General features: G+C 42.6%; 5 protein-coding genes and 1 long non-coding RNA gene across 11 annotated transcripts in view; 3 read left to right on the top strand and 3 right to left on the bottom strand.

Moving 5' to 3' along the window:
* Positions 1 to 44,970: 44,970 nt before the first annotated feature.
* On the bottom strand, positions 44,971 to 47,545 carry rfxank (regulatory factor X-associated ankyrin-containing protein). Its single transcript, NM_001140973.2, has 9 exons — positions 47,438 to 47,545; positions 47,108 to 47,236; positions 46,792 to 46,914; positions 46,445 to 46,510; positions 46,210 to 46,310; positions 45,973 to 46,098; positions 45,804 to 45,870; positions 45,604 to 45,684; positions 44,971 to 45,471 (listed from the first exon to the last, which is right to left on the bottom strand). The coding sequence occupies exons 2-9, from the start codon at positions 47,229 to 47,231 to the stop codon at positions 45,419 to 45,421; spliced, it is 741 nt and encodes a 246-aa protein (NP_001134445.1). The 5' UTR covers positions 47,232 to 47,236; positions 47,438 to 47,545; the 3' UTR covers positions 44,971 to 45,418.
* An 85-nt stretch (positions 47,546 to 47,630) lies between these two features.
* Positions 47,631 to 54,697, top strand: borcs8 (BLOC-1 related complex subunit 8). Of its 5 annotated transcripts, none has more exons than XM_014148749.2 (6): positions 47,638 to 47,945; positions 48,095 to 48,207; positions 48,399 to 48,463; positions 51,499 to 51,606; positions 51,950 to 52,041; positions 53,467 to 54,697. In XM_014148749.2, exons 1-5 carry the CDS (start codon positions 47,831 to 47,833, stop codon positions 52,017 to 52,019), a joined length of 471 nt encoding a protein of 156 aa, XP_014004224.1. In that variant the 5' UTR covers positions 47,638 to 47,830; the 3' UTR covers positions 52,020 to 52,041; positions 53,467 to 54,697. The 5 variants fall into 5 exon arrangements, with proteins under 5 accessions (XP_014004227.1, XP_014004224.1, XP_014004226.1 ...); XM_014148751.2 differs by having other exon boundaries at positions 53,464 to 54,697; XM_014148752.2 differs by lacking the exon at positions 51,950 to 52,041 and having other exon boundaries at positions 47,631 to 47,945.
* Positions 52,185 to 55,701, bottom strand: LOC106573585 (transmembrane protein 221). The gene is made up of 3 exons (XM_014148745.2): positions 55,149 to 55,701; positions 54,502 to 54,587; positions 52,185 to 53,248 (listed from the first exon to the last, which is right to left on the bottom strand). Exons 1-3 carry the CDS (start codon positions 55,442 to 55,444, stop codon positions 52,716 to 52,718), a joined length of 915 nt encoding a protein of 304 aa, XP_014004220.2. The 5' UTR covers positions 55,445 to 55,701; the 3' UTR covers positions 52,185 to 52,715.
* A 9,327-nt stretch (positions 55,702 to 65,028) lies between these two features.
* mef2b (myocyte enhancer factor 2b) lies at positions 65,029 to 91,134 on the top strand. Its single transcript, XM_014148753.2, has 9 exons — positions 65,029 to 65,554; positions 82,523 to 82,606; positions 82,721 to 82,924; positions 83,238 to 83,372; positions 83,634 to 83,823; positions 84,650 to 84,795; positions 89,576 to 89,687; positions 89,770 to 89,878; positions 90,235 to 91,134. Exons 2-9 carry the CDS (start codon positions 82,553 to 82,555, stop codon positions 90,560 to 90,562), a joined length of 1,278 nt encoding a protein of 425 aa, XP_014004228.1. The 5' UTR covers positions 65,029 to 65,554; positions 82,523 to 82,552; the 3' UTR covers positions 90,563 to 91,134.
* A 4,583-nt stretch (positions 91,135 to 95,717) lies between these two features.
* Positions 95,718 to 112,269, bottom strand: LOC106573588 (transmembrane protein 161A). 2 transcript variants are annotated; one of them, XM_014148754.2, is made up of 12 exons: positions 111,753 to 112,266; positions 111,026 to 111,129; positions 110,717 to 110,803; positions 110,507 to 110,598; positions 110,230 to 110,386; positions 109,410 to 109,561; positions 106,478 to 106,541; positions 106,164 to 106,307; positions 105,955 to 106,068; positions 102,332 to 102,506; positions 101,746 to 101,842; positions 95,718 to 97,233 (listed from the first exon to the last, which is right to left on the bottom strand). In XM_014148754.2, exons 1-12 carry the CDS (start codon positions 111,753 to 111,755, stop codon positions 96,935 to 96,937), a joined length of 1,488 nt encoding a protein of 495 aa, XP_014004229.1. In that variant the 5' UTR covers positions 111,756 to 112,266; the 3' UTR covers positions 95,718 to 96,934. The 2 variants fall into 2 exon arrangements, with proteins under 2 accessions (XP_014004229.1, XP_045553184.1); XM_045697228.1 differs by lacking the exon at positions 105,955 to 106,068 and having other exon boundaries at positions 111,753 to 112,269.
* A 29,324-nt stretch (positions 112,270 to 141,593) lies between these two features.
* The window catches only part of LOC106573590 (uncharacterized), a 41,588-nt gene continuing 39,002 nt past the window's right edge, over positions 141,594 to 144,179 (top strand). Inside the window, exon 1 of the long non-coding RNA XR_001321373.2 lies at positions 141,594 to 143,073. This is a non-coding gene — a long non-coding RNA (uncharacterized lncRNA). The remainder of the gene's footprint in view (positions 143,074 to 144,179) is intronic.

Here is a 144,179-nt window from a genome sequence, read left to right as displayed (position 1 = left end):
ATTTTGTCACCAAAAATGTTGCTTTACATAGTGTATGTGCCCACTCTGGTATTGGCACATGTGCTCTAGCCAACAGCTTGCAGATACAGTGGGAGTATAACCTGCACTGTGGGAAAAATCTGTATGGTGTCTTTTTCTGACCACCATACAACCAGTTGGTCATAATTGTGACCTCTATCTGACCAGCTAGTCATATAATTCTGACCACTATATTATGTGCTATGTTATGTAGCCTACTGGTCGTAGTTAGGACCTCATCATAACCTGGTAATGACCACCTGGCTACAGTTTATTACCTCCTGTTTAAAGTATTACAGAGGATAAAGTTGGGTATTGAAAACCTTGTTCATTATATTTGTTTCCATAGTAACCAATAAAGTTGAAAGCTGAAACATATTCGTGCATTTAAAATATACTGAACAAAAATAGAAACGCAACATGCAACAATTTCCACAATATTACTGAGTTACAGTTCATATAAGAAATCAGTCAATTGAAATATATTCATTAGGCCCGAATGGATTTCACATGGGTGGGCCTGGGAGCGCATATGTCCACTCACTTGGGAGCCAGGCCCACCCACTGGGGAGCCAGGCCCAGCCAATCAGAATGAGTTTTTCCCCACAAAAGGACTTTATTACAGACAGAAATACTCCCCAGCTGTCTGGGTGGCTGGTCTCAGACGATCCCACAGGTGAAGAAGCCGGATGTGGAGGTCCTGGGCAGACGTGGTTACACGTGGTCTGCGGTCGTGATGCCGATTGGACGTACTGGTAAATTCTCTAAAACGACGTTGGTAGAGAAATTAACTCTGCAAGACATCTGTGGCGTTGTGTTGTGTGACAAAATTGCACATTTTAGAGTGGCCATTTATTTTACCCAGAACAAGGTGGACCTTTGTAATGATCATGCTTAATTAGCTTCTTGATATGTCACACCTGTCAGGTGGATGGATTATCTTGAAAAAGGAGAAATGCTCACTAACGGGGATGTAAACAAATTTGTACACAAAATATGAGAAAAATAAGCTTTTTGTGCGTATGGAACATTTCTGGGATCTTTTATTTCAGCTCATGAAATATGGGACCAACAATTTACATGTTGCGTTTACATTTTTGTTCAGTATAGATCAAGCAATAGCAAAAACAATTCTACATCACAATTGTTTGCACATCTGCGTACAGTAATTGTTTCATAATTCACCCACAGACATTACATGAATAGAAAGACTGGGACAGAGTATATAAAGGCAGGTTGTTGATTAATAAGAGTGGTGCGATGGGTCAGATCTGCAGTGAAGAGAATCAGTACATTACAACTTTACCAATTTGAGATTTTAAAAGAAAACTAGAAAAGGACACACCTGAAGAAACTTTGTGGACTCAGCTGGCTAAAAGTATTTCCAAAGTATTTCAATGGTACTAGTTGAAGAAGTTTGTGTCAGTTATAGCTTAGAGATGTCTTCAAAAAAGAGAAACTCCTCCTCCACCCTGGCGGTCAGGGGCAAATGTTGAACTTTCAAGAGGGCTTGCAAAAAATAAGAAAATAATATAATGATTTGCATAATACAGGACACGACAGAACAGTAACGCACAGTAAAATCTACAAAAAATGTCTCATTGTCTATGTCAAATGTCTCAACTGCTCACATTTACTTACCAATTACAATGGAGAACACACGCATGTTCGCTCCTCTGTCCCTTCATACTGAAGTGGGACATTAATTCATTGATCATCGATCTGAAACATTTTAAGAAAGATGATATCAAAATTAGACAGTAGTAGTTGGATAATTAAAATTTTTAACTAATCTCTAAATGGTCAACTTTCACTTAATCCTAATACATGTTGTAATATTCAAACAACTTTTTATAAACATATTGCCCCATAATCCTGAGGACATTGTCCCGGACAGAGAATCCTCCAAGAAAAGTAAATGCAAAAATATAAGTATGTGTAAAGAGGCATTAAAGAGACAATCAAATATCGTCTTTTTCAAAAGTGATGTCTGTCATATCATTCCTGCAGCAATCATTGTTAGAAATGACTGTAATTGGCTAATCTCTTCCTCTTCTCTGCAAATGTGCACACGTGAGTTTGAGTGAACGACAGGGAGAATGAGTGTCACGTCCTGACCCTAGTAAGATGTCATTTTCTATAGTAGAGTGGGTCAGGGCGTGACAGGGGGTGTTTTGTGTTTTTCTATGTTTTGTATTTCTATGTTTATGTTCTAGGTTTCTATTTCTATGTTGTTGTTTTTTGGGTTGATCTGGTCGTCGCAGCTGGTCCTCGTTGTCTCTGATTGGAGATCATATTTAAGTAGGGGTTTTTCTTCCTGGGTTTTTGTGGGTTATTATATTTTGAGTAGTGTTTGTTTCTCTCTGCGTCACGGTTTGTTGTTTTTTGTCAATTCAGTTATTTATGTTTTGCAAAGTTTCACGGATTTAATAAAATGTAGAACTACAACCACGCTGCACTTTGGTCCGCTCCTTTCGACAGCCGTGACAATGAGTTAGAGAAAAATGGGAGAAGCTTTACATGACTCACCAAGTGAGGTGTCTGTTGAATCAGGACACATGGGTTTTGCACCTGGGAAAAAAGGCAAGTTAAAATAAAATTTGATTTGCTTTACAAACATATGTTAGAAGCATTGCTATTTCAATTAGATCTACTTACACCACACTCTCAGAAAAAAGGCTTAATAAAGGGTTATTCTGCTGTCCCCATAGGAGAACCCTTTTTGGTTCCAGGTAGAACCCTTTTTGGTTCCAGGTAGAACCCTTTTGGGTTCCATGAAGAACCCTCTGTGGAAAGGGTTCTACATGGAAGCCAAAAGAGTTCTACCTGAACAAAAAAGGGTGTACAAGGATCCCTGATGAATCAAGAAAAACGTCACATATTTGGGAGTACACATTTAAAAAATGAGGCTAACTTAAAATGTCTTGCTCGCGCATGCACGCACGAACACACGCACAATCAATGTTTCCTATATGTGTATTCATCAACCATCTCTCTCTCACACACAAACACATAGCTAGCATGACACAACGTTGACATGATAAGTATTTTCTAGAAGTTATGGCGATCATCATCTTCCCCCCCCCCTTTCACACACAGAACACACACTCACACACAGCTAGCATGACAACGTTGGCATGACAATATTTTCTAAAGTTATTGTGATCCTTGTTTCTCCCTCTCTAACACACAGAGAAAGAACACACACACACACACACACACACACACACACACACACAAATACTCACATTTAGTGTTATTAACTAAACAGATATCAAAATCTCAAAACGCTAGCTACACTTAACGTTAGCTAGCAAAACTTTCCTTGAAGTTCTTCTCCCCAACAAACCGCCACTTTACTTACAAAATTAAAACAGGAACGCAGGAGAACAGGGACTACCACTTAGCAGTCAAATCTTTGTGTTTTTTTGTGTACATTTCGAGGAACAGCCATTGTTTCCCAGCTGTGTTGTTGTGTATCCTACCAGCGCTCTGTCCCAACAGGCCCTATGGAATGTTGTGTATCCTACCAGCGCTCTGTCCCAACAGGCCCTATGGAATGTTGTGTATCCTACCGGCGCTCTGTCCCAACAGGCCCTATGGAATGTTGTGTATCCTACTGGGCGCTCTGTCCCAACAGGCCCTATGGAATGTTGTGTATCCTACTGGGCGCTCTGTCCCAACAGGCCCTATGGAATGTTGTGTATCCTACTGGGCGCTCTGTCCCAACAGGCCCTATGGAATGTTGTGTATCCTACTGGGCGCTCTGTCCCAACAGGCCCTATGGAATGTTGTGTATCCTACTGGGCGCTCTGTCCCAACAGGCCCTATGGAATGTTGTGTATCCTACTGGGCGCTCTGTCCCAACAGGCCCTATGGAATGTTGTGTATCCTACCAGCGCTCTGTCCCAACAGGCCCTATGGAATGTTGTGTAGCCTACTGGGCGCTCTGTCCCAACAGGCCCTATGGAATGTATAGCCTACTGGGCGCTCTGTCCCAACAGGCCCTATGGAATGTTGTGTAGCCTACTGGGCGCTCTGTCCCAACAGGCCCTATGGAATGTTGTGTATCCTACTGGGCGCTCTGTCCCAACAGGCCCTATGGAATGTTGTGTATCCTACTGGGCGCTCTGTCCCAACAGGCCCTATGGAATGTTGTGTATCCTACTGGGCGCTCTGTCCCAACAGGCCCTATGGAATGTTGTGTATCCTACTGGGCGCTCTGTCCCAACAAGCCCTATGGAATGTATAGCCTACTGGGCGCTCTGTCCCAACAGGCCCTATGGAATGTTGTGTATCCTACTAGGCAATCTGTCCCAACAGGCCCTATGGAATGTATAGCCTACTGGGCGCTCTGTCCCAACAGGCCCTATGGAATGTATAGCCTACTAGGCGCTCTGTCCCAACAGGCCCTATGGAATGTATAGCCTACTGGGCGCTCTGTCCCAACAGGCCCTATGGAATGTATAGCCTACTGGGCGCTCTGTCCCAACAGGCCCTATGGAATGTATAGCCTACTAGGCAATCTGTCCCAACAGGCCCTATGGAATGTATAGCCTACTAGGCGCTCTGTCCCAACAGGCCCTATGGAATGTTGATGCTTGAACAATGCCCTGGAGCAAACAGGATGCCTGCCCGCAGAGATCTATTGCTACACAGATTCCAATCCAAGTTATAGCTGAAACTGATATGCCTACCTCTATTTGGGAAAATGTAATTGTCATGTTCTCAGGCTCAATTTCAGGTCCAATCATTTTTTTAAATTATTGACGGAAATAAATGGGATATAAATAGGGTTCTGTAAATCCGGGGGTTTGTAGTAGGGTTTGAAATAAAATACATAAACCTACGTGTTTTTTGTTAAATTCTGAAAACATCTAATGGTCCTACTCCTGAAAACGTGAATCGGGCCAGATAAGCTGAAGTGAACTCTGCCTGAGTACCATTAGCCAGAGTCCAGAGTAATATGATTCTACCGGACTCTGGAAAAGCTCAGCCAACATGAAGCCCCCCAAATGGAATAGGCCCGAGCCCAGTGTGTTGACTGGGTATATTATGCCATTATGCCACTAACCTGCTTTGGTGCGCTCTGCCAGCTGTTGTTTGCCAAGTGTGCTAAGCTGAATCATTCATCGCCTGCTGAAAAAGAATATTGCTCCAATTTCAATAATTGTAATGGGTCTAGTGTCTTATATGCAATGTATGCATGGCCCACAAACACTATGCATATGTTTATATAGATTGGTGTCTATTAATTGAGTAGAATGTAGATATCTGATTGAACAACTGACCAGTTTTCAACCAAAAGCCAGATATCAACCCAAAATAAGATGTATTTTCTGGACGTTAAAAAGACGTCATGAAAAATACATCTTAATCTGGTTATTATCATGACACAAGGCGAGACCCAGATGCAGACACAGGAGGCAGATGGTTGGAGTTTAAGATGTTTAATAAATTCAAAGGGTGTAGGCAAGAGAATGGTCGTGAACAGGCAAAAGGTCAAAACCAGTTCAGAGTTCAGGAGGTACCGAAGGGCAGGCAGGCTCGAGGTCAGGGCAGGCAGAATGGTCAGGCAGGCGGGCATGGAGTCCAGAAAACAAGCAAGGGTCAGAACCAGGAGGACTAACAAAAGGAGAAAAGGCAAAGCAGGAAACCGGGGAAACCGCTGGTAGGCTTGGACATACAAGACGAACTGGCACAGAGAGACAGGAAACACAGGGAAAAATACACTGGGGAAATCAAGCGACACCTGGAGGGGGTGGAGACAATAACGAGGACAGGTGAAACAGATCAGGGTGTGACAGTTATAAGATGTCCCGACCAGATTTCAACCTGTAAAAGACATCTTTATGTCGTATGCCCACTGAGTACATGATGACATTATTATGGACAAAAGAGCTTAATTTGTCAAACTGCAGCCAAGCATTGATCCTCATGTCACCAGAATTAGACCCTCAATATTTATTGAAAATGAGCATCAAGCTCATGTAACCGATGTGAAATGGCTAGTTAGTTAGCGGTGGTGCGCACTAATAGCATTTCAATCAGTGTCGTCACTCGCTCTGAGACTTGAAGTAGGGTTTCCCCTTGCGTTGCAAGGGCCGCGGCTTTTGTGGCGCGATGGGTAACGATGCTTCGTGGGGTGTCAGTTGTTGATGTGTGCAAGGGTCCCTGGTTCGAGCGCAGGTTGGGGCGAAGAGAGGGACGGAATCTACACTGTTACACTCATCACCTTGCACTTTCACCACCCTGTGAAGTTCATCAAAACTTAATTTGTAGCCTAATAAAAGGCACTTTACTCACAATTAGATACATTTTAAAACTGGCAGTGATGTTCAACCAATTTTCTCAGTAACGGTTACAGAAAACAAAAAATATTTCTATGACTGTGATATCTTGTTGTTTTCCTACCTTAGTTGAATACACTGACTGTAAGTCACTCTGGATAACAGCGTCTGCTGAATGACCAAAATGTAAATGTAAAAACAAACACTTGCAAAACATGCTGAGTATTATTCTAATGAGCTCCGCCCCCAAACAAGTACACATTTGGTCGGTCTGGACCAGACCATATCTGAACGAATCATAGACATCTAGGCTATGTTTCACAAGTTTGAACAGCACAGTACAGTACGGCACAGTTCAGTACAGTAGAGCAAAGTAGGAAAGGGTACAGGACCGTCTAGTGTTATTCAGTAGAGTACAATTTAATTCAGTAGAGTAGACTGCAGTAGAATACAGTACAGTTTAGTTCAGTACAGTTTACAGTAGAGTTTTATTCAGTGGAGTACAGTACAGTTTAGTTCAGTGGAGTAGAGTACAGTAGAGTAAAGTAGCATTATGCCTGGGAAGAAAGCACTTCAATTTGCACAACTTGCCATTGGCTCAACTTACCCCATGGCCATTGTCTTTACTTACCCCAAGGCAAACATTTTTACTATACAGTAGCTCACACAGCTACAAGGATGCACTTTCATGCTAGGTTTAGGACCTCATATTGAAGCTTATAGAGACCCCAACTGATGTATAGAACAATCTTTAAATTATCTACTTTGGTTTAGATACAAGCATCATACCTAACTTGCTTACCACTTTTTCCATGTTGTTTCTTCCTTCACAGACTTCATGAAATGATGAGCTCTTCCTAAAGATTTGGTTAAAGTATACATTATGTGTATGTTTTTTTTAGAAACAAGGGTGGCTCAACTTACACCCCTCTCAACTTACCCCACTTTTCCATACTGTACTATACTCTACTTTTCTTTACTGTTATGTGATGTACTGTACTCTGCTGTGCTCTACTGTTCTGTAATGTGCTGTCCAAACTTGTGAAACATAGATGTCTAAGATTGAAATCAAGGCTGGTCCGGTTCGGGCCAAATCTTAACCAGACATAGACGTTGAAATCAAGGCCGATCCGGACCGCACCAAAAAAAGACACCCGGTCTGGACAGGACCATAAAAAGACCTCCAAAAGACGTTGGGTCCGTGTTTACTGGGATATTTGTGGCTAGAGTAGTGAGTTCCTTTAGTAAAGTAAATTATTTTTTACAAATAGCATTGACCATGTGGGAAGAATATGACTTCTCCTTCCAGACTCATATTAAGCATCTCCAATCCAAAATTAAATCTAGAATTGGCTTCCTATTTTGCAACAAAGCCTTCTTCACTCATGCTGCCAAACATATCCTCGGAAAACTGACTATCCTGCCGATCCTTGACTTTGGGGATGTCATTTACAAATTAGCCTCCAACACTCTACTCAGCAAATTGGATGCAGTCTATCATAGTGCCATCCGTTTTGTCACCAAAGCCCCATATACTACCCACCATTGTGACCTGTATGCTCTCGTTGGCTGGTCCTCGCTACATATTTGTCGCCAAACCTACTGGCTCCAGGTCGTCTATAAGTCTTTGCTAGATGAAGCTCTGCCTTATTTCAGCTCATTGGTCACCATAGCATCACCCACCCGTAACACGCGCTCCAGCAGGTATATTTCACTGGTCATCCCCAAAGCCAAAACCTCCTTTGGCCGCCTTTCCTTCCAGTTCTCTGCTGCCAATGTCTGGAATGAATTGCAAAAATCACTGAAGTTGGAGACTTATATCTCCCTCACTAACTTCAAGCATCAGCTGTCAGAGTAGCTTACCGATCGCTGCAGCTGTACACAGCCCATCTGTAAATAACCCATCCAACCAACTACCTACCTCTTCCACATATTTGTTTTTGTTTTTTTTCTGCTCTTTTGCACACCAGTATTTCTACTTGCACATCCTCATCTGCACATCTATCATTCCAGTGTTAATTGCTAAATTGTAATTATTTCACCACTATGGCCTATTTATTGCCTTACCTCCTTCATTTGCACACACTGTATACAGATTTTCTATTGTGTTATTGACTGTACGTTTGTTTATTCCATGTGTAACTTTGTGTTGTTGTTTTTGTCGCACTGCTTTGCTTTATCTTGGCCAGGTCGCAGTTGTAAATCAGAACTTGTTCTCAACTGGCCTACCTGGTTAAATAAAGGGGAAATTAAAAAAAGAGAAGAGAATGTGGGAAAAAGAGGTGGATTTTGAAGATTGGTTACAGTTGGTTGAAGAGTGGCTTGAAGAGCATGAGGATTCTGATGAAGCGGATTATTATGGAGATGACTATGATGATGAAGATTATTATTATTCTGAAGAAGATTATGAAGATGAGGAAGTGGATGAGGAAGAGAATAATGAGGAAGAAGAGATGGTATTGAGAGGAGGATGAGTTGGGGTCATGGTAACTGGTGGTGTCTTCGAGGCAGAGGGAGAGAGGCCTCCTGATCCTCCCATGTTGGTGGTACTGGAGTGTGCAAAACTCACTACTGCACCCTTACGTGCAATAGACTCACTTTCATCGTTCCTTTTCTGATGTAATATACTGTAGGGACCGCTAGAAGTTACTTTCAGATGAATGTTGTGTGGCAGACCAGGTGGTTGGGTCAAAACATTTACACAGAGCAGACACAGACAGAGTAGGATTCTCTCAGTTTCAAAGGTGTTTATTAAAATAATAGTTCAAAAGAAAAGGTCTCCCCCATGAGACCCTCTCCGGGATACTGTCTTCTAGGCTCCGGGTCTTGCTGTATCCTGTGGGGATCAAAAACTGAACTCCCTCCTGTTACCTCTGGTACCGTCCCCAACTTTACGGGAGTCCTTTCCTCCCCCAGTCTCAGCCCCAATTAGTCCTGGCTGGAGAGCGTGTCGAGACCTGGCACGTCCAGCAGATAGAGCCATCGCCTCGTGATGTATACTCCGTCTGTCACCAGGCCTCGATGAGTCTCCCCCTGGTGGCTGACCTGCTGTATGCCACCCCCCCCCAACCTCCCCATTAGCTCTGTCGGGGAGGGGACTGTCATCAGTGTGACGTATGTCTCCCTTCTCGATAGGGCATCCGCGTTTCCATGCTTCGCCCCTTACCTGTGCACAACAGAAAAAGAGAAACGTTGAAGGGACAAAAACCACCTGGTGACCCAATCGTTTGTGTCTCTTCCCCTGGCCATCCAGACCAGGGGAGCATGGTCCGTGACCAGGGTGAAGTGGGTACCTAACAGGTAATACTTGAGAGTGTCTAGCGCCCACTTCACCGCTAAACACTCCTTCTCAACAATATAGTCGTTTTTCTCTCTGGGTAACAGCTTTTGGCTGATGTACATGATGGGGTGTTCCTCCCCATTGTGTATCTGGGACAGAATGGCACCTGTCACATGCATCCGTCTGGACCAACATCGGCATCTGGAAATCTGGCATTACGAGAATCGGATGGGAGCACAGCGCTTCCTTCAGGCGGCCGAATGCCGCTTATGTCTCGATCGTCCATTTCACTGTTTTCGGGAGGCGGGCCCTGGTTAGATCGGGGAGGGGGGAAGCTATAGCCTCGAAGTTGGGGATAAACCGGCTATAGTATCCTGCCAGTCACAGGAAGGACTTGACCTGTGTCTTGGTGCGTGGAACGGGCCAGTCACGTACCACGTGAATCTTCCTCTCCTGGGGCTTGACGTTCCCCCGTCTGATCAAATACCCCAGGTACTCCACCTCCTCGAACACTAGTTTGCATTTCTTGGGGTTCGCGGTCAACCCAGCTTCTCATGAGCGCGTCCAGCACTGCCTGGAGGCACGTCAGGTGCTCTACCCAACCTTGGCTGTGGATGATGATACCATCCAAATATGCCGCTGCATACTGCTGGTGTGGTCGAAGTACTTTGTTCATCAGTCGCTGGAATGTGGGCGGCGCTCCGTGGAGACCGAACGGGAGCACCCGGTACGGATACAATTTGTCTGGTGTCGAAAACAACATCTTCTCCTGGGAGGAGGCTGCCAACGATACCTGCCAATATCCTTTGGTCAGGTCAAGGGTGCTGATGTACCAGGCCTTTCACAATTGGTCGATAAGCTCGTCCACCCTCGGCTTATGTCGTTCACACCCCCGAAATCATTACAGAAGCGTAGGCTACCATCCGGTTTGGGCAGCAACACGATGGAGCTGCACCAGGCACTGTGAGTCTCTTCAACGACCCCAATCCTCAGCATAGCCTCCACTTCCTGTTTCACAGCCTTCCTTCGGGCCTCCGGAATCCGATATGGCTTCTTTCGTACCGTTTCCCAGGTCCGGGTATGGATGTGGTGTTCAATGAGGGTCGTGCGGCCCGGCTTCTCGGAGAACACCGCCGTGTTCTGATTCCCGAGCTCCCTGAGCTCTTGCTTCTGGGCTGGGTCGAGGTCCTCAATGCTCAGAACCACCACTGGTCCCGTTGGCATCCTGGGTCCCGACCATAACACGGCCAAGGCTGTTCTCTCGTGCCATTTGTTCAACAGGTTCACGTGGTAAATCTGTTGGGGATTCTGTCTCCCGGGCTGCCGTATGCGGTAATTGACAGCTTCTCAATCACCTCGTACAGTGAGGGAAAAAAGTATTTGATTGATTGATTGCTTCTGTGGACAGGTGTCTTTTATACAGGTAACAAGCTGAGATTAAGAGCACATCCTTTAAGAGTGTGCTCCTAATCTCAGCTCGTTACCTGTATAAAAGACACCTGGGAGCCAGAAATCTTTCTGATTGAGAGGGGGTCAAATACTTATTTCCCTCATTAAAATGCAAATAATTTTATAACATTTTCGACATGCATTTTTCTGGATTTTTTTGTTGTAATTCTGTCTCTCACTGTTCAAATAAATCTACCATTAAAATTATAGACTGATCATTGCTTTGTCAGTGGGTAAATGTACAAAATCAGCAGAGGATCAAATACTTTTTTCCCTCACTGAAAGGCCCGTGCCATGTTACCAGGAACTTACTTTCGGCCGTGGGGATCAAGACCAACACCCTGTCTCCCACCTGGAATTCTCGGGGCTGGGCTCCCTGACTGTAGACCTGGGATTGGGCACGTTGGGCCTTCTCCATATGTTCCCTCACGACTGGCCATATGGCTGCCTCATCATCTCCACGTGCTCTACCACGCTGCGTAAGGGGGTTGGTTGGGCTTCCCACACCTCCTTGGCGAGGTCCACTAGGCCGCGTGGCCTCCTCCCGTAGAGGAATTCAAAAGGGGAAAACCCCGTGGAGGACTGGGGTACTTCTCAGATTGAGAACATTAGGTGGGGTAGTAGCTGGTCCCAGTTCTTCCCGTCCTGCTCAGTGACCTTCCGCAGCATTTGTTTGAGCATTTTATTGAACCGCTCAACGAGCCCATCCATCTGCGGGTGAAAGACGGAGGTCTGAATCTGCTTGATCTGCAGGAGAGCACACAAATCCTTCATTAGGCGGGACATAAACTCGGAACCTTGGTCTGTCAGGATCTCGTTCGGGATGCCTACCTGGCTAAAGAGGTGGAATACCACCGCCAGTAGGGGAATGGCCTCGGGATACCGGGTGGCATAGTCTACGATTACCAGGATGTACCGGTGTTTTTACCAGGGGTCCCACTATGTCCATGGCGATGCGTTTAAAGGGTACCCCGGTGATTGGTAGGGGGACCAGTGGGTTTCGGAAGTGTGCCTTTGGGGCAGTCATTTGACACTCTGGGCAGCTGCGACAGTAGTCTTCCACGGCCCTCCTCAACACGGGCCAGTGGAACCAGGCGGCGATCTGTTCCCGGGGCTTCTCCATTCCCCCAGGTGCGCCCCCAACAGGTGGGTGTGGGCCAGCTGAAGAACAGTTCCCACGTACCGTCGGGGCAGCAACAATACCTCTCGAAGTTCCCCCTGTTGGCACGACAACTGATACAAAAGGTTATTCTTGATTTGGAAATGGGGGTATCGCCAGTCACTCACCCCCGGAAGTAGCTGTCCATCCACCGCTATCACTTGGGCTGTGGCGGCTTTCAAGTTAGGGTCCTCCCACTGGGCCATCCCAAATTGTCCCCTCAGTTGGCCCCCAGGGGGTTTCTCGACTGGCCCCTCGAAATCGAGGAGGGGGAGGCTGGGCTCTTCCTCCCGTGGTTCCCCAAGGGGGTTTGGTTCCGGCAGCCCCTCCAACTCCGGACCCGTAGATACAGGTTGGTCAACCGTTTGCTTCCAGGCCGCACAGGCGATGGGTCGTCCTCGCTCTCGTCTTCGGACGGCTCGTACCTTACCTTCTTCCTCAGCACGTGCCCCCACGGGGCAGCAAACTGTGGACAATCCCATCCCACTAGGAGAGGTACCAGAAACTCTGGTACTGCACCCACCATCATCTGGCAGTTCCCTTGTGGCGTCATGATGTTGGCCCATATGGTTGGATGCTGCTTTGTGTCCCCGTGAACACAGGAAATGGACATCTCCCTACCACGTTCAGTCTCCTGGTTACGAGGGTAACCATACTTCCAGAGTCTAATAGAGCTTCCGTGTCGTGGTGTGCCCAACAGGAGGTGACGTAGTTCACTGCGTGACCCACCTCGCTTCCAGGGATTGCTGATGGCATCGACTCCTCTCGAGCCGGGCAATTCCAGGCAATGTGCCCCCGGGCGCCACACTCAAAACACTTCCTTTGGTCTCCATCTACCTGGGTGGCAGGTCAGCCCTTCCACAGCCGTCTCTCCATGGGTTTGCGGTCCTTTGGCCACTGCTGGGTTCAGGGTACCCAGCAGTGGGGCTGTCCTTCCGACTCCTTGAATGGGTCGCCGACTCGACCCGGCTCCCACTCAGCAGGGCCTGAGTGTTCTGGTGCATCTCAACTGCTTCCAGGAGGCCCCTCAAGGTCTGGGGCATGCATAGACTCGCTGCCCTCTTCATGTCGTGGGGTAATGCCCGTAGAAAGCGATCCAGGACCACTTTGTCTAGGATGGAGAGGGTGGGTACGTTGGTTAGGAGCCATCCCCTGGTGATGCGTAGTAGGTCGCTCATCTGGGCTAGGGGGGATGCATCGCTATGAACCTCCTGTTGTGGAATAGCTGAGCCCGTTAGGCCAGGCTGTACCCATAGCAACTGAGTATCTCTTCACTTCTGTCACTTCTGGCTTGACCATCCCTCCCGTAGTGCTGTCCATTCAAACGTACAGAGGTAGGTTTCGATGTCGTCATCTTCTGTTAGCTTGATTAAAAACTGGTTTGGATGTGATTCAGTAAACGCTCCTCCTTGTAGCTTCCTGACTTCCTCAATGAGGTGGACGTTTTGTAGCCAATGTTCCTCCAGCGTTCGTTCTTGAACTGTCTGGTGGGCTTGTTGGGCCCAGATGAACTGAGCTCCTCAGAACCGGATCAACTCGTCCATGCTGATGCTGCGTAAACGTCCACCCTGATCTGACCACGTTGTCAGGATGCCCACATTCTCCACCACTTGTGGCAGACCAGGGGGTTGGGTCAAAATGTTTACACAGATCAGACACGGACAGAGTAGGATTAGCTCAGTTTCAAAGGTGCCCCAATTAGTCCTGGCCTGAGAGCCCATCGAGACCTGGCACGTCCAACAGATGGAGCCATCGCCTCGTGATGTATACTCCGTCTGTCACCAGGCCTCGACGAGTCTCCCCCCTGGTGGCTGACCTGCTGTACACCACAGTTGATTAGGGAAAGTAAATCATTACAACAAAACAGGAACCTTGTTGATCACGTTCTCTAGAAAATGAAGTATTTTTATCATGTTTGGTTTTGTTGTCTTTTATTTATTGGTTTTACTGTATGCTGCATCTTCACCTCTGTTTATGTGTCTATTTTAAATGTTGATTTTGTATTTGTTGATTTCCCTGTAGATGCTTTTGGTTCCGAGTTGTGGTAAATTAGGGCTGTGACAATATCAGTGACGATACCAGTATCGAAAGATTCTTCTCCTGTCCACTTACATCCCCACTTCCATTTCATTTCAGTACAATGATTCACAGCTTGAGACTGACTTCACAAGGGTTGGTGACCACCACTCACTAAGTTGGTTTTACTCCAAATCTCCAAAATCCTTTCAACAAACCTGTTTCATAGAAATCGGATTGTGAACCTCAGTCACAGAAGCAATGAAATAAGAGGTAGAAATCCATTTTCTCCTGATAATCTCATTCACTACCATCTGATGTTGCCAAAGTGAAATCCTCATCAATGCGATTTCTTGGTTTTGTACGAAATCAATCTTAGATTTCACTTCTCACATTGTGTGTCAAGATGTAGGCCTATTTTTGTACATGCGACAAACGGACCACATTAATCCATCTGATTATGTTCCCATTATAGCTCATCTCTACACTGCCTTTGATTCTAAGAAACAGAATGACAGTATATATTCACAAGACTTGCAAACATTCGAACACTTATCCTGGAAGGAAACGCAATGTCTGTTAAGTAGAAATCCAATCTTAATGCAGTATGTAAATCCAGACTGATTTGTCCATATGACTGTAACGCAGAATCTAATAATTGGGAAAATGATGTAAGCTATAGAGATCAAAGGATTCTTTAGATCAGAAACACAAGCAGAACCCAGGGTTTATGCATGGTCAGCAGAGAGGTTTCACAAGATTACACACATATGCGCACACACAGACACACACACACACACACACACACACGCAAACACACACGCAAGCACACGCAAACACACGCACACACACACACACACACACACACACACACACACACACACACACACACACACACACACACACACACACACACACACACACACACACACACACACACGCGCACAAACACACACACACACACATACCAGGGGGAAGGGGAGGTGTGCACACTCATCCATGCTTTAACAGCTCAGATTAAGGGGAGGACTTTCCAATCATTTCACTCCTTCTTCCACATCGCAGTTTTCCACTCTGTGACCATTCCAGACCACTGGTCTGTATACTGTACAGGAATCCTCATCCAAGCCCAACATGAGCAGGTCAAACTAAATTGCCTGGGCTGAGCACACCACCTATACAGACAACCTATTACAAACCACTTCAAGACAACATCATCATCTGCCCCAAGTCATTAATGTCAGTCAGGGTTGGGGGCAATTTCATTTCAATTTAGTCAATGCACAGTTCAATAATTGAAAAGTGTTATGTGACTGACTGACAATATCTGTACAATAGCTTCAATGTTTTACACAAGTCACTGTACTGTACAGCAATATCCAGTAAGTGCCTTCACCACATGGTCATAAGATGCATTGTTTCGTAATGTGACTGGCTGCCGGTACCACAGCCCAGTGGCTCCAATGTGCCATGCAACTAACTGTACTGCACAGCACTACCCAGTTGATGCCTTCATTCCTTCACCACAAGTTACAGTAACAAGCTCTGCGGTCAGGGACTTGTATGTGGTGATAAGCGCTGATTGGGCTGCATGGGAGAAGAGGACCTGAGATAGATAGATCACTTGGAACCACTTCTCCTGATGGATTGCTCATGTGCTTTTTGATGCGGTAGTTAACTGGGACAGGGAACCCTCCACCTTGTAACCCATTCAGGAATAATCGCTCACATTTTCAGCTCATCAGAAGAATAGGAGGATGATTGAAGAAAACAGGGGATGATGGGGTTAGAGTATTATTTTAGGTATGAGTTGAATGATTCTCATTTTGTTCTTTTAATGCTGCAGGTTTGTGATATATGTGAGGTAATTTCCCTTCTACTATACCAAGAGTGTGGACATGAGGAATTCAGATAACCCTGAGCATTGAGAGCAGTAATGTCTATAAGCAACAGGATGTGCAAGACACTCATTGAGGACAATGGAAGTTGAATAGAACATGCTTATTTCTAAAAGCCTTCACCAGGGTGCTTGAGCAATGGTATTTTGTGCATAAGGTGACAGTTATATCATTACACACACTTATATGGATGGATGCACGCATGACTATGTCCCCACAGTAGACCACAATATCACAGTCTCTCCGGTAGTTACAGATAACCATTCCATCAAATGTAGTCCGTGGGGATATGATATGCTATTCCTTCTTGATTTGTGACAGAAATGTGTATAAAGTGACAGTCACAACATACTTATGGATGCGTACAGTACAACCTATTTCACCAGAGTACCAATACACCACAAACTCTCTCATAGTCATCATATTCAACCACTCAACCCAACCTTCTTTCTTGTTTGGTTGTGAAAATGGCTCAAGTACAGAAGCTTAGCCTACTCTAAGACCTCTAAGAAACAGATCTGAGGGTCTCTGCTGCTGTGCTAACTCAATTTCAGAGGACAATGGGCAGTGTCTTGATTTCTAAAACCCAAATTTACATTCAGAGCCGTGGCACCTGTCTGGAGGGTTCATCTTTCCATTGGCGAGGGGCTGCAGGGGGGAGAGGAGAATAGGTCCACATTATGTGAGGCTAAAACACCGGGATTAGATTGAAAGTGAAACTGTTTGAATTGCATTCAAATGGAAATAGGGAGGGAGCAGCACTTATGGCCTGGGCTTAGAATCCATTGAGACGGATCTCAATTGGATTTGACCAGATTGAGCAGCTGAATAAAGGTGGGGGGACCTGAGAAGGAATCGACCCAGACAATGAAGTAGTGGGTGATGGCGGCAGCTCCAGGAACCCCCCTTCACCCAGGACTCCTGTCCTCAGCCCCCAAATCCCCCTCCTCCCACCGTGGTTGTATTATCACCTGCTGGCCTGGCTCTCCTCTCCACACAGTCTCCCAATTACAGCGCTGCCTGCCTATGCTGAAGAACAAGCCAAATACCCCCCTGCCGTCCTAACTCCCCCCTCCTCACCGCAACCCCACAACCTCCACCTCCTCCTCTCTGCCTGCACACAGTGTAGAGAGAGAAATAGTGGGAGAGGGAGAGAGGCAGGTGTCTGGTACTCCTGTCTGTTACACCATCTGCAAGAGTCAGCGCTAATGAGAATGAATTTGCTATTTGGTGATAATTGCGGCAAATATTATTTGGCGGAGTTAAACTAAGCTGCCCCGTTCAGGTGTATAGATGCAGGCAGAGTTGGATTCAGCTGTCTAGACGCAGGCAGAGTTGGATTCAGCTGTCTAGACGCAGGCAGAGTTGGATTCAGCTGTCTAGACACAGGTAGAGTTGGATTCAGGTGTCTAGACACAGGTAGAGTTGGATTCAGGTGTCTAGACATAGGCAGAGTTGGATTCAGGTGTCTAGACACAGGCAGAGTTGGATTCAGGTGTCTAGACACAGGTAGAGTTGGATTCAGGTGTCTAGACACAGGTAGAGTTGGATTCAGGTGTCTAGACATAGGCAGAGTTGGATTCAGGTGTCTAGACACAGGCAGAGTTGGATTCAGGTGTCTAGACATAGGCAGAGTTGGATTCAGGTGTCTAGACGCAGGCAGAGTTGGATTCAGGTGTCTAGACACAGGCAGAGTTGGATTCAGGTGTCTAGAAACAGGTAGAGTTGGATTCAAGTGTCTAGACGCAGGCAGAGTTGGATTCAGGTGTCTAGAAACAGGTAGAGTTGGATTCAGATGTCTCGACACAGGCAGAGGTGGCTTATAACATTTTTATTTAGCTAGGCAAGTCAGTTAAGAACAAATTCTTATTTACAATGACGGCCTACCAAAAGGCCTCCTGCGGTGGCGGGGGCTGGGATTAAAAATAAAAAATAAATTAAACAAAAATATAGGACAAAACACACATCACGACAAGAGAGACAACACAACACTACATAAAGAGAGACGTAAAAGAACCACATAGCATGGCAGCAACACCTGACGACACAGCATGGTAGCAACACAACATGACAACAACATGGTAGCAGCACAAAACATGGTACAAATATATATATGGCGATGGTTCCAAAAGCAGACAAAGCAGATAATAATGTTCATATTTACATATCACCTTTCAATACCCTTGTGTACTACTGTCACGTCCTGACCAGTAAAGGGGGTTATTTGTTATTATAGTTTGGTCAGGGCGTGTTTGGTTTATGTGTTTCGGGGGTCTTGGTTTATGTTCTATGTTAGTATATTTCTATGTTTGTTCTAGTGTGTCTATTTCTATGTTTAAGTTTCTTGGGTTGACCTTCAATTGGAGGCAGCTGTTCCTCGTTGCCTCTAATTGAAGGTCCTATTTAGTAGGGGTGTTTTTCCATGGGTTTTGTGGGTAGTTGTCTCCGTGTATTGTCAGTGAACCTTACAGGACAGTTTTTCGTCGTTTGTTTAGTATAAGTGTTTTTGTTTTTGTTTTCTTCAATAAAAGAAGATGAGCATACATATACCCGCTGCGTTTTGGTCCACTCACTACGACGTTTATGACAACTACAGAATATGATGAACTGCTTTTGACCCTGGACTAAAGAATATAAAGTGAAAGATACAGATATTGCATAAATAGCCTTTGTAATATCAATGGGTTTATGGTTGTATCACTGAAATTCTGCTCTACAGCCAGTATTTAATCACAATCATACATCCTTCAATTTTAACAAAGATAAACAGAGTACAATACTAGAGTGATACAGTGTTGCCTTGCATGATAACATAATAACACAGAGTACATAACCTCCATGTATCCATGACTCTACTTCTAGCCCTATTATAGTACACCTACCCCCTCCTATTTGGGTAGGTTTGCAAAATCTTCCATGCATTTTTCCAATCCTGACCCACGGCATTTCCCCTGGATTGTACAAATTTGCCTATATAAATCCATAGGTGTTAGAGAATTTCATGCCTCGGGTGTTTATCTTGCACCTAGCTGTGCCTGGTGTGTGTGGGCATGATTACGACTCGCCTTCTTTCCAAGCAGGGTTACACTTCTCAAGGACATGTTGATCAAATGCTATCATGACATCAGGACATCAACGGCGCTGGGAGTTGCACAGAGGACAGGAGGAGGAGAGAGGAGAAAAGTAGAGAGAGAAGAGAATGAAGAAATTAGAGAATAAGGTAGAAGGTATCTGAAGGTCACAGTCAATGAGAGCTATACTGTCTCTAAGGGTCTAATGTCTTGTATCTCAGGAAGGGGCTCAGCTCCTCCCTCAATTATCAATGTTAGATGCTCTAACTACCCCGGCACAGTAAAGAAACAAGCCTAGGGTAGGGTTTTGTTGTCTTACCTTACAAGAGGTCATTGGAACTGAGAGAGAGACTTTGGGTGTCTGGTGGTATCCATGGCTGATCGTATAAAGACAGTGTGCCTGTGACTAAAGAGAGATATAAAGAGATCATGGGGAATAAGGAGAGGATAAACCATGCTACAGAGGTTGTCCCTGTCTGTAATAATAACACAGAGGAAAGGGTTAGTTCTTAGGCACTCTAGAATGACACAGAGGCTACGACAGAGGTCGCTTTTCAATTGACTTCAACGAACTGATTGCCAATGCTAAAACCTGCAGGAACAAGCAGTGATCAGCATGTTAAATTAGGCTTATACCCTAATAACTCCTCCGGTTAGTTCCGAATGGATTGATATCGCCAATAAACCCAGGTGCAATTCACCAAGCATGAGATCAATATTACATCCCCATGACCACCTATATGCCCTAACCATGATGTGCCATGCAGCAGATGTAGGTGTACAAGGTGTATTTCAGCTATATCCCCAAGTGAGAGCTCCTGTAGAGCTGCTGTCATTACGACTGATTCTATTCCTCCCACAGACATCAGCTGAGGCTAAGGCATGTCCTGTGGGCATCCAACCACATCATGAACAAGTGGGGATTCTAGGCTGCTGGAGCATGAAGTTAGATTTAGAACAGCCATACATTGTGCACATGCATTGCTTTTATTCAGGAATAGCACAAGGAATAAAAGTTACTTTTTCACACAAGATGAACCTTTGTCATACTACAGAGTTTAAAAAAAATGATATTATTAAGCCGAGGTTCCTTAGGCTTTCCAGTGTAAAGCACAGCTTGGTACAAGGTCAGTGTTCAATACTTCCACTTAATACTTATATATTCTAGTGTTTATGTGAGGGAGGCACTAGGCAGTGACTTGGGATTGACCTTACTAAGTTCATGAATGTGTATATACAAAACACAAAGAATCTCAGTTCAGTCTCTACTCCTATAATCTATTGCAGGGATCATCAACTAGATTCAGCCGCGGGACAATTTTATCTTGAGCGGATGATCAGGAAGCTGGAACTGCAAACTGACTGCAAGAAGCCCAAATAGATATATTTGACAAAGAAATTATCATTTCAAACCTTGCTTGCATTTGTATACGATCACATATCAAATAAAATCAAATAAACTATTCTGTAACAAGTGTTATTTGTATGGAACAGATTTCTTTCGCTCGACTCTGACAGAGCGTCAATAACGTCTGACAGATGTTATTTCTATATAAAATATTCTGTAACAAGTGTTGTTTTTGTGCTCAATGGTGGATCTATTCATAATTATTTAAGAGATGTAGAAAATCAAATACAAGAAAATGAAATATATTACGAGTGGGAATACTTTGGAACAGATTTCCAAAATTAAAATCACTTGAAGCTGATTTGCTGGTGTTTATACAGTCTTTTATGTCCACATTTTTTTAATTTGTATTATTTTTTTTTAAAGAAAACTTGGGGGGCCAAATAAAATCACTGGTGGGCCGCCAGTTGGGGATCCCCGATTTATTGCATGGTTCAGAGAGAACATAAGGTAACTCAAAATTGCACTTGCTCTCCAGCAACCATAATGGCCCAGAATGAGCATTTTGCTTTTCATCTTAGGTGAACTGAGGTACAAGCACCACTGTCAATTTCAAAATAATATTTTGTCTGACTCATAAACTATATATCATACACTATGTATCATACACTATGAGATATGGATTAATAAGTGTGTACAGCAGCACCACAGTATTCAGTTGTTCAAGGTCCTCTAAACATTAAGAAACATCTCATCCATGAGTACACTTTCAGTTTCATGTATCATTCTTGATTTAGCCATGTTTTGGCATTGTACTCTCTTGTATTGTAGTCCTAGAAAATCATCTTTGTAAACAACAAAAGGCAATTACGGAACACCAGGAGGTTCTTCTACTGTCTATCAGTCTTCTTTCTAATTTAGAACAGTGTAGGCATGCATGTCCCCCTTTACCCTTGGCCAATAATGGAAGCCTGCTACTCCTCTGAAAAGCAGGAGTGCACATCCACACAATAAGGGAGACAACGCATGAAAATACATTGCTTGAAGTTGTAAGCGAATACATTACAAGTGATTGCGCTTTGTAATGAAGGCAGCAGAGCATATTGTGCAAATGCTTTGCTTCTTAATGGTTTAATTAAGAACCTCACTCAAATTGGAGCAGAAAATTCTAGCGTTGAGATGAGCGAGCGGCAGTGACGGTTCTAGACCATTTCAACTGGAGGGGCCAAGCTGGGGCCAGTTGTACAGTTAGAGGGGCCAGTTACATTAGACGTTATTGTTGTCATATCGTTTTCTTCAATGGATTGCAGGCATTAGCAGGCAAAAGATCATGTTCATAATCATCACCGTTGCCACTGTCTAATAACTGATGTAAAAAAAGAACGATAGCAAAAATTAGTTATGTAAAAATGATTTCATACTGCACATTTAGGGGGGCCACAAGGGGTCCAAAATTGTTGTCACAGGGGCATTGCCCCCCCCCCCAGAACCCCAGAACCGCTAGTGGCGAGCGGCTCTTCCAGATACAGCAGCACAGACTCCACCACAAGCAGATGTGACGTACATTTTTGCCCATTTTGTGCTTTATTAAAAAGAGGGGAGCCTCAGAGCACGGCAAATGTTGTCTAAACCAAATTATTTACAAATGCATAACATCGTCGTGTCACTCTCATTTCCTTCCCCGATTCAATAAAGGCCTGCGTCTGGGCCTCTGAGCCTCTCAGAAACTGTGTTTTAGTTTATTTCATTAACTAAAAACTATCACAACTGCCAAACTAAAATAAATACATGAATGCATTATCCTTTTTTTTTCTTCACAGTGTTTCCAATCCTCATTAGTCCAGCCTCCACTAATACGCCAACTCCCTCATAAGTATTCAGGTGTCCCCTCCTGGCTGACTTTTAACTAGCAGAACTGCAAACAGAGTTAGTTCATTCAACCTGTCAGCTAGTGAGTTCGTTTGTCATTTACCCAGGCGCTGCAGACCTAAATCTGCTTCCTGCTGCCAGGCAGGGTCCTCTGTCCCTCAGCAAGCAACTAGGATTAATGATCCTCCTCATCAGGACAATCTGCACAAGTGCCCACAGATAGATCAAACCTCAAACCACCCTGTAAGGCTTATTTATCTCCCCAGTGACGGGTAAACAGACCCACACTCCTTACTCCTCTCTCTCTCTCTCAACCATTCTCTCTATTCTCCATCTCTCTCAACCTCTCTCTTTATCCCCCAACAACTGTTTGTTTGGTCCAATACACAGGTTGCAGGGAATAGCATTTAATATCATAGATTTAGATCTCTCATTCTCTATCTCGTTCTCACTCCCTCTTTCACACAGCCCCAGGACATCTTGGCTTGAGCCAGACTGGCATATTATCAATCACCCAACCCCAATGTGGCCGAATCATAACTCTGGCCACTCACCGGGTTGTTGAATCACTGTGGTGAGGTACAAGTGAAGGTGTGAGGAGGAAAGTCCCTGCAGTTTTTCTAGTCCAACCCCTATAACCTCCATCCCCAATGATGGCAATTGTCATACATGATCGACTCCATCAGGTTTTGTAATTCAGACTTATTGATTATCTGCAGAGCGGGGAGCACCATGCCAAAATCTCAGCAGGAGGTTAATCTGGGGTGATAGTGAGCTCCTACAAAAACACAACATCCTCTATCACCTCGTCTCCTTCTAGGTGTTATTAACCAAGAGACCTAGACTATGTAAAGGATATAGCAAGCCCTCAAATCTACTTTATTTAGCTTTAAAAGCTACAAAGCTGGCCTCCAAAGGGTGTATTTAATTATTCGAAATGGCTTTAAAGACATCTCCATTGAATAGAACATGTGAAATGTTACCTATCTAAACCTTAGGTCTGCCATAGCAGTTTGTCCCACATCTAAACCTTAGGTCTGCCATAGCAGTTTGTCCCACATCTAAACCTTAGGTCTGCCATAGCAGTTTCTCCCACATCTAAACCTTAGGTCTGCCATAGCAGTTTGTCCCACATCTAAACCTTAGGTCTGCCATAGCAGTTTCTCCCACATCTAAAGCTTTCATAATATGATGGAACTGTGTTATCTATTAAAATGGATGCTTGAAGATTGCAATTTTGTTGATCAATGTACCTTGTTTGTGGTTGGTTGCTTCAGCTCCAACACCCTTTAATCAATTTTAATTTAGATGACTTTCATCCATTACCTCAATATCTCTTGGTACCAATGTATTGATGAAATGATCTGAAGTACGCACCATTTTAAACCATTTTACCTCTTCAATTACATATAGCCTATAAACCATGGTCACATAAAATTGGGATTTATATCTGGCTACAGTAGGCCTATGTGGACCTTCTACACACATTGATTCTGAGTTTAAACCTTGGCCTGAAAGGGAGCAATAGATGCAGTGGCAAACTGAAATACTAGGATTGTAACAACCTAGAATTTGGAATCTTTTTTTTCTTCAGCTTTCTCTAATAAGGAGGATGTCCTTTAGCGCTGACCTCGTCCATCTTCTGCACTGCATGGAAGAGCAAAACCCCACATGAACCTAGTCTTTGGCAAAACGGCAACATAATGTCATGAAATGGAATAAGAAAAAAGCCAAAGAACACGATTGCCATCTAGTGGAGAAAGGGGTTATCGTGTTGAAGTCCTTTGCCAGTACTGTCGTACATCATCTCTTTTGTAATACGGCAAACTTGCCTTCATTTAGGAAGTCAGACATGGTTTCCTCAGTGATTTGCAGCGAAACACAGAGCAGTTAAGAAAACGTGTTATAGTTAGACATTTTAACAGATGTAGGTGCGAGTTAGATGTTTTTACTTTTAGATATCACCACATTTGATAAAAAGTTCCAAATAAACGTGTGTTGTATTTTTTTTTTTTTAAAGGCGTCTGGCATGCAACGCTGAAATCCCCATTGAACGTTCAACAACAGACCAACGATGTTGAACGTTCAATGGGGATTGCTAATTTTATGGCCATTGAGTGGCTTTGAAGCCACTGATCGGCCATATTGGCACTCCCCAGTAGGAACATTCGCAAAGGAATGAAGGCAATTCTACAGTACTTAGATTAAATGTTTCAAAGACAAAATTACATGCCTTGCATTCCAAACACAAAGTAGACATCCCTCGGGCTTAAACCCTCAGCCCTTGAATGACGTTATACATCGTCACATCTGAGTGTACCTTAATAAATGTCTCTTGTCCAAGCCAGGGAAAGTGATCAGAGAGGCAACAAATCTTGAAATTGATCTTAAAAACAACCAATGAATGTATGTGTGTACCAACCCACAAATGTAAATCACCAACCCACAAATGTAAATCACTATCCACAAACAAACACCTTTTGAATTGTATTTGTAAATAGATATATTGCATTAGAATTTTTTTATAACTGCAGATATGCAGGTCATTTCCAAGGGCCTTAAGGAAAATGACTGCCATTGAGATTTGCATATAGGAGAGTGAAAGATTATTGGAATCTGTGTGGGTAGCTGGACAGGTAGAATGACTGACAATAGCCAAGGTGAACAGGTCATGTGACAGAGGAATGGATGAGATTGAGGCAGGAATTCCTTTAACCACAAAGTGGTATATTTACTGGGTAGTTTGTCTGCTGCATAACAAAGGAAACAGAATAACATGTATCCAATCAAATTCAAATCAGAAAGTCAAATCATAATCATTCTCATTAACAGAATGAGATAATTCAGCAATAAGGTTCCATAGGAATTCAATATGAAGCAGAATGGAGTAATTTAGGATCATATCCATTCATTATAATAATGAGAAGGATAATGCTTATAAATCAATCTGTTATCAGTTATTCAATCTATAATCTCCAGTTGATATCAAAATTTATCAGTTCAACAAACAATTACATTTCATATTCATCCTTCGAGCTTAGTCTACATGTCATTTCATTACATTTTAACCATATATCAATGGCATAATTGGCCTGTGACGATCTGTAGTGCCGTGATCATTACCATTTACATAACACAATAGGTTTGAAGCGTGTGCTCCAAGCTGCTCTCCGCGGTAATAACTATAAACAATAACTGATGGCGCGCTCTCCCGATCGCAACAGATAGTTCAGATGAAAGGTAACAGCTTCAGTGGATTTACGTTGATTCACAGACGCACCGAATGTCTGGATTAGAAGGAGTTGAGGAAGAGAAAGCAGCGAGGTCGGGCGATGGCGATTTCCTCCTTTTTAATGAGTTGAGATCTGTCAGACATTTTCACCTCGCCTAATTAAAGCGCCCCTGGCTCAGCTGAGCATGTGGCCATGAATTAAAGGACGATTCCACCAACTCCATGGGCCTTTCTATAGAGAGATATGCGCGAACATGACAGATATTTGAAAGCGCTTAGGTCACCTGACTTTGGTGATTTACATAGCAACAGAATCAACTTCCGGTAGACAGGTGCAGCGCCAGTATGCTTAACTGAAAGGATACTGTTCGTTTACAGTATAGTAAAATGAACTTATGTAGTGTCTATACTCATTAAGTATGTAGTATACAGTATTTTTAGTATGGGTATTCGAACACAGCTACCGTTCATTTACAGTATACTCAAATGAACTAATTGTATACAGTACGTTAGTATGGGTATAAGAACATAGCTCTTCACTCGCTCCCTCAAGCTAAATCGCAGGCCGAAGGGGTAACGTTTGTGAATTGTACATCCACTAAAGATGGCAATCAAACTGCATCCGGTTTTGACGAGGGAAAGTGGCTAGCACGAGGGCTGAGGGGGTAAAATGAATGTGTTTGGACTGCAGCCCCTGTTACTAGTTTAATAATTTCCCTGCATCCGCTAGCTAGAACATCTGCTAAACTATGTACACAACCAAAAAACTTTGATTTGAAAATTGTACTTTCAGGACAATGTTTTCTAGATTTTTATATATTTTTTAAATGATGCTTAGCTCACATAATATAATTTAAAAGTATGCCTTAAGGTGTCTGTACTGGACTAAATGTGGCAACAACTAATGTAGACATTAATAAATGCATTTCTATAGCTTCCAAAATATTTTTTACACTGGTGAGGGAGTGCCAAGATGGAGGCATGGTGGCTTCAACACAGTGGCCCCTATCAGTCAGCAAGTGTATATATAAATAATTGGAATAGATACATAGTCCTTCTGCAGCAGGATGAGGTAATGACTGTAAAATTGCCACAATGTATCTTACAGAGTAAGCTCTGTTCTGAACAGAGATGTTAAGCAATTCGGGAAGAAGTACATGACTCAAATGAAGAAGCGTGCTGGAACTCTGACCAGGTAACTACAATTACATGACAGGTGTGCATGCCCTCAAGAGGGACAGTATTGGCGCATGTGTGGCAACAACAATGATGACAACGTGGGTCCCAATTATTAGACTGGGTGCCAGTCTGTTTCTGCTCTCTTGCCAACTCTTTATGTAATTTTTAATGCCAATGTTTTGCTCGACAATAACAATGGAGTAGGCAAAAGAACAATCATCTCTCCTTTCTTCTGAAGTATGCACCACTGCTCTTCATGGATTTGAAAGGAAATTACTGGTATATGGAAACTCCCTTTAGCCCATGCCAAGACCAATCCAATTATTTTACATTTGTGGGAAGTAGTGAAAAAGTTCTAAAAATAAAGTGACCAGCCTTTCGTGAACTTGCACTTGACTTTTTTCCCTCTCACAATATCTGACTTTGTTGATAGCTACTTTTTTGAGGAAAAATGTACTTACTATGACTGTGATATGTGATTTGTGTTTGTTCCACCTAGCTATCTTAAGATGAATGCAATAACTACACTGAGTGTATAAAACATTAAGAACACCTTCCTAATATTGAGTTGCACCCCCACTTTTTCCCTCAGAACAGCCTCAATTTGTCAAGGCATGGACAAGGTGTCGAAAGCATTGCACGGATGCCGGTCCATGTTGACTCCAATGCTTCCTTCCCACAGTTGTGTCAGGTTGGCTGGATGTCCTTTGGGTGGTGGACCATACTTGATACACACAGGAAACTATTGAGCGTGAAAAACGGAGTTCTTGACACAAATCGGTGCGCCTGGCACCTACTACCATTCCCCGCTCAAATGCACTTACATCTTTTGTCTCTGAATGGCACACACAAACAATCCATGTCTCAGTTGTGTCAAGACTTAAAAATCATTATTTAACCTGTCTCCTCCCCTTCATCTACACTGATTTGAAGTGGATTTAACAGGTGACATCAAATCAAATGTTATTTGTCACATGCGCCGAATACAACAGGTGTAGACTTACAAGCCCTTAACCAAATATGCAGTTTTAAGAAAATACCCCGAAAAAAGTAGGAGATAAGAAAAACAAATGATTAAAGAGCAGCAGTAAATAACAATACCGGGGCTATATACAGGGGGTACCGGTACAGAGTCAATGTGCGGGGGCACCGGTGTCGAGGTAATTGAGGTAATATGCACATGTAGGTAGAGTTATTAAAGTGACTATGCATAGATAATAACAGAGTAGCAGCAGTGAAGAAGGGGGGGGCAATGCAAATAGTCTGGGATCATAGGGATCATAGCTTTCACCTGGTCAGTGTATGTCATTGAAAGAGCAGGTCCTTAATGTTTTGTACACTCAGTGTAAGTTGCTTTGAATCTGAGCTAAATGACTAAAATATAAATTATTGGGAGGCACCCTGTGGGTATATGATATTACTACTATTATAAGGCTACCCCATATACAGTGCATTTGGAAAGTATTCAGACCCCTAGACCTTTTCCATATTTTGTTAGGTTACTGCCTTATTCTAAAATGTATTACATATTTTTTTTCCTTCATCAAGCTACACACAATACCCCATAATGAGAAAGCAAATAAACTGAAATATGACATTTACATAAGTATTCAGACCCTTTACTCAGGACTTTGTTGAAGCACCTTTGGCAGCGATTGCAGCCTCAAGTCTTCTTGGGTATGACGCTACAAGCTTGGCACAACTCTATTTGAGAGAGAGAGAGACACAGCTGCATGTGAGCTCTCTCATTTTTCAACATGTTCTTTACAAAAGGATAGATTTGGAGTTAGATCAACTTGGATTTTTCGGCAGGTGCATATGCAGGATGCTACCCTCTACAATTTTGGCCAAAATGAACAAAAGGGATTACTGCTACCAAGGTGTCCTTTTTCCAAGCTATACGGAGGGTGCTCTAGCAAACAAACAGCAGAGACCTGAGGACACCATTCAACCTGGAACCGAGCGAGTAGTGTTTGGTCTGATGATATTTTGAAAGCCAAGAAGAAAAATAAATTATGAAAAAATAAAGTACATTACAATGTGATAGACGAATGTATGTTTTCACCCTGAAACTGTATCACTGTGTGTGAAATCCATTAGACACATAAGACTATAAGTTGATAAAGTGTGCAGCGTAGGCAGGATAGAATTAGAACATTGTGTTCCTTACAGGACATTCTGTCCCTACCTGTGGAGTGGAGAAACTGTTAGGCTTGCAGAAAATTATGAAACATGTTGCAGAATATGATAAACAATGTATGTGTACAGTGGAACAATACAGCCCGCCTAAAGCGGGGTGGGGTTCTCAACTGATGTGTGTGTATAAAAGATGGGCTCTGAATAAAGAACTGATCATTTTTATGCTGGGACTCTATCTGTTTATTAAAACTTAGAGCCTTACAAACTCTAGGATACAGATGGAGTTATAAAATAGTTCAGTTAGAACATTGAGATAGAAATTCTCGTGACACAATGATATATTTTACTTTATGGGGACTGAATGCTGAGATAAGGCTGCCAGGCTTGCTAGGACAGACCAGATACAACTTCAATTAGCACTGAGGTGTGACGACGTGAGATGTGTAGAGGCCTTTGGGCCCAACAAGTGGCAGGAGTCTTTGAAGCCCCCTCCTGCTGTTCAAAGACCAGCGGTGACACTTACTCCCGTTGCCTGCTGCACCGCTGCTTGGATTCCACCTGGCAATCTTTTCACTGTCTGCCCTGGCCTGTCTCCCCCTGACTGGTACAGGTACCCCCACCACACTCACCCCTCTCTGTTCACCGTCTGCCCTGGCCTGTCTCCCCCTGTCTGGTACAGGTACATCCACCACACTCACCCCTCTCTGTTCACCGTCTGCCCTGGCCTGTCTCCCCCTGTCTGGTACAGGTACATCCACCACACTCACCCCTCTCTGTTCACCGTCTGCCCTGGCCTGTCTCCCCCTGTCTGGTACAGGTACATCCACCACACTCACCCCTCTCTGTTCATCGTCTGCCCTGGCCTGTCTCCCCCTGTCTGGTACAGGTACATCCACCACACTCACCCCTCTCCTCTCTGTTCACCGTCTGCCCTGGCCTGTCTCCCCCTGTCTGGTACAGGTACATCCACCACACTCACCCCTCTCTGTTCACCGTCTGCCCTGGCCTGTCTCCCCCTGTCTGGTACAGGTACATCCACCACACTCACCCCTCTCTGTTCATCGTCTGCCCTGGCCTGTCTCCCCCTGTCTGGTACAGGTACATCCACCACACTCACCCCTCTCTGTTCAGCGTCTGCCCTGGCCTGTCTCCCCTGTCTGGTACAGGTACATCCACCACACTCACCCCTCTCTGTTCACCGTCTGCCCTGGCCTGTCTCCCCCTGTCTGGTACAGGTACATCCACCACACTCACCCCTCTCTGTTCATCGTCTGCCCTGGCCTGTCTCCCCCTGTCTGGTACAGGTACATCCACCACATTCACCCCTCTCTGTTCACCGTCTGCCCTGGCCTGTCTCCCCCTGTCTGGTACAGGTACATCCACCACACTCACCCCTCTCTGTTCACCGTCTGCCCTGGCCTGTCTCCCCCTGTCTGGTACAGGTACACCCACCCCCCCCTCTCTCCGGAGCTCCAGCACACACGCACTGTTGGTGCGGGTGACTCTGAACATACCCCAAGTCATAAAATTGGGGCGGTGACTCTGAACATACCCCAAGTCATAAAATTGGGGCGGTGACTCTGAACATACCCCAAGTCATAAAATTGGGGCGGTGACTCTGAACATACCCCAAGTCATAAAATTGGGACGGTGACTCTGAACATATTTTTTTGTGCATTTTGCTATTTGCCTCATGACTCCTGCATGCTTTGTTGACTATGAACTTTCTTTACCCAACCGTAGGACAGACTATGTTTGTTCCCACACTCGGAACTCTGACTCTCTATTGGTTACACAGACTTTTGGCCTCCCATCCTAATTCTAAACACCTCTCGCTGGCTTTGTATTCATGTTACTTGATGAAATTGCTGTACAATATGATCTTGTTGCCATCTAATGCACATTCAGATGTCAAAAATCATCACTGCAGAGCTCTCCCTGTCCTTTGCCGTGCCTTGATTGTATTACTGTTATCTGGAAATGTGCATCTACTGTTGCTAGCCCAAATTCTGACATGTGCTCTGATAACAAATAAAGGTGAAATAAAAAATATAAAAATAAAAATCTTCTTCACTGATTTCTGCTCTCGTAAAAGCCTGGGTTTTCTGCACGTTAACACCTAGAAGCTTATTACTTAAAATGGATCAATTGATAGTGTGGGTTCACAGGTCCAATCCAGATGTGTTGGTCATTACTGAGACATGGTTAACCCTTTCAGGCGTGAGTTCCAAATATCTCTAACGGTCGCCCCAGCGTGAGTTTTTTTATGCACGTGATGTTAGAACGTTCTCTCCATTCCAGAATGTGATTGTTACGCAACAGTACATTTCATCCGCGCTGCCCTCAAACCAAGGCACGCAGCCTGTTTTTAATTATAGGCTGTTTTCAACTTGTCAATTTCAAATTATTTTCTAACAAGTTTTTTATTTTCTAAGAACAGTTTGAATTGAGGTGTGTTCCGCCTCATTCATTCACACAAAAGTAGTCATTTTTACTTTTGCGGACCAATACATTTTATTGACATTTCTGACCTGGACAAAATTCCCCAAATATTTCCCAATTGTTTGTGCAGTTCAAGTCTGCAGACATTTGCTCATCTCCCATCCTGCACACACATGTTCACATTTTCCGTCTGTTGCCTGCATTGCAGTCATAGTTGTTTTCGTTACCAATAATACCTTTGGAAATGTGTGCGTTTCTATCAAAGTGCCTTATTACGTTATAATGGTTTCTGCATGTCGTGTTATGTTGTTTCTACTGTAGCATAATATTGTTGTGTATATTCCTTAGAACTGCGGACACCCGAGGTAATGTTACTCATTTCATAACCTTCATGGTGTTATATTCAATGCTTAGGTAGCTAGCTACATTCTTCTATTAGCTCTGTAAAACAATGCTAATTGCGTCAGAGAAGTATTGGCTTGTTGTATTTTGAAGCTACCCTGGCCTTATGACTCCCAAGTGGCGCAGCTGTCTAATGTTAATGTCGCGACAGTTCGTTTCTGGTAATAGAACAAAATAGTCATCACATAGTAACTTCTGATTTAGCTGTACTTTAATTAATGCAAACACGTGCGTGGTATATGTGTGGTTCGTATATATACGGTCTCGCTGTTTTACCTCGCAGGGCAAAACAGAGAAGAGAGCGACACATCCTATTGTTCTCTCTTTTATACTCTAACAGAGATAGTTCCCGCTCAATGCTGGCCTGTCCGAGGGAGGAGGAGCGTGGTTTAAACTTGCTCCTCCTGTCGTCGGCGTGTAGGCTGATCCCAGCGTCGTGACGCACTTCCTTTTTCCGGTTGTAGTTCTTCTTGTCTTCAGTTGATTTACTCGCAGTTCATATACTTAATATTGTAGCATAGCTTCCCCAGTATATTATAAAGGCTATGCATACAAATAGCCAGTTCAACCCTAACACTAAGGCACAGCATCTCAGTGCTAGAGGTTCAAATCCAGGCTGCGTTTCTATCAAAGTAAGTGCCTTATTACGTTAATAGTTTCTGTATGTCCAATTACAAAAAATCCCTTTTTCAGTAATAATCTCACCTGTTAGTTGGCAGTGAACTATGTGGCCATTGAGGGCTGTGTTGATCAGATGGAAAAATATCTTCTTATCCTCTCTGGGCTAGGCGGGAGGAATTCGTCCCACCTACGTAACAGCCAGTTGAATCCTGTGGCGCGATTTTCAAAACCTTTGAAATGCTATTACTTCCATTTCTCAAACATATGACTATTTTACAGCTATTTAAAGACAAGACTCTCGTTAATCTAACCACACTGTCCGATTTCAAAAAGGCTTTACAACGAAAGCAAAACATTAGATTATGTCAGCAGAGTACCAAGCCAGAAATAATCAGACACCCATTTTTCAAGCTAGCATATAATGTCACAAAAACCCAGAAGACAGCTAAATGCAGCACTAACCTTTGATGATCTTCATCAGATGACAACCCTAGGACATTATGTTATACAATACATGCATGTTTTGTTCAATCAAGTTCATATTTATATCAAAAACCAGCTTTTTACATTAGCATGTGACGTTCAGAACTAGCATACCCCCGCAAACTTCCGGGGAATTCGCTAACAATTTACTAAATTACTCACGATAAACGTTCACAAAAAGCATAACAATTATTTTAAGAATTATAGATACAGAACTCCTCTATGCACTCGATATGTCCGATTTTAAAATAGCTTTTTGGTGAAAGCACATTTTGCAATATTCTAAGTACATAGCCCAGGCATCACGGGCTAGCTATTTAGACACCCGGCAAGTTTAGCACTCACCAATATCAGATTTACTATTATAAAAGTTTGATTACCTTTTGTTGTCTTCGTCAGAATGCACTCCCAGGACTGCTACTTCAATAACAAATGTTGGTTTGGTCCAAAATAATCCATCGTTATATCCGAATAGCGGCGTTTTGTTTGTGCGTCCCAGACACTATCTGAAATAGTAAATCAGGGTCGTGCGCATGGCGCAATTCGTGACAAAAAAATTCTAAATATTCCATTACCGTACTTCGAAGCATGTCAACCGCTGTTTAAAATCCATTTTTATGCCATTTGTCTCGTAAAAAAGCGATAATATTCCGACCGGGAATGTCCATTTAGCTAAACAGAGGAAAGTAAACAAAGCTTTCGGTCGACGCGGGCACGAGCCTGAGTCTCACAGTACTGTAACCAGCCACTACCCAAACGCGCTACTTTTTTTCAGCCAGAGCCTGCAAAGCCACGATTCAGCTTTTTACCGCCTTCTGAGACCCTATGGCAGCCGTAGGAAGTGTCACGGGACAGCTAAGATCCTCACTCTTCAATAAACAGAGACAAGAAGAACGACACCTTGTCAGACAGGCCACTTCCTGCATGAAACCTTCTCAGTTTTTTGCCTGCCAAATGAGTTCTGTTATACTCACAGACACCATTCAAACAGTTTTAGAAACTTTAGGGTGTTTTCTATCCATATGTAATAAGTATATGCATATTCTAGTTACTGGGTAGGAGTGGTAACCAGATTAAATCTGGTACGTTTTTTATCCGGCGGTGTAAATACTTCCCCCTAGCCCTAACAGGTTAAACCACTTGCTCGTTTTCCGAGTGCATTCCACAAAGCTGTATATCATGTCCGCCTTATCCACAAGCCCCCATTTTGAGGTTGTAGTCAAGCAAGCAGTCTAGTTTGATTTTTATCTCTCCCGTCAGGTGGTCCACCTTCCCTGTGGCCGACATGGTTGCTGTATGGACAGTGGAGAGGACATGAATGTCTCGTTTGTCATGCCACTTTACTGCCAGCTGTTGACATTTCTTATTTTAAATAACCTCTCTGGGACATGCTAGCGTCCCACCCGCGGTACACACTATCAACAGCCAGTGAAATAGAAGGGCGGCAAATTCAAAACAACAAAAATCTCATAATTCAAATTTCTCAAACATACAAGTATTATACAACATTTTAAGGATAAGATTCTCCTTAATCTAACCACAGTGTCCGATTTCAAAAAGGCTTTACAGCGAAAGCAAACATTATGTTATGTTAGGACATCACCTTCACAAGACAAACCACACAGCCATTTTCCAAGCAAGGAGAGGCATCACAAAAACCAGAAATACAGCTAAAATTAATCACTAACCTTTGATGATCTTCATCAGATGACACTCCCAGGACTCAATGTTACAAAATACATGTATGTTTTGTTCGATATAGTTCATATTTAAATCCATAAACACTATTTTACATTGGTGCGTGATGTTCAGAAAATGTATTCCCACCAAAACTACCAGTGAATGAGCACATCAATTTACAAAAATACTCATCATAAACGTTGATAAACTTTACAACAGTTATTGAAAGAATTATAGATATACTACTCCTTAATGCAACTGCTGTGTCAGATTTTAAAATAGCTTTTCGGCGAAAGCACATTTTTCAATATTCTGAGTACAGTGCTCAGCCATCAAAGCAAGCTATACAGTTACCCGCCAAGTTCTGGAGTCAACTAAACTCAGAATTAGTATTATAAATCTTCCCTTACCTTTGCTGATCTTCGTCGGAATGCACTCCCAGGACTCCCACTTCCACAAGAAATGTTATTTTTGTTCGAAATACTCCATATTTATGTCCAAATACCTCCATTTTGTTCGCGCGTTCAGATCACTAATCCAAAGGCATAACGCGAGAGAGCAGAACCAGAGACGAAAAGTCAAATAGTTCCATTACCGCTCGTAGAAACATGTCAAACGATGTTTACAATCAATCCTTAGGGTCTTTTTCCTATCCAAATCTACTAATAATATGCATATCCTACCTTCTGGGCCCGAGAAGCAGGCAGATTAATTTGGGCACGCCTTTCATCCGGACGTCAAAATACTGCCGCCTATCATTTATGGTGTTGATGAAATGCAGTCAATGCAGCAGAACTAGGAAGCAGTCTTGGGAAAAGAGGGTGGCAAAGAAGGGCGTTGCAAACATAGGATCTGTGCTCCAGTATTCTCTCTTCTTTACTACCCCATGAGAAGGACTGTCACCAGGAAGGTATACATTTCACTAATTGTGGTTGTCCCCCCCACTCCTGGCTCTCTCTTCTCCTGTAGCTCCAAGGCATAGCGATTTGTCTCTGCTATGTCTCCCACCAGCTCCTCTGTCAGAAACAACTTGAAGCGCTCTGCCTCAGATGAAAATGGCAAGGGGCGTTGCACTCCAGACTGGGACTCATCAAAGCAAACAGCAGGGCCAGGAGGGGTGAAATGGCTGGCAGCCTTCCAGCTACCACAGAACTCCTGTACTCCATCCACTGTCGGTCTGCCTCCATCACCACCAGCATCTTCAAAGGGACCTGGGACTTCATGGACAAGGGGTCCTCAGATTCAGGGTTCTCAATGGCTGGGGGGCAGCTCCTCACTGTCACTGTCAGAATCTGATTCCTGACTTTCAGACTCATTGTCAGAATTTTTAAAATCTCTAGAATTTCCACATTTGTGAGATGTCTCCTTCTGAAAGACATTGCTAATGCTACAGCTTAGCTCACTAGCTACATACATAAACAACAACACTGAATGGCTCAGAGTGGGAGTGAGAGGTTACGTGATTGATTGCCTGCTCGTGCCATTTGCGGCAATAAACCACTATCAGAAAATGTTTTGTGTGGTAATTATTGATATATTTACTGTTTTATTCACGTTTTTCAAGTACCGGTGATAAATCATGCATTCCGATTCTTGTATAGATTGTGATGGGCACATATTATGTGTGTAAAATACTTTTTTGAAAGTTGTACTGATTATGATGAGCTAAGCTAATTCCAGCTATGTGTGGAGCCATGTTTGTTGACATACAATGCATCCTGGGTTTCACGTAATCGTCTGTCGGACCAAAGATGCTATAACAGAATGAGGTGAGTAGGGGTTCACTCATTTTTTGAGAACTTCAGGAAGTGAATGGTGGGATGTGAATGATGGTAAACGACACAACCCTTTCACATGCATACTATAAACAGACCAAACTCATCTTGTCTTCTCTTATTATCTTTGGTTTCTGTGAGGAAAAAAAGCATGGTGGCGCACTGAAACTAATTGTCAGATTACTTTCGATTTCTAGAAAGTGTTTTACTCATTTATTTCGATCAATGGTAAGCTCACCCGTGATGTGATTAATTATAAATAGTAATTGCTATTAGCCAATTCATATTGTAATTTATGTCAGCTGAGAGTTATAAAATATGACCGCTTGTGTTGCGTCAATCTTTCCTCAGTTAGCGCTTGGACAAATGTAGCCTACATTTTTCCGATTTGAATGATTGTGTTATGCAAAGGATACTTCTGTGAATATCTGAACATTGCATCCAAAAATAAACTGCTCACATTCTGGACATAACTTTGTGAGAAATGTGTTTGTGTAAATAGTTTCTGAAAAAAGTGTGGCCAGCTCAAATGCTGATTGTTGCATCATTCGAAACTGTCCGTTCTAAATAAGTGTTCTTATCACACGGGTGTGATCGTACGCTTCAGCGACCACTGTAGAACGATCACACCCGTGTGATGGTACGTGTGAAAGGGTTAAGGAAGAGTGTTTTGAATACTGATGTTAACCTTTCTAGTTATAACCTTTTTCAGCAAGACCGATCTTCCAAAGGTGGGGGGAGTGGCAATCTTTACCAAGGATCACCTTCAGTTGTCTCCATCAAGTCTGTCCCCAAACAATTTAATTTGCAGGTTTTAAGCATTAAACTTTCAAATGGCTCTTTGTTGACTGTTGCTTGGTGCTATCGTCCTCCATCAGCACCGGTGTGTACCCTACCTGCCCTAAGCGCTCTCCTGGCCCCAAACACTAAAGTCTGAATTTGTCCTGCTAGGTGACCTAAACTGGGACATGCTTAAACCTTTTAGGGACAGACGTTCCGCTAGCGGAACGCCTCACCAATATCCAATGGTAGAGCGTGGCGCGAAATACAAATACCTCAAAAATGCTATAACTTCAATTTCTCAAACATATGACTATTTTACACCATTTTAAAGACAAGACTCTCATTAACCTAGGGGCTAGGGGGCTGTATTGACACGGCTGGATAAAAAACGTACCCGATTTAATCTGGTTACTACTCCTGCCCAGTAACTAGAATATGCATATAATTATTGGCTTTGGATAGAAAACACTCAAAAGTTTCTAAAACTGTTTGAATGGTGTCTGTGAGTATAACAGAACTCAAATGGCAGGTCAAAACCTGAGAGATTCCTTTACAGGAAGTGGCCTGTCTGACCATTTATTGTCTTTCTTTGACATCTCATTCAATTACAAAGGATCTCTGCGGTAACGTGACACTTCCCACGGCTCCAATAGGCTCTCAGAGCCCGGGAAAAACCTGAATGTCGTAATTTCAGCCCCAGGCTGAAACACATTATCGCCTTTCTCAAGTGGCCGATCAAGGGACTGTGGGCTTAGGCGCGTGCACTGGTCACCCCCGTCTTTGTGATTTTTCCTCTGTTTGCCGAAAAGGAGTTTCCCGGTCGGAATATTATCGCTTTTTTTACGAGATAAATTGCATAAAAATTGATTTTAAACAGCGGTTGACATGCTTCGAGGTACGGTATTGGAATATTTAGAATTTTTTTGTCACGAATTGCGCCATGCGCACGACCCTGATTTACCATTTCGGATAGTGTCTGGGACGCACGAACAAAACGCCGCTATTCGGATATAACGATGGATTATTTTGGACCAAACCAACATTTGTTATTGAAGTAGCAGTCCTGGGAGTGCATTCTGACGAAGACAACAAAAGGTAATCAAACTTTTATAATAGTAAATCTGATATTGGTGAGTGCTAAACTTGCCGGGTGTCTAAATAGCTAGCCCGTGATGGCTGGGCTATGTACTTAGAATATTGCAAAATGTGCTTTCACCAAAAAGCTATTTTAAAATCGGACATATCGAGTGCATAGAGGAGTTCTGTATCTATAATTCTTAAAATAATTGTTATGCTTTTTGTGAACGTTTATCGTGAGTAATTTAGTAAATTGTTAGTAAATTCCCCGGAAGTTTGCGGGGGGTATGCTAGTTCTGAACGTCACATGCTAATGTAAAAAGCTGTTTTTTTATATAAATATGAACTTGATTGAACAAAACATGCATGTATTGTATAACATAATGTCCTAGGGTTGTCATCTGATGAAGATCATCAAAGGCTAGTGCTGCATTTAGCTGTCTTCTGGGTTTTGGTGACATTATATGCTAGCTTGAAAAATGGGTGTCTGATTATTTCTGGCTGGGTACTCTGCTGACATAATCTAATGTTTTGCTTTCGTTGTAAAGCCTTTTTGAAATCGGACAGTGTGGTTAGATTAACGAGAGTCTTGTCTTTAAATAGCTGTAAAATAGTCATATGTTTGAGAAATTGAAGTAATAGGTATTTAGGTATTTGAAAATCGCGCCACAGGATTCAACTGGCTGTTACGTAGGTGGGACGAATTCGTCCCGCCTGCCCTAGAGAGGTTAATCTAACCAGATTGTCCCATTTCACAAAGGCTTTACAGCGAAAGCAAAACATTAGATTATGTCAGGAGAGTACCCTGCCAAAAATAATCACACAGCCATTTTCAAAGCAAGCATATATGTCACAAAAACCAAAACCACAGCTAAATGCAGCACTAACCTTTGATGATCTTCATCAGATGACACTCCTAGGACATTATGTTATACAATACATGCATGTTTTGTTCAATCAAGTTCATATTTATATCAAAAAACAGCTTTTTACATTAGCATGTGATGTTCAGAACTAGCATACCCACCGCAAACTTCCGGTGAATTTACTAAATTACTCATGATAAACGTTCACAAAAAACATAACAATTATTTTAAGAATTATAGATACAGAACTCCTTTATGCAATCGCGGTGTCCGATTTTAAAATAGCTTTTCGGCCAAAGCACATTTTGCAATATTCTGAGTAGATAGCTCGGCCATCACAGGCTAGCTAATTTGACACCCACCAAGTTTTGTGCTCACTAAACTCAGAATTACTATAAGAAAAATTGGATTACCTTTGCTGTTCTTTGTCAGAATGCACTCCCAGGACTTCTACTTCAACAGCAAATGTTGTTTTGGTTCCAAATAATCCATAGTTATATTCAAATAGCTCCGTTTTGTTCGTGCGTTGATGTCACTATCCGAAGGGTGACGCGCCGGCGTGTTTCGTGACAAAAAAATGCAAAATATTCCATTACCGTACTTCGAAGCATGTCAAACGCTGTTTAAAATCAATTTTTATTTTCTCGTAAAATAGCGATAATATTCCAACCGGGAGACATTGTATCCGTTCAAACACTGAAAGAAAAACATGGAGTCATCACATGCACGCGCGCACCAGTGCCATTGTCCTCAGAAGGAAAACTCTCCAAAACCCCTGCTGTTTTTCACCCAGACTGCAGAGCTATCATTCCACGTTCTGGCGCCTTCCTAGAGCCAATGAAAGCCTTAGAAAATGTCACTATACAGCAGAGATCCTGTATTTTCGATAAAGAGGCTATAGAAGGACAAGAAATGGTCAGAGAGGGCACTTCCCATATAGAATCTTCTCCGGTTTTGGCCTGCCATATGAGTTCTGTTATACTCACAGACACCATTCAAACAGTTTTAGAAACTTTAGGGTGTTTTCTATCCAAATCTACTAATTATATGCATATTCTCGTTTCTGGGCAGGAGTAATAACCAGATTAAATCAGGTACATTTTTTATCCGGCCGTGAAAATACTGCCCCCTATCCCAAACAGATTAAAAACAAACAAAACATTGCCAGGCCCTTTCATTAAAATGCATCCGTAATGCGTCCGTAATGGGTCAGCGGTCAAACGACCTCCACTCATCACTGTCAAACGCTCCCTGAAACATTTCAGTGAGCAAGCCTTTCTAATCAAGTCACTTGGCTCTGTCATATCCTCACATGGTCTCTCCTATCATTGCTATGCAGACGACACAAAATTAATCTTCTCCTTTCCCCCTTCTGATAACCAGGCGGCGTATCGCATCTCTGCATGTCTGTCAGACATATCAGTGTGGATGACGGATCACCAGCTCAAGATGAACCTCGGCAAGACGGAGCTGCTCTTCCTCCCGGGGAAGGACTGCCCCTTCCATGATCTCGCCATCACGGTTGACAACTCCCTTGTGTCCTCCTCCCAGAGTGCTAAGAACCTTGGCGTGATCCTGGACAACACCCTGTCGTTCTCCACTAACATCAAGGCGGTGACCCGATCCTGTAGGTTCATGCTCTACAACATTCGCAGAGTACGACCCTGCCTCACACAGGAAGCGGCGCAGGTCCTAATCCAGGCACTTGTCATCTCCGTCTGGATTACTGCAACTCGCTGTTGGCTGGGCTCCCTGCCTGTGCCATTAAACCCCTACAACTCATCCAGAACGCCGCAGCCCGTCTGGTGTTCAACCTTCCCAAGTTCTCTCACGTCACCCCGCTCCTCCGCTCTCTCCACTGGCTTCCAGTTGAAGCTCGCATCCGCTACAAGACCATGGTGATTGCCTACGGAGCTGTGAAGGGAACGGCACCTCCATACCTTCAGGCTCTGATCAGGCCCTACACCCAAACAAGGGCACTGCGTTCATCCACCACTGGCCTGCTGGCCCCCTACCTCTGAGGAAGCAGTCAAAACTGTTTGCTGCTCTGGCACCCCAATGGTGGAACAAGCTCCCTCACGACGCCAGGACAGCGGAGTCAATCACCACCTTCCGGAGACACCTGAAACCCCACCTCTTTAAGGAATACCTAGGATAGGATAAAGTAATCCTTCTAACCCCCCCCCCTAAAAGATTTAGATGCACTATTGTAAAGTGGTTGTTCCACTGGATATCATAAGGTGAATGCACCATTTTGTAAGTCGCTCTGGATAAGAGCGTCTGCTAAATGACTTAAATGTAATGTAATGTAATCGACCTGGCCCGGGTATCCTGGAAGGAAATTGACCTCATCCCGTCAGTAGAGGATGCCTGGTTATTTTTTAAAATGCTTTCTCACCATCTTAAATAAGCATGCCCCATTCCAGAAATTTAGAACCAGGAACAGATATAGCCCTTGGTTCTCTCCAGACCTGACTGCCCTTAACCAACACAAAAACATCCTGTGGCATTCTGCATTAGCATCGAACAGCCCCCGTGATATGCAACTTTTCAGGGAAGTTAGAAACCAATATACACAGGCAGTTAGAAAAGCCAAGGCTAGCTTTTTCAAGCAGAAATTTGCTTCCTGCAACACAAACTCAAAAAAGTTCTGGGACACTGTAAAGTCCATGGAGAATAAGAACACCTCCTCCCAGCTGCCCACTGCACTGAGGATAGGAAACTCTGTCACCTCCGATAAATCCACTATAATTGAGAATTTCAATAAGCATTTTTCTAATGCTGGCCATGCTTTCCACCTGGCTACCCCTACCGCGGTCAACAGCACTGCACCCCCCCACAGCTACTCGCCCAAGCCTTCCCCATTTCTCCTTCTCCCAAATCCAGTCAGCTGATGTTCTGAAAGAGCTGGAAAATCTGGACCCCTACAAATCAGCCGGGCTAGACAATCTGGACCCTTTCTTTCTAAAATTATCTGCCGAAATTGTTGCAACCCCTATTACTAGCCTGTTCAACTTCTCTTTTGTGTCGTCTGAGATTCCAAAAGATTGGAAAGCAGCTGCTGTCATCCCCCTCTTCAAAGGAGGGGACACTCTTGACCCAAACTGCTACAGACCTATATCTATCCTACCCTGCCTTTCTAAGGTCTTCGAAAGCCAAGTCAACAAACAGATTACCGACCATTTCGAATCCCACCGCACCTTCTCCAATATGCAATCTGGTTTCAGAGCTGGTCATGGGTGCACCTCAGCCACGCTCAAGGTCCTAAACAATATTGTAACCGCCATCGATAAGAAACAGTACTGTGCTGCCGTATTCATTGACCTGGCCAAGGCTTTCGACTCTGTCAATCATCACATCCTCATCGGTAAGACTCAATAGCCTTGATTTCTTAAATGATTGCCTCGCCTGGTTCATCAACTACTTCTCTGATAGAGTTCAATGTGTCAAATCGGATGGCCTGTTGTCCGGGCCTCTGGTAGTCTCTATGGGGGTGCCACAGGGTTCAATTCTTGGGCCAACTCTTTTCTCTGTATACATCAATGATGTCGCTTTTGCTGCTGGTGAGTCTCTAATCCACCTCTACGCAGACGACACCATTCTGTATACTTCTGGCCCTTCTTTGGACACTGTGTTAACAACCCTCCAGACGAGCTTCAATGCCATACAACTCTCCTTCCGTGGCCTCCAACTGCTCTTAAATACAACTAAAACTAAATGCATGCTCTTCAACCGATCGCTGCCTGCACCTGCCCGCCCGTCCAGCATCACTACTCTGGACGGTTCTGACTTAAAATATGTGGACAACTACAAATACCTAGGTGTCTGGTTAGACTGTAAGCTCTCCTTCCAGAGTCACATCAAACATCTCCAATCCAAAGTTAAATCTAGAATTGGCTTCCTATTTCGCAACAAAGCATCCTTCACACATGCTGCCAAACATACCCTCGTAAAACTGACCATCCTACCAATCGTCGACTTCGGCAATGTAATTTACAAAATTGCCTCCAATACCCTACTCAATAAACTGGATGCAGTCTATCACAGTGCCATCCGTTCTGCGACCTGTATGCTCTCGTTGGCTGGCCCTCGCTTCATACTCATCGCCAAACCCACTGGCTCCAGGTCATCTACAAGACCCTGCTAGGTAAAGTCCCCCCTTATCTCCGCTCACTGGTCACCATAGCAGCACCCACATGTAGCACGCGCTCCAGCAGGTATATCTCTCTGGTCACCCCCAAAGCCAATTCCTGCTTTGGCCGTCTCTCCTTCCAGTTCTCTGCTGCGAATGACTGGAACGAACTACAAAAATCTCTGAAACTGGAAACACTTATCTCCCTCACTAGCTTTAAGCACCAGCTGTCACAGCAGCTCACAGATCACCTGTACATAGCCCATCTATAATTTAGCCCATACAACTACCTCTTCCCCTACTGTATTTATTTATTTTGCTCCTTTGCACCCCATTATTTCTATTTCTACTTTGCACTTTCTTCCACTACAAATCTACCATTCCAGTGTTTTACTTGCTATATTGTATTTACTTTGCCACCATGGCCTTTTTTTGCATTTACCTCCCTTATCTCACCTCATTTGCTCACATTGTATATAGACTTATTTTTTCTACTGTATTATTGACTGTATGTTTTGTTTTACTCCAAGTGTAACTCTGTGTTGTTGTATGTGTCGAACTGCTTTGCTTTATCTTGGCCAGGTCGCAATTGTAAATGAGAACTTGTTCTCAACTTGCCTACCTGGTTAAATAAAGGTGAAATTAAAAAATTCAACCTGGTAGTTCACGGCCTCTATCTCATTCACTCTCTCCAAGATTATAGCCCCAGGAAACATTCCAAAGAGAGACAATGAAACACTCATTTTTCCAGAGAAAAAACACAAACACAAACACATACAAAATCACCAGATTTTTTGTAAATTGGTGCCTAGGCTGGGAAACGAACCCGAGCCTCCCACGTGGCAGGCAAGAATTCTACCACTGAACCACAAAACACAAACACATACAAAATCACCAGATTTTTAGCCAATTGGTGCCTAGGCTGGGAAACAAACCCGAGCCTCCCGCATGGCAGGCAATAATTCTACCACTGAACCATTAAAGCTATTGAAATAACGAAGACTCCTCGCAAATAACCCTATTTATAATTGTCTGTAGTCATAAAATCAGGCACGGACTACCGAGACAATTCCCAGAAAATAGCCCTAATTTAAAGGTCCAAGCGTTACTCCGGCAATGATTAAATGTCTCTAAAATCATACCAGTTCAAATTAGTTGTAGTAAGTCTTGTTCGAGACAGAATGGCCTTGTATTTCAAACGTAAGGCAGCTTGATGTAGAACTACACCGCCTGGACAGGACACTAGTCTTAGTTGTAATAGTTGCTTAAATAAGTTGTAATAGTACAGAAAAGTTATGCCTGGACCTGAATACTGTAATACAGAAATGTTGATTTTAATGCATAGTAGCTACAGAGCAGCTTTCAATTAATATTGTTCTGTGCCGTTCACTTTTATTACTCCTCTGCTTATCTGGTTCTTAACTCCACACCCACAGATTTCCCATTCAGGAGGTCCCCACGGTGCACAGGCTATAAATAGTGTTTGAGAACAGTGCCGACTTCTTTGGCCGAATAATTGTTTACTCCTTGGGCATCCTGGGGGAAAGAGCTTTGTGACGTTTCTGTTTCTGCGTGAGAGAGGGAGAGACTTATAGGGAAAGAGAGGATATAGTGCCATTGAAGAACATGACTGCTGGAAGACTGTACCGCCCCAAATTAATTGTTTTGAATGGGAACCATATCTGACCGCTTTTGGTGAGGACATTTTAAGTTGGTTACCTGCTTGCGCAAAAACAAACAATAAGGGAAAAAGGAGGATTTGTCTCAGACAAAGAATCTGGATTTTATTGCAGCTTTCCAGGCTTTAAGGTCACGCAACCACCTGCATATTCAAATGCTTGTGCCTTGCATTTGATTTCCCATTCCAAATGAACATCGTAAAATGTGTATGCATTATGTTTTTGAACATTTGTTTAATATCCATTGGTGCTATACCTCCAATTTTTTAAATATATATTTAAAGATAGTTTGTCCCCCCCAAAAAAGAAATATAAGCATTTCCATAATATAAAAAACATGTTGAATAAATGTACAAGATAGGAACCACAGTGTCCCTTAACGTTGGAGCTTCCGTACCAAGAGTCTTCGCTACCAACCGCCTTTTGTGGCTTCAGTGTTTTGGTCAACCACCTTACCACTGATGCCAGCAGGTGATCCTCTGTTCAGCACAATGTCCTCTCTAACCACATCCTGGTGCCCTTAGCTGGTGTCATGCTTTTTTCTTCAGGAGTTTCAGAATATGGTCCTCTAACACCTTTTGGACTGAAACAAAACATGATTTACAAAACTTTTTTTACTTGATTACATGATTTACTTTTGCCAGGGAAGTTTTTTTGAATAAAAAAACAACAACTTTTTTGTTGTTGAAGATGACAGATTAGAGAGGGTGCTTACCTTGTTTGTGTCCGAGGGCAACAGCTAAGGCCATTGGACTATACCCAGAATCGGCCTCAATGTTCATGTCTGCACCTTTATCTGAATTACAATCATAAGACCATCATATGTATTTGTGCCACTTTGAGATGACTACAGTACTTTGGTTTTGGAGATCATTAATTAAAATGAACTGTGTGTAGGGGTATGAGGCAACGTACCTAAGAGGGCCTCAGCACACCTTACATGGTTCCCTCTAACAGCGTAAAGGAGAGGAGTACCACCATTCTTAAACATAAAACATCCAATGAATAAAATCACCCAAAAACATATTGAAGACTGATGTGTGATATTTCTGAAGAAATCAAGAATCCTAATTTACACCCTTACCCAGTCATAAGCATTGATATCTACTCCATGTTCAAGAAGACGTTTCACTATGACTGCATAGCCTCCTGAGCTCGCCAGGGTCAAGGCACTCTCCCGTTCCCATGCTATCGTACTAGGATCTGCCCCCTAAGACACACCACACAAGGTCATAGCAGCCACACAGGTTACAATGAACCACAACCCTGTTTATGACTAAACATTGAATTCAATGAACAAGGGTCTAGAAATATCACTAACGTTTTCCAGGAGGAAATCCACCATGGCTTTCTCTCCAAACGCTGCTGCCCACATGAGAGGAGTTAAGCCCCGTTCATCCTGGCGGTTTAATAATGAGCTGTCTGCAAGGTAATCAAACATTTTAATATTACACAGGACACCGCCTACAAGTCATCATGCTGGTTCCACAAGGCTACCCAAGTCAGGCAAGTTCTACTCTTTGCACCATTGGTAAGTGGATATGGACATTTCTCACCTTTGCTCAGGTGTGTGGCCACCTGTAAGACCTCCCCCTGGGCAGCTAACTGGTGGATGGACAGAACTGATGAGACATCAAAGGGTCAGTGTTTTGTACATTTAATTGTCCATATACCAAATGATATGCATAATATACCTTAATCTCCCTCAGTTATATACAAATACACAGGCATATACATATACAGTGTACATAAAACCACAGAGATCTTTTAGGGTCATTCCTGTAACATTCCTGTGCATTATCTAATAGATTATGAATGAGAGTGCATACACAGCAGTGTTTAAGGTATTTTGCAGTGAACAAAGAGTTGATTGTGTTTTCTGAGTTCAGACAGCCATACTTACTGTCTAAAGTAGCTGGTCTGACTGTGACCTCATTCCCACGCTGCCTATTCGTGAGGGTGGTGGAGTATTTCAACAGGCTCTCCTCCTCATCCACACCCATGTTCTCTGTAGTCGCCATCACACCTAGTAGCAAGGAGCAATACAGATATTTTATCACATTTGCATACCCCAATGCCTATAATCATTTGAGACTTTATGCAAACTGAAAATGGTGTTGACACATTCATTGCAGACAAATGGACAAGTGTGATTACTGTATGAGAAAGCCTATAGACCATGCAAAACTAGCAAAGAGTTGTAGGACTGACAGTCATACCATTTAACCTCTCTCCTCTGGCCTCCCCTGGTAGACATGTAGTGGATTCCAATGCTAGGTCATCTGAGAATATGTGTAAACTGGCTGCAAGATCTGGTATCTCACCACCATCTGTGCCATCCATGGTCTCTTGAATCAAAGTAGATATATATATTACTATATAGATTAGCTTTAGCCAACAGAAGTCAAGAGAACAAATATGGAACAAATGTCTATGATTATCTCACTATCTCTTACTTTTCAAAACTGAAATTATGAAAAACCATTCCACATCAGCTCTTGCAAAATAGGAAAGTCTCAATGGCACATTATAAATAGATTCATTTTTACCTTTATGTCGCAAGCAATGGTTTATATGTCCAGTTCACAATATCGGATAAAATAGCAACATCAATGTTTTATTCTTCACTCCAACTTCCTGATATCAAAACTGAAAGTGAGTTTATTTACAATATCCCATGATGCAATTGATAATGGTAAGCCGCCCGAACTGTCCATCCATTCATTACATTGCTTATAAATAACTTTATCCAATTAACTGTTTTTGAATGTGTGCATGTGTAATGTATGGAATTGTTTGACTGATTTTATCTACGATAATTGTTCAATCCACCAGTAAACGCGAAATATGTCGAGCGAATAAATATCTAGGAACTATTTTTCTATTTCGTGTTGCATTCCGAACATGATTTGTGATGCGCATGACAGTAACACGGAAATTGCATGTTAATTTTTGCTAACGCTTTAACACGAATTAAACCCGTGCAAATATTTGATTCTATATCGTTTAATGTGTATAAGATGGAGGACCAGGAGATGCAAGTGAAAGTTAAAAGAGGTAATTAGCGAATACTTTATAGTACAATTGTTTGCTAAAGTCAACTGTCATCACCAGCTAGGTAACCTTAGCCAGTAGCTGCATTAGCTAAACAGCTAACGTAGCTACGTGTCATAACAATATATATTATTATATGTTTATCTCTGCAGTGACTGACAAATTCACGGAGAACATGTACGTGTTGGCTAACGAGCCATCAGTGGCTCTTTATCGACTGCAAGAACACGTTAGAAGGTCCCTCCCAGAGCTAGTACAACACAAAGTAAGTAACGTTAGTGAATCCAAAGCAGTTTAGCTACATATTAACTTGCTAAGGAGAATAAATGTAGTTTTGTTACTTTACAGTAGCTATAATGGACTGTCCAAAAAACACGTCTAAAAAATAAATGTATACCGGTAGCTACTTTTGCGGTAACGTAATTCATAATATTATTCTCTGATAATCTCTTCCAGACAGATATGCAGAGCTGGGAGGAGCAAAGCCAAGGAGCAATCTACAGTGTGGAATATGCATGCAGGTAATCTAGCCCAAGATGTACTCTTAAGGAGCCTCAATTGTGATACGGTTCTAGAAACATAAAGTCCTTTACTTTCATTTCACATCACAAATACACTTACTCTACACTGTTTTAACTGGCTTTATCACAGTTGCAGCCAACAGTATTTTTCAGTGACATGTTTTTGGTGGCCTTCTGTTACAAACTGGTGTTTGGCGCATGCTAGATAGCTAATTAGCACAGGTGGACCCTCTGTCTTTCGTAAACAAGCGCAGTAACATGGAGATATGGCCGTGTGGGAACCATAAAAGGTGTGTATCAATTTTAAGTATTTCTCGCTGATATGAAAGATAAGGTCCTTATGCTTCCAAACCCATTCTGCAAGTGATGTGTGTTAATGTTCAGACCAAGCATCAGGTGTCTTAACAAAACTCCCCCGTACAGAAAACGCCTTCGTCCAATGACTTATGTGTAATTTTAGGGTTCTCAGCTGAAGGTACGGACCACAGCTGGCTCCATGTGAACTACAATTCTGACACTGTTTTAACAAATAGAAATGTTAATAATCCTCGCTTGCGATACGGTTTTAGAAACCTTTGGAACTTTCATACCAATGAGAGAGAATATTTCAAATACAAAAAAATACACTTACTGTATGCATTTTAGCAAAGTTGCACCTAGCTGTAATAAAGACATTACAGACAAAAGAGTTTACAATTGACATGTTGTGTGTGTGTGTGTGTGCAGCTCAGTTGCACATGCATATCAGTACATGCACACAAGTAGGTCACATGGGGGAGAGGCGTTGTGCCGTGATACCAGGTTTGCTGTTCAGTTGTGCTATATAAGATGGAAGGGAGTTTCATGGCTCTGTATAATGCTGTACATTTCCTTGAATTTGTTCTGGACCTGGGGACTGTGAAAAGACCCCGGGTGGCATGTCTGATGGGGAAAGTGTGTGTACCAGTGCTGTGTGTAAGTTGACTATGCAAACAATTTGGAATTTCCAACACAATGTTTGTTATAAAAACAAGAAGTGGGGCGTTCTTTCCTCAACTCTTAGCCAAGAGGGACTGGCATGAATAGTATTAATATTAGACCTCTGATTACAAAGAGGAGCAAGATGTGCCACTCTGTTCTGGGCCAGCTGCAGCTTAACTAGGTCTTTCTTTGCAGGACTTCACCATATAACTGGACAATAATCAAGATAAGATCAAACTAGAGCCTGCAGGACTTGCTTTTTGGAGTGTGGTGTCAAAAGCAGAGCATCTCTTTATTACGGACAGACCTCTCCCCATCTTTATAACCATTTAATCTATGTTTTGACCTTGACAGTTTACAATCTAAGGTAACACTAAGTAATTTAGTCTCAACTTGTTCAACAGCCACACTATTCATTACCAGATTCAGCTGAGGTCTAGAACTTAGGGAATGATTTGTACCAAATACAGTGCTTTTAGTTTTGATGTTCAGGTTCAGGACCCGTGTATTACTGGCCACCCATTCCAAAACAGACTGCAACTCTTTAAGGTTTTCAGTGACTTCATTAGCTGTGGTTGAATCATCAGCATACATGGACACACATGCTTTGTTTAATGCCAGTGGCAGGTCACTGGTAAAAATAGAAAAGAGTAGAGGGCCTAAACGCAGGTCGATGTGTTGCAATCCGTATGTTTGCTCATGAACAAAGGCAGGTGCACAAGACGGAAGTTTACGTACACCTTAGCCAAATGCATTTAAACTCAGATTTTCACAATTCCTGACATTTAATCCTAGTAAAAATTGGTTAGGATCACCACTTTATTTTAGGAATGTGAAATGTCAGAATAATAGTAGAGAATAATTTATTTCAGATTTTATTTCTTTCATCACATTCCCAGTGGGTCAGAAGTTTACATACATTCAATTAGTATTTGGTAGCATTGCCTTTAGCATCTTCACAAGGTCCTTTGCTGTTGTTCTGGGATTGATTTACACTTTTTCGCACCAAAGTATATTAATCTCTAGGAGACAGAACGCGTCTCCTTCCTGAGCGGTATGACGGCTGCGTGGTCCCATGGTGTTCATACCTGCGTACTATTGTTTGTACAGATGAACGTGGTACCTTCAGGCATTTGGAAATTGCTCCCAAGGATGAACCAGACTTGTGGAGGTCTACAATTCTTTTTCTGAGGTCTTTGCTGATTTCTTTTGATTTTCCCATGATGTCAAGCAAAGAGGCACTGAGTTTGAAGGTAGACCTTGAAATACATTGACAGGTACACCTCCAATTGACTTAAATTATGTCAATTAGCCTATCAGAAGCTTCTAAAGCCATGACATCATTTTCTGGAATTTTCCAAGCTAAAGGCACAGTCAACTTAGTGTATGTACACTTCTGACCCACTGGAATTGTGATAGTGAATTATAAGTGAAATAATCTGTCTGTAAACATTTGTTGGAAAAATTACTTGTGTCATGCACAAAGTAGATGTCCTAACCGACTTGCCAAAACGATAGTTTGTTAACAAGTAATTTGTGGAGTGGTTGAAAAACAAGTTTTAATGACTCCAACCTAAGTGAATGTAAACTTCCGACTTCAACTGAACATGGTTTTGCGCATGTGCCATGTGATATAAATTTCAACTTCAGTACCGGTGCTCTAAAAAGTTGGGGAAACTATGCTTTTCTGTGGATATTTTGTAAAAAAATATGAGCAGCTGAAGGGCCAACCACACAGACAACCGGTAGAGCAAGTTCAAATGTCATTTATTCAACATTCTGGCTTGTCATGAAAATCTACAATTTTGCAGTGCTTTGTTTCAGACTGTATACCAAGAATTGGTATAAAAGTCAGATTTATTTGGCAAGTGTTACTCAACACAGCTAGGTGCATCGGGCAGTGCCAGGGCATTTCCCTCACAAGGCTAAAGGGTGGCGTCCAATGACCCAAAGTAATGCGATGGAATTGGAGTCATGGTCTAAAGTCTACTGTTTAGGATTGTAATTATATTGAAAACATTGATCGGCAATTCAATGTTGTATTTGTTAACACACATGCATATTTTCATTTCCAGTGCAGTGAAAAGCATGACAAACAGCAGCCTGTACTTCAAAAGCATCGATGGCCTCCTTCGTCAAGCCATCAGCATGAAGGAACAGATCAGCACCTCCCAGGGGCGCAGGTAAGAGGCAGTAAACAACCAATTCCACTCACTTTGGCTCTGGGAAACCATAATAACACTGTGTCCTTGACACCGTAACACTGTATCCTTCATTTGTCTGATTGCCCACTCAACACTGCTGAGGAGAAAAAACACTATCTCCCTGCTCAAGGGTGGAGTTGATGAGGCTTATAAACTCCTTTTGAGTGAAAGCCAAGGTAGCTTTTTCATAGACGTGGGCCACCATTTCTTGTTTGTAGTTATTTTCCTTTGCAATCATCATCATCCTTTCTTTGCATTATTTTATTTGCCATTTTTGTCTCTGTTTTCTTAATTATTTCCCCCCATTGGCACATGCATGCAGCGCACATGAAGCGACCCCCTCTCCCATTCCCCCTGCCACTCCACCACATCCCCTATCCACTTCCTCCTGACCTCTGGAAGACACTGTCCAAGGTTAGTTGTTCCTCAGGCATCACACTCAAAGCTATACTTGGCCTCAAGGACTTCTAGGCACTCTCTTGACTTTCACGTAAGTGCACTAGAATGAACCTGAATGTGGTTTACTTAAACTGTTCCACTTTATTTTTACCACAGAGTGTTTTGTAACATGCCTTTATTCAAAGTTATGAAATATGTTTTTTACAGTATGCAGACTAAACACTACCAAATTTCTCTACACATTGTGTAATATACAGTTTTGGCAATATATTTCAAAGACCACCCTTGGTCTTTACCAAACACTTTTGAAAATATAAAGCATTTCTCTGCCACTTGTTAAATTGTATAATCACGTAGCAACTATAGCATTAGCTGTAGCTATAAGTTACTAACATTTTCCATTGGAATACCAGTAAGTAAACATTCTAGAGGGTTTAATAGTGATGGTTTCTGTGTAAAAAGTCAATACAAAGGCAGTAAGGGAACGGGATATTAGGAAAGGTGTATTAAAATGAGTTTCACTATGTCTGTATTGAAATGTACAGTAATAGTATTAGTGGTGCTTGGATCATGAAGGGATAGCTCAGAGCTTTTAAATGGCTTCAGCTATTTTCTATCCATACTGTATACTTCGGACCGTTTGATGGTTGGGTAAGAATGTACTAACTGCTAAGACTTTGCAGGTCAGGTCACACCAGAGTAGAGTCTTTACTGGAGGCTCCTGACTTGCGGGCCAGCACGCTCCGCATCTCATTGTTAATGCCATTCCAGGGCTTAGATGGAGACTGCAGCAGCCCTGACTCTGTTGACAGGGTCCTGTGCATTCTAGAACCACTCCCACCACTACTGTAGCCCTCCTTGTCACTGCTGTGGCTCTGAGGGCTGTGGGATGGGGAGTACTGATGCTGGTGATGCTGCTTAGGGTCGGTGCAGAGAGGAGGGTAGGACAAATGCCGGTGGAGTTGGGAGTTGTTGCGGTGCCTCCTGGGTTTGTCCCCGTCTTGGAGCTTGCCTGGTCGGGCGGCAGGGGTGCTCCCACCGTGCTGGTTCTGGTACAGGGTGTCAGTGTGTTCCCCACCGCGGTAGTGTTGGGCAGTACGGGCGGCTTTGACCAGGGAGTGAATCACGATCATCAGCAGAATCAGGATGCCCGAGGCCAGTACGCATGCGCTGGCGATGCCTGTCTCTACCTCAAACACCAGCAACATGTAGATGGACATAGCTGCAGCAGAGAGAGAGGGATAGAGAGAGAAAGATAAACAGAAGAAGAGAGGGAGATGGACACAGTGACAGGTACAGAAAGATGAGTCTATACACTGAAAGAAAGATCACTTTTCAGATCCCTTTTTCTCCCTGGGGTGAATAACTCAAAATAATGTAGTGCATTGCCACGGTTGTGTTTTTGTGACCTATTTTACTATATTGGACATCTCTCAGCAGGAGAAGAACCACAGACCCAAGAGTGCCGAAGGAAGGAGGAGAGAAACACAGCTCTGGGATATGATGATGATGACGACATTGTGGCATTGCAGTGAGGCTCTGGCTAAGTTCCCTCTGAAAGGGAGCTGTGGGGTCAGGAGGTCATTCACCCTACCATCACAATGGTGCACTGCCCCCACCGCCTCAACAAGGGACTCAATTGAATGGAAAGCCAGCAGCTTTGCTTTGCCAGGACTTGCATTAACACACTTCAGAAAATGAACGTCAAAGACGTCATTGTTCTGGGCCTTGTGTATCAATCAATTGGAGGGACTCTGAAAGTAGTGACTTTTGCCTCTGCTGCAAATTAACAAATATCTGTAGGAATCTAAATTAAGTTTTCCTTTCTAGGGTCACAACTATTTGGTACAAGCTGTTAATTGTTTAGCTGTTGGTCTAAACGTATGTAATGTCTGAATTTAGCTAAAGCAGATTCATTTAAGTGCTTGCACTTGAGGTTCATTTGTATTTATTATGGAACCCCATTAGCTGCTGCCAAGGCAACAGCTACACTTCTTGGGGTCGAGCAAAAATGAATGCAGTAATATATTAGAATATAATTTTAAACATTAAAATAAATGTTACAACAGATTTCACAATATATTAACTGTCTCTCCGCAGGCCACTACTCTAATGCAACACACTATCCAGGTGTGTGTGTACCTGTGTGTGTAGTGTACCTGTGTGTGTAGTGTACCTGTGTGTGTACGTATGTACCCATGTGTGTGACCCTTCAGTCATCACTGTTCCATAAGGTGTATTTGTCTTTTTAAAATCTGATTTTATTGCTTTTGGGAGTTACTTGATGTGGAATAGAGTTATGTGGGCTGACTACTGTGTACATAACGCTACCAAATATGTAGCAGTTTGTTACTTTTGATTTTGCCAATGAGTTTGTGGTGACAAGTGTTAAGACCAGCTGGATGCAGATTCCTTTAGTCCACAATATGTTCTGGTCATTAACTAGGCCTTAATGTTATTTGTTGTTGGTCTTACCTGCTAAGTATACTGAAACCCCAAGGCAAAATAGTCCAATGGCCACATGTCGGACAGCTCGGCTATCCAATAGGAACCAGTCTGCTCTGTGGGAGGAAATGAAGCAAATGCAATCAGTGACATGATCATACTATTTGTGGAAAGTGCTAAATTACGTATTATGTATTTAGACCAAAATAAAAATTCAAGGTTGCAATTAGGCCTTCTGTCCATAATTGTTCTATCATGTGGGATACTTTTCTGCTCAAAATAGATTGTTTTAAACAGAATGCTTTGTCATTACTTGCACTGGAGTGCACAGAAGCTAAATGAAAGTCAATTTATAAGCCAAAGTGGGAAAAAGCAGGGCCACTGAGGCCAGGGGCCGTGCACTGGGTGCATAATGAGGGAATGCTATTGTTTGTCCCGGATTCATAACGAGTTTAGAGATAGGGGTCGGTCAGTCAAGAAGCCTCTGCACCCAGCACACTTTGAAAGTTATGAATTTATAAGAATGTAGTATTCTTATTTTAATTTCTATCAATGTCAAACATGAATATAGGCTAATTAAAGCTCATTATTCAACCAAATAAACTACTGGTGCATCAGTGATAAGTATTAGCCTACAACAAATAACATCCTAAGTATAGGTGTGTTGATGGATTTACCTTTCCGTATCATCTTCTCCTCTGCATATCTCGGTTGTAAAGTAGCTGTGCAGAAGGCAGACCACGACAGAGCACAAATTGAGCGTGAGAGACAGAGCAGAAAGCACTGTAGACACTGGCATCAGCACTGCCCAAACATTAGTTGGCACGATGGAGATGGTGGGGGGAGATTCCTTCACAGCAATCTGTTGTGTTTGTAAATGGAAAATCAGATTGACCGATAGCAGAGACATAATCCCTGATAGGATGCCTAATAAAGCAAGAACCATCAAAGACCGCTGGCTGTAAACCGTCATATTTGGGTAATAAATCACGGACTGACGTCGACGCACTTGTCTTCCTTGGAAAAAGTTATCGCGGTGGGAATCCACTTTATCTTCCGGATCCTTCTTGCGGTCCTCTTTTCCAAAGGCTTCAATCTAACATAAAATGTAGTTTTAAGTGTAGAAAAATGTTTTGAATAGGAAAAGGTAAGAAACCTGTGATTGAGAGTCCGATCATGGAATTAGAGTGTTATTTGCGTGTTGTGCGCGAGCACCCACTCCCCCAGCGGAGCATGTGATGTTCTTTAAATCCCCAGATTAAAAACTTCGCAACAACAATGGACTTTTCACTTGGATTCTCCGGAATAATGCGTTGATGTGCTCGTCCGAAGCAGTCCACAGCCGGGGGGAAACTGTATACAAATTTATACAAGTTAGAAACTATTCACTTTCCTTTCCAAAACATGAATTACCCCGGCATGAAGGCATTTTGGGAATGTTAACACAATTGCAGTAGTGCGCATGGAATTTAAACCTCAAATACATTTTACATATGAAGAGACCATGCTCCAGAAAACAAATATTTGTATTTGTATATTATGACTTGGCTTTTATTTATGTTGGGTTGACTAGGCCACCGTCATATTTTTAGTGCAGACATGCTATTAAAATGAATAAGGATCCATCAAGATACATTCTTTAGTTCTCAATAGCTCTTTAATTAGGCATTGTCTATTTAATTAATGAATAGTAGCCTCCTGAAAATAATCAAACTAAAAGTGTCTACATTAGTTATTGTTTCGCTTATCATGCACGAGCGTCTTAAATTGCCAAAAGATGACGCAATGCCATCAGCTCGCGGTTGTGCAACGCCCCAAGAGTTCCTGGGAATTTGAAATGGAGGGTCCTGCCCTCATTCATTCTCCCCGAAATCTCCCTCTTTCAATCCAATTAACTTTTCAGTGGTTGCCTTGGAAACAAACGCTGTTTATCCAGAGAGCGCACTGCTGTTGCTCTGTTGATTTGAGGCTACTGCCCTGTGCATTCACTCACCCACCTTTCATGTTTGGCTTCTTTAGGAAACGTAATTCATTTCACCATTGACCCGTTATTGTACACTGAACCAAAATATAAATGCAACATGTAAAGTGTTGACTTCATGAGCTGAAATAAAATATCCTAGAAATGTTCCATACTGCATAAAAATATTATTTCTCTCAAATGTTGTGCACAAATTTGTTTACATCCCTGTTAGTGAGCATTACTCCTTTGCCAAGATAATTCATCCACCTGACGGGTGTGGCATATCAAGAAGCTGATTAAACAGCATGATCATTATACAGGTGCCCCTTTTGCAGTTTTGTCACAACACAATGCCACAGATGTCTTAAGTTTTGAGGTAGCATGCAATTGGCATGCTGACTGCAGGAATGTCCACCAGAGCTGTTGCCAGATAATTTAATGTTAATTTCTCTACCATAAGCTGCCTCCAATGTCGTTTAAGAGAATTTGGCAGTATGCCCAACCGGCCTCACAACCACAGACCACATGCCAGCCAGCCCAGGACCTCCACATCCTGCTTTTTCATCTGCGGGATCATCTGAGACCAGCCACCCGGACAGTTGATGAAACTGTCAGAAGCCATCTCAGGGTGGCTCATCTGCGTAGTCGTCGTCCTCACCAGGGTCTTGACCTGACTGCAGTTCGGCGTCTTAACGACCTCAGTGGGTAAAGGCTCACCTTCGATGGCCACTGGCACGCTGGAGAAGTGTGCTCTTCAAGGATGAATCCCGGTTTCAACTGTACCGGGCTGATGTGAGCGAGTGGTTTGAGCATGTTTGGGATGCTCTGAATTGACGTGTATGACAGCGTGTTCCAGTTCCAGCCAAAATCCAGAAACTTCGCACAGCCATTGAAGAAGAGTGGGACAACATTCCACAAGCCAAAATCAACAGCCTGGTCAACTCTATGCGAAGGAGATATGTTAAGCTGCATGAGGGAAATGGTGGTCACACCAGATACTGACTGGTTTTCTGATCCACGCCCCTACCTTTTTTTGAAGGTATCTGTGCCCAAAAGATGCATATCTGTATTCACAGTCATGTGAAATCCATAGATTAGGGCCTGATGGATTTATTTAAATTGACTGATTTCTGTATATGAACTGTAATTGTTGCATGTTGCGTTTATACTTTTGTTCAGTTTACAGTATATTGAATTTCAGAAAATACTTGATTGACAGTGAATATGTCCTCTTGGTGATCATTGGGACCTCCATGGATTGCACCACTTAACAAAACAACAATTCCTACAGTTTGATTAATTAATATTACTACTATTTCTTTCCATCATCCATATTTAGACTATGGCTATGCCTCCATTTTCTGAAGTTACTTTAATTACATGGATACCTCCCTAGTATACAAATTGAATACCTTTTTGATTTCATGCAAACAAACATGGTTGTATTTTATCCATTCTGAAGTGTATAGCACATGTTAAAACCCTACAACAACAAAAGTTCCAAGAAAACCAAAGCTTAATCAGGTATACTTTTATATATGTGTATGTACTGATGCTGGTCTCTAGTAATAAGGGGCAAGGGAAATGTTATCTGCATGTGACTGTCTTGAAGACAGCAGGACACCTGTAGTGCAGCTAAAGCTGTTCTGATGGAGATAAGCTTGCAGCTATAAAAGTACACACAACGAAGAATTGCTCTCACATATGCACACTGACCATGGAGTCTATTTCTGAATTTGACAGCCTCACCACACATACTAAAATGGCAGCCGCTGAAGTTGTCGAAAGCAGAAGTGAGCAGTTTCAGGAAAACAAAAAATAAGTCTAAATGTGAACTCTTTCCAAAGGCTCCTTCATCTGACTTAGAATACACTCTCTTTATGTGATTCATAAGGCTTTTGGGGAAACATACTTTGGTCACAACACTGCAGTCTGGCCTCAGAGGCATGCAAAATATATTTTACTTATTTCTGAACACCTCCAAGATGTATGATACCTACTAATGGTCTAGTTTAGGGAGGTTGGTCAGTGAGGATGGGTGGGTGAAATCCGCAACAGTCTAGCAATCCAAAGGTTGCATGTTTGAGTGGTGTCAGGGACAACTGTAGCATTTTAGCTAACCCTGATTTTAAACTTAACCCAATTCACCTAACCTGCTACGTAAATTCATCTAACCATTGTCTTTTTAGTTCTCCTAACCTTTGTCTTTAGTTTCCCTAACTGCCAATGTAAATTCTCCCCATAATTCTCTTATGTTGTTACAGCTCAAGAAGCAACCTGGTCTCAGATAAAGACGTGCAATACTATACGACATCAAAGTCGTATGCTACTGCACAACCGTGTAAGATGTATCATACTATACATGCATTAATTCACATGATGTCGACCACTATTCCATTTATAATGTAACTGAATGTATCATAACAGATCTCCTCTGCCCTGTCTTTGAACCTAAACCTCCATAATGAATAACTTTTAGACAAAAGGTCAACACAGCTTCAATGATTCTTAGCAGGTGGTTTACTCTTTTATTTAAAGGTGATGGTTTTGTGTGTTTTCTCCACTGATTGGGTGAATCCAGCTGCACACAGGGATGCAGCCTATCGCCAGGGTGGAAGTGGCCTTCTGGGATGTTGCTAACTCTTGCATCATGAAAGGCCTCCTTGGAAATCATTGTGAGTGTGTGAGTGTGTGTGTCTCTGTGATTGTTCGATGTTAATAACACTTGTCCTTAAATACTTTTTAGGAGTGTCCAAAGCAATGTGCCACCTCCCAAAATAGTCAAGAATAGTGTAGCTCACATAAATGATTGAGTAATTACCTCTAAATATACAGTATCTATTAAGATAGTATGTGGACTAACTTTTGACATCTTTGAAGTGACAAATGCATGCTATATATAATAAACCATGACAGTACTATGTTTGGCCTAAGGGATGTGGCTAGATTATTGAAGAGTAATAAGCCTTGATTAGCTGTGTGAGATCAGTAAAACGGTGGAAAATGTATTGTAGATCTAACAAAAGCAAGCACAACCAATGTAAGTAATACTAGCTGGAAAAGTATGCAGTGAGATTCAATGCAGATTGTGAGAAAGTGAGACATTAAGGACAGAGGTATTGGATATTGGATGCTCTTATTGCCAGTCTATACACTCACCCATTGAACTTAACCTAAATAGAAACAGCAGGAGGCAAAGGGTGATCTAAGTTACCTATCAAATCGTTTTAAGTACAGTAGTGTACCTCTCTTTGGAGCATTTTATTATATTTTTTGTAATTTTATCCACCACTATCCCCTTCTGTTCTTAGGCTGTATTATTGACATCATTCATCTTGAATTACCTTTTTACTGACACACAGCCAAGTCAGCAAACAGGGAGCTCCTAGAATTTGGCGTGAGCCAAAATGAAAGGATTATTTCACTTTTCTTCATGTAAAGAAAATAGGTAATTTTTATCCACAATCCAACTTGAGTTGAACTCTTGTCATACCAATGGTAGGCCTTCATTAGAACATCTCCGACCAATAAACTGTTGTTTTGAAAACCCAATACAGTGAACAGAAATAGATGTCTTCTCTGTGGTTTATCTATGTTTTCTTCAGAACAAGGCACAAAAAGTATACTAGTAGCATATCTATGAACGACACAGACCAAGACCGGGCCTACAGTGTTGTTTAGGATTGGCATGGGTCCTCAGATCTTCAAAAAGTTCTATAGTTGCACCATCGAGAGCATCTTGACTGGCTGCATCACCGCTTGGAATGGCAACTGCTTGGCATTCGACCGCAAGGTACTACAGAGGGTAGTGCATACGGCCCAGACAGTACATCACTGATGCCGAGCTCCCTGCTATCCAAGACCTGGTGGTGTCAGAGGAAGGCCCAAAAAACTGTCAAAGACCCCAGCCACCCAAGACACAGACTATTCTCTCTGCTACTGCACAGCAAGTGGTACCAATGCACCAAGTCTGGAAGCAAACAGAACCCTGAACTGTTTCTACCCCGAAGCCATAAGACTTTTAAACAAGACTGATAAATAGCTAATCAAATGGCTACCCGGACTACCTTCATTGACCCTTTTTTGCACTAACTCTCTTGCACTGACTCTATACAAACACTGGACTCTACCCACACACTCACACATACTTACACTGACACCCCGACACACACATACTGTACACACACTACACACGCCCACACACACATAACATGCACACTGATGCCACACACACACAAACACAACTTCACACTCACCACATACGCTGCTGCTAGTCACTTTACCCCTACCTATATGTACAGTACATACAGTGCCTTCAAAAGTATTCACACCCCTTGACGTTTTCCGCATTTTCTTGTGTTAAAAAGTGGTATTAAAATGTATTTAATTGTCATTTTTTTTTGGAAAATTTGTATTTAAAAAAAGAAAAGAAAAGTAAAACAGTAATACATCTTGATTAGATAAGTATTCAACCCTCTGAGTCGATACATGTTAGAATCATCTTTGGCAGCGATTACAGCTGTGTCTTTCTGGGGAAAACTCTTCAGTCCTTAACGATTCCAAGCATACCCATAACATGATGCAGCCACCACCACAATGCTTGAAAATATGGATTGTGTGAAATGGCATGTTACTTGGTGCAACACCAGCCTAAGCTGTTAATATGCAACTTTAATAAGGTGTGAAATCATGAATATTATTATTTACAATACAAAAATGTTGTGAAGTTGAAACGTAACTGTATATTACAGTGTCAAAGGACTACAGTTAAATCCTGTGTGATAAGGGTTTCCAAAGTTAGGTATATCGTGTACAATAGATAGATTCTTAATCAATTACAGTGTCCAGGTTTAGCATCTCTCTGTCACACTTCCATCACCAAACTTTTGTCAGAGAAATTGCTTCATATCATTGCATCATTTGGTGTGGCCATCAATAGCTTGAGTAAAATGGAATAAGTGTACAACAATTTTAAAGGGGAACTACACCGGCTGATTTGGCCTCGTTTTTTGGCTTGCTTCTCAAGACATGCTGGCGGCCATGACAGAAGCAAAACGTGAGTTGGCTTGGGGGTATGTGGGTGTTTCTTGGGTGTGTCCTTGCCACCACCAAGCCAAGCACATCTGTCAGAACCTTGCCCGCAGCTGTTTCCCAGCCGATACAGATACTGTGCCTATCTGCATTTTGTCTGGTGGTAATCAGGCTACCTTGGCAAACATGTCAGAGTTGGCAAACCTTGGTAAACATCTTCCTGTGTGGTGTCCTGTATACAACAGGAGTTCCCTGATCCTGGTACGGAATACACAGGGGTTCTCCCACCTCATATTGACTGATACTATTCAATTCATTAATTTAAAATGGACAATACAAGTAAAAGTTGTGTCTAGTAACATTTTAATGTACAGTCGTGGCCAAAAGTTTTGAGAATGACACAAAAATTAATTTCCACAAAGTTTGCTGCCTCAGTGTCTTTAAATATTTTTGTCAGATGTTACTATGGAATACTGAAGTATAATTACAAGCATTTCATAAGTGTCAAAGGCTTTTATTGACAATTACATGAAGTTGATGCAAAGAGTCAATATTTGCAGTGTTGACCCTTCTTTTTCAAGACCTCTGCAATCCGCCCAGGCATGCTGTCAATTAACTTCTGGGCCACATCCTGACTGATGGCAGCCCATTCTTGCATAATCAATGCTTGGAGTTTGTCAGAATTTGTGGGTTTTTATTTGTCCACCCGTCTCTTGAGGATTGACCACAAGTTCTCAATGGGATTAAGGTCTGGGGAGTTTCCTGGCCATGGACCCAAAATATTGATGTTTTGTTCCCCGAACCACTTAGTTATCACTTTTGGCTTATGGCAAGGTGCTCCATCATGCTATAAAAGGCATTGTTCGTCACCAAACTGTTCCTGGATGGTCGGGAGAAGTTACTCTCGGAGGATGTGTTGGTACCATTCTTTATTCATGGCTGTGTTCTTAGGCAAAATTGTGAGTGAGCCCACTCCCTTGGCTGAGAAGCAACCCCACACATGAATGGTCTCAGGATGCTTTACTGTTGGCATGACACAGGACTGATGGTAGCGCTCACCTTGTCTTCTCTGGACAAGCTTTTTTCCGGATGCCCCAAACAATCGGAAAGAGGATTCATCAGAGAAAATAACTTTACCCCAGTCCTCAGCAGTCCAATCCCTGTACCTTTTGCAGAATATCAGTCTGTCCCTGATGTTTTTCCTGGAGAGAACTGGCTTCTTTGCTGTCCTTCTTGACACCAGGCCATCCTCCAAAAGTATTCGCCTCACTGTGCGTGCAGATGCACTCACACCTGCCTGCTGCCATTCCTGAGCAAGCTCTGTACTGGTGGTGCCCCGATCCCGCAGCTGAATCAACTTTAGGAGACGGTCCTGGCGCTAACTGGACTTTCTTGGGTGCCCTGAAGCCTTCTTCACAACAATTGAACCGCTCTCCTTGAAGTTCTTGATGATCTGATAAATGGTTGATTTAGGTGCAATCTTACTGGCAGCAATATCCTTGCCTGTGAAGCCCTTTTTGTGCAAAGCAATGATGACGCCACGTGTTTCCTTGCAGGTAACCATGGTTGACCGAGGAAGAACAATGATTCCAAGCACCACCCTCCTTTTGAAGCTTCCAGTCTGTCATTTGAACTCAATCAGCATGACAGAGTGATCTCCAGCCTTGTCCTCGTCAACACTCACACCTGTGTTAACGAGTGAATCACTGACATGATGTCAGCTGGTCCTTTTGTGGCAGGGCTGAAATGCAGTTTAAATGTTTTGGGGGGATTTAGTTCATTTGCATGGCAAAGAGGGAATTTGCAATTAATTGCAATTCATCTGATCACTCTTCATAACATTCTGGACTATATGCTAATTGCCATCATACAAACTGAGGCAGCAGACTTTGTGAAAATGTATATTTGTGTCATTCTCAAAACTTTTGGCCACGACTGTAGAGTGCCAAGTCGCTCTCCATTCAGAGACATGAGTATCAAGCCTGTCTGTCAGTCTGGACTTCATCACCAACCTAATTGCTGCGTTCACCTTTCTATTTCACTTCAGATATCATAAAATGGAAGTGAAATATAATGGTGAACACAGTGATCAGGCTGGTTCCATCAGACCAGGTTATGCCCTGGACATTATATGCATCTAAGAAGTAGAAAATAAGCAACAAATAATGTCAGTTTACATAAATTATGTTTCACAACAAAGTAATGAAGTGGGTTAACGTCTGTATTTGTACAAATGATGAGCCTGTGAAAGCTGTTGCTGCTGACTGGTGAAGGCTGCTGGCCAGATACAGCCAACATGTGGCTGACTGTTTCATTCATTGGAATGCTCACAGCGAAGGCATGTCCGCATGATGCTGATGAGGGCCCCCTTGCTGGTCTTCTCTATGCTGCATGTTTGGCTGCAAACTGGACATCTCTCGAACAACTGCAGCAGGCAATCTTATGAGGTGGTGTTGACTGGGAGGGCCTGTGACAGGGTTATATAATAGACAGCCAAGTGGTAAATTGCATTTTGTTCTAAAGAAAGGACAAAGCTTTTTGCTAAAGCACTTCACAACCAAAATTACTCTACTGGTTGTATCTGCTTGGCTGGGGAATTAGCCAACTAGTTTATCAAGGAAGATATTTTTGAATACAACTTTTCACATAACACACATTACCTGTCATTGTTGATGAAGCCGCTGTGTCATCAGGGCAGTAACTCGGGTCACTATCAGAGGCCTCATGATGGCGTATCCTTTTCATAGGAGTCGAGGGGGACTAGCAACAACATAGGAGGTGTAACAAGGGTACTTGTGTCGCATGAACCACTTTTATTCTGAGGTCTTGCCTGACAAACTGTGAAAATAGCAAGTGAACAGTGAATTACATTCTTTTTGGAGGTTGCTCAACCATTGCAATCATATTGCTGGACATGTTATGAAACCCACCTTTGTATATTTAAAACCAAATACTTTTAGACTTTTACTCAAGTCGTTTTATACTGGGTGACTTTCACTTTTACTTGAGTCATTTTCTATTAAGGTATCTTTACTTTTACTCAAGTATGACAATTGGGTACTTTTTCCACCACTGGTCCTTCGGCAGGGCATGCACACCAGTTAGCTGTGCATCCTGCTGGAAGCATGCATGCATGGTCAATCCGTATAGGGCTTTCAGTCTAAAACGGCCATGATCCTTTGAACACATTGGAGGCGATGAAACAACGGAGCCCCATTTAATGAAGGGAAGCGAAGTGGGCTGAGAGGCGATTTGCAGGAGGAGTTTGGCAAAAGGGGGCATTATTTGATGACATCATTGTAATCCAAACCCAACCTTAATTTAGGCCTACTTGTGACGCACTGATGTTCCAAACTCCGTTTTAGACGAGGCTGACTTTATGACCAAAATTATCCTATTTACACTTTTTAGTACATTTTGACACTAGAATACATGTTTCTGACTCATTTTGATGCCACATGGGCCATTTTCAAAATGATTAGTTGGGTTTTAGGGCCAGTCGCTCTTTAATGTCATAATACATTTTCATAATTTATTCCCATATGTTATAATATAACATGTCCATGTCTCGTCATGTACAGTAATGTGTATGAGGTAAATATCACATCTAACAATAACATAAAAACTAAGAAGCAAGCATGTCATATTGACACAAACTATTTGGGGCGTCAGTTGTGACAGCTTTCATTGAATTGTAGCCTACTTCTGTAGTCTCTCGTCAACTGAAATGTTGGCTAGCGGAGGCAGATGAGTGTACCAGCGCTAAGCCAATGGGCATAGCCGAGGGGGCGGTATATATGGTAATTTACAAATGGGCTGCAGCCAGCTGTTGCTGCCAGAGATGTGCGCGCGGTTGGAAGGAGCGCTCCTGAATCATCATCCTCGAGCATCAAGTGGACACCTCGAGCCACGGCACTGCGTATTCTATTCACTTCAACGAGGACGAAGAGCTCTTGAATAATTTTGAGACAGGAAACAAACTAGTAATATACTCTGCTGTCGTATTTCTCAGTAAATACCGGGTCAAACGCAGAGCCTACAGTAAAGAAAAAGGGAAAAACGTGACACTGGAGAAACATCAAAGAATAGGTGAGCTTAGCGCATACCTTTGTTGTTTTCTTCTGTCAAAACAACATTTAACACAGTTACTCTCCGAATTGCCTAAAATACATTTGATATTCTGAGGATACTGTAAGTTATTGCATAGTCACATGCTATTACTATGTAAGTAACTTAGATAGATACTTAGGAATGCCTAACTCTGGGACAGGGCTATTATTAACCGAGTATTTTTGAATGACGTCAGCAATTCAGTCATTATTTGGCATTCTTATTTATTATTAGCAACAACACACGCAGGCCTCACAGCTGTATTTATAGTGCTGTTGCCCAGTTGTATAATTACGTAAGACTGTCATGTGCCTGCTTATGCTGTGCTTGACACAGTATTTCACTTGATACATTTAATGGGCAATCACCAGTAGGTCTGTTTTCATTGATGGTTTCCTCTTGGTGAAAAGAGATAGATAGTTATAACCCCCGATAGGATCAAATATAGGATTTTTCAAAATGTTAGCAATAAGCTAATAGTAGTGTTCAAGCAGTAGAAAAGTGAGATTTCATCCAATGAAACAAGTAATGGAAAAAGTAGGCCTAGACTAATGCTTGCATGATAAATAGTAATACATGTTCATTCTATAGCTGTATCCTACTGAGTCATACCTCAGTCAGATCATATTTGTGTTAGAATTGAAGATGAAAGGAAAGGGATGGCAAGATGTCTGCATATTTACAGTAGTGAAACATATAATGCCCCAAGTATACCCAACAAGACATGACACTTTCAGCTAATTTATCTACACATCATAATAATGACTGACAAATATAACCTTTATAGTGTGCGTAAATAATGGATATTTGGGGTGAGGTGTGTATTGTGTGTGTTATTTCATTCCCATTGCATGTACAACATTTTGTTATTAAGTAATGCATATGTTATGGTGCATTTTTAAATGCTAGAGAACATTTATACACTGTTTTTTGTAAGCACTTCATCTATTATAGATGATGCCAGTGGCTTAGTGGGTGTAAATTATACTGTCACAATAGGGAGGCAGGCTTTTCTATCCTGATGGAAAGATTCTCTGTGCTGCAAATATGTTAAGTGGAATCTGGTACAGTGGCTGTTTAAATGCATTTTCTTTATGCTTACACTTTAATCTCATTCAGCTTTGCAAAAATCTTAACTTGCATCAAAGCATTGCCAACAGAGAATGTGCAAACAGCAATAGAAAGGCACACATTATGTGGTTAGGATCCATAAAGAAAAACATGTATTCAAAGTAGAATATTTAAGAATCAACAGTTTTCTGTAAAATACTGAAATATTTCCAATGCTCAATTGCAACAAATATGTGTTTATTGCATACTGAACAGTTAAAATAACCTGCATGACTTGACAACCTCTGTGTTTGTTATTCTTGTGGTCAAGTTGCTTTTCCATGGACAGCAATATGTTTATTCTGAAAGAGAGCATCTTTGACCTCTTGGTTTCATAATAAAACCACAAAACTTGGTCACTCAGTTTTGAACCTGTTGCCCCTTGTGCAGTCATCATGAGTTCCTCACTGTCTCTCTCTGACGTTTTCTAAGCTGAGACATGACAGTATAGTCTTGACATGACACTATGGTCTCTGTGGTCATCAAAAATCCCAAAGCCAGTCCAGAAGAATCAGTTGTCCTACCCATAGTGTGTTTCTATTCTGTCTCAATCCAAAATATCCAGGTAATGTAATTATCTCCTGTTAAAATTAGCCAAATATTTTCACACCTCAGGTTTGCAAAGGTCCAGCCAGGGAGTGATTGAATATAACGAAGCGTATGAACTGTCTGACCCTGCTATATCACTAGATTTTAAATACACATGGGGTAAAATGTCAATTTTTCAACCATAAATCAGTCTCACAAATTTATACTGTATAAAATAATTTACATTTCTGTCTTTATCCCAGATTTCATGCAAGCCTTATTGTGTGACACATTCAGCAATAAATTAAGTGTTAACTTCATGCCTCACAAGTATTTTTTTTACATTTAAAATGTTTATAATTGAGGTTTGTTGATGATAATTGTGTAGAGTCAATAAATGTTTGCGTCGGCATGGTTGCCTTGGCTTAGGGGCTTTATGTATTGGGTTATGCAAATAGGATTCCTGCCTTCTATTTTGAGACCAGGTTTCTCATCTTGCCATTGAGCTGAAATGACTGGCAGAAGCATCAACAACTAATACTGAAAAAATGTGTTGGGCTTTGGCCTGGTCAGGTGCCATATGCTCTGCTTGTATGCTTATTTCCAGCTAATATTGTATGGTAGTTGGATCATACTTTAACCTAAATCTATGCTTCTCTATTGAAAGTTATAAGCCTAAAAGGGTAAATGTATGGTTATTGCAAAGAGTAAACATTAGCACGAAACATATTTATTTTTAATGGAATGTGCATGACACAGTTGTTATCGTCGTGTAAAGATACAGTAAGTATCAGTGTTCATAAGTGCCCATTTAACATTCACTGGAATTAACATTCAGTTAGTGAGAAGTAACGCCTCTGTAACAAGTCCCCCACTCATGAAGTAGTGCTACAGCGTTGACTAGTAATGACACAACAGTTTGTTGTTGGTGTTCACCCTGTGTTGTCTCAGTGAGACACTCAGCAATTAGTCTGTCCTTGTCTCCAGGGACTGCAGGGTGTCTTTGGGAGAGAGAGCCTGACTGTGTTAGAGGCCTACTCTGTTAGTGTGTAATGGTCTCGTTTCCACTGTCTGGCGTCTGGGAAGATGTCAGAGGAAGCTGCTCTCGGTCTCTAGGAGCTGTAGACCCTGTATGCGTGCAATTATTGCACTATTCCCTCGGAACAGCCTCAATTCATCGGGGCATGGACTCTACAAGGTGTCGAAACCGTTCCACAGGGATGCTGGCTCATCTTGACTCCCATGCTTCCCGTAGTTGTGTGAAGTTGGCTGGATGTCTTTTGGGTGGTGGACCATTCTTGATACACACAGGAAACTGTTCAGCGTGAAAAATCCAGCTGCGTTGCAGTTCTTGACACAAACCGATGCGTCTGGCACCCACTACCATACCCCATTCAAAGACACATCTTTTGTCTTGCCGATTCACCCTCTGAATGGGACATATACACAATCTATGTCTCAATTGTCTCAAGGCTTACAAATCCTTCTTTAACCTGTCTCCTCTCCTTCATCTACACTGATTGAAGTGGATTTAACAAGTGACATCAATAAAGGATCATAGCTTTCACCTGGTTTCACCTTGTCAGTCTATGTCATGGAAAGAGCCAGTATCCTTAATGTTTTGTACACTCAGTGTATATCATATGTAGACTACCACAGATACAGGCCTAGGCCTGGTCCTGGTCGTAGATACCAGGATCTCTGGAGTGTCAAAAAGTGTATGTATAGGGTCATCGAAAATTAAGACCATAAAATGTGGTCGTTAGCTCCCAAGGCAGCCAAATGTATATTCTCGTCAACACTCCAATGATTTTACAGACAGGGAAACTCTTGCTGACAGCTACATTGCTGTCTTACTTGGCTGTTTTTAGCCTTTTTGAGACCTTGAGCGGCAGTTGTCATGCGGACTGCATTATCCAGAATTAGGTGACATTAGGCGTGTGAGGGTTTACTGGCTGTAGTGGTTTGAGAAACATTCAAAACCACTCTGAGAAGGCCAAGTCCTCACCGTTTAGGGGAGGTAAATGCTATATTTGTCTGGCTGTGTGAGAGGGAGGGTTGTCTGTGGTGAGAAGTTATATCTGAGAGAAATAACTTTCTGTAAACCCCGATGTGATAAAGATCTCTGGCTTCTCTTTAGCTCAGATCTCCCACTTCCCTCTATTCTCTTAATTTACATCTGAGGTGCGATACTATCTTCTGCAGAAGAAAATGTAGGCCTGCTACACTCCAAAAAAAATGCTGGGTTGTTTGGTTGACCCAACTGCTGGGTTGTTTGGTTGACCCAACTGCTGGGTTGTTTGGTTGACCCAACTGCTGGGTTGTTTGGTTGACCCAACTGCTGGGTTGTTTGGTTGACCCAACTGCTGGGTTGCAGGCGTTGGTTCACTTAGTTGGGTTCTTTTGTACAAAAACTGCTTGGTTATTGGTGCTGGGTTATTGAGCTATGACCCAGCGGGTCAGATCAGTAGACTAGATGCGTAGTTTAGTAGGGGCGTGGCATTCAGACATTTCTTTTTAACCACCCATGAAGGTAAATCTCATTCCTGTTCATCTGTTCTGTTGCATAGTTGTCACATGTAAAGGTTGGATATTTACATTTTTGTAGTTTCAATGATGCTTACAGAAGTGTATGAGCTTCCTGAAAGTCTATGTAAATCCCATTGTTGGGATGCAATAAGGTGGTATATCTTATTATAATATGTAATAAATAATCAAAATATTAAAGAAGAATGTGTGTAAAAAAAAAAAAAATGGAAAAATTGTCTTTGTATTATGCAAACTTAACCTACATTTACTCTTATGGGTTGCCAATAAGAGCTTGTTGAAAGCCACGCCCCTACAAGCCACACCTCCTGAAAATACACTAAAGATTACATTAAAAAAGAAACAGCTGCTAGGTCAACCCAGCATGAGAGTAAAAAATATCCAAATGATGCTTAAATTAACCCATGTTTGGGTAATCCCAACAACCCAACATGTTGGGTTATTCACGCAACCCAACTAGCTGGGTCAAAATAAGCTGTGTTCTGTCCACTATTTAACCAGTGCTGGATTACCAAATAACCCAAATTGGGTTGTTTTTAGCCCATCATTTTTATAGAGTGTATTCATGTACAGTGTTATGGCCTGGCTCATAGTTCGTAACAACAAAAATAAACCACGCCTGACTTAAATGTAAAAAGTAATACTTCAACTAATAATGCAAAATACTCAAATATAACATAAGCTATGGATGTCTGTAGGATCAGTAGTGTATGCAGGGTGTTGTATGGTGAAAACAAACTAAAAACCCAAAAGGTGGTGGAAGCCAACCTGCCAGTCAGGGAAGAGAGAGTGTTGGCTGATGTGCTCACCCTTAATAGCCTGCAGGCCAAGCCTTCCCAGGTGCGCCACATCAACTGACAATCCTCCCAGCTCTGCCCACTGGGCTCCTGCAAAAAGCATCCCAGCAGACAGAGTGGGAGGGATGTCACAACAGTTGGTTGTATAGTGTAATGGCGCCACAGTTATTTTCATTAAGTACAATGCAAGGTGATGCAATCATAAATGGTGCAGTCATTTGGTGTGTTCTTGGTGGACGTCTTGTTTATGCAATCCAATATCAGAGCAGTTACAACTAATTTGGCCCAGTATCTGTTACTAGTACGCTGCACTATAGATTTATGAGACTTGTCTACTTTCTAATTCTGGCAGTCTTAATAAAGCGGTATTATTCGTAAAGAGTTTTCATTCATAGAACATTTTGTGAGTGCCAACGATGTATGAATTACAACATTGATTCTGTTGCGTTTTACAGTTTGATAGGTGAGAGTGTCTTGTCTGTAGAGGCTAAGTCCAGTGGATACTTTATAAGGTAATGATAGGTGCACAGAGGTGGATTCCTCAGAAATGCCCATAGTGCCTGTGTGCCAAGCATGGGTGAGGGGGCAGCAGGCACTCTGGGGGACTCTGGGGGTCGTGGGAACACCGGCACCATATCCGTTCACTCACAATTTGGATGTGGCCTCTAAATATAGAGGAGGTCATACATGCCCAATATGAGAGGAAAACGAGGGGAATACTCCTCTGGGCTTTGCATCAGTAGAGACGGTACAGTTCAGTCAGCTGCTTAGACAGCCTGCAACTACGGCCAATCCAGCTGAGGATAGGGATGCAGAGAGCTGCAATCGGCCTCACTTTCTGATCTCAACAATCAACAATCTACTATCTACTACTATCTCAAGCAATAAAACACAAACATTTTGTGTGATATTTGACTGGAATTGTTATCACTTACTTTGCAGTAAGGTGCTGAATGTGATTTTTTTATCTTGATCTGTAACTTATTGGTGTGCTAACAATACAAGCATATACTGTACCTTAAAGGGCAATTCCGCAACTTTTCAACCTCAAATTCATTATCTTCAGCACCATACCAGTGTCTATAATACAGTGCATTAGAAAAGTAGTCAGACCCCTTCTATTTTTCCAAATGTTATTACGTTACAGCCTTATTTTAAAATGGATGAAATATAACATTTTCCTCATCAATCTACACACAATACCCCATAATGACAAAGCGAAAACAGGTTTTTATACATTTTTGCAAATGTATTAAAACTTAACAACACAAATACCTTATTTACATAAGTACTCTGACCCTTTCCTATGAGACTCGAAATTGAGTTCAGGTGCATCCTCTTTCCATTGAACATCCTTGAGATGTTCTTACAACTTGATTGGAGTCAACCTGTGGTAAATTCAATTTATTGGACATGATTTGGAAAGGCACACACCTGTCTATATAAGGTCCCACAGTTGAAAGTGCATGTCAGAGCAAAAACCAAGCCATGAGGTCAAAGGAAAATAATCAAATCAGCTTCCCTGTAGCTCAGTTGGTAGAGCATGGTGTTTGCAACGCTAGGGTTGTGGGTTTGATTCCCACGGGGGGCCAGCACAGGAAAATTTTTTTATGAAATGTATGCATTCACAAGTCGCTCTGGATAAGAGTGTCTGCTAAATGACTCAAATGTAAATCAAACTTTATTTGTCACATGTGCCGAATGCAACAAGTGTAGCCCATACCGTGAAACGCTTACTTACAAGCCCTTAACAAACAGTGCAGATGTAGGTAGGGGTGAAGTGACTATGCATAGATAATAAACAGTGAGTAGCAGCAGTGTACAAAACAAATGGCGGGGGGTGTCAATGTAAATAGTCCGGTGGCCATTTGATTAATTGTTCAGCAGTCTTATGGCTTGGGGGTAGAAACTGTTAAGGAGCCTTTTGGTCCTAGACTTGGCGCTCTGGTACCGCTTGTCATGTGGTAGCAGAGAAAACAGTCTATGACTTGGGTGACTATAGTCTCTGATGATTTTATGGGCTTTCCTCTGACACTGCCTATTATATAGGTCCTGGATGGCAGGATGCTTAGCCCCAGTGATGTACTGGGCCGTACGCACTACCCTCTGTAGTGCCTTACGGTCAGATGCCGAGCTCTCGATGGTGCAGCTGTATAACTTTTTGAGGATCTGGGGACCAATGCCGAATCTTTTCAGTCTCCTGAGGGGGAAAAGGTTTTGTTGTGCCCTCTTCATGGCTGTCTTGGTGTGTTTGGACCATGATAGTTCGTTGGTGATGTGGACGCCAAGGAACTTAAAACTCTCGACCCGCTCCACTACAGCCCCGTCGATGTCAATGGGGGCCTGTTCGGCCTGCCTTTTCCTGTAGTCCACTATCAGCTCCTTTGTCTTGCTCACATTGAGGGAGAGGTTGTTGTCCTGGGCACCACACTGCCAGTTCTCTGACCTCCTCGTCAGCAAACTTAATGATGGTGTTGGAGTCGTGTTTAGCCACGCAGTCGTGGGTGAACAAGGAGTACAGGAGGGGACTAAGTACACACCCCTAAGGGGCCCCAGTGTTGAGGATCAGCGTGGCCGACGTGTTGTTGCCTACCCTTACCACCTGGGGGCGGCCCGTCAGGAAGTCCAGGATCCAGTTGCTGAGGGAGGTGTTTAGTTCCAGGGTCCTTAACCTCTCTAGGGTCGGCGGGACGAAATCGTCCCACCTACGTAACAGCCAGTGGAATCCTGTGGCGCGTTATTCAAATACCTTAGAAATGCTATTATTTCAATTTCTCAAACATATGACTATTTTACACCATTTTAAAGACAAGACTCTCGTTAATCTAACCACACTGTCCAATTTCAAAAAAGCTTTACAACGAAAGCAAAACATTAGATTATGTCAGCAGAGTACCCAGCCAGAAATAATCAGACACCCATTTTTCAAGCTAGCATATAATGTCACATAAACCCAGAAGACAGCTAAATGCAGCACTAACCTTTGATGATCTTCATCAGATGACAACCCTAGGACATTATGTTATACAATACATGCATGTTTTGTTCAATCAAGTTCATATTTATATCAAAAACCAGCTTTTTACATTAGCATGTGACGTTCAGAACTAGCATACCCCCCGCAAACTTCCGGTGAATTTACAAAACATTTACTAAATTACTCACGATAAACGTTCACAAAAAGCATAACAATTATTTCAAGAATTATAGATACAGAACTCCTCTATGCACTCGATATGTCCGATTTTAAAATAGCTTTTCGGTGAAAGCACATTTTGTAATATTCTCAGTAGATAGCCCGGCATCACAGGGCTAACTATTTAGACACCCAGCAAGTTTAGCACTCACCAAAGTCCGATTTACTATAAGAAAAATGTTATTACCTTTGATGTTCTTCGTCAGAATGCACTCCCAGGACTTCTACTTCAATAACAAATGTTGGTTTGGTTCAAAATAATCCATAGTTATATTCAAATAGCGGCGTTTTGTTCGTGCGTTCAAGACACTATCCGAATGGTAAAGAAGGGTGACGAGCACGACGCATTTCGTGACAAAAAAAATCTAAATATTCCATTACCGTACTTCGAAGCATGTCAACCGCTGTTTAAAATCTATTTTTATGCAATTTTTATGCAATTTTTATGCCCATTGTCCTCTGATCGGCCACTTGCCAAAAGCGCAAATGTGTTTCAGCCAGGGGCTGCCTCGATATCATTCAGCTTTTTCCCGGGCTCTGAGAGCCTATGAGAGCCGTAGGAAGTGTCACGTTACAGCAAAGATCCTCAGTCTTCAATAAACAGAGACAAAAAGCTCAAGGAATGGTCAGAGACACCATTCAAACAGTTTTAGAAACGTTAGGGTGTTTTCTATCCAAAGCCAATAATTATATGCATATTCTAGTTTCTGGGCAGTAGTAATAACCAGATTAAATCGGGTACGTTTTTTTTCCGGCCGTGTAAATACTGCCCCCTACCCCCAACAGGTTAACTTAGTAATGAACTTTGTGGGCACTATGGTGTTGAACACTGAGGTGTAGTCAATGGACAGCATTCTCACATAGGTGTTTCTTTTGTCCAGGTGTGAAAGGGTAGTGTGTAGTGCGATTGAGATTGCGTCATCTGTGGATCTGTTGGGGCGGTATGCAAATTGGAGTGGGTCTAGGGTATCCGGGAGGATGCTGTTGATGTGAGCCATGACCAGCCTTTCAAAGCAGGTGTGCCATAGAGCTCCGAGACAGGATTGTGTCGAGGCACAGATCTGGGGAAGGGTACAGGGGAAAAAAGGCCGGCAGCATTACAGGTCCCCAAGAACACAGTGGCCTCCATCATTCTTAAATGGAAGAAGTTTGGAACCACCTAGACTCTTCCTAGAGCTGGCCGCCTGGCCAAACTGAGCAATCAGGGGAGAAGGGCCTTGGTTCAGAGAGGTGACCAAGAATCTGATGGTCACTCTGACAGAGCTACAGAGTTCCTCTGTGGAGATGAGAGAAACACAGAGATGGACAACCATCTCTGCAGCACTCCACTAATCAGGCCTTTATGGTGACCAGACGGAAACCACTCCTCAGTAAAAGGCCCCTAAATGACAGCCCGCTTGGAGTTTGCCAAAAGGCCCCTAAAGGACTCTTAGACCATGAGAAGCAAGATTCTCTGGCCTGATGAAATCAAGATTGAACTCTTTGGACTGAATGCCAAGTGTCACATCTGGAGAAAACCTGACACTATCCTTACGGTGAAGCATGATGGTGGCAGCATTATGCTGTGGGGATGTTTTTCAGCGGCAGGGACTGGCAGACTAGTCAAGATTGAGGGAAAGATGAACGGAGCAAAGTATAGAGAGATCCTTGATGAAAACCTGCTCCAGAGCGCTCAGGACCTCAGACTGGGGTGAAGGTTCACCTTCCAACAGGACAATGACCCTAAGCACACAGTCAAGACAACGCAGGAGTGGCTTCGGGACAAGTCTCTGAATGTCCTTGTGTGGCCCAGCCAGAGCCCAGACTTGAACCCGATAGAACATCTCCGGAGAGACTTAAAAATAGCTGTGCAGCGACGCTCCCCATCCAATCTCCCCATCCAATCTGATCTCCAGAGAAGAATGCGAGAAACTCCCCGAATACAGGTGTGCCAGGCTGTAATCGCTGCCAACGGTGCTTCAGCAAAGTACTGAGTACTGGGTCTGAATACTTATATAAATGTGATATTTCAGTTTTAAGTTTAACTTCTTATGGCAGGTGGGACGGTAGTGTCCCACCTGGCCAACATCCGGTGAAATTGCAGAGCGCGAAATTCACAAATACCAAATTAAAATGTTTAACATTCTTGAAAATATATGTGTTATACATCAAAATAAAGCTTAACTTCTTGTTAATCCAGCCGCTGGGGCAGATTTCAAAAAGGCTTTACGGCTAAAGCAAACCACGATTATCTGAGGACAGCGCCCCGCATACAAACACAAGAAAATCATATTTCAACCAGGCAGGTGATACCCCAAAGTCAGAAATAGTGATATAATTAATGCCTTACCTTTGAAGATCTTCTTATGTTGGCCCTCCAAAATGTCCCAGAAACATCACAAATGGTCCTTTTGTTCGATAATGTCCTTAATTATGTTCCAAAAATGTCCATTTATTTGGCGTGTTTGATTCAGAAATACACCGGTTTCAACTCGCCCAACATGCCTACAAAGTATCTAATACGTTACCTGTAAACTTGGTCCAAACATTTCAAACAACGTTCCTAATCCAACCTCAGGTACCCTAAAACGTAAATAATCGATCAAATTTAAGATGGAATAAACTGTTTCTAATACCGGATAAAAACAACGTGAAGCGCGCTCCAGTTCACACGCACAAAAACAGTAGAGTCCACCTGGAGTGACACTTACAATGAATAGGACTACTTCTTCATTTCTTAAAAGAAAAACATCGAACAATTTCTAAAGACTGTTGACATCTAGTGGAAGCCATAGGAACTGCAACCAGGTTCCTAATAATAAGGGTATCCCATAGAAAACAATTGGAAAATCCTATGACGTCAATTTTCTTTTTCCCTGGATGGTTTGTCCTCGGGGTTTCGCCTGCCATATCAGTTCTGTTTTACTCACAGACATTATTTGAACAGTTTTAGAAACTAGACTTATCTTATGTCTATAAATTAGAGTGTTTTCTATCCAAATCTACCAATTATATGCATATCCTAGATTCTGGGCCTGAGAAACAGGCAGTTTACTTTGGGCACGCTTTCCATCCGGAGGTGAAAATACTGCCCCCTACCCAAGAGAGGTTAATAAATTAGCAAAAATTTCGTAAAAGCTGTTTTTGCTTTGTCATTATGGGGTATTTTGTGTAGATGGATGAGGATTTTTTTTCTTTTATCCATTTTAAAATAAGACTAACATAACAAAATGTGGATAAAGTCAAGGGGTCTGAATACTTTCCGAATGCACTGTATGTGAAAACGGCGTGTTTCTATGATCTGTGGTTAAAACGAAAAAAAAAGGTCTTAAAAAATGTTTCTCTGTGACGTCACAGAGTAGAATTGAAAGTAAGAAAAAGAGTGATTTTCCAAATCCAGCAATGAGTTTCTCGCCAGAAAGAGGGTATTTTCTTGCTCTCCACGTCACCTCGAATCTCATAGTGTTAAAAAAAAAGTTGTACGTTTTGATGACTTTTGATAACTTTATATTTTTTTTCTACAAAATGTAGAAAATCACAGTTTTTACATATATAGACACTGGTATTGTGCTGGAGATAATGAGAATGAGGTTGAAAAGTGGTTGGATTGCTCTTTAAAAAAACAAATGTTCAACAATTCACTTAGTTTTTTACTTGAAACAAATCATTTAGATCGCTTTACAGTGTTCTCAACTGTCATTCGCAGCTTTGCAAATAGGCTGCCATTGGACTCCCTCCCCCCCCCAGAACTGCCTGAACATGGGAGAAGAGGGGGTGGTTTGCAAAACACACTTTTTTTATTTTGCTGTATTCCACCAGGGCCTGTGTTCTACCTTACAGGGAGCTGGCTGGTGTACACTGGTCCCGGGGTAACCCAGACTAAGGGAGTGCCAGCCCTGCATAGGCCAGCCCTGCATAGGCTAACTTTATCCCCTATCGCCTCATCAGGGTATAAATAAATAGGCTGCCATGACGAGGGGGAAGGGTTAAAGAAAACAGATGACATTTTCCCATACTGTATGGTGGTTGGTGCTCTAATTTTGATAAGGTTGATAAGGTTGAGTGACACCACTGTGTATGGGCCTACCCTGCACAGAGACTGTTCTCTTGCTTTGTTTGCGCTTTTACATGTTATGTCTATCTCTAATAAGCTACCCAGGAAAGGGCTGAAAATAATATATTTAGCCTCAGAAATAAGGTTCATGAAATCAATAACTTGCTGACATCAGATAATATGAATATATTAGCCATTTCTGAGACTCACTTAGATAATTCATTTGATGATACAGCAGTAGCAATATAAGGATATAACATCTGTAGAAGAGACAGAAATTCTTATGGGGAGGTGTTGCTGTATATATTCAGAGCCATATCCCTGTAATGCTTAGAGAGGATCTTATGTCAAGTGTTATTTAAGTGTTGTGGTTGCCGGTCTCTCGGCACATCTAAAGCCTTTTCTTTTGGGGTGTTGCTATAGGCCACTAAGTGCTAACAGTCAGTATCTAAATAATTTGTGTGAAATGCTTGATAGTGTATGTGATGTAAACAGAGAGGTCTACTTTCTTGGGGACCTGAATATTGACTGGTTTTCATCAAATTGTCAGCTCAAGAGGCAGCCTCTCATTGTAACCAGTGCCTGTAATCTTGTCCAGGTTATTAACCTCTCTAGGGGGTGTGGGATGCTACCATCCCACCTGGCCAACATCCAGTGAAATTGCAGAGCGCCAAATTCAAAAACAGAAATACTCATTATAAAAATTCATAAAACATACAAGTGTTATACATCGGTTTAAAGATTAACTTCTTGTTAATCCAACCACGGTGTCAGATTTCAAAAAGACTTTACGGCGAAAGCAAACCATGCGATTATCTGAGAACAGCGCCCAGCAGACATTACAAACAGTAACCAGCCAAGTAGAGGAGTAACAAAAGTCAGAAATAGCGATAAAATTAATCACTTACCTTTGATGATCTTCATATGGTTACACTCACAAGACTCCCAGTTACCCAATAAATGTTAGTTTTGTTCGATAAAGTCCCTCTTTATATCCAAAAACCTCCGTTATGTTAGCGCGTTTTGTTCAGTAATCCACTGTCTCAAACAACATCCGGTGAAATTGCAGAGCGTGAAACTCAACAAAACAGAAATTCTCATAATAAACATACATAAAAGATACAAATGTTCTATACCAGCTTAAAGATAAACTTCTTGTTAATCCAACCGCTGTGTCAAATTTCAAAAAGGCTTTACGGCGAAAGCAAACCATGCGGTTATCTGAGAACAGCGCACAGCAGACAAATCATTACAAACAGTAACCAGCCAAGTAGAGGAGTAACAAAAGTCAGAAATAGCGATAAAATGTATCACTTACCTTTGATGATCTTCATATGGTTGCACTCCCAAGACTCCATGTTACACAATAAATGTTTGTTTTGTTTGATAAAGTCCCTCTTTATATTCAAAAACCTCAGTTTTGTTGGTGTGTTTTGTTCAGTAATCCATTGGAACAAAGCGCAGTCACAGCAGGCAGACGAAAAATCTAAAAAGTACCATAAAAGTACGTAGAAACATGTCAAACGATGTTTATAATCAATCCTCAGGTTGTTTTTGTCATAAATAATCGATCATATTTCAACCGGACAATAGCTTCGTCAATAGAAAAGGAAAAACAAGAAAGGCATGCTCCCGGTCACGCGAAGGACTCATGTCTGGAAATTTCCACTGTCCTCTCATTGAAAGTGGTGTTTCTCCCTCATTTTTCAGAGTAAAAGCCTGAAACAATGCCTAAAGACTGGCCACATGTAGTGGAAGCCATAGGGATCGTGAACTGCGTCATAAGTCTTTGTATGGTGGATAGCCTTTCAATGGAAAAACAGCCATTTCAAAATAATAGCACTTCCTGGATGGATTTTCCTCAGGTTTTTGCCTGCCATATCAGTTCTGTTATACTCACATACATTATTCTAACAGTTTTGGAAACGTTAGAGTGTTTTCTATCCAAATCTACCAATTATATGCATATCCTAGCTTCTGGGCCTGAGTAGCAGGCAGTTTACTTTGGGCATGCTTTTCATCCAAAATTCTGAATGCTGCCCCCTACCCTAGTGAGGTTAATCAACCTACCAAGGTGTTTACAAACACTACAGGAACAAGATAATCCACATGTATCGATCACATTCTTACTAATTCTGTAGAACTTTGTTCTAAAGCTGTATCCGTACACATTGGATGCACTGATCACAATATAGTGGCTATATCCAGGAAAGCCAAAGTTCCAAAAGCAGGGCCTAAAATAGCATATAAGAGATCATACAAAAGATTTTTCTGTGACTTATGTGGATGATGTTACAAATATTTGTTGGTCTGATGTGATTACTAAGGAGCATCCAGATGCTGCACTTGATGAATTTATGAAATTGCTTCTTCCAATTGTTGATAAACATGGACCTGTTAAGAAACTGACTGTTAGAACTGTTAAGGCTCCATGGATTGATGAGGAATTGAAAAACTGTATGGTTAAAAAAGATGGGGCAAAAGGAGTGGCTAATAAGACTGGCTGCACACCTGACTGGTTGACTTACTGCAAATTGAGAAATGATGTGACTAAACTCAACAAAAAGAAGAAACTGTATTATGAAGCCAAGATCAATGATATAAAGAATGATGGAAAAAAACATTGTACTTTAAATAAAATTATGGGCAGAAAGACAAGTTCAACTCTATCTTTCATTGAATCAGATCGCTTATTCATCACAAAACCATTTAATTATTACTTAATTGGCAAAGTGGGCAAACTTAGGCAGGAAATGCAAACAACGAACAGTGAACCATGGTATTCATACATAAAAAAACTAATAATGAAAGAAAATATTGCAAGTTTGAATTTTGTAAAGTTAGTGTGGGAGAGGTGGAAATATTATTGTTATCGATCAATAATGACAAACCTCCTGGCATTGACAACTTAGATGGAAAGCTAGTGAGGATAGCCAGTGAGGATAGCTGACTCTATAGCCACTCCTATCTGTCATATCTTTAATCTGATCCTAGAGGAATTTCTTTGTCCTCAGGCCTGGAGGGAAGAAAAAGTAATTCCACTACCCAAGAGTGGTAAAGCGGCCTTTACTGGTTCTCACAGCAGACCTATAAGCCTTCTGCCAGCTCTTAGCAAACTGTTGGAAAATGGTGTTTGACCAAATACAATGCTATTTCTCTGTAAACAAATTAACAACAGACTTTCAGCATGCTTATAGAAAAGGGCACTCAACATGTACTGCACTGACTCAAATTACTGATGATTGGTTGAAAGAAATTATTAATAAGAAGATTGTGGGAGCTGTAATGTTAGCTTTAAGTGTAGTCTTTGATATTATTGACCATAACCTGTTGTTGAAAAAACTTGTTATGGCTTTTCAACCTATGCCATATCTTGGATACAGAGCTATCTATCTAATAGAACTCCAAGGGTTTTCTTTAATGAAAGCTTCTCTAATGTCAAATGTAAAGTGTGTTGTACCACAGGGCAGCTCTCTAGGCCCTCTACTATTTTCAATTTTAACAATGACCTGCCACTGGCATGTGTGTCCATGTACGCTGATGATTCAACCATATACACATCAGCAACCACAGCTAATGAAGTCACTGAAACCCTTAACAAAGAGTTGCAGTCTGTTTTCAAATGGGTGGCCAGTAATAAACTGCTCCTGAACATTTCTAAAACTAAGAGCATTGTATTTGGTACAAATCATTCCCTAAGTTCTAGACCTCAGCTGAATCTGGTAATGAATGGTGTGGCTGTTGAACAAGTTGAGGAGACTAAATTAGTTGGCGTTACCTTAGATTGTAAACGGTCTTTGTCAAAAGATATAGATTAAATGGTTGTAAAGATGGGGAGAGGTCTGTCCATAATAAAGAGATGCTCTGCTTTTTTGACACCACACTCCAAAAAGCAAGTCCTGCAGGCTCTTGTTTTGTCTTATCTTGATTATTGTCCAGTCTTGGGGTCGAGTGCTGCAAGGAAAGACCTAGTTAAGCTGCAGCTGGCCTAGAACAGAGTGGCACATCTTGCTCTTCATTGTAATCAGAGGGCTGATATAAACACTATGCATGCCAGTCTCCCTTGGCTAAGAGTTGAGGAGAGACTGACTGCTTCACTTCTTATTTTTGTAAGAAACATTAATGTGTTGAAAATCCCAAATTGTTTGCATAGTCAACTTACAGCTCTGACACACACACTTACCCCACAAGAGGGGGTCTTTACACAGTCCCCAAATCCAGAACAAATTCAAGAAAGTGTACAGTATTACATAGAGCCATTATTGCATGGAACTCCGTTCCGTCTCATATTGCTCAAATAAACAGCAAACCTGGTTTCAAAAATTATGGCACAATGCCTCTCCCCTATTTGACCTAGATAGTTTGTGTATATGTATTGATATGTAGGCTACGTGTGCCTTTTTTATATGTATGTAGTTCTGTTCTTGTCTATTAATGTTCTTTATTATGTCAAATTTCATGTTTTGTGTGGACCCCAGAAAGAGTGGTTGCCGCTTTTGAACAGCTAATGGGGATCTTAATAAAATACCAAAGTGCAGTGGTCTCAACCATATGGTTTGCTTTTTGAAAGTTTGTCAGGTTTGATTGTGTAATGGTTTGTTGATGTTGCCATGAGATCTACAAGAGATTATTTATCGCAATGGGATATCCTGGTGAAATGTTCTCTCTATTATGTGATGAAAAGGTGATGAGTTAAAATGATTGAGTTTTGATGAAAATGTGATATTTTTTCACAGTGTAAAGCCACCTGTCAGACTGCGATCACAATGGGAAGGAAAAAAATACAAATCTCTCGTATCCTGGACCAGCGGAATAGACAGGTACAACTCTTTGATTATTTCTATCACTTTCCATCATTATTGTATTTGCCATGGTTTAGTTAAACAGTCACACATGGTAAATAATACATTGAACCTATATGTTTCTGTCCCCAGGTGACGTTCACCAAGCGTAAGTTTGGCCTGATGAAGAAGGCTTATGAGCTGAGTGTGTTGTGTGACTGTGAGATTGCCCTCATCATCTTCAACAGCACCAACCGTCTGTTCCAGTACGCCAGCACTGACATGGACAAGGTCCTACTCAAGTACACAGAGTACAGCGAGCCTCACGAGAGTAGGACCAACACAGACATAATGGAGGTATAAATACATTACTAGGTCCACACATTACTCAACATGTTCTCCTATACAGTATGTATAGTCATTTGTTATATCCAAGGTTCCAAATACATTAATTCCCAATGAAGTTGAGATAGCTTTGATGATTAAATGCTTAAGCTAATGAAATGCTTACTTGGGCAACCCTATAAAGCATTGAAAAAACTATGTTGGTACAGCCCACTTCTGTAACATTAGGTCATCCCAAAGAGGCAATAGTATAAACAGGCTGTAGTATGTGGTATCCTTGAGGTAATGTCTGTGTGCTGCTCTTTTCTCTGTCCTGTTGCTGTAGACTCTGCGGAGGAAAGGCCTAGGTCTGGACGGGACAGAGCTGCTGGACACTGAGGAGCCCATGCAGGTGGCAGCAGAGAAGTTCGGTCCACTAAGCGAGGGCATGGACCTCTCCCTGGCCCGCCAGCGCTACTACGTAAGAACTCACACTTGTCTTATGAAACACATGCTGTCTGAGCCAAAGGCTGTAAATGGACTAAAGCTGTTTCATTGATTCATTTTATTCAGTGAAGAATGGCAGTTTGAGAAAATGATTATATTGAACGGTCAAACCATTAATTTGACTCAGTGAGCACATTTTGTACTTAAAGAGATACTTTAGCAGTACAATGCAGCTGCAATAGACCTAACTTTCTGATCTCAACTGAAACAGACACTGTCCCATATTTCTCCTCAGGCCCCCTCCCTGCTCTCACCCGAGGCCCAGTTCCTGGTGACTGCTGGCTGTGAGAATGGATACCCCAACTCGTCCAACCCCAGCCTGAGCTCCCACAGATCCCCTGCCTTCAAGCCCCTGGGCCATAGACCAGGCTCAGCCAGCCCTGCAGGGCCCCACAGCCACGCTGCCTTCATGTCTCCACACTCAGGTAAGACCTGGCCCCCTAGTTCTTCTTTGCAAACATTCCTAGAGGGTTAGAGGTACCATTCTTGTCATTGATTGCCTACAGAATGTGAGGCCACCTCAGTGCTGTGCAGCTGGCTGTTCAAACAGGAATTGTGTGTGTGTGTGTGTGTGTGTGTGTGTGTGTGTGTGTGTGTGTGTGTGTGTGTGTGTGTGTGTGTGTGTGTGTGTGTGTGTGTGTGTGTGTGTGTGTGTGTGTGTGTGTGTGTGTGTGTGCATGCATACGTGCTGTGTGAAACAACCCCCCCCCCATGAGTGAAACTGCGTCTGGAGACTGATCTTTGGTTTCTGAGCAGTGAGTGTGTTGCACCTGCTGGTCATCTCAGTTGAGCTCAACTCCACTCTTCATACTCTATAGTTAGTAGTAGGGATGCCACTCAATGGTTTGCCATCGCAACTGAACTATGTAGTCAATTAACGCTGCATTTTGAAATGCTTTACACTGTACATTATGATGTTTGTAATTTTCCCTTTTTATCAATACATATCAGAGCAAAACATATGTAAAGAAAATGCTTATTATGCTTACTGACTTAGTTGTAGTTGTAGTTATTATCAAGGTGTGAATACGTTTTTCATTATGAGGTTAACATTAACAATGTACGTTTTGGTAATCTGAAGTGCCACATGTCTATAAGAGATAAAGTTTAATCCTATAAAAGAACTTCTGTTTTACAGGTGGAGTGAGTGAGAGAGATTGAGAGAGAGTGAATGAGTGTACTGTCTGTGAGTGAAACATTATTCTACCCACATCTTGTTTCTCACTTCCTATTTGTTTTCTCTCTGTAAAGGTATTGGCTACTCCATGTTCTCCCATAGCAACCTGAGCCGGGCCTTGGAGATGAAGACTCCTCCCCCTTTGAACCTGGGCAATGACAACCGGCGGGCAGAGAGCCACCCTGGTATGGGCGGCATTCGCGCCAACCTCAACAGTGCTGTAAGGATCTCTTAAATCCTACTTGTCAGTCATAACAAGAGGTTAGCAGGAGGTTTTGCATTACTGCAGACTACAGAATATAGTTTCACTATCACTCATGGTCATTATCAAGGACCAATCAGAGAGCAAGGTTATGAGGATGTTATTATGAAGGGACCAATAACAAATACATTTTTATTTGTATTATTAGGATCCCCATTAGCGACAGCTAGTCTTACTGGGGGTTATGACAATGTCATTACAAGGGGACACATTAAAAAGCAGTGTTATTACGAAGAGACCAATCAGAGAGCAGGGTTAAGACGATGCCATTAACTGGGGACCAATTAGAGAGCAGGGTTATGATGATGTCATTATGATGGACCAATCAGAGAGCAGGGTAATGACAATATCATTATGTTGATGTCATTATGAAGGACCAATCAGAGACCAGGGTTATGTTACGGTGACCATATTACCACCACACCGGCAGTCACGAGTCATGACAGCAGTCAAATACCATTTACATACATTTTACTCATTTAGCAGACTCTCTTATCCAGAGCGACTAACAGTACATTTACATACATTTCATTTCATGCCTTTTTTTATTTTTGGTACTGGCCCCCGTGGGAATCGAACCCACAACCCTGGCATTGCACACACCATGCTGGCGTTGCAAACACCATGCTCTACCAACTGAGCCACAGGGAAGACTGTAAGCATTTAGTCACGGTAACTAGGCTTCTCCAAGCTCTGATGCTGCTGATGGTCAATAGTAGCCTACCAAACTTGATAGCTGCCTGGTACTCAGCACTCTATTGTCCCTCTAATCACTCTGACATCAATGCAAATGTTTTCGAAAATCAAATCAAACACTTCATGAGAGCCCATGAGCTCATGTTGCGCAACATTTCTGTAGGCTATGCAATTGCGTAAGAAAACAGAGTTTTGATGGCCTCTATTAAGGAGGATCCCATCAGTTTATTTCTCAACTTTCCTAATATTAAGCATATTGCTTCGCTTTACAACAGGTGAATAGCTTATCTGGCTGGCATGAAAATTAACCATGGAATAAGCGTCCTACATTTGCTATTTACAGTGTATTCGGAAAGTATTCAGACCCCTTCTCCTTTTCCACATTTTGTTACGTTACAGCCTTATTCTAAAATGGATAAAATAAAAAGAAATCCTCGTCAATCTGCACACAATACCCCATAATGACAAAGTGAAAACCGTTTTTTAGAAATTTTTTCAAATAAATTAAAAAGAAAAAACTGAAATACCTTATTAACATAAGTATTCAGACACTTTGAAGTGAGACTCGAAATTGAGCTCAGGGGCATGTTTCTACAACTTCATTGGAGTCCACCTGTGGTAAATTCAATTGATTGGACATGGGTCTGAATACTTATGTTAATGGATTATTTAAATTATACATTTGCTAACATTTCTAAAGACCTGTTTTTGCTTTGTCATTATGGGGTATTTTGTTTAGATTTTAGATTAAGGCTGTAACTTAACAAAATGTGTTAAAAGTCAAGAGGTCTGAATACTTTCCGAATGCACTGTAAGGTCATAGATGACATGTCTCTTTTTTCCCCTGCCCCTGTTCCGAGACAAGTGCATGATAATGGTCCATTCTAAATCAAAACTAATTTCACACAAATATTATTTTGTATATGCAAGATTAAATCAAGAATAATCTGATGGGTGACAATGTTAGCATATCACTTGTTGAATGATATATTATCATTTCTGAATAATGTCCAGCTTGTGTGCAGTAAGGCAAGAAATCATAGTCCCACACCACATGTAGCCTAGCCCATGGACCTATATGTTTTGATTTAAGGTTTGTATCACAACTAAAGTGGCCAAATAACTTCTTAAAATTAAGCACATTCATTCAATTACAATTGGTGTTGCTGAGTTTATAATGTGAAGAAATAGCCTAATATTTTATCAGCATTGTAAGACACATGTTCTAATCTGTTGCATCAGCCTCTTTTAAAAGGTTTTTGATGTGAGTGGTTGTATTCATTTGGGATCTATCGCATCCCACTGTCACGCCTGCTCCCACTTCCCCTCTCTGGCGCTCGAGGGCACCAGGCTGCCCTTCATTACGTACACCTGTCACCATCCTTATGCGCATCAGCACTCTTTGGACTCACCTGGACTCCTTTACTTTGTTGATTGCCCCTCTATATCTGTCTGCTCCTCAGTTTGTTACCCTGGTCAGCATTATTGTCATTGTGTTTTCCCCTGTCCAGATGCTGTCCATATTCTGTTCCTGTCCGTGTTTCATTAAATGTTCACTCCCTGTACTTGCTTCTTGTCTCCAGCGTCTGTCCTTACAGAATGCTGACACCACTATTTGAAGCATCAGGGAGTTCTTGTTTTTTGTTTTTGGTGGTGACCGATGGAACAGGGGGTGCCTCAGCTGGCTCGTCGGGCTTCCACGCCTTAGCTAGCTCGAGAGGTTTCCTTTCCTCGGTTGGATCGGCAGGCATCCCACGTCATGCCTCAGCCGGCTCGTCGGGCTCCTACGCCTCAGCCGGCTCATCAGGCTCCCATCCCACATCATGCCTTAGCCGGCCCATCAGGCTCCCATGCCCCAGCGGGATCGTCAGGCTTTCATGCCTCAGCCGGATCGTCGGGCTCCCACGCCTCAGCCGGCTTGTCCTGCTCCCACCCATCAGCCGGCTCGTCGGGCTTCTACGCCTCAGCCGGCTAGTCCAGCGCCATTCCTCGGCCAGCCCGTCAGGCTCGCCCAGGTGGGACGCAGGGTGGCGCCCCTAGAAGAGGGGTACTGTCACACCTGCTCCCGCTTCCCCTCAAGCTGCCCTTCATTACGCAGACTGGTCACCATCATTACGCACATCAAGACTCATTGGACACCTGGACTCCTTTACTTTGTTGATTGCCCCTCTATATCTGTCTGCTCTTCAGTTTTTTCCCTGTCGCATTATTTTCGTTTTGTTTTCCCCTGTCCAGACGCTGTCCGTATTCTGTTCCTGTCCGTGTTTCATTAAATGTTCACTCCCTGTACTTGCTTCTTGTCTCCACCGTCTGTCCTTACACCCACAACTGCCCCAGAATATGTTTGGAATATTTATTTCTCGCACAGAAGGACAAGTTGACCAATAGAATACGTCAACCGTTGTACTATGGTGGATAGTAGATTGACATAGGCAAATGCTTTTGCTGTTCATTAGGCATACTCATCTTGTTGGCTGACGAAAAGTAAATTTGTAGAGTTCTTCTAGCATCTTTAATATGCGCCTTGGAATTCGATAAGAAGAACGCGCACAGTTGCGTCCCCGATGTGTCTGTCTTCACTTGTAGCCTACTTTGGAGCTCAGATAGATGCCTGTGAGAAGAATCCGATCATGTGACGGGCATTGGCTAATAAGAATTGCGATATCTGAGAGAGCCATGTGAGTGAGAGGTGCATCGGAACATGTAGCCAGGAGAAGTGAATTATAATTGTTATATTCAGCCCAAGGGCAAATGGCCACTGACCGCAAAAGGCATTTATTCTTTTATGGGGCATTACGGCCTCACTAGGGGGTTTCTGTCAAGAAATTTGAGGCATTATCAAGTGCTTGACAAATTGTGAATGAGATACTGATGAAGTGTGTGCAGCCTGTGCAAGAAACAATGCAGAGCTCATGCCTTTCATGCAACTTTTGTCATCATTAGAGTTGCTTAATGCAGCCTTAGAATGTATTAAAAATCTAAACATATAGCTCAATGTTTGTATGACAACTAAAGTTGCATAAATAGCTCTAAATAAAGCATATAGAGGGACCTATTTCTTTGTTAACCGCTCAATACAGTATAGCCGCATGTGCGCACGCCATCAGAAATCGTTTGGAGAAAACATCCTTTCTATTTTATTCAGCTATGTTCAATTGTATTCTTCATACTATAAAATAATGGCACGGAATTCTAAGCAATTCTTGTCTGCTAAATGAACTAGTGTAGCCCACAGCCATATGGCATAGCCAGATCAACTCAGAGTAAGCTATTCTGTTCTTCTGAAATATACTACATTTTCTTCATACCATGTTTGTTTAGACCTGTCTAAAATAAATAATGTATTTATTGTGATGGTGTAGGCTATATTAAATGGATTAATTTGACTTTTTAAAATGTAGATGTTCCAAAGGTCTGCATCAGTGGCTTGTAGGCTATGCGTGGAAGCCAGGAGATGCTACTAAATTTATTTATATTAATTAACAGTCAATTACCGTGAGACCGGCAGTTATTTGCTTGACAATCACCGGCTGACAAAATTAAATGACTGCCACAGCCCCAGTTATGATGACGTCCTAATGATGATGTCATTATGAAGAGACCAATCAGAGATTAGGGCAATGACGATGTCATTACGAAAGGCCAATCAGAGGACCAACCACACTCACACTTGTACACTATAATTCTCACTCTCACACTTACTCACATGGCCTGTATTTAAGCAATAAGGCCTGAGGGGGTGTGGTATATGTCCAATATACCTCGGCTAAGGGTTGTTCTTTGTAAGACGCAACGCGGAGTGCCTGGTCACAGCCCTTAGCTGTGGTATGTTGGCCATATATCACAAACCCCTGAGGTGCCTTATTGCTATTAGAAACTGGTTACCAACATAATAAGAGCAGTAAAAATAAATGGTTTGAAATACCCATGATATACGGTCTGATATACCACGGCTTTTAGTCAATCAGCATTCAGGGCTCGAACCACCCAGTTTATAATGTTTTGAACCGAGTAACTGCTTCTCTCTCCATGTAATGTTCAGAGAGGCATACTGTACCAGGGCATGCACCCAGGGAACCACATGCTGACCATGGGGAAGGCAGGTCTGCTGGGCCACAGTCTTGGGGGCTACGGCCTCTCTGCTGGACCATCTGGTAAGACTGCAGCTCTGCTCTTCTGACATCTGTATGTGCTTCTTAGTTAGTGATATAAAATAATCATTCTCCTCTGTCCCAGACTACAGCCACCCAGGTTTCTCCCATGCTGTGAGTCTACAGCGTGGTACAGTGAACCCGTGGCAGACAGCACAACAGCAGGAGCAACATGTACCCCACCTCAGCCCAACGTAAGACCACTGATATGAAACCTTACTCAATTACTAAGTGTTAAACATTGAACAAGGATGGACCATGATACTGTTGTGATGAGTCTTCTAGTGCCCTTTATAGGAAAAATAGCATGTGGGGATTTATTTCATGCTCTATGTCCCTCAAACTCAACTTCTGACCTCAAAGCCAGTTCCACTGCGTTTTTTCAGTGTTCCCCTCTAATCAGGGACTAATTTAGACCTGGGTGCAATTAATTATCAGGTTAGAACAGAAAACCAGCATGACTCGGACTTCGAAGGGTATGAGTTGAATACCCCCGCTCTATGTGATGCATATTCTCTTCCCTTTTCTCTGTCTGCTTGCTGTGTACCAGGATGTCCAGCGGAGGGTGCTCTTTCCCCTCTCAGGCCTCCACCCCCACCACTCCTCCTCACCCCTCCCTCAACCTCAGCATCAAATCAGAGCGAGCCTCCCCAGAGCGCATCTGCTCTGCGACCTCTCCACCGCTCCACCATCTGAGGCAGCACTCTCCAATGAGCACCCCCGATTCTGCTCGCCACACCCCCCAGGAACCTTACCCAGCCAATGAGAAAGAGGAATTCCCCAAAGGAGATTTTCCCTACCCGGCTCAGCAAGGGGCAGAGGAGAAAGGGGGGCTGCCCCTGAGGCAATTAGAAATTAGCGATGGGTGGCAGAGATAGCTGGCAGCGACTACCACACACCACCCACCCTCCTTCAAGCCAAGCCAAGCCTGCCACATGGTTGCCCACTCACAGAGAGAGGAGGATGGGGAGATGAGGTTCATTCATTCACATCATCCCAGAGGAAAGAAAGACCCCCCTTAGAGCTGGGCTGGACTCTCCCTTGTGGGTGATGAACATGTGTCACTGCCTCTCTGATCCTGATCCTGATATATAGTCTGGGTGTGTTGTTGTTGGGTTTTGTTGGTTTGTCTGTGTGTTGGGGTCAGAGGGTATGTCAAACCACACATCAGTGTGGTTCTCTCATCCTGTTTGAGCTACGGAGCAGAGGGTGAGGGAATATGAGTCATTAGGCCATGTTCTTAGAGCACCGTGTTTCAGAGTAGTACTTTACATTCAGGTCCCCAGTTACAGTGCCTTCGTAAAGTATTCAGACCCCTTGACTTTTTCCACATTTTGTTAGATTACAGTCTTATTCTAAAATTGATTAAATTGTTTTTTTTTTCATCAATCTACACACAATACCCCATAATGACAAAGCAAAAACAGGTTTTTAGACATTTTTAACATAAGTATTCAGACCCTTTACTCAGTACTTTGTTGAAGCACCTTTTGCAGTGATTACAGCCTCGAGTCTTCTTGGGTATGACGCTACAAGCTTGACACACCTGTATTTGGGGAGTTCCTCCTATTCTTCTCTGCAGATCCTCTCAATATCTGTCAGGTTGGATGGGGAGCGTTGCTGCACAGCTATTTTCAGGTCTCTCCAAAGATGCTAGATCGGGTTCAAGTCCAGGCTCTGGCTGGGACACTCAAGGACATTCAGAGACTTGTCCAAAAACACTCCTGCATTGTGTTGGCTGTGTGCTTAGGATCGTTGACCTGTTGGAAAGTGAACCTTCACCCCGTCTGAGGTCCTGAGTGCTCTGGAGCAGGCTTTCATCAAGGATCTCGCTGTACTTTGCTCCGTTCATCTTTGCCTCGATCCTGACTCGTCTCTCAGTCCCTGCCGCTGAGAAACATCCCAACAGCATGATTCTGCCACCACCATGCTTCACCGTAGGAATGGTGCTAGGTTTCCTCCAGACGTGACGCTTGGCATTCAGGCCAAAGTGTTCAATCTTGTTTTCATCAGACCAGAGAATTTTGTTTCTCATGGTCTGAGAGTCTTTAGGTGCCTTTTGGCAAACTTCAAGCGGACTGTCATGTGCATTTTACTGAGGAGTGGCTTCCATCTGGCCACTCTACCATAAAGGCCTGATTGGTGGAGTGCTGCAGAGATGGTTGTCCTCCTTGAAGGTTCTCCCATCTCCAGAGGAACTCTCTAGCTCTATCAGAGTGATTATCGGGTTCTTGGTCACCTCCCTGACCAAGGCCCTTCTCCCCCAATTGCTCCGTTTGGCCAGGCGGCCAGCTCAGGGAAGAGTCTTGGTGGTTCCAAACTTCTTCCACTTAAGAATGATGGAGGCCACTGTGTTCTTGGGGACCTTTAATGCTGCAGACATTTTTTGGTACCCTTCCCCAGATCTGTGCCTCGACACAATCTTGTCTCCAAGATCTACCGACAATTCCTTTGACCTCATGGCTTGGTTTGTAAATAAGGTTTATCTGTTTTGTCATTATGAGGTATTGTGTGTAGATTGCTGAGGATTTTTTGTATTTAATACATTTTAGAATAAGGCTGTAAAGTAACAAAATGTGGAAAAAGTCAAGGGGTCTAAATACTTTTCGAAGGCACTGTATATAACTTTAATGCTTTTGCCTTTAGCTCAAAATCAATGTCGTGGTCAGCTCACAGGAGACCGATTAGGGAGCACCAAGGTTCTACTCATCTATCATAGTGGCACGCCCTCTGTGATAGTGAGTGGGAAGTTGGTCTGGATAGGAATTGATTAAAGAAAAACAAAAATGCAATCTGCACTTATGGATTTTTGTATTTAAAATCTGTGCATCAATAAGTCTCTCAGGGATTTGGATCATTGGTTCCATTATACAGGTTTAGTGTTGCTTTTTAAGGCTAAAAAATGACTGAGCAAAGCTGTTTGTTTTTGCACTATATACTGCATAGTTAGGACACTGGCCATAGTAATGCAAAATTATGACAAATTTAAGACTAAAGGGAATGTAACATGTGCTTTATTTCTTATAAATGGATATTGTGTTCAATTAAATTATTTGTGAAGCAATATCCAAAACAAGCCAACATTTAGCATATAATGGCGTGTGAGAATCACCCCATTACTAGTCATCATCATACATCTTCAATCTATTCCTGCTTGTGATGCTCAAGGTCCATATTCACTATAACCATTTTATAAAGTTGAGCTTTACTACTTTCAGCACTGTTGTATTTTGTTTAAATAAATTCCAGTTATTTATTAATTCCTGAAAAGGAAACACATTTTCAGTGGGGCAATGGGAATAAGGTATGTTGACAATCAGACACCTATCAAATAAACTGCATAAATTAACTTTTGTCTATGGAAAAAAATAACATTTTATTGCTCGTGTGAGTTTTTTATATATATATTTTTTAATGATTTTTGTGTTTTATGCAGATCTTTTGTGGTGTGTTATTGTTTCATTTATCCATTTTATGTTTAAAAAGTCTGAAAATAGTTAATGTAAAATGATCTTGTATCCATTTTGTTTCTTGTGGATTTGTGTGTAGATTGAAGTGAACTCCTTAGTCCACAAGAGGTCAACGTATTTCACACTATCACTCTGAAGGCAAGACAATGCAGAAAGAATCAGCCATTAGTGCTACTACTGGAAATTAATTATCAGATTTTCCATGGCAAAAGTGACAAGTTAATGCAGTGCACTGTGATGGTATTCAGAGAAAACGGCAGTGTATTGAAGACATACACATAGAGGGTATATGGGCAGGTTCTGATTGACAACATGGAATTATTGCCAGGAGAAATGTTTGTGTCTGACACAAACTATTTCAACTGTGGATAAATGTACAAAGTGAAAAACAGTAACTTCAGTTACAAACAGTATTCTCGCAGACATTCACATTAAAGTTCTTTTGACATATTTTTGAATATAAGCACTTGTCAGTAAAAACCACACAGGTTATTCTAGCACATCAATACCACTGGGCAAAAACTGGTTGAATCAACATTGTTTCCATGTCATTTCAACAACAACAAAAACAAATTGATGACATTGAATTAACGTGGAAAACTGATTGGATTTGCAGAAAGTCATCAATGTAAGGGAATTTCATCTTTATTTCACCCAACTTTTAACCTAAATACAATGACATTGTGAAATGTTTTATTGATTTCATGTTGAATTTACGTTAGTTGACAACACAACCAAATGTATATCAAAACTATATGTTGAAATGACATATGTGCCCAGTGGGTAGTGTCAGCGCTGGCAGTATTTATCAAAACAACCCATGGCTTTATACTTATTTTAATGATGTAGCTGCCTTTCAATTAGCATGATTTGATTTTTAAGTTATTTTGACCTGAACGTTGATTCAGAAGTCACATCATTTCCTTTGATGTATATTTATCTGAAGACCGATAAAATGCTATCTACTATTTTTATCTTTCATGTGTCCATTTATTTATTTAGATTGTTCCATTGAATACATCTAGTCACTCATTATGTCAAACCACTAGGTTGCAACTGAGGGGGGAACAAGATTGAAGGAACTCTAAAACCAGACAAGCTTTATACAGTGTGCATACAATACAAAATGCCTTACAATCACAGCTGGACATCACATACAGTGAATATGTTCTTCCCTCTAGAGCATTTCCCTACCATTTAGAATAACCAGGATGAAATTGGCTAGAATTATCCCTCTCCCACCCGTCAGCATGGCCTCTCTGCTCCCCCAATGAAAAGAGTCACAGGGGTGGTGTCTGGGCAGCTCCCCTGAGGATAGGGCCAGTCTGCAGGGCATGACTGAAGCCTCCGTTGTCTGGTCGCTGCCTGTTCCCTATAGCAACAGCCATGGTGGCTGCAGACTGGGGGCCTCCAAACACATGCACATAATTAATGTGATTATATAGATACGTCAACCCTGTCACCTTCCAGTTCATTAAGCCAGACACTCTCCCAGACCTGTCAGAGGCTAGTAAAGGCCTGAGTCTGCCTGGCCTTAAGAGGAGAGCATACATTTTATATAGGCCTTATAGCAGGAGGGGCAATAGAGGGTTAGGTAGAAAATTCTCAGAAGGAAGTCAAAGTACTCGTAATAGCTGTTTTGACATCATTGTAAAATGCTCCGTGATCTGAAAAGCATCAAAGGAAAATGCATGACAAGATAAAACAAGTGGGCAAACATTTTTTGTTGTTGAAATTTCACTCAATAATTATAAAAATCATATCACATAAAAATGTTGTCAAACAGAAAATGATTGTTAGTGAAACACATTCAAGATCAGAATCTCAGCCACCCATAACACACAAAGTTCCAAGGTGTTATCTGGTCCCATCTAGTTCTGTGCTTGAGCACCATCGATATCCTCCAATGAAGCATTCCCACCTCACCAGCACATAAAGGCTCAGATAAGTCTCTCCCTCCCTAAATTGGGCATCTTTGTGGGTTTTGACTGGATCTGGAAGTCAAATAATATCTTCAATAAATCATGTCAGCTCTCAGACAAAACGCTCCACGGGCCTTTCTGGCTGTGTCACGTCTGAGGGAAGGTCATGTTCCTTAGCACTGTACAATATCAAACTGATTTTTACCAATATTATTTCACAATAAGGGATATCCACAAAAATATACCATGAGAAATTTGACATAAGTTAGCATTACATTTGTGACACTTTGTATTGCATCATATTGCTACAAAGCTATATGATATTCCACATACTACGATAAAAAAATCTAAATATATTTACAAAAAAATATTTGTCTATATCAGATTGTTGAGACAGAGTAAGTGCAGGGCAATTATCAATGATTAAGGTCAGAGGTGAATGCCCAACTCAGCAGCTACACACCATTGTCATGCATGGTCTTTTGTCAAATGACTAACTTTGAAGGACCCACATCTCCTACGCTTTATAACAGAAAATAAGTCATTGGGAGAAAATTAAATCTGAAATTTACATTTTGCTGGGATAATCAAAACATGTGATTTTGGCATACTAAAAACTAAAGATTGAAAAGAATCATAAAAATATTCAATTATTGTTTTATTAAGCCACACAACCAAATAAAACACTAAAAAGTTAAAACGCCATGCATTCAGAAGTCTCTTAATTGTAAAAACAGCATCTTCATACAAACCACACACCGTGAAATGATTAGCGAACATTCAACCAAATAAATCACACGTGCCATAAACCATGACCCAAATGTACAGCAGCACGACACCTGTACCTTTCCAACACAATATGACCAGGGGCAATAGAGTAGAAATAAATACATTAAAAAACAACCCGTTGAACCTACAAATCAGCAACGCATTTCAGAACTAGGTTAAAGTTTTTGAGCGAGATTTGTTCTAAGCCTACATCTGTAAATTATAGTTTGGCAGCAATAAAAAGACAAAGTACCTTGTTCAAACAACTAACATACTTTGTTGAGACTGAAAGATGGTTGATAACAGGTACATTTGGCCAAATCCAGTCTGGGCTGGAGTGTTATTCAATGATACAGATAAAGGTCTATCACCAGTCTACCATTTTACAGAGAAAAAAAACATTTAATGAAAAAAGGAGATCTTATCATCGATTTAAAATCCCTGAGTTTCCAGGCACTTGGAATTCCTCTTTGAATCCCTTCATTAAATAAACACAGTAACTGATCCGCAGTGCTTTGTTTTAAAGGTGGGTATAAATGATTAAGGAGAATGAACAGGCGAGGCCCGAGTTTGATCAATCCATACACAAGTGGTGATAACTGCTAAATAGACTGAACTCCATGGGTTCATGACAATCGGTATGGTATATAGCAGAACTATAGGACGAAAATAAAAAAAGCATCAAGAGCTTCTGAATCTGTCTAATAGCAAACGAGGCTGTAGTGTAGTGGTACCTTTTTCCTAATAGTAAAGTCTCATTTGCAGCATTTAACAATATTGTGTGATGAAAAATGAAGAAGGTTAACACTGGCTTAAGAGAAATGTGTTAAGTAGCAAGGGACAGAGTTCAGTCCCCATTATACTGCATCTCCATCATAGCCCCCAGGCAGTCACAGGCAACATCATCTGTGTGTCAGAAGAAACCCTCACATGTCCTTTTTTACATCTGTGACAGCTTAGTTACAGTAAGACAAGAGCACCCATCCTGTCCTGTTGTGTTAAAGAGTTTTACCTGCCTACATCACACTTCAGTCACACTGGGCTTGTGTTAGCTAGGTATTGTGGGTAGTGTAGTTCTGTGTATTCTTCCTCAGTTCTGCATGAGGTACTGGTGGAAGTAGATGCCAAAGAGGCTGCTGATGACCTGGCAGGCGGCCACCCACCAGGTAAGGAAGGCAAAGAGGCCTCTGAAGAAGAGGGGGGTGAGGACGGAGCGCAGGGCTGAGAAGCCCTCTGTCAGACGGGCCACCGTGGCCTGGATGTCCTCCTCCATGTACTCCACCCCATCCTCGTCCTCCTCCAGCCCTGGCAGGACGGGAGTGACCGTGGGCATTACCAGGGCAGGAGTCACCCCCGGAACCTGCTCCGCACCACTCCATGAGAAGTCACCTGACATACAGAAAAAGACAGCAGGAGCGAAGGGCGTTACCACGTGAGACATTCTAAATGAACAACTTATAGGCTACATATACAGGTAACTGCCAAAATATAGGAAACACCAACATAAAGTATCTTAAGGCATTGGGCCACCATGAGACAGAACAACTTCAATGCACCTTGGCATAGATTCTACAAGTGTCTGAAACTCTATTGGAGGGATGTGACACCATTCTTCCATGAGAAATACCACCATTTGGTGTTTTGTTGATAGTGGTGGAAAACTACATGTCAGGCACCGCTCTAGAATCTCCCATAAGTGTTCCATTGGGTAGAGTTCCTGCTTACTGACACACACACACACACACACACACACACACACAGGCCATGTCCAAAATGTCTTGCCTACTTCTAACAGCATTTGCCCACTGAACAAAAACATTTAAAAAAATTATTGTTGCATGTCGCATTTTTTAACTAAGTTACAACTCAAATAAGGAAATCAGTCAACTGAAATAAATTACGCCCTAATCTATGGATTTCAAGACTGGTAATACAGACTGCATCTGTTGGTCAGATGCCTTCAAAAGAGATAAGGGCGTGGATAAGAAAACCAGTCAATATCTGGTGTGACCACCATTGCCTCATGCAGCGCAACACATCTCTTCAATGGCTGTGCGAAGTTGCTGGATATTGGCAGGAACTGGAACACGCTGTCGTACAAGTCGATCCAGAGCATCCCAAACATGATCAATGGGTAACATGCCTGGTGAATATACAAAAGGGACATTTTCAGCTTCCAGGAATTGTATACAGATACTTGCGACATGGGGCCATGCATTATCATGCTGAAACATGAGGTGATGGATGAATGGCAAGACGATGTGCCTCAGGATTTGTTCACGGTATCTCTGTGCATTCAAATTGCCATCAATAAACTGCAATTGTGTTAGTTGTCCATAGCTTATGCCTGCTCATACCATAACCCCCCCCATGGGGCACTTTGTTCACACATTGACATCAGCAAACCGCTTGCCCACACAACGCCATACATTTGCCCGGTACAGTTGAAACCAGGATTCATCCATAAAGAGTACACTTCTCCAGCGTGCCGGTGACCATCGAAGGTGAGCATTTGCCCACTGAAGTCAGGTCAAGACCCTGGTCAAGACGACCAGCACGCAGATGAACTTCACTGAGACAGTTTGAGCAGAAATTCTTTGGTTGTGTAAACCCAGATTCATCAGCTGTCCGGGCAGCTGGTCTCAGACAATCCCGCAGGTGAAGAAGCTGGATGTGGAGGTCCTGGGCTGGCATTTTTACCGTAAATTCCGAACTATAAGCCGCAACGTTTTTCCCACGCTTTGAACCTCGCGGCTTAAAACAATGGACGCGGCTAATATATGGATTTTTCCCGCTTTCAATTTTTTTTTCTAAAAAAATAAACACATTCTGTGACATGCTCAGTTTTTTGGCGGCATGAAGCTTTCATTAGACCAATGAAATTGCCGAACGGGTTAAGGTCAAACAACTTTTTTTGTTTACCGTTTAGAATAAATCGAGCGCTCTCAAACTTCCCATCATTCTGATTACGGTAGTCATTTTGTGACCCTCATCATGGCAAAGACACAGAAATGCATATGATGCAGCTTTCAAGTTGAAGGCGATTGATCTGGCTGTTGGAAAAGGAAATAGAGCTGCTGCACGGGAGCTTGGTCTTAATGAGTCCGATGATAAGACGTTGGAAACAGCAGCGCGAGGAATTGACTCAGTGCAAAAAAGACAACTAAAGCTTACTGCTAATTTTTTATTACAAGCCGTGTTTCGTTAAAGCCTGTGTAAAGTTCATTTGTTTCAATGTACCGGTAGGCACCTGCGGCTTATAGACATGTGCGGCTTATTTATGTTCAAAATAATGTATATATTTTTTAATTCAGTGGGTGCGGCTTATATTCAGGTGCGCTTAATAGTCCGAAAATTACGGTACATGTGGTCAGCGGCTGTGAGGCCAGTTGGACGTACTGCCAAATTCTCTAAAACAATGTTGAGGCGGCTTGCGGTTGAGAAATTAAACACTCAATTCTCTGGCAACCGCTCTGGTGGACATTCCTGCAGGCAGTATTCCAATTGCACGCTCCCTCAAGACATCTGTGGCATTGTGTTGTAACAAAACTGCACATTTTAGAGTGGCCTTTTATCGTCTCGAGCACAAGATGCAACCGTGTAATGATCATGCTGGGGATCTTTTAATTCAGCTCATGAAACACGGGACCAACACTTTACAGGTTGCGTTTATATTTTTGTTCAGTATATACTTCCGGTCAAAAGTTTTAGAACACCTACTCATTCAAGGGTTTTTTTTTTATTTGTACTATTTTCTACATTGTAAAATAATCGTGAAGACATCAAAACCATGAAATAACATATGGAATCATTTAGTAACCAACAAACAAAAAAAAGTGTTAAACAAAATAATTCTTCAACTAGCCACCCTTTGCCTTGATGACAGCTCTGAACACTCTGCATTCTCTCAACCAGCTTCACCTGGAATGCTTTTAACAGTCTTGAAGGAGTTCCCACATATGCTGAGCACTTGTTGGCTGCTATTCCTTCACTCTGCGGTCTAACTAATCCCAAACCATCTGAATTGGGTTGAGGCCAGGTGATTGTGGAGGCCAGGTCATCTGATGCAGCACTCCCCTTCTTGGTCAAATAGCCCTTACACAGCCTGGAGGTGTGTTGGGTCATTGTCCTGTTGAAAAACAAATGATAGTCCCACTAAGCACAAACCAGATGGGAAGGCATATCGCTGCAGAATGCTGTGGTAGCCATGCTGGTTAAGTGTGCCTTGAATTCTAAATAAACCAAAGAGTCACCAGCAAAACACCCCCACCTCCTCCATGCTTCACGGTGGGAAATACACATGCAGAAATCATCCGTTCACCCACACTGCGTCTCACAAAGACACAGCGGTTGGAACCAAAAGTCTCCAATTTGGACTCCAGACCAAAGGACAAATTTCCACCAGTCTAACATCCATTTCTCTTGTTTCTTGGCCAAAGCAAGTCTCTTATTATTGGTGTCCTTTAGTAGTGGTTTCTTTGCAGTAATTCGACCATGAAGGCCTGATTCACACAGTCTCCTGAACAGCTGATGTTGAGATGCGTCTTACTTGAACTCTGACATTTATTTGGGCTGCAATTTCTGAGGCTGGTAACTCTAATGAGCTTATCTGCAGCAGAGGTATCTGCACCATTCCTGTGGCGGTCCTCATGAGAGCCAGTTCCATAGCGCTTGATGGTTGCTACAACTGCATTTGAAGAAACTTTCAAAGTTCTTGAAATGTTCCGTATTGACAGACGTTCATGTCTTAAAGTAATGGACTGTAGTTTCTCATTGCTTATTTAAGCTGTTCTTGCCATAATATGAACTTGGCGTTTTACCAAATAGGGCTATCTTCTGTATACCACCCCTACCTTATCACAACGCAACTGATTGGCTCAAACGCATTAAGAAGGAAAGAAGTTTCACAAATTAACCTTTTAAGAAGGCACACCTGTTAAATGAAATGCATTCCAGGTGACTAACTCATGAAGTTTGGAGAGAATGCCAAGAGTGTGCAAAGATGTCATCAAGGCAAAGGGTGGCTATTTGAAGAATCTCACATACATTTTGATTTGTTTGTTTAACACTTTTTTGGTTACTACATGATTCCATATGTTATTTCATAGTTTTGATGTCTTCACTACAATTCTATAATGTAGAAAATAGTAAAAATAATGAAGAACCCTTGAATGAGTAGGTGTTCTAAAACTTTTGACTGGTACCGTATACTGTGTACTAATCGTACTATATACTCTTCAGAACGTACTGTTTAGTCAAAATGAACACAGTAAACCAAGAAATATCAACAAAATAGGCTCACCAATCCTGAGAACGTATCATCTATGCACAATTGCATTGATTCCCGCCATTTGTTCATTTGGGTACAGCGGTCCCTTTATCAACAGATTATCAAACAAGCGCGAGTCTGGAAAGATGATTCTCTTCCTCAAAAGTGTACAGAAAATTCAACTAAATGAAAAGCCAAAATGAGTATGACAATGTCATTTAAAGCATACTAGATTTTCTAAATATCACATTCTACCAAAAAAAAAACTATGCTCCTTTGAGATCCCCCTTTCAGTCACAGATCTCTTCTCTAGCCATGGTAGCCAAAATAATGGGCAAGTGGGCATTTTTATACATGACCCTAAGCATGATGGGATGTTAATTGCTTAATTAACTCAGGAATCACACCTGTGTGGAAGTACCTGCTTTCAATATACTTTGCATCCCTCATTTACACACGTGTTTACTTTATTTTGGCAGTTACCTGTTACATCAGGCATTACAGAGAAGCTGTTGGTAAATTATCATGACTCCCTATTTTTAAATTGTAGAATGCAGATTCTCAGCAGTCACTGAAGGCCTCACTGAGATTAGAGTTGTTGCTTGTGTTGTTAGGTCCTGTACATGTCTTACCCAGGACCTTCAGAACCAGGGTAGAGAAGAGGAGGAGAAAAACAGGGATCACGTACTGCAGGGTGACTATGGTCAGGTAGCAGAACACACGGGTCACCTGGAAGGACAACAACAAAGACTCATGGTTACAGGTTTCCTCTGTCAACTAAGGTTGGGCGGTACCCAGATTTTCATACCGTTTCTGTACCATACCAGGGTATACGGTATTACCGGAAGTGCACACAAGGGGCGCTATATCTAAAACAATTTAGGCAACAGGGATCTTGAGCCAACGGAGATTGTATGTCTTTGCTGTAAGCAAGAAGCTTGATCTTGACATCTAGCCACTTAGCTAGAAAGTTAGCAAACCAAATGCATAGCTGGAGCCCTGAGCTGGAGATAATTTGACACATCTTAGATTTCTTATAGTTATACTAACCTTATAGTTTAAGCAGTGGCGTAGCACGCCCCAGTCCAACCCCTCTGCCCAAAAAAAAGTGTATGTATGCATGCAGAACTTTTTACATTTTTTTTAAACAGTATTGAAAATCATATTGTCGGTATTTCGAAAAACAAAATGGCTGGTTTAGAGGTTTAGGCATCTTACCTTCCTCTGGATGTCGATGGCAGCGATGCGTCCTGCCTCCTTCTTCATCTGGTCCACCCACTTCTGGGACAGGTTGAGGTAGGCCTGCATGTGGTAGCGGGTCAGGGCCAGCCTCAGGCAGCACAGCACCACCACCGTCCACAGACGAACACTGTCAAACGTTGCGCTTGACATACTGGGATAACACACAGAGATGTCAACACTAGGAGTAGAGCTGTTGCGGTGACTGCATTACCGCCACACTGGCAGTCATGACCGCAGTCAAATTCCACATGACCATTGAGTGACGTTAATCTCTTATGCATTCTGGACATGTGTTGTTAGTACCCAACTGCTAATGGCCGTGTACACTGATCTCTATGTAGTCCCTCCAACCACTGACATCAATGCAAATTGGATCTCAAATCATAGCAAACAAACACTTATCATCAAAAGAGTTTTTAAAACCACCTCACTGATCGATCAATTTGAAGAAAGAAATTCAATAACAGGTTGAAACTGAGTTGAAAACATGGTCATTGTGGATGTTGTTTCAAAGCCAAACAATGAAGTGGACAGCGCTTTCTATAGTGAATAAAAAATTCAAAACAGCCATACACATATTAAACCTTATGGATACATATAGGCTTATGAGCCCACGCCCGAAAAAACCAACTGAAAATGATTTGTCCTTATACAATACATAGCTAATAGCCTACCGCTTACTACACACGGCAGAATTCTTTATTTTCTAAATATTTTTTTTATACACATTTAAGATTTCTTTGGTATATAATTGGTCTAGCCTATACTCCAAAATTAAATGCATTATACTAGTCACCTTTGAGTGTGGACTGTATAATTCTGGATACTGGATGGACTGGTTACCTTATGCTATCCATGAGTCTTGGAAAGAACATATAGGCCTAGGCAATACTGTTGGTTCATTGATTGTGCAAGGTGGCTTACAGTTAAATAGAAATTCACAAATTGTAGGCTGTTATATTTTTATAATGAATAGGCTGACACTTCCTTTAGCTACACCATCTCACCACTGTGCGTTTCCATCTCCTCACTCTCCCCTTAATTCCTTTCGAGAGTGCAGAGATCAACAGTTTAATTAAATATGTTTCATTGTAAAAACATTTTACTACCTATACTCCTTAACAGATTTAACTTGCCTTATCACATTAAGCACTAGATAGCTGCAAGAACATGGTTGGAGAGCCCATGGCATACAAAGTGTGGGCGCAATATCACCTGTCGCGCAGCAAGAGGCTGCATGCTCCTCAAACAGTGGCTGTTGCTTGGAGTGAAATAAGTGTTATAAGCCCAGACATCTCTATATTCAATCCTGTGTGAAAGCAGAGTTTTGATGGTTGCCACTAAAAAGACGATCCAAACTGGTACTATATTCATTTCTCAGCTGCTTATATTAAGCACATGCGGTGCTATAAAACCAGAGTAGCCTACCTGGCATGCTACCTGGCATGCTACCTGGCATGCTACCTGGCATGCTACCTGGCATGCTACCTGGCATGCTACCTGGCATGCTACCTGGCATGCTACCTGGCATGCTACCTGGCATGGTTACAAAACAAACCATGGAAAAACGGCCTTCATTCGCGATTCGAGTGCATACGGAGATGTCTTTTTTCCCCTGCCCATTTGATAATGGGCCATTCTAAATCGAAACAAATTTGACATTAGTTAATTGAGAATAGTTTGATGTTTAAAGTTTAATGAGAGAACAGCATGTGCAGCCTGAGGCAAAGAACAGAGCACAAGCTTTTTTTTGCGACTTTCTCAAATCATCAATAGTCTATAGTCGCATCATGCAGCCCATAAATGTTAGAATTTTTTGACATTCTAAGGTTTGTATCATTCACAACTAGATTAACTCTAAATCTAGCGTATAGGACCGCAATCAGCTCCGGAATGGGAAAAATATCCTTTCTATTATATTATTTTTACTATAAAATCATATAAAATAATGGCACAGGACTAAAAAGCATATCTTGTCTGCTAAATGAACTATCCTAGAACCTATGCATGGCGCATGGCCAGATAACATACAGTAGACCCACTCATAATCCGTTCTTCTGAAATACTGTACATTTTCTTCATACATTTCTTTAGACCTACCTAAAATAACATGGATTTATTGATGTATGGTGTATATTAAATGGATTTGTTAAACTTCTTTAAAATGTACTGTAATGTTCCAAAGGCTAGCATCAGCGGCTTGTATGTGTGGAGACCTGGAGATGCTTAACGTGCTGATAATTAACGGTCAAATACCGTGAGACCGGCAGTCAATTGCATGACAATAACCAGCTGACTAAGTTCCATGACCGCCACAGCCCCAAGAAGGAATGATCACAAGGGTGCCAAACAGTCATAATTGTAATATTTCATCATTGAAGTATAGGAAATCAGGGGATGCACAGAGTGGAATACAGCAAGTATATACATACACTACATGACCAAAAATGTGGACACCTGCTCGTCAAACATCTCATTCCAAAATCATGGGCATTAACATGGAGTTGGTCTCCCCTTTGCTGCTATAACAGCCTCCACTCGTGGGAAAGCTTTCCACTAGATGTTAGAACATTGCTGCGGGGACTGGCTTCCATTCAGCCACAAGATCATTAGTGAGGTCAGGCACTGATGTTGGGCGATTAGGCCTGGCTTGTAGTCGGCGTTCCAATTCATTCCAAAGGTGTTCGATGGGGTTGAGGTCAGGGCTTTGTGCAGACCAGTCAAGTTCTTCCACACCGATCGACAAACCATTTCTGTACGGACATTGCTTTACGCTTGGGGACATTGTAATGCTGAAACAGGAAAGGGCCTTCCCAAACTGTTGCCACAAAGTTGGAAGCACAGAATCGTCTAGAATGTCATTGTACGCTGCAGCGATAAGATTTCCGTTCACTGGAACTAAGGCACGTAGCCCAAACTATGAAAAACAGCCCCAGACATTACAGTTGGCACTACGCATTGAGGCACGTAGCGTTCTCCTGGCATCCACCAAACCGAGATTCATCCGTCAGACTGCCAGATGGTGACGCGTGATTCATCACTCCAGAGAACGCATTTCCACTGCTCCAGATCCAACGGCGGTGAGCTTTACACCACTCCAGCAGACGCTTGGCATTGTGATCTTAGGTTTGTGTGCAGCTGCTCGGCCATGGAAACCCATTTCATGAAGCTCCAGACAAACAGTTATTGTGCCGACGTTGCTTCCAGAGGCAATTTTGAACTTGGTAGCGAGCGTTGCAAACGAGGGCAGACAATTAAGCGCTTCAGTACTCGGTGGTCCTGTTCCGTGAGCTTGTGTGGCCTACCACTTCGCGGCTGAGCTGATGTTGCTCCTAGACGTTTCCACTTCACAATAAAAGCACGTACAGTTGACCGAACTGACTTTTGGAAGAGTGGCATTCTTTGGCGGTGCCACGGTAAAAGTCACTGAGCTCTTCAGTAAGGCCATTCTACTGCCAATGTTTATCTATGGATATTGCATGCTGTGTGCTCGATTTTATACACGTCAGCAACGGGTGTGACTGAAACAGCCGAATCCACTAATTTGAAGGGGTGTCCACATACTTTTGTACATATAGAGTACCAAGACACACACTTACAGCGTGACTGAGGTCTTCCCCATGGGAGCGTTCCCCAAGAAGTCCCTAGCGATGGGTTTGATCCACAACACGATCACCACCACTGGAGCCAGAAAACTAATGTGCAACAGAATCCTACAGGAAGCAGAAAACACCCGAACAAGAAGACATTACTAGTGGAGCCAAATGGTTATTTGGTTTCACAGCTAAATCTGTGTTAGTGTTCTTACTGGATGAATGGGCGGTCTGAGTTCATCTGAACTGCGTCCAGGTGGGTCTGGGCTAGGCGGAGGCCAGGGAAGGCCAGCAAAGCACCAATAAAAGCACAGATGGCAGCCAGACCCAACTTCACAGTCAGCTTGGTCACCGGGACTCTGATGGGAGTCCAAATATAATAAACATTAGAGAGAACATTTGCCAACACACAGATCACTAAAAGCATATCATCAGTCCATGAATGACTGGCTACTATTCTATGGACCCAAGTTGTGATTTACATATGTATTTCAAATAAATGTAAACTGTCCAATGAAAAGATACTTACGACCACTCAGCAAAGCCTTGCTGTTTTGCGAAAACCTCAAGGTTGTCAAAAAGACTGTTAAAACCTGCAATACAAAAGCATAAATGATCAAATTAACTAAAATCACTGTTAAGTGTGTTATATATATTTATTACGAAACACACTGTACAGAACATTAGGAACACCTGTATGGGATCAATATCATGCCAAATGTATTGTGAACACACAGCATGCATTTGTATTCGTGTATCATGATCTGTACAAATAAGTACCAATCCACAAATGTAAATCACTATCCACAAACACCTTTTAATTTGTAAATAGATAACGCATTAGAATTTTTTTATAACTGCAGATATGAAGGTCATTTCCAAGGGCCTTAAGAAAAATGACAGCCATAAAGAGATATGGAAACCATGAGAGATACGGCAAACCTGCAACTCCATATTTGGAAGAGCTTAGGTCACCTGAATTTTGTCAGGGATTTGACAAGAAAAATACAAAAAGTTATCAAGCTTAGAAAGCAATTTGCACCCGTAGAAAGCGATTTCTATAAATCTCTGGCAGCCTCTCGTTCGGCCATGTTGATGCCTGCCTTTCAAGGCTGCAGAACTTATAGTATGGCAACCATAATGTTAACCATATGTGTAACCATAGTATGTCCAATGTAAAGAATCGAAACCCTAGATTACTCTATATTTGCAACACTATTGCGGTGTACACCCATTCATAAAGCTCTCCACAAAAGTAGTCAATGCCATATTTGGGCGATGAACGGGGTATACACCACAATACATTTGGCATGATATTGATCCCATACACCTGCTCTTTCCATGACAGATTCACCTGGTCAGTCTATGATCCCTTACTGATGCCACAATTCCACTTCAAATCAGAGTAGACGAAGGTTAAAGAATAATCTTTAAGCCTTGAGACATGGATTGTGTACAGTTGAAGTCAGGAGTTTACATACACCTCAGCCAAATACATTTAAATTCAGTTTCACAATTCCTGACATTTAATCCAAGTAAAAATGTGTCTTCGGTCAGTTAGGAGCAACACTTTATTTTAGAGAGAATGATTTAGTTCAGCTTTTATTTCTTTCGTCACATTCCCAGTGGGTCAGAAGTTTAAATACACTCAATTAGTATTTGGTAGCATTGCCTTTAAATTGTTGAACTTGGGTCAAACGTTTTGGGTAGCCTTCCACAAGCTTCCCACAATAAGTTGTGGTGAATTTTGGCCCATTCCTCCTGACAGAGCTGGTGTAACTGAGTCAGGTTTGAAGGCTTCCTTGTGCGCACATACTTTTTCAGTTCTGCCCACAAATTTTCTACAGGCTTGAGGTCAGGGCTTTGTGATGGCCACTCCAATATCTTGATTTTGTTGTCCTTAAGCCATTTTGCCACAACATTGGAAGTATACTTGGGGTCATTGTCCACTTGAAAGACCCATTTGCAACCAGGCTTTAACTCCCTGACTGATGTCTTGAGATGTTGCTTCAACATATCCACATTATTTTCCTCCCTCATGATGCCATCTATTTTGTGAAGTGCACTAGTCCCTCCTGCAGCAAAGCACCCCCACAACATGATGCTGCCACCCCCGTGCTTTATGTATAGGATGGTGTTCTTCGGCTTGCAAGCCTCCCCCTTTTTCCTCCAAACATAACGATGGTCATTATGGCCAAACAGTTCTATTTTTGTTTCATCAGACCAGAGGACATTTCTCCAAAAAGTACGATCTTTGTCCCCATGTGCAGTTGCAAACCGTAGTCTGGCTTTTTTATGGCGGTTTTGGAGCAGTGGTTTCTTCCTTGCTGAGCGGACTTTCAGGTTATGTTGATATAGGACTCGTTTTACTGTGGATATAGATAGATACTTTTGTACCCGTTTCCTCCAGCATATTCATGAAGTCCTTTGCTGTTGTTCTGGGATTGATTTGCACTTTTCGCACCAAAGTACATTCATCTCTAGGAGACAGAAAGCGTCTCCTTCCTCAGCGGTATGACGGCTGCGTGGTCCCATGGTGTTTATACTTGCGTACTATTGTTTGTACAGATGAGCGTGGTACCTTCAGGCATTTGGAAATTGCTCCCAAGGATGAACCAGACTTGTGGAGGTCTACATTTATTTTCCTGAGGTCTTGGCTGATTTCCTTTTGATTTTCCCATGATGTCAAGCAAAGAGGCACGGAGTTTGAAGGTAGGCATTGAAATACATCCACAGGTACACCTCCAATTGGCTCAAATTATGTCAAGTAGCCTATCAGATGCTTCTAAAGCAATGACATCATTTTCTGGCATTTTCCAAGCTGTTTAAAGGCACAGTCAACTTAGTGTATGTAAACTTCTGACCCACTGGAATTGTGATACTGTGAGTTAAGTGAAATCATCTGTCTGTAAACAATTGTTGGAAAAATTACTTGTGTCATGCACAAAGTAGATGTCCTAACCAACTTGCCAAAACTATATAGTTTGTTAACAAGAAATCTGTAGAGTGGTTGAAAAACGAGTTTTAATGACTCCAACCTAAGTGTATGTAAACTTCCGACTTCAACTGTACGTGTGACATTCAGAGGGTGAATGGGCAAGACAAAAGATTTAAGTGTCTTTGAACCGGGTATGGTGGTAGGTGCACCAGTTTGAGTGTGTCAAGAACGGCAACGATGCTGGGTTTTTCACACTCAACAGTTTCCTGTGTATCAAGAATGGTCCACCACCCAAAGGACATCCAGCCAACTTGACAACTGTGGGAAGCATTGGAGTCAACATGGGCCAGCATCCCTGTGGAACGCTTTCGACACCTTGTAGAGTTCATGCCCTGACGAATTGAGGCTGTTTTGAGGGGGAAAAGGGGGTGTAACTCAATATTATGAAAGTGTTTAATGTTTTGTACACGCAGTATACATCCCCATGGGACTACTGTAGTAGGGGTTAGTGTAGTGGACATACCAGGCTCCAGGCCAAACTCCAGGTAGTCTTCTCTGACCACTAGCACCAACATGGCCACCAGCAGAGATAGGAAACCAAAGGCCAAGCACACCGAACGCTCACCCCCCTCATCAGACCGAAAATAGTGGCCCATCAGGGAGTGGAGGGTTTTCCTGTGAGAGAGGGTTAAGGGCAACACAGGGACAATCGGGCAGTCCCTCAACAAACAATTCCAATCAAGGAGGAGCACAACGAGTGCATCTGAGTGTTTTTTGGCAACAGTGCATGTTTGGGTGACACGCTATGAAAGTGACACGCTATACTTCCTGTTGCAAGTTTCATACTGTTTTGAATGGGCGTCAAGCTTATATCATCAAATTCATGAACACTTGGTCATTTAAGATATGTAAAATTATATTTGTGGATTAATTTACTTCTACCTGATGCCTTTCATGAATGTTTGACTGAATTTTATTTATTTTTTTCCATAATCCGAAAACCTTCATGAAAGGCATTAGGTTGAAGCAAATTAATTAAAAAATACAAATATAATTTTACATACTGTATATCTTAAAATGACCACATTTTCATGATTTTGATTATAAGCTTGAAAAACCAGTACGGGACTTGCAACAGGAAGTAGGCGGGACTTTCATAGGGTTATTGATGTATACAAGGGGCCCACTTTGTTGAAATTGACACTAACAGTTTTTACATGGTGATAACATTGGCAAGTACAGTGAGTACAACTTCAGTCTTCTTAGGAATAAGTTATATTCCATTTTCAAGTTAAAATTGTAATACAACTATGGGATCTCAGAGAGGGTGAACTGAAGGATACAGGCAGCAGAGAACAGTCAGCACACACCAGATGGCCCCAATGTGGACCTCCATGGCAGGGTCAACTACACAGAAGTAGCCCTCAGTGAAAAGGTAGATGCCCATCGCATACAATGCAAAGTCAATCAACCACTGGTACTCCAGGAAGAATCGCAGTACTGAGAATGGGAAAGGAGAGACAAAGCAAAAATATTGTAAGGAAAAGATAAGGTCTAAATGCAAGGGCTTGGAGGGCATTTCAGTCAGCAGTAGTGGTGGTCGTGCTTTTGTTTATTTACCAAGGGCATCAAGGACGCCAATTGGAGCTTTTTCCAAGTTAAGGTCGATGTCCTTCGGCACTGTGAGAGGCTTGCTGTCCCCATTCTGTCTCCTACAAAGAAGAAGTCAGCAAACCTTCCCTGTAACAGCACAGTCTACTATCATAACAGTGATCCAAAAGAAAAGACACCAGGTGTACTGTATCATCATGCCCCCTCCTCAGCTCACACCTGTCTCTCCTGCTGGGCTTGCTGGGCATCTGTTTGCCTGCCAGGGCACACAGCTCTCCTTCAGAGGGGTGTTTGAACCGGAATAGACTGAAAGGATCAAGTTACATTTGTTTTAAACATATATACATTGCATGTAGTTGGCTAGTAGTATGACTGTTGTTTTACTCAAATCTATTCACTATGACTAGGCAGTTTCTCCTGCCCTCATGATCTGACAAGGAATAACTACAGACACTAACCACTATCAGGATGCCTCTACACCCAACCTCCAAATCCACTTCTGCATGACATTTGTGTACATTACTTTACCTGCCATTGCATAGAAGCCAGCGGGCAAAAGAACAATGTGGAGTCATTCTCTGCATGATGCTAGCAGCCAGCAAGCTGACCACCAGCTGCACTCCAATTAGCGCCTGTTCAGACACACACACACACACACACACACACGGTTAATCAAAGTAGCTACGGTACAAAAAGGGGTCAACCCAACGTTTGTAGACAACCAACATGGAGTTTCCTGAGATTTTTTTCAACCGACACAACTGCTGAGTGTCTCAAAGGTGTCGCTACTACACGTGTCAGAGTGGGGGGTGCCCTCCTACACCTGTCAGTCATTCAACTTTTCAAGGAAGGAACCAAGTCCTCTTCAGCCAAGGAAAGAAATTACCCAAGATAGCCATGACATGGGGGGAAAGTGCTAGCTGTGAAGGTTACCATCCATGCTAGCAGCCCAAGTAAGCTAGTTAACGGTGTGCAACGTGTCCATGGCTAATAAAATTAACTTAAGGGCAATTTACGCTAACTTCAAACTGGCATATAACCAGCTTTCAATTTGAAGAGAACCTGAAGCAATAACTGTGACCGGTGGCGACATTTTACCGGTAGCTGATATTTCTAAGCTAACTACCTAGCTATTTTGTAGCCAAAATGTACCTACTGCAGAGGCTAAAAGCTATAGCTACAAGCATTTGAATTAGATAGCGAAGCTTTACATACTGGTTGCAGGTGGACACAGATGAAACATCTAGCTACTCACCATCTCTTCAATGAACTGAAGTCTATTTTCGTAGTATTAGCGACACGCGTGTAGTTTGTGTCTTGACAGCTGATCAAAGATGGCAGATAGATTAAGATTGTTCACTCTGTCCGTTTACCATTGAACATAAATTGTAAATTCAGGTCTACTTAACTGACACCAATGCAATAACAGATGGGTCTGGTCTTCTTAGTTCATTGACTTTCATTTAACTAGGGGGGAAAAACCGCTTCATTTTCCGTCTCTGAGCTGATGACATTACGCTACTGTAGTCAGGCCTGGATTTGGGTTCCACAAACCGCAGGAAACAAGCGGTTTCATTGGCTCGAATAGATGTCTGTTCACGATTTCTTTGGATCCCGTTACAAACTATGCCAAAAGTGGTTGAAGACGCCCAGTAAAAATATACCTCAATGACAATAATAATGTATTTTCTAATGTAGAAAATAAATAGTTGCACCTGCTTAGCAATAAAAATCCTAGTTTTATAGATACTGTATCATAAAGCTAAGTACACGTAGACGACTTTGACAGCTGTCCAAACCAATCACACGGTAACTGGGCTTATTATTGTGGGAGTTGTAGTTTCTCATGCAAAGTGACAAGATGCTTTGTCTGTTCGCTATATTTTGTAGTTTTAGCAAAGATAATTTACAAACGTTGGTTTTAAGGTGACATGAACCAAAGTGTGGGTCAGTGTTTCTCAGTGGACCCTAATTAGTGATGAACATTAAAAATGTATAAATACAGCTAGTACGACTTTGTCTAGAAAGCGCACCACTTTTGTCAAAATTGAACATATGCAGCAGGTTATGAAAATGAACGTATCAAATTAGGTGAATTAGATTAAAGTTAGGAAAAGGGTTAGCTAAAATGTAAGAAGAAAAAATGTACTTTTGACATCAATTTGACCGAAGCTGTATCGCTTCTAGACATGACCAGCTAGTACCCATACTAAACCATCTTTGCTAGTACTGCAGGTGAGACTTATGAACACTGAACAAAAATATAAACGCAACATATAAATTGTTGGTCCCATGTTTTATGAGCTGAAATAAACGATCCCAGAAATTTTCCATATGCACAAAAAGTGTATTTTTCTCAAATTGTATGTATAAATTTGTTTACATTCCTGTTAGTGAGCATTTATCCTTTGTCAAGATAATCCATCCACCTGACAGGTGTGGCATATCAAGAAGCTGATTAAACAGCATGATCACCCAAAGATTTCTTGATGCCCTTCCAGACTCCCTCTGCCTACCCAAGGACGTCAGAGGACAAAAATCAGTTAACCACCTAACCGAGGAACTCAATTTAACCTTGCGCAATACCCTAGATGCAGTTGCACCCCTAAAAACTAAAAACATCTGTCATAAGAAACTAGCTCCCTGGTATACAGAAAATACACGAGCTCTGAAGCAAGCTTCCAGAAAATTGGAACGGAAATGGCGCCATACCAAACTGGAAGTCTTCCGACTAGCTTGGAAAGACAGTACCGTGCAGTATCGAAGAGCCCTCACTGCTGCTCGATCATCCTATTTTTCCAACTTAATTGAGGAAAATAAGAACAATCCGAAATGTCTTTTTGATATTGTCGCAAAGCTAACTAAAAAGCAGCATTCGCAAATGGAGGATGGCTTTCACTTCAGCAGTAATACATTTATGAACTTCTTTGAGGAAAAGATCATGATCATTAGAAAGCAAATTACGGACTCCTCTTTAAATATGCGTATTCCTCCAAAGCTCCATTGTCCTGAGTCTGCACAACTCTGCCAGGACCTAGGATCAAGGGAGATACTAAAGTGTTTTAGTACTATATCTCTTGACACAATGATGAAAATAATCATGGCCTCTAAACCCTCAAGCTGCATACTGGACCCTATTACAACTAAACTACTGAAAGATCTTCTTCCTGTGCTTGGCCCTCCTATGTTGAACATAATAAACGGCTCTCTATCCACCGGATGTGTACCAAGCTCACTAAAAGTGGCAGTAATAAAGCCTCTCTTGAAAAAGCCGAATCTTGACCCAGAAATTATAAAAAACTATCGGCCTATATCGAATCTTCCATTGCTCTCAAAAAATGTTGAAAAAGCTGTTGCGCAGCAACTCACTGCCTTCCTGAAGACAAGCAATGTATACGAAACGCTTCAGTCTGGTTTTAGACCCCATCATAGCACTGAGACTGCACTTGTGAAGGTGGTAAATGACCTTTTAATGACGTCAGACCGAGGCTCTGCATCTGTCCTCGTGCTCCTAGATCTTAGTGCTGCTTTTGATACCATCGATCACCACATTCTTTTGGAGAGATTGGAAACCCAAATTGGTCTACATGGACAAGTTCTGGCCTGGTTTAGATCTTATCTGTCGGAAAGATATCAGTTTGTCTCTGTGAATGGTTTGTCCTCTGACAAATCAATTGTACATTTCGGTGTTCCTCAAGGTTCCGTTTTAGGACCACTATTGTTTTCACTATATATTTTACCCCTTGGGGATGTCATTCGAAAACATAATGTTAAATTTCACTGCTATGCGGACGACACACAGCTGTGCATTTCAATGAAACATGGTGAAGCCCCAAAATTGCCCTCGCTAGAAGCCTGTGTTTCAGACATAAAGAAGTGGATGGCTGCAAACTTTCTACTTTTAAACTCGGACAAAACAGAGATGCTTGTTCTAGGTCCCAAGAAACAAAGAGATCTTCTGTTGAATCTGACAATTAATCTGGATGGTTGTACAGTCGTCTCAAATAAAACTGTGAAGGACCTCGGCGTTACTCTGGACCCTGATCTCTCTTTTGAAGAACATATCAAGACTGTTTCAAGGACAGCTTTTTTCCATCTACGTAACATTGCAAAAATCAGAAACTTTCTGTCCAAAAATGATGCAGAAAAATTAATCCATGCTTTCGTTACTTCTAGGCTGGACTACTGCAATGCTCTACTTTCTGGCTACCCGGATAAAGCACTAAACAAACTTCAGTTAGTGCTAAATACGGCTGCTAGAATCCTGACTAGAACCCAAAAAATGTATCATATTACTCCAGTGCTAGCCTCCCTACACTGGCTTCCTGTTAAGGCAAGGGCTGATTTCAAGGTTTTACTGCTAACCTACAAAGCATTACATGGGCTTGCTCCCCCCCTCCCCGGGTTGTGCCGTGGCGGAGATCTTTGTGGGCTATACTCGGCCTTGTCTTAGGACGGTAAGTTGGTGGTTAGAGACATCGCTCTAGTGGTGTGGGGGCTGTGCTTTGGCAAAGTGGGTGGGGTTATATCCTGCCTGTTTGGCCCTGTCCGGGGGTATCATCGGATGGGGCCACAGTGTCTTCTGATCCCTCCTGTCTCAGCCTCCAGTATTTATGCTGCAGTAGTTTATGTGTCGGGGGGCTAGGGTCAGTCTGTTACATCTGGAGTATTTCTCTTGTCTTATCCGGTGTCCTGTGTGAATTTAAATATGCTCTCTCTAATTCTCTCTTTCTCTCTTTCTTTCTTTCTCTCGGAGGACCTGAGCCCTAGGACCATGCCTCAGGACTACCTGGCATGATGACTCCTTGCTGTCCCCAGTCCACCTGGCCGTGCTGCTGCTCCAGTTTCAACTGTTCTGCCTGCGGCTATGGAACCCTGATCTGTTCACCGGACGTGCTTGTTGCACCCTCGACAACTACTATGATTATTATTATTTGACCATGCTGGTCATTTATGAACATTTTAACATCTTGACCATGTTCTGTTATAATATCCACCCGGCACAGCCAGAAGAGGACTAGCCACCCCTCATAGCCTGGTTCCTCTCTAGGTTTCTTCCTAGGTTTTTGGCCTTTCTAGGGATTTTTTCCTAGGGAGTTTTTCCTAGCCACCGTGCTTCTTTCACATGCATTGCTTGCTGTTTGGGGTTTTAGGCTGGGTTTCTGTACAGCACTTTGAGATATCAGCTGATGTGCGAAGGGCTATATAAATAAATTTGATTTGATTTGATTTTGATTCGATTTGATCATTACACAGGTTCACCTTGTGCTGGGGACAATAAATGGCCACTCTAAAATGTGCTGTTTTGTCACACAACATAATGCCACAGATGTCTCAAGTTTTGAGGTAGCATGCAATCGACATGTTGACTGCAGGAATGTCCACCAGAGCATTCTGATTGGCTGGGCCTGCTCCCAAGTGGGTGGGCCTATGCCCTCCCAGGCCCACCCATGGCTGCGCATCTTCCCAGTCCTGTGAAATCCATAGATTAGGGCCTAATGAATTTATTTAAATTGACTGATTTACTTATATGAACTGTAACTCAGTAAAATCGTTGAAATGATTGCATGTTGAGTTTATATTTTTGTTCAGATTATGTAATAAAACGTCTCATTAAAGTTTGGCTACATTTTCAGGTGCCTCCCTTATGTCAGCATCGGTTTGGACATGATGGGCTGTAGCCAATATGCATAGGCTATCACCTACACTTCTACATGTAGGCTAATTATTTATATACACTTATGTCTTTCTTAACAGAATAGCTACTGTTTTTCGATTTTCAAACCAATTTAATTGGATATTTTGGTTAATGGCCTTGGTGCCCTAGCAGATGTTGGTGCTGTGGCAGATGGGCACCTCTTGAAGACTAAATGACCTTGCCCCTAAAATCACGAAATTTCAGGCCTGCTATATACACTCGTTGTTGAGTGCACCTTGTGCTGGGGACAATAAAAGGCCACTCTAAAATGTGCTGTTTTGTCACACAACACAATGCCACAGATGTCTCCATTTTTGAGGGAGCGTGCAGTTGGCATGCTGACTGCAGGAATGTCCACCAGAGCTGTTGCCAGAGAATTAAATGTTTAATTTCTCTACCATAAGCCACCTCCAAATTCGTTTTAGAGAATTTGGCCGTACGTCCAACCGGCCTCACAACCGCAGACCACGTGTATGGTGTCGTGTGGCCAAGCGGTTTGCTGATGTCAATGTTGTGAACAGAGTGCCCCATGGTGGCGGTGGAGTTATAGCATAACCTACAGACAAGGAACACTTTGCATTATCGATGACCATTTGAATGCACAGAGATACTGTGATGAGATCCTGAGGCCCATTGTAGTGCCATTCATCCACCACCATCAACTCATGTTTCAGCATGATATTGCACGGACCCATGTCACAAGGATCTGTACACAATTCTTGGAAGCTGAAAATGTCCCAGTTCTTCCATGGCCTCCATACTGCCTTAATTTTGCTAACTGCCTTAATTTTGCTGAACCCCAGGAAGAGTAGCTGCTGCTTTGGCAGCTAATGGGGATCCATAAGAAATACAAATACTCAATAGACATGTCACCCGTTGAGCACGTTTGGGATGCTCTGGACTGACGTGTACGACAGCATGTTCCAGTTCCCGCCAAAATCCAGCAACTTCGCACAGCCATTAAAGAGAAGTGGGACAACATCAGCCTGATCAACTTTATACAAAGGTGATGTGTCACACTGCATGAGGCAAATGGTGGTCATACCAGAAACTGACTGGTTTTCCGATCCCCACCCCAACCTTTTTTGTAAGGTATCTGTGATCAACAGATGCATATCTGTATTCTCAGTCATGTAAAATCAATAGATTAGGGCCAAATGAATTAATTTCAATAGACTGATTTCCTTGTATGGACTGTAATCTTTGCATGGTGCGTTTATATTTTTGTTCAGTATACTTAAGGGTTATTTGTGTGTTTAGGGATGTGTTGTTGCTGTGCTAGTAATTTGTTTGAAAGCCATTTGAGGACCCCCAATGTTTGGGGTGTGGTCAATTGTACTCAAAGGTATGTATGTGTTTGTTTATTCAAGTGTGACATTTAAAGTGTTAAGTTATGCCACAGTAATGATGTATTTTATTTAAAGCTTATTTCATGAGTTTGGAGAGTGTCAGAAGGGAGTAATAAGTCTTTTGAATCCAAACTCTTTCTTTCTTCAGAGGTTTTGTCACTGTTTTTGGTCCTACACATACAGTTGAAGTCAGAGGTTTACATACACCTCAGCCAAATACATTTAAACTCAGATTTTTTACAATTTCTGACATTTAATCCTAGTAAGAATTCCCTGTTTTAGGTCAGTTAGCATCACAACTTTATTTTAAGAATGTGAAATGTCAGAATAATAGTAGAGAGAATGATTTATTTCAGCTTTAATTTCTTTCATCACATTCTCAGTGAGTCAGAAGTTTACATACACTCAATTAGTATTTTGTAGCATTGCCTTTAAATAGTTTAACTTGGGTCAAACGTTTCGCGTAGCCTTCCACAAGCTTCCCACAATAAGTTGGGTGAATTTGGGTGTAATTGAGTCAGGTTTGTAGGCCTCCTTGCTCACACACGCCTTTTCAGTTCTGCCCACAAATTGTCTATAGGATTGAGGTCAGGGCTTTGTGATGGCCACTCCAATACCTTGACTTTGTTGTCCTTAAGCCATTTTGCCACAACTTTGGAAGTATGCTTGGGGTCATTATCCATTTGGAAGACCCATTTGCGACCAAGCTTTAACTTCCTGACTGATGTCTTGAGATGTTGCTTCAATATATCCACATAATTTTCCTCCCTCATGATGCCATCTATTCTGTGAAGTGCACCAGGCCCTCCTGTAGCAAATCACCCCCACAACATGATGCTGTCACCCTTGTGCTTCACGGTTAGGATGGTGTTCTTCGACTTGCAAGCCTCCCCCTTTTTCCTCCAAACATAACGATGGTCATTATGGCCAAACAGTTATATTTTTGTTTAATCAGAACAGAGGACATTTCTGCAAGAAGTACAATCTTTGTCCCCAAGTGCAGTTGAAAGCCATAGTCTGGCTTTTTTATGGTGGTTTTGGAGCAGTGACTTCTTCCTTGCTGAGCGGCCTTTCAGGTTATGTCAATATAGGACTCGTTTTACTGTGGATATGGATACTTTTGTACCTGTTTCCTCCAGCATCTTCACAAGGTCCTATGCTGTTGTTCTGGGATTGATTTGCACTTTTCGCACCAAGGTACGTTACATTTTACATTTTAGTCATTTAGCAGACGCTCTTATCCAGAGTGACTTACAGTAGTGAATACATACATTTCATTTCATGCATTTTTTTTACAATTTTTTGTACTGGCCCCCCGTGGGAATCGAACCCACAACCCTGGCGTTGCACACACCATGCTGGCATTGCAAACACCATGCTCTACCAACTGAGCCACAGGAGACAGAACACGTCTCCTTCCTGAGCGGTATGATGGCTGCATGGTCCCATGGTGTTTATACTTGCGTACTATTGTTTGTACAGATGAACGTGGTACCTTCAGGCATTTGGAAATTGCTCCTAAGGAAGAACCAGACTTGTGGAGGGGTGTACTTTTGATTTCTTTTGATTTTCCAATGATGTCAAGCAAAGAGGCAATGAGTTTGAAGGTAGGCCTTGAAATACATCCACAGGTACACCTCCAATTGACTCAAATGATGTCAATTAGCCTATCATAAGCTTGTGAAGCCATACATAATTTTCTGGAATGTTCAAAGCTGTTTAAAGGCACAGTCAACTTAGTGTATGTAAACGTCTGACACACTGGAATTGTGATACAGTGAATTATATGTGAAATAATCTTTCTGTTAACAATTGTTGGAAAAATGACTTGTGTCATGCACAAAGTAGATGTCTTAACCGACTTGCCAAAACTATAGTTTGTTAACAAAAAATGTGTGGAGTGGTTGAAAAACGAGTTTTAATGACTCCAACCTAAGTGAATGTAAACTTCCGACTTCAACTGTAGTTGTATTGACTTGGTCAGACTTGGTCTAACGTCTATGAAGGCACTGTTGTATTGGCAGTGATGAACCATCCAGAAGCTGTAGAACTGAGTACACCCTGTATTCTCCAGAAGCTGTAGAACTGAGAACACCCTGTATTCTCCAGAAGCTGTAGAACTGAGAACACCCTGTATTCTCCAGAAGCTGTAGATCTGAGAGCACCCTGTATTCTCCAGAAGCTGTAGAACTGAGTACACGGTGGACTCTCCAGAAACTGCAGAACTAAGTACACCCTATATTCTCCAGAAGCTGTAGAACTGAGTACACCCTGTATTTTCCAGAAGCTGTAGAACTGAGAGCACCCTGTATTCTCCAGAAGCTGTAGAACTGAGTACACCCTTTATTCTCCAGAAGCTATAGAACTGAGAACACCCTGTATTCTTCAGAAGCTGTAGAAATGAGAACACCCTGTATTCTCCAGAAGCTGTAGAACTGAGTACCCCCTGTATTCTCCAGAAGCTGTAAAATTGAGTACACCCTGTATTCTACAGAAGCTGTTTAACTGAGAACACCCTGTATTCTCCAGAAGCTGTAGAACTGAGAACAACCTGTATTCTTCAGAAGCTGAAGAACTGAGAACAACCTGTATTCTCCAGAAGCTGAAGAACTGAGAAAACCCTGTATTCTCCAGAAGCTGTAGAACTGAGAGCACCCTATATTCTCCAGAAGCTGTAGAACTGAGTACACCCTGTATTCTCCAGAAGCTGTAAAACTGAGAACACCCTGTATTCTCCAGAAGCTGTAGAACTGAGGACACCCTTTATTCTCCAGAAGCTGTAGAAATGAGGACACCCTTTATTCTCCAGAAGCTGTAGAACTGAGTACACCCTGTATTCTCCAGCTTGTCCATGATTTGGACAGTTTACTGATTCTTTACAAGGAAACCTTAGCTATATTATTTTTATTAACTATTATTATTATTATTTAGCCTCCTGATTGTTTCCCTACAAATGTGCCTAGAACGTGTAGTTTGATTTTTACATTTGGTTGTAGGTGGTAAATCATGTTGCATAATTATGCAACTGGCTGATTCTTGAGTTCTGTCAGTCTTTTTCTGCCCATGTCTTCTAATTGTCTTTCGATCTGTCTGTCCTTGGCTAATTTTCACAGTCTTTGTCTGTGCTTAGTTTCATCCCTGTCTTAGTTCCGCCCCATGCCTTCTGAAGACCCTGAATGCCTCACTTATAGGCTCTGCCTAATGATAATCTCCTTGTTGCATGCTTTGGACACGGCGTGTCTTACATCTGATTGCCTTAAGATAAATATTATGCAGATCATGAGGATTAAAACTTTAAATATGCATGTCTCCCTCTCTGCTCTTGGCTGTGAGTCACACTAATGCAGTGTCACTTTTAGCAGAATTTTAACTTTTAAGTTAAACATTTCTCAATGTATTAAATGGTGAATAGAAACAATGGTAATGGAGTCTTGTACGTGTAGGAAAATGGATGCCTGCCTCCTGGGCTGCACCACCTCCTGGGCTGCACCACCTCCTGTGCTTTTTGTTTCCTTGGTATGTTATAAATTGCTTGGTTTGTGAATATGTTCCAGGGCTAGAGATGGGCCACGGTGAAATTGTGAAACCATGCCTTAATTCATAAAATGTTTGTCAACTGTTCTTCTTGTTGTCTGCCTCTACGTCACTCTGCCTGCTCAACCCAGATCCAAAGAACCTGTCACATTTTTCCATTTTAGGACATTTAGATTATTTGTATCAGTGTTCAAGTTTGACAATATTTAAAATGTTGTTTTTGTTAAGTTATGCCACTGCAGTAATGTATTTTGTGTGTTGAATTCAACCTCAAAGGGAACAGACAGTAGACAGATCAATAACAACAAAAAATTATGTTTGCTTGTTTGAAACGGGCTGCAGTAGAACACACTGACACTATTTTCACAGGATGGCTCTAGTGCTACAGTGCTACAGTGATACTGTGCTACAGTGCTACAGTGATACAGTGCTACAGTGATACAGTGATAGAGTGCTACAGTGCTACAATGATACTGTGCTACAGTGATACATTGATATAGTGCTACAGCGATACAGCGATACAGCGATACAGTGCTACAGTGATACAGAGATACAGTGCTACAGTGATACAGTGCTACAGTGATACAGTGATACAGTGATACAGCGGGGTGGTGGCACTGGAATCCTCATCTCTCCCAAGTGGACATTCTCTCTTTCTCCCCTCACCCATCTGTCTATCTCCTCCTTTGAATTCCATGCTGTCACAGTCACTAGCCCATTCAAGCTTAACATCCTTATCATTTATCGCCCTCCAGGTTCCCTTGGAGAGTTCATCAATGAGCTTGACGCCTTGATAAGTTCCTTTCCTGAGGATGGCTCACCCCTCACAGTTCTGGGTGACTTTAACCTCCCTACGTCTACCTTTGACTCATTTCTCTCTGCCTCCTTCTTTCCACTCCTCTCCTTTTTTAACCTCACCCTCTCACCGTCCCCCCATACTCACAAGGCAGGCAATACGCTTGACCTCATCTTTACTAGATGCTGTTCTTCTACTAATCTCACTGCAACTCCCCTCCAAGTCTCCGACCACTACCTTGTATCCTTTTCCCTCTCGCTCTCCTCCAACACTACTCACTCTGCCCCTACTCAGATGGTATTGCGCCGTCGCAACCTTCGCTCTCTCTCTCCCGCTACTCTCTCCTCTTCCATCCTATCATCTCTTCCCTCTGCTCAACCCTTCTCCAACCAATCTCCTGATTCTGCCTCCTCAACCCTCCTCTCCTCCCTTTCTGCATCCTTTGACTCTCTATGTCCCCTATCCTCCCGGCCGGCTCGGTCCTCCCCTCCTGCTCCGTGGCTTGACGACTCATTGCGAGCTCACAGAACAGGGCTCCGGGCAGCCGAGCGGAAAAGGAGGAAAACTAGCCTCCCTGCGGACCTGGCTTCTTTTCACTCCCTCCTCTCTACATTTTCTTCCTCTGTCTCTGCTGCTAAAGCCACTTTCTACCACTCTAAATTCCAAGCATCTGCCTCTAACCCTAGGAAGCTCTTTGCCACCTTCTCCTCCCTCCTGAATCCTCCTCCCCCTCCCCTCCTCCTCCCTCTCTGCGGATGACTTCGTCAACCATTTTGAAAAGAAGGTTGACGACATCCGATCCTTGTTTGTTAAGTCAAACGACACCGCTGGTCCTGCTCACATTGCCCTACCCTATTCTTTGACCTCTTTCTCCCCTCTCTCCACAAATCTTGCGACTTGTGACGGCACGCCGCCCAACAACCTGCCCGCTTGACCCTATCCCCTCCTCTCTTCTCCAGACCATTTCCGGAGACCTTCTCCCTTACCTCACCTCGCTCATCAACTCATCCTTGACCGCTGGCTACGTCCCTTCCGTCTTCAAGAGAGCGAGAGTTGCACCCCTTCTCAAAAAACCTACACTCGATCCCTCCAATGTCAACAACCACCGACCAGTATCCCTTCTTTCTTTTCTCTCCAAAACTCTTGAACGTGCCGTCCTTGGCCAGCTCTCTTGCTATCTCTCTCAGAATTACCTTCTTGATCCAAATCAGTCAGGTTTCAAGACTGGTCATTCAACTGAGACTGCTCTTCTCTGTGTCACGGAGGCTCTCCGCACTGCTAAAGCTAACTCTCTCTCCTCTGCTCTCATCCTTCTAGACCTATCTGCTGCCTTTGATACTGTGAACCATCAGATCCTCCTCTCCACCCTCTCCCAGTTGGGCATCTCCGGCGCGGCTCACTCTTGGATTGCGTCCTAACCGACAGGTCGCTCCTACCAGGTGGCGTGGCGAGAATCCGTCTCCGCACCACATGCTCTCCCCACTGGTGTCCCCCAGGGCTCAGTTCTAGGCCCTTTCCTATTCTTGCTATACACCAAGTCACTTGGCTCTGTCATATCCTCACATGGTCTCTCCTAACATTCCTACGCAGACGACACACAATTAATCTTCTCCTTTCCCCCTTCTGATAACCAGGTGGCGAATCGCATCTCTGCATGTCTGGCAGACATATCAGTGTGGATGACGGATCACCACCTCAAGCTGAACCTCGGCAAGACAGAGCTGCTCTTCCTCCCGGGGAAGGACTGCCCCTTCCATGATCTCGCCATCACGGTTGACAACTCCATTGTGTCCTCCTCCCAGAGTGCTAAGAGCCTTGGCGTGACCCTGGACAACACCCTGTCATTCTCCGCTAACATCAAGGCGGTGACCTGATCCTGTAGGTTCATGCTCTACAACATTTGCAGAGTACGACCCTGCCTTACACAGGAAGCGGCGCAGGTCCTAATCCAGGCACTTGTCATCTCCCGTCTGGATTACTGCAATTCGCTGTTGGCTGGGCTCCCTGCATGTGCCATTAAACCCCTACAACTCATCCAGAACGCCGCAGCCCGTCTGGTGTTCAACCTTCCCAAGTTCTCTCACGTCACCCCGCTCCTCCGCACACTCCACTGGCTTCCAGTTGAAGCTCGCATCTGCTACAAGACCATGGTGCTTGCCTACGGAGCTGTGAGGGGAACAGCACCTCCTTACCTTCAGGCTCTGATCAGTCCCTACACCCAAAGAAGGGCACTGCGTTCATCCACCTCTGGCCTTCTGGCCCCCCTACCTCAGCGGAAGCACAGTTCCCGCTCAACCCAGTCAAAACTGTTCGCTGCTCTGGCACCCCAATGGTGGAACAAGCTCCTCACGACGCCAGGACAGCGGAGTCAATCACCACATTCCGGAGACACCTGAAACCCCACCTCTTTAAGGAATACCTGGGATAGGATAAAGTAATCCTTCTAACCCCCCCTCCCCCCCAAAAATATATAGATGTACTATTGTAAAGTGGTTGTTCCACTGGATATCATAAGGTGAATGCACCAATTTGTAAGTCGCTCTGGATAAGAGCTTCTGCTAAATGACGTAAAAATAAATGTACTATACAGTCCTACAGTGATACATTGCTGCAGTGCTACAGTGCTTGCAGACTTAACTTAATTGACCGAGTTCACAAAAACAACCAAAAAAAGTGACAAACATTGATAATTAGCAACTCACTTTAAACATAAACAGTCAATATGAATTGCAGTAAAAAAAGACAAAGACAATTAGTATAGAATCTGTGATTTGATTAGATGTTAGTTGTAGGGTTTTAAAGATATTGTCTGAGCTAGTCTAAGACAGTGCTGGGGTAATATTTTGGCAACAAGGACCTTTGTGCGTGCCTCTTAAACATCCAGTGTGGTGTGCTTGATCGCACATGATACACACATACACAGGTCCAGGCCATGCATAGAAATGACAGATAATCCTCTATAAAGAAGTCGCCTCCATTCTGCCACTGGAGCACACAGAGCAAAACCTCCAAGATCTTTTGCCAAAAAGCCAATAATGGCATTCAAATCTGAATTTAGCATGTAGATTCACTTGGTGGGGGTCTTTAAAAAAGTTGATTAAACTTCCACATTCTTCTGATTGGCAGCACCTGTCACGACACCTACGGAAGGTGACGCCCATCCTCGCCCGGGCGGCGCTCGGCGGTCATCGTCACCGGCCTACTAGCTGCCACTGATTTGTGTTTCACGTTCTATTAGTTAGGCCTAAGTTAGTTACGCACCTCTTTTGTATTAGTTGTTAGTGGGGAAGGGTATTTAGGCAAGCTAGTTAGGTTTCTGGTTTGTGTGGGATTGTTTGTTGTCCGGGTTGTATGTTGTTTATGAGGATCAGTGGTTTTCCCTCCTGGGATTACGTAGTATTGTTTTGGGCTGCGTCCCTGGTTATCGTTCGTAAAAGGGTGGTGCCTTTTATTTAGCACACCCTGCACTTTTTTCCGTGAGAATATTTATTACAAGTTTATTCCCGGAATCATCCGTCTCCTGCACCTGACTCCACCTCTCCTGATTCCTCAGGCCACCCATTGTGACAGAATCCCGCACTGACTATGGAGTCAGCAGGAGCTTCAGCGCCAGCCCTGTCTATGGAAGACCGGATTGACCAACACTCCACCCTCCTCCACCGTCTGGGTACTGCCATGGACCAGGTGCTGGCGCGCCTAGAGAGAGGGGACCGAAGCGCTTCTGGCCCCACTAACCAGCCGGTTCAATAGCCGGTACCCCAACCAGCACCTACAGCACCCAGGGAGTACGATGGCACGGCCGCTGGGTGTAAGGGGTTTCTACTCCAGCTGGAGTTATACCTAGCGACCGTCCGTCCTCCTCCCTCGGAGGAGGAGAGTGTCAGCGTCCTTGTCTCATGTCTCACGGGTAGAGCCCTGGTATGGGCCAACGCCGTCTGGGACAGTCCGGACTCAGCCAGGGACAACTACCTGGAGTTCACCCGTCGCTTCCGGGCAGTGTTCGATCATCCCCCGGAGGGGAGAGCGGTGGGGGAGCGGCTGTTCCACCTGAGACAGGAGACGAGGAGCGCGCAGGACTTTGCTCTTGAGTTCCGGACCCTGGCTGCTGGAGTGGGGTGGAATGAGAGGGCCCTTATAGATCACTACAGGTGTAGTTTGAGGGAGGACGTCCGCCAGGAGTTAGCATGTAGGGACACTACAGTCTCCCTGGACCAGCTAATTGACCTGTCGATCCGTTTGGACAATCTGCTGGCCGCCCGCAGGCGTCCGAACCGGGCCCTGCTCATTCCACCTCCTAGCCCTCCTGCTCCCACGCCTATGGAGATAGGGGGGGCTGCCGCCAGGAGGACCGGAGGGGGAGCCCTCTCCTGTACCGCCTGTGGTGGCAGAGGACACACTGTGGACCGGTGCTGGAGGAGCTCACCCGGGAGTCTAGATGGCAGGCAGAGCACTTATTTGACACCTCTGGTGAGTCAGCACCAGCCTCACCCAGACCCCCCTGTCAGTCACATGTTTGCATTAGTGTCCTTTCCCGCTTTTCCCCTCACTCCCAGCTTAAGGCGCTAGTCGATTCAGGCAAGGCTGGGAGTTTTATGGACCATGGGGTCGCCACTAAGTTAGGGATTCCCTTGGTTCAGCTGGGCCAACCCTTCCCCATGCACGCCTTAGACAGTCGACAACTAGGGTCTGGTCTGGTCAGGGAGGTTACCGTGCCTCTGGTAATGGTAATGCAGGGGGGTCATGAGGAGAGTATCAGTCTCTTCCTCATTGATTCCCCGGCATTTCCGGTGGTACTAGGGATCCCCTGGCTAGCCACTCACAACCCTAAGATTTAATGGAGACAGAGGGCTCTTAAGGGGTGGTCAAGGGAGTGCTTGGGCAGATGCATAGGGGTTTCCGTCGGTGCGACTACGGTGGAGAGTCCAGACCAAGTCTCTACCGTGCACATTCCCTCAGAGTATGCCGATTTGGCTATGGCCTTCAGTAAAACAAAGGCGACCCAATTACCACCTCATCGACGAGGAGACTGTACGATAGACCTCCAGGTAGGCACTGCACTTCCCCGTAGTCACGTGTATCCCTTGTCTCAGGAGGAGACAGTGGCTATGGAGACATACGTCACTGAATCCTTGAGGCAGGGATTCATTCGGCCATCTAACTCACCCGTCTCCTCGAGCTTCTTCTTTGTGAAGAAGAAGGAGGGGGCTCTGCGCCCGTGATTTGACTATAGAGGTCTAAATGCCATCACAGTGGGTTTCAGTTACCCGCTACCTCTCATCGCGTCGGCGATAGAGTCATTTCACGGGGCGCGCTTCTTCACAAATTTAGATCTCAGGAGTGCTTACAATCTGGTGCGTATCTAAGGGGGGGACGAGTGGAAAACTGCATTTAGTACCACATCTGGCCATTATGAGTACCTCGTCATGCCGTACGGGTTAAAAAATGCTCTCACCGTCTTTTAATCCTTTGTGAACGAGGTTCTCCGGGACCTGCTCGGTCAGGGTGTGGTGGTGTACATCGATGATATTCTGATCTACTCCGCTACACGCGCCGAGCATGTGTCTCTGGTGCGTAAAGTGCTTGAACGACTGGTGGAGCATGACCTATACGTCAAGGCGGAGAAATGTGAGTTCTCCAAACCAGCCGTCTCTTTCCTGGGATATCGCATTTCCACGTCCGGGGTGGAGATGGAATGTGACCGCATTTCGGCCGTGCGTAATTGGCCGACTCCCACCACGGTGAAGGAGGTGCAGCGATTCTTGGGGTTTGCCAACTACTATCGGAGGTTTATCCGGGGCTTTGGGCAGGTGGCGGCTCCCATTACCTCACTGATGAAGGGGGGCCCGGTGCGGCTGCGGTGGTCGGCAGAGGCGGACAGGGCCTTTAGTCGACTGAAGGCTCTGTTCACCGATGCGCCGGTGCTGGCGCATCCGGATCCCTCTTTGCCATTCATAGTAGAGGTGGATGCGTCCGAGGCTGGGGTGGGAGCTGTGCTATCACAACGCTCGGGCGCGCCACTGAAGCTTCGCCCCTGCGCTTTCTTCTCTAAGAAGTTGAGTCCGGCGGAGTGTAACTATGACGTGGGGGACAGGGAGTTGCTGGCTGTGGTAAAAGCCCTGAAGGTGTGGAGATATTGGCTTGAGGGGGCGCGTCACCCTTTTCTCATCTGGACCGACCACCGTAACCTGGAGTACATCCGGGCGGCGAGGAGACTGAACCCTCGTCAAGCCAGGTGGGCGATGTTCTTTATGAGATTTCAGTTCACAATCTCGTACATCCCAGGTTCCCGGAACACTAAGGCCGATGCACTCGTCTCCATGACCCTGAGGAACGGTCCACCGAGTCCACCCCCATACTTCCAGCCTCCTGCCTGGTGGCACCGGTGGTCTGGGAGGTGGATGCGAATATCGAGTGTGCGTTACGGGCGGAACCCACTCCTCCTCAGTGTCCCGTGGGTCGTAAGTACGTCCCGCTCGGTGTCCGCGATCGGTTTCCGGCACTACGGGGTGCCTGAGGACATCGTTTCGGATCGAGGTCCCCAGTTCATGTCCCGGGTGTGGCGTGCATTTATGGAGCGACTGGTTGACCTCAGGTTTTCACCCCGAAAGTAATGGGCAGGTTGAGAGGATAAACCAGGATATGGGCAGGTTTCTGTGGTCCTACTGCCGGGACCGGCCAGGGGAGTGGGCGAGGTTCGTGCCTTGGGCCGAGTTAGCTCAGAACTCTCTTCGCCACTCCTCGACCAATCTGTCACCTTTTCAATGTGTGTTGGGTTATCAGCCGGTCCTGGGGCCCTGGCATCAGAGCCAAACGGCGGACCCTGCGGTGGAGGACTGGGTCCAGCGCTCAAGGGAAACCTGGAACGCCGTCAAGGAGTCACTGGAACGGGCCAGGGGACAACAAAAAAAGAGCGTGGACCGTCGTCGCAGTGAGGCCCCAGTGTTTACCCCAGGGGAGAGAGTCTGGCTCTCAACCCGGAACCTGCCCCTCCGCCTGCCCTGCCGGAAACTGGTTCCGCGGTTTGTAGGGCCATTTAAAGTCCTGAGGAGAATAAACAAGGTGTGTTACAGGTTACAACTTTCTTCTTATTACCGTATTAACCCCTCGTTTCATGTGTCTCTCCTCAAGTCGGTGGTAGCTGGTCCGCTGCAGGAAGATGAGGTGCTGGAGGTCCCTCCGCCCCCCCTGGACATCGAGGGGCCCCCGGCGTATACAGTACGGTCCATCTTGGACTCCAGGCGCCGGGTGAGGGGTCTGCAGTACCTCGTGGACTGGGAGGGGTACGGCCCGGAGGAGAGATGCTGGGTACCGGTGGTAGGTACCATCTCGCTTATGCAAGTATGCACCACCAACCCTACTTCTTTGCCTGTAAATCATGAAAGGGCTGTCCAGTTTGTTTGAAAATGCAAACTATTTCCTTTGGAGAATTCAGTGCGAAATTGTGTTTGATTGACTAGCGTTGTAGAATCAGTGGAGGAAGCGGGTAGACTATCTGGTCTGTAGACCTAGATATGATGGTAGGCACAGTGTGCTGCTGTCAGCGGCGGCTGCTGAGGGGAGGACGGCTCATAATGTATTGAATTGTCACGCTCTGACCTAAGAGAGCTGTTTTTCTCTGTTTAGTTAGGTCAGGGTGTGATATGGGTGGGCATTCTATGTTTTTTGTTTCTATGTTTAGTTCTATTCTTCTTTGTAAAAGTATTTCGTTTTCTTTAAAGAATAATCATGAGCACTCAACACATCTTGGTTGAGTGCTCTATACGACGCACATTACAGAACTACCCACCACCAAGGGACCAAGCAGCGTGATATGGACCTATGGACATTTGAGGAGATAAGGAGGAGTATATCTAGGGCTTTGGAGGATTTAGGGGCAGGAGAAGAGCGCCTTCCAGGGGAACGGGTGGAAGCAGCAAGAGCGCAACAACAATGGAAGAACGAGAGGCAGCCCCCCCCAAATAATTGGGGAGGGGGGGCACACGGGTAGTTTGGCTGGGCCAGGGGTGAGACCTGAGCCAACTCCCCGTGCTTATTGTGGTGAGCATGTGCCTGCCTCTCGCACTCTCCCTCCAATGCGCCTCCATAGCCCAGTACGTCCTGTGCCTGCTCCTCGCACTCTCCATCCAGTGCGCCTCCATAGCCCAGTACGTCCGGTGCCTGCTCCTCGCACTCTCCCTCCAGTGCGCCTCCATAGCCCAGTACGTCCGGTGCCTGCTCTGTGCACCTGGTCCTCAGTGCGTCTCTCCAGTCTGGTGAGACCTGTTCCAGCTCCACGAGAAAAGCCTCCAATGATAATCTATGGCACGAAGCCTGTAGTGATGATCCATGGCCCGGAGCGTGTAGGGATGTTCCATGGCACGAAGCCTCCGGAGGTAATCCATGGCCCGGAGCCTGTAGAGATAATCCATGGCAAGAGGCCTGTAGGGATTATCCATGGTCCGGAGCCTGTAGGGATAATCCATGGCAAAAAGCCTGTAGGAATGATCCATGGTACGAAGCCTCCAGTGATGATCCATGGCACAGAACCTGTAGAGATGATCCATGGCATGGAGCCTACAGCAACGGTCCCTGGTCCGGAACCTATAATGACGCTTCCCAGTCCGGAGTCTTCGGCGGCGGTCTGCAGCCCGGAGTCGTCAACGGCGGTCTGCAGCCCATAGTCTTCAGCGGCGGTCTGCAGCCCAGAGTCTTCAGCGGCGTTCTGCAGCCCAGAGTCTTCAGCGGCGGTCTGCAGCCCAGAGCCTTCAGCGGCGGTATGCAGCCCAGAGCCTTCAGCGGCGGTCTGCAGCCCAGAGTCTTCAGCGGTGGTTGGCTGTCCAAAGCTTCCGGCGATGATCCACGGTCTGGTTCCTCCGGACACACAGAAGCGGGGGGATCAGCGGGCGGTGGGGGTGCTACGCCCCGAACCAGAGCTGCCGCCAAGTACAGATGCCCACCCGGACCCTCCACTATAGGTTCAGGTTTGCGGCCGGTTGTCCGCACTTTTGGGCGGGGGGTACTGTCACGCTCTGACCTAAGAGAGCTGTTTTTTCTCTGTTTAGTTAGGTCAGGGTGTGATATGGGTGGGCATTCTAAGTTTTTTGTTTCTATGTTTAGTTCTATTATTCTATTTCTATGTTGGAGGTTTTTGGGATGATCTAGAGGCAGCTAGAGGCAGCTGGTTCGCGTTGTCTCTAATTGGAGATCATATTTAAGTTGGGGTTTTTTCTATTGTGTTTTGTGGGTAGTTGTTTTCCGTTTTGTTGTCTGTTGCCTGACGGAACTGTTTGCTGTCGTTTTGTTTCTTTGTAAAAGTATTTCGTTTTCATTAAAGAATAATCATGAGCACTCAACACGCCGCGCCTTGGTCCCCTCTATACGACGCACGTTACATGAATGGAATCAATGGAATGGTATCAAACAGATTAGATGTGATTTCCATGTGGCTGACTCCACTCCATTATTAGAAGCGGTCCTCCCCTTAGCAGCCTCCACTGGGTGCTGTATAGATTAAATCTACTGTAGGTCTATATGTGTTTAAAAGATTTTGTGTGACACAATACACATAATATTACCTGCACTGGTCTTTTCCTACTGCCACTGACTTTGCTGTACTTAGTACAACTGATATGTGGTTGTCTCACCTAGCTATCTTAAGATGAATGTATTAAATGTAAGTCGCTCTAGATAAGAGCGTCTGCTAAATGACTAGAATGTAAAATATCTATGGATTCATATGGTTGGATCCATAACATCATTCTGATAGCACTGAAGACACAGTCCTGTATAAAAGAAAAATACCACCTTAAAAACACTTCCATCACTACCATCTTTGATACAAATGGTAATCCCTCAGCCACATTAACCATCTGTGTCCAGAAATTACTGGGAAATGGGCACAAATGAAATGCTAATATTCTGGGGGCCACAAGTGTCTCCCCCCTGCACTGCTGAGGGGCCTCTCTGTTCCCACAGCACTTCCCTGTCTCTGTCCCAGTGTGCTGCTGTGAATACTGTGGGCTTGTGGGCCGGTGGAAGAGAGGCCATCCTATTGGTCCGTCTTTGTTTGCAGCGTGGATGTTATTCATGCCTTATTTGAATACATGCAAATGTGGCAGCGGTGGCCCTGTCAGTGGACCCTCCCACCTCCTGCACCTCCTGCACCTCTCCCTCCACTCACAGGCTGCATCCTCCTCTCTGTTTGATGCATGGATATTGGTATGGTAACCAAGGAGATTGGGACTGATTTGTCAGAGGGATGTAAAAGAGGAGTGAGATTCATGACTATGACATTTCAAACAGCGCCATATCTCATGGGGGAGCCTCGGACAGGGATGGACAGGAAACACAATGCAGAGAAAGAGCCCCTGTGGAGACACTGCGCACAGTGCACAGCCCCTCCCTAGAACACTGCCATTCACCGTCTGTACTGTACTGAATTGAACAAATTAAAATGATCCGAATGCCAGATGTGGTGGTGGCAAGATATATGGCTTTTCAAAGACGATTGATTAACCAGTTGGCATGTGACTAGCACTGCAAGAGTGACATGTGTCAAGCAGCACATGAAAGTGTTTGCCTCCAAATCAAGCCTGTCCTGTATTACCACACTTTAACAGATCATGGATTCTCTCTTTCTTGTTGGCGTCGTCATTGCTCATGCAGACTGGTGTCTTAAGTCATTTAGACAATAACAAAATACCAGCTGATCATTCTGCATAACATGCGATTGAAGAAAGAAAATCAAGCTACAGTCTCAGTTATGATAGCTGTAGCATTTTGTATATAATTTCTGTGGTCTACCCTCAGTCTAAATAGGCCTAATAACATTATAATTGTTAAGTAATAACATTTCTGCATGTTCAGGCGTGTATTCATAGTCAAATGGAGGTATATACCTTTGGTTATCCTGGATGACCATCCATCCATCCACCTCATTTGATTTAGACTGGTTCTAAGCAAGAACAAACATCTGCATTGCATGCACTAGGCCTAGAGTAGTTCTCCATTCTTTCTCCTTACTTTATGAGACAAAAAGGAAGTCCAAAGGGCCAATGCCACACCTGCAAATGGAAGAAATTCAATGAAACCATCATATTCACTTGTTCAGATCATCCTGTAGTATCCCTGATTAGGGGTTTAGGCTGCATAAATGCAGATAATTCAGCTGAACCAAGCCAAATTGGATTGGCATGACTCTGTGTGTGGCACATTTGCTACAGTTTGTCCTCATACCGATTCAGGATTCTGACTACATGAATGAGTGCACGTGTATACTCGCATAATTACTGAAATGTACAGAGGTAATTATAGTACACTGACTGGCTCTTGGTCTTCATAGCATCCCGTAGGTATGGTAGGCCAGCATGGACAAGTGTGTGTGTGTGTGTGTGTGTGTGTGTGTGTGTGTGTGTGTGTGTGTGTGTGTGTGTGTGTGTGTGTGTGTGTGTGTGTGTGTGTGTGTGTGTGTGTGTGTGTGTGTGTGTGTGTGTGTGTGTGTGTGTGTGTGTGTGTGTGTGTGTGCATAAACATCTGTGTTCTGTGATGGAGTAATTGGAATTGCTGTACAAAGAATTATAAGATTTAAAAGATGAGCTGTACATCTCTCAAGCTTTTCAGAACAAATCAAGATGACAATTTATAAATAATTTTTGAAATGTAATTTCCAAGCCATTTTCTGGCAGATCTGCAATATATACAGTACCGGTCAAAAGTTTGGACACACCTACTCATTCCAGGGTTTTTAAAGTTTTTTTAAAAACTATTTTCTACATTGTGGAATAGTAGTGAAGACCAAAGCTATGAAATAACCCATATGGAGTCATGTAGTAACCAAAAAAGATTTTAGATTCTTCAAAGTAGCCACCCTTTGCCTTGATGACAGCTTTGCACACTCGTGGCATTCTCTCAACCAGCTTCATGAGGTAGTCACCTGGAATGCATTTCAATTAACAGGTTTGCATTGTTAAAAGTTTCTTGAAGTGCAGTCGCAAAAACCATCAAGCGCTATGATGCAATTGGCTCTCATGAGGACCACCACAGGAATGGAAGACCCAGAGTTACCTCTGCTGCAGAGGATGATGCTATAATGTTCATTAGAGTTACCAGCCTCAGAAATTGCAGCCTAAATAAATGCTTCACAGAGTTCAAGCAACAGATACATCTCAACATCAACTGTTCAGAGGAGACTGCATGAATCAGGCCTTCATGGTTGAATTACTACAAAGAAACCACTACTAAAGGACACCAATAATAAGAAGAGACTTGTTTGGGCCAAGAAACATGAGCAATGGACATTAGACTGGTGGAGTCCAAACTGGAGATTTTTGGTTCCAACCGCCATGTCTTTGTGAGACGCAGAGTAGGTGAACGGATGATCTCCGCATGTGTGGTTCCCACCGTGAAGCAGGAGGAGGAGGTGAGATGGTGTGGGGGTGCTTTGCTGGTGACACTGTCAGTGATTTATTTAGAATTAAAGGCACACTTAACCAGCATGGCTACCACAGCATTCTGCAGCGATATGCCATCCCTTCTGGTTTGTGCTTAGTGGGACTATAATTTGTTTTTCAACAGGACAATGACCCAAAACACACCTCCAGGCTGTGTAAGAACTATTTGACCAAGAAGGAGAGTGATGGAGTGCTGCATCAGATGACCTGGCCTCCACAATCCCCTGTCATCAACCGATTTGAGATGGTTTGGGATGAGTTGGACCACAGAGTGAAGGAAAAGCAGCCAACAAGTGCTCAACATATGTGGGAACTCCTTTAAGACTGTTAAAAGCATTCCTCGTGAAGCTGGTTGAGAGAATGCCAAGAGTGTTCAGAGCTGTCATCAAGGCAAAGGTGGCTACTTTGAAGAATCGAAAATATAAAATATATTTTGATTTGTTTAACACTCTTTTGGTTACTACATGATTCCATATGTGATATTTCATAGTTGTGATGTCTTCATTAAATTAATATTCTACAATGTAGAAAATAGTAAAAATAAAGAAAATCCCTTGAATGAGTAGGTGTGTCCAAACTTTTGACTGGTGCTGTATATACACTTTGCATCTTAAATCTTCTCGTGTTTGTCTTTGTTATTTCTCTACTGTTACCCCACCATTAACTTTACTGACCATATAATAATAGGCCTACTGTATTTTGAGACAGTGAAACTGAATGCACATTTTTGTTACAATATGATGGTTGTTTTTTAAGATCGAATGTTTGGAGAAGAATTAATACATTGAGAAAGGGTACATTGTATTTCCTAACACTTATCTACTCTATGCTTACATATCATTCCAGTTTTATTTGATGAGAATTGTATCTAAATTGTATCCGAATGTAGGCCTCCCTCTGAATTCAAATATTCACTGATGATTAAAAAATGAAATTGAGACAAATTTCACAGCATGGATTAAAATTTGACTAATGATTATTTTCAAGGTACTTTCATTTAATCTTCACATTCCACAAGTAGCCTAGTTATAGCAAAATGGCTGGCCCTACCAAAATGCCTAAATGGTAAAAATATTTGAGGTCTACGTCCCTCAACGAATTTTACATATGTTCCAATACACATACGTGTTTTGAATGACAATTGTCCCAAAAATCTTTGTGCTTGAACTTGACCGTCGAAATTGCATGGGAAAGGAGAGGCGAATTTGCCCCTTGCCCCCTTCCTTTATGCTGCGCAAATTGTTGAGACTGATGTCACTGCTCATTAGCATAAAATTCAGCTTGTTTGTAATTAAAGAGGGGTGGCAGATAGAATCGAGTCTTTTTTCTCATGGTAGGGAACGAATAAGCATCTTTCTCTGCAGGAACTCTAGAGGAAACACACTGTAAGTTTATAAACTTTCATATAGTTACTTGATTAGTTATTCTTGTTGCACATATAGGCCTCAAAGCAGGCTACTTTGCATCCCGTCATTTGGAAGAAATAAAAATGCATTATGCATAGACTACCACATGTGCATTAGGCTATCGGTTAACATTTCTGTTTTTTCAACAATTACACTAAGTTAATACAATTCTATGGGTATAATGTTGAATCATGCATAACGATAATAGAGAATGTAATTATTTGGAATTTATATTTCCTTCTCACATTTTATGTTGTTAGGCATAAAATATGGGATTCATTCTATGTGTCATTGCTGTGGTGAGACAGAGGTTATACCTTACCTATCAAGTTACGATTATTAGCTAATAATCTTAACTTGATAGGTGTTATCTATCACATGGAATTATTGTGACATGATAGGTCTACTCAAGCTCAGAGCAGTGCAGAGTTGAGGTTGTTTTTACCTCACGCTTAACATACTTATTGATGTGTTATTGATGTATTCACATTCACACATGATCTCTTGTCAGAATTTCTTTAACATGTGTGTAGACAGAATCCAGAATGTGCTTATTCCAGTATCATATTTCCTCCAAATCTTCCCTTCACCGATGATACAGATGATATATGTATTGATGATACAGATGATATATGTATTGATGATACAGATAGACGTTATCCCTATGAGAGCGTCTGCATTGAGTCAGTGGACATTTCGGCTGACACTTTCCACAGATACAGTATACTGTACATTGCAGGTCATAGGGCATGGCATCAGTGCAAACACTGCTCTCCTGACTCACTTGTGTTGCTTGGACAATGACTGTTGATGTTAGATTTGCCTCCGGTTCTCCTTACTCACCAGCTTATGTGGAGGGTGGTGTAGTAGCTGCATGGTAGAGAAAGCTGCATAGTAAAGGTTACTAGATATAGGCCCTGGCAGGATTAGTATTTATGTGTGCTGTCTATGCATGTATTTCTTCTGGTTTATATGACATTGCAAAACATCAGAGTAGTTATGCACTTAATGTTTTGAGAGAGCACTGATGACCAAATTCAATGAATTCCGTGTAAATCAAACTATATCTTATGAATCTCCAGTGGATTGAAGGGGCACTTGCTATTCCCGCAGCTCTGTAGATTTTTAGACTGATGTCAGCCTACACCCCTAAACTTTGACCTTTCTGAGGGGACACCTTCAAAATGTCTCCCCCCTAAATAGCATGCAGGGACAAGTTGAGTTGATGATAGGGCTAAGTATTTGTGAGCATAACTTAGCTATTAGACAGGTTCTACTGTTTCCCATTTTATCCTCATTTTACCAAACAGTTGAGTTCATCTTTTGATCATCTAGATCCAGTAAAACGTGCTCGTCTTCATTCCCGATAAAGCTAACTTGGATTTTAAATTGAGTCCTATCATGACAACAGCTCACTATAGGTCATAGGCATGTTAGGTCAGTACTAATTGGTGGAGGGCTTGCGGGCTTGAGGGAGGTATTCCACCACCCCAAATATTTGCTCTCTCTTTGACTTGATGCATGACCCTCATGCCCTTATGTGGGGTCAAGCCCTTTGAAGTATGGCTATTACAATTCCCAAAAGTGGGACCCTTTATTTGGTCACTTGTAAACCATTGAACCTGACGCTGGTAATTCTGTGATTTTGTGTGGGTGTATTGTGTAGTAATTCTGATACATATTCAAAGCAATTATTTATGGGCTATATATATTGTTATTTAATATGATTCATTCTGAAGCTATTGATTTGGAATTTGATTTTTGTCTATCAATGGCTGATCTGATCACAGGCTTGTTGTGAGTGACAGACACAAATGTACTAATCTTTGTGCATGATTCTCTATAACGTTAGATTTGGCTCAGATTCTTCTCACTTAGTTGGATAGGTTGGGTAATATTGCATTGATTCTGCTATTATGCATTAGATTACAATATTTACATTATGCTGCTTATCTATGTAAATTACAGGAGAATTAAAACGTTCATATATGATGGCAATAAATGAATATGATTATAGTAATTTACAGTCTAATGCAGTGGTCTGGCAGTAGACTGATGATGCATATTGTTCTCTATCTCCTCACCCCTCACACTCACATCAGAGGGAGAAAAGATGAAAGAACGTTTTCTGAAATTAAACTCCAATTAGAAGACTCAGAGAGCAGTCCCTATTACAATATGGTGAAATATACATAGTGTACATTTGGGACATTATAGCATCTAGTATGAAGCCCATTTATCTCAGTTAGATTCTATCTGAGTCACAAATATATACACACTTCAATATGTTACATGTTATATTCAGGCATTTGGGTGTTTTGATTCCATCCTTTTCTAAATGATCCATGTGATTCCTGCTATTCTGTCCAAATCAATCCTAATAATTGTACGCTCACACCAAAGTACTTAAGTGGATTCTACCCTTGAAGGATCTTTTGCTGTGAGTTTATATGTCCCATTGACTGTTCAGAGAATGATAACTACCAGTATTTTATATTAGATTGAGTATACTGTATGTTTCAGTTAATTGGAAAAGTGGATACATGATTGTGTTCTTTGACCAATAGAATTAAAATGATCAGGTGTTCCACACAGAGATGCCATATACAACAAATTTCTGGAATACAGCAGCCGATTTTTACTGTAGCTGGGCAGCAAGTGTCTATGTGGCTGTCATAGGTTTTACCACCTCCTTTTCAGCGATAAGTAATATTGCTGAAGACCAGGTTGAAACATAAAAAATATGAAAAACTAAAATTCAATAGAATACAACAAGAATGTGCGTTCGGTGTATAAGCATTGCACTGCACTACACTGTATGAATGTTAATCACTCAGATTTTTTAAATCTAATTTAGCACGAAATTGATACAATGTACTAAAAATCATTCTTCACCATATTAAATAAAAGTCAACCCAGAATCATATTACGTTATTTTAGGTAGCCTATCAAAATGTCCATTGGCCTATATTTTTTTTTTAATAAACGTCAAAAAATATCAGCATGACAGTCAATTCGGTGTTGTTGGCTTCATTTGATTCACTTTCGGTAAATGTATAGATTTCCTCACCAAATATCTCGATAGAATTTCATTGTGGTCGGTATCAGTACAGGTTTTTCAACCGTTTTCATTAATCTTACTGTATGCAACACATGGGTCATTCCAGCCACCTCTCCCATCCACACCTATGAATATATAACGACACAGCATTAATAATTTAACATAATAATCTATGCATTGTGTGGGATACATGAAATCATGTGTTGAGTGGGGAGACTATATACATTTACGTGTTTTAGGGGTCTTGTGTTTATTCACGATAGTGATGGCTTTATTTTCTTATTTTGATTTTCTTGGATTAGCTATTTGACACTTAAACTGTATGTGTTGTTATGGGGATTTCTTTATATTTAATACAACATGATAACTCCAATAAATGTTTTCTTTATATTTATAATACCAAGGACAATCAAATGATGTTTTGTAGATCTACGTTTTAGGAGTGATATCTGAGTTATATAGTACCTAACCTCTAATCTATCACATGGTCTTTTACGAGCATACTTTTTTTAATCTTTCATTTGGAATTTTTCTTATTTCCCTTTTATGTCATCCACATTATTAATGAAATATGTTTATTGACTGCAATTTAAAAATGTTGACAAAATGTGATAGGCCTATAGCACCAAAAAATACATGTAATATGATGTGGCTCAACGGTTTATAAACTGCTACAAACATAATACTTCATTGCTACGACTAATAATTATAATTTCCTTACAATATAATAAAAGTGTGAACAATAGCTTTTTCATTTTGTATAACAGGTTGTTCGTCAATGTTTGTCATAAGATACCGTGCATTCTATGACTACTGCTACTTTCGTCCGATGGGGGTCGCTCTTTCTGCAGTTGCTCCAGTCCTTTCTCTTGACGTGGTTTATGATTTGAACAAAATTGCCACAGATTCGAGATACATGCTGAAATTTGTGAATCTCAATACTATAATGTAGGCTCATTTTTTCGGCTTATATTCACACGAATTTTGCAATGTCTAAAAGTACTCTCTATTTTTATTTTAGATTCATGTGTATTGTTGTGAATTGTTAGATATTACTGCACTGTTTAAGCTAGGAACACAAGCATTTCGCTACACCCGCAAAAATATCTGCTAAATATGTGTATGTGACCAATAAAATTTGATTTGATTTGGCAAGAGCTATTAAAGCCAAATGATGTATCAAATAGTTTTTTTGCTCATGTATGCCACTTAGACATAGCCTACACTTCACGTTATCACAACGCCTGGAATAATCTTAATACTACATATCAAACATATTAGGATCTGTTGTGATTATTATTATATTCGCAACTTATTTATATTGCATAATAGGTGCAATATTTTGTATAAATCTGACATGAACTGTTGATTTATGAAAATGAAATTCCAGCATTTCCCCTAGCTTAAATGGCATCAGCTAGCCTACTGCAATGCAGTTATAGGTATGCTACAGATCTTACAGTGAGATACTACATTGCAGTAAGCTAGCTACCACGCGAAGCCTTTTAGGCTAGCTGAAATGCTGTTCATGCCAGTTTTATACAAAATATTGCACCTATTATGCAATATAAATAAGTTGCGAATATAATAATAATAATCACAACAGATCCTAATATGTTTTATATGTAGTATTAAGATTAGTCCAGACGTTGTGGTTATGTGAAGTGTAGGCTATGTCTAAGTGGCATCCCTGAGCGAAAACCACAACAACCAAGGTCTTTAATATCCTTAATGGATAAAGTATAGATTAGATTCAGGAGTTCCATTTTGCCTCCATTTTATAGCCTACTGATAATTAGATACATTAATATGTGGATGTACATATGTTCATAAAAGTAGCCTATATTCTTAAAAATAAAATAAACTATTCACTTTGCCCAATTTACTCCTTATATTATATAGGTCTACACTGGGAATAAAGCACTGTTATAGTGTAGAGGCTAGAGTTAGGGGCCAGCTAATTCAAAAGAGCTCTGCTGCCCTTGACGTTAAAGATTGAGGTGGTTATCAAAATAAACATGTTTCTCAAATTGACATTGAGGTGAATTAAGATACATCGAAAGATTAATTACATGACTGTTATTATTATTGTTGTTTTTATTGTTATGATTATTATTATTATACATTTTGACACTTTTATTTCCATCGTTTTATCTCTGGTCAGATGAGCTGCGAGAAAGACTGTAAAGATAGTAAATCGAACGAAACGTATTAATATTATCTCTGTTAATTGACTAGTAGCCTATGACTTTCCAATGTGTAAATACATTATGCTAAATATAGGCCATGCTAAACTGCGTTTTTCATGCAGGTGTCTATACACAGTAATTCATCTCACCAGAAGTATTTTTTGTCAGAAGCCTTCAAACCTTGCAAAGGTTGTCATTTTTTGGGGGGTCATGGCCTAATTGATACATTTGATGCCTATTATATTCAGATAGTCATAAATTAAGATAAACTTCTAAGCCACAGAAGCATGTAGGCCTAGTCTTCGTCCATCAATTTAAACCATGATAAATGCCCCCCCTCCCACACACACACACACACACACACACACACACACACACACACACACACACACACACACACACACACAGATACACATTTTTATAAAGGCCAAGTGGATGGGCCAAATGAGTGAAGCATATATCTCGCTTTCAAATGTAAAGTGAAAATGATTTTGAAATATGAATTGTTATTTGCCAGTATCAAGCTTACATACCGAACCCTTTCACAATACCATTAAATTGTGACTCAGGAGGGTAACCTATCCCTGTGCCTGACGTAAGCACGTATTCACTCACGTAGTAAAATATAAGAAGCTTGGACTTAGCACGTATCTTTCAACCCAACGCTGAATCCACCCGCAACCAGATCATCCATCGCTTTTTTTAAATGGGGTATCTGCTCATTTATTACAGGCGTTAAGTCGGTGAATGCATGTGAAAATACTCTTGATCAGAGCACGGTTACGCCCGGTCAGAGGATGGAGACGTAGTCACCGAGCCCGGCGTAAAGACAACGTGATACAGAACCCATCGGTTCCGTTGCTCTTTTCTCTTAGTGGTAGAGGAGGCTGCAGTGCTTCGTTATTGTGCTCGGCTGTTAGAAAGGGAACGGTGTCTTATCCACCTCTAGTCATTGCGCTTGCATGTTCCGTGCTTTTTTTTCTGGAAGGGACTGAAGGCTTGGTGCGTATTCTCTGTGTCTCTCGCGCTGTGACTCGGTGACTAGGCAAGTAGTTGACGCAAGTGTAGGCTACTTCAAGCAACAGGCGCAGCACCAGTAGTTGCAGTGACAGGTCCCTCCCTCTCCGCTGATGCTATGGTGCTGAAATGGGTGCCGGCATTTATTTCAATCACCTCATTAGAACTGTGCAATCCCGCCTTTCTACGAGGACTGAAGGAGAGTCGACTTCAAAGAAAGTGGAGCTGGGAAGATGGAGTTGTACTTTTATGTTTTGTGAAAATATGTAAAACGTATCTAAAGGGTAAAAGTTTGGTTTCAATGAGAAGTAGCTGGCAGACAGTGTTCTGGTGTATTGCGTCTTGCACAAGCATTTCGCTATACTCGCAATAACATCTGCTAATCACGTGTACCAATAAAAATTGATTTGATATGACACCAAGTGATGGGCAAAAGCTTTCAAGCGTTCTATTTCTCTGCTCATGCATCCAAGTCGTGTTGGGTCCCTTCTCTAGGTCTCTCTACTTCACCCCTCCCACCACTCCTCTCCCATCTCAACCACACTATAGCCTACCCATATATCTGTCTCTTGCTTATGTCTAGCGAATGATTCAGAAAAAGATCATGGGCGTAACTAAAAAGGGAAAAGGACCATTCACGCAGAGTTGGAACAATAGACAGCAACTCACAATGGACAATGCATAGAGGAGCAGAACTGTTTGGGTTTCTGGACACGTCCACACCGGCGGGCCTGTGACGGGGACCAATGACAGATATGTGCAGCTTCCCTCCGAAGCGGTGAGAAAATGTGGTGCGGGACTGACTGGCAGACTGATTACTTGCACATATCTGAGAGTCGTCTCTGCTAGTTGGCTTGTCTCAGGCCCCTCAAGCAAAAGTAAAGTCAGTGTTTGGCATAAACTGCTCGGTGGTGGATTGACTCATTGTATAGCTAAAGTGCATCCAGATAGCGCCGGGTTTTTTTCTCTCTGGAATTGGTTCAATATCGTATAGCTGCAGCAAACTACACTGCTGCTGCAGAGCTCGAGTTTTTCTATAACTGAAATTCAGTCTGGACATCAGTAAGGCCTATTTAATTGGATTACCCCAAGTTCACGGTATGTAAGTGTGCATTCGATTCATTCCAACGGCTTGTCAATCTTATTTCAGTTGGATATAAGATCAATAAACTGTAGACTTTGGTATTACTTTGGTATTGGGTAGGTATTACCCATTTTTTACCTCTTACAAAAGTATAATAATAACAAGAATACTACTACTAATAATAATAACAGCATTATAAATCACTTTTATACATTGTTTTTGTTGCTTATTAACGTAGACTAAGTTTGAAATGATATATACATTTTGACTTCCATTTAAAAGTAAGAAAACATTAGTAGTATGTCGGCTTTAATACCCTATGTAATGTCATGTCTTAACGGAATCGTCCATTGTGCTGTCCGCGGAGTAATGATGGGGTGAACCGAGTGGCCCCAGCGCTGGCGTTTAAAGCAAACAGTTGTGCGATTGTTAGGAGAGCCTGGGAAAATGTTCTGGGGTCTGGGAGGTGGAGTGTCTTGACGCCAGACCCTCTTGTTAAGAAGACCTCTGTGCGCCCAGACATCATTGTCATGCTAATGAGCGCCTGCACGTTGTTGAACTTGATTTTGACTTCTTTCTTTGCGGCTACATTTTTCTCGGTCACTTGTTTGTGGGAAAATCTTCTCTGGAGCTACAGTGTGAAATTAATTAATCAGGCCTTTGCAACGGACAACAATAGACCCCAGAGAATCTTGGCAACACACAAAATACTTGTATTATTTTAGATAAACGTTATTTTACCAAGCCTTAAGATCACCGTTCAGATTTTGTGAGGACATTTGTGACCAGTTGAAATACACATGTTTCTTATGTTATGTGATTATCGGCCTGGACTTGTTTTATTATGAACCTTATTGGTGGATCAAAAGTAAATGCGTTCTAAATGGGCAGACGTTTTGCAATTGAGTAGTAGCAGGTGTGTGTGTGTGTGTGTGTGTGTGTGTGTGTGTGTGTGTGTGTGTGTGTGTGTGTGTGTGTGTGTGTGTGTGTGTGTGTGTGTGTGTGTGTGTGTGTGTGTGTGTGCTCTCTCTCCTCTTTCCCTTTACCCACTGGGTGATGTACAGTAGTCTATATCTTGTTGCTGTAATTTTCATATTAAAAACCACAGACTATTTATAAG

The sequence above is a fragment of the Salmo salar genome, chromosome ssa16, assembly GCF_905237065.1.
Source record: "Salmo salar chromosome ssa16, Ssal_v3.1, whole genome shotgun sequence".
Taxonomy (NCBI): domain Eukaryota; kingdom Metazoa; phylum Chordata; class Actinopteri; order Salmoniformes; family Salmonidae; genus Salmo; species Salmo salar.
This window is presented reverse-complemented; position numbering and strand designations above follow the sequence as displayed.

Excerpts from the sequence above, each read along its gene's own strand:
- LOC106573585 (XM_014148745.2), bottom strand. The coding sequence starts at position 55,444 with ATGACGGTTTACAGCCAGCGGTCTTTGATGGTTCTTGCTTTATTAGGC. Across the intron at positions 54,588-55,148 it reads GGAGAAGATGATACGGAAAG|AGCAGACTGGTTCCTATTGG; the intron begins GTAAATCCATCA and ends TTCCTCCCACAG. Across the intron at positions 53,249-54,501 it reads GGTTTCAGTATACTTAGCAG|CTATGTCCATCTACATGTTG; the intron begins GTAAGACCAACA and ends TCTCTGCTGCAG.
- borcs8 (XM_014148749.2), top strand. The coding sequence starts at position 47,831 with ATGTTAATTTTTGCTAACGCTTTAACACGAATTAAACCCGTGCAAATA. Across the intron at positions 48,464-51,498 it reads AGTGTGGAATATGCATGCAG|TGCAGTGAAAAGCATGACAA; the intron begins GTAATCTAGCCC and ends TTTCATTTCCAG. Across the intron at positions 51,607-51,949 it reads AGCACCTCCCAGGGGCGCAG|CGCACATGAAGCGACCCCCT; the intron begins GTAAGAGGCAGT and ends ACATGCATGCAG.
- rfxank (NM_001140973.2), bottom strand. The coding sequence starts at position 47,231 with ATGGATGGCACAGATGGTGGTGAGATACCAGATCTTGCAGCCAGTTTA. Across the intron at positions 46,511-46,791 it reads CAGACCAGCTACTTTAGACA|TTCTGTCCATCCACCAGTTA; the intron begins GTAAGTATGGCT and ends ATGTCTCATCAG. Across the intron at positions 46,311-46,444 it reads GGCCACACACCTGAGCAAAG|ACAGCTCATTATTAAACCGC; the intron begins GTGAGAAATGTC and ends ATTACCTTGCAG.
- LOC106573588 (XM_014148754.2), bottom strand. Across the intron at positions 110,599-110,716 it reads AAGCCCAGCAGGAGAGACAG|GAGACAGAATGGGGACAGCA; the intron begins GTGTGAGCTGAG and ends TCTTCTTTGTAG. Across the intron at positions 106,542-109,409 it reads GGAGTTTGGCCTGGAGCCTG|GTTTTAACAGTCTTTTTGAC; the intron begins GTATGTCCACTA and ends TTTGTATTGCAG.
- mef2b (XM_014148753.2), top strand. The coding sequence starts at position 82,553 with ATGGGAAGGAAAAAAATACAAATCTCTCGTATCCTGGACCAGCGGAAT. Across the intron at positions 82,607-82,720 it reads TGGACCAGCGGAATAGACAG|GTGACGTTCACCAAGCGTAA; the intron begins GTACAACTCTTT and ends TTCTGTCCCCAG. Across the intron at positions 84,796-89,575 it reads GCGCCAACCTCAACAGTGCT|AGAGGCATACTGTACCAGGG; the intron begins GTAAGGATCTCT and ends TGTAATGTTCAG.